The sequence below is a fragment of the Ctenopharyngodon idella genome, chromosome 16 (assembly GCF_019924925.1).
Source record: "Ctenopharyngodon idella isolate HZGC_01 chromosome 16, HZGC01, whole genome shotgun sequence".
In the NCBI taxonomy this organism is placed as follows: domain Eukaryota; kingdom Metazoa; phylum Chordata; class Actinopteri; order Cypriniformes; family Xenocyprididae; genus Ctenopharyngodon; species Ctenopharyngodon idella.
In genome coordinates, this window is record NC_067235.1 from 27883971 (window position 1) to 28028149 (window position 144179).

General features: G+C 36.5%; 7 protein-coding genes and 1 long non-coding RNA gene across 25 annotated transcripts; 5 read left to right on the forward strand and 3 right to left on the reverse strand.

The window, feature by feature from the left end:
• Positions 1 to 6210: 6210 nt before the first annotated feature.
• Positions 6211 to 29825, reverse strand: smarcc1a (SWI/SNF related, matrix associated, actin dependent regulator of chromatin, subfamily c, member 1a). The gene is made up of 28 exons (XM_051864657.1): positions 29581 to 29825; positions 28478 to 28597; positions 27515 to 27600; positions 27321 to 27402; positions 27063 to 27155; positions 26898 to 26967; positions 26724 to 26793; positions 25974 to 26049; positions 25724 to 25849; positions 25312 to 25427; positions 23584 to 23711; positions 23089 to 23148; positions 22939 to 22976; positions 22596 to 22714; positions 22391 to 22462; positions 22113 to 22226; positions 21189 to 21342; positions 20945 to 21055; positions 20775 to 20834; positions 20421 to 20679; positions 19697 to 19858; positions 17251 to 17306; positions 16838 to 16979; positions 11155 to 11312; positions 10825 to 10959; positions 9284 to 9542; positions 7824 to 7967; positions 6211 to 7696 (listed from the first exon to the last, which is right to left on the reverse strand). Exons 1-28 carry the CDS (start codon positions 29764 to 29766, stop codon positions 7590 to 7592), a joined length of 3303 nt encoding a protein of 1100 aa, XP_051720617.1. The 5' UTR covers positions 29767 to 29825; the 3' UTR covers positions 6211 to 7589.
• A 4860-nt stretch (positions 29826 to 34685) lies between these two features.
• On the forward strand, positions 34686 to 37358 carry LOC127496867 (uncharacterized). The gene is made up of 6 exons (XM_051864758.1): positions 34686 to 34762; positions 35078 to 35154; positions 35623 to 35920; positions 36023 to 36177; positions 36390 to 36672; positions 36889 to 37358. Exons 2-6 carry the CDS (start codon positions 35082 to 35084, stop codon positions 37034 to 37036), a joined length of 957 nt encoding a protein of 318 aa, XP_051720718.1. The 5' UTR covers positions 34686 to 34762; positions 35078 to 35081; the 3' UTR covers positions 37037 to 37358.
• A 138-nt stretch (positions 37359 to 37496) lies between these two features.
• On the forward strand, positions 37497 to 51505 carry LOC127496864 (uncharacterized). 9 transcript variants are annotated; one of them, XM_051864750.1, is made up of 7 exons: positions 37497 to 38191; positions 38447 to 38523; positions 39848 to 40145; positions 40248 to 40402; positions 40560 to 40842; positions 41073 to 41193; positions 51105 to 51415. In XM_051864750.1, the coding sequence occupies exons 1-7, from the start codon at positions 38151 to 38153 to the stop codon at positions 51132 to 51134; spliced, it is 1005 nt and encodes a 334-aa protein (XP_051720710.1). In that variant the 5' UTR covers positions 37497 to 38150; the 3' UTR covers positions 51135 to 51415. The 9 variants fall into 9 exon arrangements, with proteins under 9 accessions (XP_051720710.1, XP_051720711.1, XP_051720714.1 ...); XM_051864751.1 differs by lacking the exon at positions 51105 to 51415 and adding an exon at positions 46123 to 46433; XM_051864754.1 differs by lacking the exons at positions 40560 to 40842; positions 41073 to 41193 and adding an exon at positions 45506 to 45785 and having other exon boundaries at positions 50984 to 51505.
• Positions 38530 to 66121, reverse strand: LOC127496879 (uncharacterized). Of its 2 annotated transcripts, none has more exons than XR_007925379.1 (4): positions 65974 to 66121; positions 54783 to 55049; positions 43330 to 44786; positions 38530 to 39162 (listed from the first exon to the last, which is right to left on the reverse strand). It is a non-coding gene; the product is annotated as an uncharacterized LOC127496879 (long non-coding RNA). The 2 variants fall into 2 exon arrangements; XR_007925380.1 differs by lacking the exon at positions 65974 to 66121 and adding an exon at positions 60013 to 60130.
• On the forward strand, positions 48919 to 56462 carry LOC127496866 (fucolectin-5-like). 2 transcript variants are annotated; one of them, XM_051864756.1, is made up of 6 exons: positions 48919 to 49079; positions 49303 to 49379; positions 54742 to 55039; positions 55142 to 55296; positions 55449 to 55731; positions 55941 to 56462. In XM_051864756.1, the coding sequence occupies exons 1-6, from the start codon at positions 49069 to 49071 to the stop codon at positions 56089 to 56091; spliced, it is 975 nt and encodes a 324-aa protein (XP_051720716.1). In that variant the 5' UTR covers positions 48919 to 49068; the 3' UTR covers positions 56092 to 56462. The 2 variants fall into 2 exon arrangements, with proteins under 2 accessions (XP_051720716.1, XP_051720717.1); XM_051864757.1 differs by lacking the exons at positions 48919 to 49079; positions 49303 to 49379 and adding exons at positions 53887 to 54046; positions 54270 to 54346.
• LOC127496852 (fucolectin-5-like) lies at positions 57145 to 77018 on the forward strand. 6 transcript variants are annotated; one of them, XM_051864727.1, is made up of 7 exons: positions 57145 to 59015; positions 59239 to 59315; positions 69204 to 69501; positions 69604 to 69758; positions 69924 to 70206; positions 70437 to 75521; positions 75850 to 77018. In XM_051864727.1, exons 1-6 carry the CDS (start codon positions 59005 to 59007, stop codon positions 70585 to 70587), a joined length of 975 nt encoding a protein of 324 aa, XP_051720687.1. In that variant the 5' UTR covers positions 57145 to 59004; the 3' UTR covers positions 70588 to 75521; positions 75850 to 77018. The 6 variants fall into 6 exon arrangements, with proteins under 6 accessions (XP_051720687.1, XP_051720686.1, XP_051720685.1 ...); XM_051864726.1 differs by lacking the exon at positions 69204 to 69501 and adding an exon at positions 59705 to 60002 and having other exon boundaries at positions 57155 to 59015; XM_051864725.1 differs by lacking the exons at positions 69204 to 69501; positions 69604 to 69758; positions 69924 to 70206 and adding exons at positions 59705 to 60002; positions 66066 to 66220; positions 66389 to 66671 and having other exon boundaries at positions 57158 to 59015.
• Positions 77019 to 77639: 621 nt separating this feature from the next.
• On the forward strand, positions 77640 to 84665 carry herpud2 (HERPUD family member 2). 2 transcript variants are annotated; one of them, XM_051864734.1, is made up of 9 exons: positions 77640 to 77795; positions 78527 to 78879; positions 79511 to 79588; positions 80782 to 80883; positions 81001 to 81140; positions 81227 to 81352; positions 82390 to 82713; positions 82828 to 82930; positions 84072 to 84665. In XM_051864734.1, the coding sequence occupies exons 2-9, from the start codon at positions 78733 to 78735 to the stop codon at positions 84246 to 84248; spliced, it is 1197 nt and encodes a 398-aa protein (XP_051720694.1). In that variant the 5' UTR covers positions 77640 to 77795; positions 78527 to 78732; the 3' UTR covers positions 84249 to 84665. The 2 variants fall into 2 exon arrangements, with proteins under 2 accessions (XP_051720694.1, XP_051720695.1); XM_051864735.1 differs by lacking the exon at positions 77640 to 77795 and adding an exon at positions 78129 to 78369.
• A 5028-nt stretch (positions 84666 to 89693) lies between these two features.
• tbx20 (T-box transcription factor 20) lies at positions 89694 to 99751 on the reverse strand. 2 transcript variants are annotated; one of them, XM_051864714.1, is made up of 8 exons: positions 99377 to 99751; positions 98172 to 98415; positions 97795 to 97959; positions 97259 to 97367; positions 96410 to 96568; positions 96044 to 96120; positions 93431 to 93546; positions 89694 to 91534 (listed from the first exon to the last, which is right to left on the reverse strand). In XM_051864714.1, the coding sequence occupies exons 1-8, from the start codon at positions 99501 to 99503 to the stop codon at positions 91194 to 91196; spliced, it is 1338 nt and encodes a 445-aa protein (XP_051720674.1). In that variant the 5' UTR covers positions 99504 to 99751; the 3' UTR covers positions 89694 to 91193. The 2 variants fall into 2 exon arrangements, with proteins under 2 accessions (XP_051720674.1, XP_051720675.1); XM_051864715.1 differs by having other exon boundaries at positions 93431 to 93543; positions 99377 to 99750.
• Positions 99752 to 144179: the final 44428 nt, after the last annotated feature.

Genomic DNA, 144179 nt, shown 5'->3' on the forward strand with positions numbered 1-144179 from the left:
GTGGTGGTGATGTTAAAGTTGTGTATCCGTGTAGTTTGTTTGTAGTCTAAATTTAGCTTTTTAATTCTGGCCATTGTATTTAGGCTTCAAAATTCATAAAAAGTTGTTTTATTTGTCGAGATAAGCTTCACAGCACTTAATGTGGGACTGTCATTTGGTGGACAAGAGTCATTCAGATCATTGAGAAGTGGATGGAGCAGCCTATACCTTGCTCTCCAAGATTTTGTCTTCTTGGAGACATAACTGTTCTACGGAAGGAAATATCTAAAGCGTAGGCTGGACTAGCTGTTGTTGGATGCATTACGGCTGCCAGAGTGGTGCTGGGAAATTGGAAGAACTCAGACACTCCCTCTTTCAAAGGATTGGATTGAGCTTATGACTTCTAATGCATCATATGAACGAATGCTGGCAAAACTTATGGACTCCACCTATGCTTTCAATTAGAGATGGGGTAGCTTTCTGAATTATTTGGAAACAAGTAGAGATACCGTTTTGCTGTCATTTTGTTTTGTTTTTTTTTCTGGGGTGAAACAAGTTCAAATAATGGGTTGGCCTAAAAAATTAAGTCATCCAGGGTTGCGTTTTCCAAAAGCAACTATGGTCGCAAGTTCCGTTGCTACCAACAGAGATCAACAGAAATTGCGTCCATAATTGGCTAACGATGCTTTTGGGAAGCGTACCCCAGCATGGCACATATAGAAAGTTGAGATTAGGAATTGTACCTTAAAGGATTAGTTCACTCTTAAATGAAAATTACCCCAAGCTTTACTCACCCTCAACACTTTCTTCTTTCTGATGAACACAATCGGAGACATATTAATAAATATCCTGACACATCCGAGGTTTATAATGGTGGTGAACGGGACCAGCGAGTATGAGCTGGTTTACACTTTCTTCATTCATTGAATATGGAAGGCAGTCTGGCGGAAGCTATATATTTTACTTCATAACTTGTTAAATATGGATTTTTCTTTTTTTACACAAACGCATCGCTTCGCTTCAGGAGGCCTTTATTAACCCCGCGGAGCCGTGTGGAGTATGTTTATGATGGATGGATGTGGATGGAAGCACTTTCTTCAGCTCATACTTGTTGATCCCGTTCACTGCCATTATAAAGCTCGGATGTGTCAGGATATTTATTAATATTTCTACGATTGTGTTCCTCGGAAAGAAGGATGGCTTGAGGGTGAGTAAAGATTGGGGTAATTTTCATTTGAAAGTGAACTAATCCTTTAAAGGTAAGCAATTTTTTCCACTTACACTCTCCTTTACAACTAAAGAAACAAAAAGTGAGCTCATTAGGGTTCAGTTATGTCAGTGGCCTAGAAAAGCAATTTTAGACTACATAATGCAGGTTACCCTCTTATGTTGGCCACCATGTTAAAATCACATAATTTGCCTTAAACTCCAACATTTTCCAATGAACGTCAACTTTTGTTGAGTAGCATTAATAAATCGCATGGATGCGCCTGAGCTAGTGGCTAAGAGATGCTTATGCTGTAGAATCTGATGTTTAGTAAGACGAATAAAACAATTAATTAGCACACTTTCATGCACGCAATAATTGGTTCCCTAAGTGCTCTATTAAACTACTAGACATAATGATGGTTGATGGAGTGTAATAGTTACAGCTTATGGCTGCTAACTGTAAGGTTGGTGGTTCAAATCTGCAAAGATTGGACCATAAGACATTACAATTGACCCCTTGAAAATACAAGTAAACAAATCTCAATCATTTAGTCACGTGGATCAAAAATTCCAGATTTTTGCAGAATTGAAACGTTAAACCATATTGGGATTCCAACGCCCAAGTTCTCCGTCTATTTTCGCGGCAGACATTACTTTTGCACAAGCGGGATGCCAAATGCCCATGGCGCAAACACAGAAGGTGCCTAATTAAGAGGTTGTTGACAGCCTGTGGTGGCGCAGTCCCAGCTTTACTCCTTTCAATCTGAAAGGCTAGACATCTATGCTTACTTCTCTGATTCAGTGAATAAACCTCCTCAAGTCTCTCAGAATGGAGCTGAGATCAAGACCAAAGAGTTGTCTGAATGTGAACTCAATGAACCTCAAGCTGACTCGAATGTGAACTCAATGAACCTCAAGCTGAATATTTTAAGTCATGCAGATGGAACTCAACACAAGGAATGCTGATTAGGGGGTAATTAATTTTGCGTTACAAATACAGTCGCAGCTCTGTGTGACTAGAGAGGGCGGCTACCGTCTCAGACAGTAATTCTCCCGGTAATGGAGTCTCCGGCGTTAGATTCACCGGAGCCCTTGCTTTAACATTCAATCTTTAAAGCACAAAACCGCCCCTCCTCTACAGCTACTCTTCATGCAGAACCATGAGACCTGTTACCATGGAAACGTCCTCAGAGATAGTGCGGGTGCACAAACATGAAATGCTTAAATGCCTCCATCAAGCACGTATCGCACAGAAACGATGGTGCTTGGAATACAAGGGAAGTATCCTTTATATTCGTTTGAGAACGCACAGGCGCCAACTGTTTCTGGCAGCCCAAGAGATCGAGCCATCTGCACATCACACACAGGCTGTCAATATTTGTTGTTTTAATTCAAAGTCTTTACAATTGGGGTTTTTGCAGTTCCACAGGGAGTAACGCAAAGCAATCAATTTGAAATACAGAAGACATTGAAGAACATACCGTACATTTAGCCTTCTGTACTAGCTGTAACTGTAAACCAGGCAGGTTTGATCAAAATCTGGAGATGCATTCAAGGTATACAGCATTTACGTTTCCTGGGAATCAACCCCATAAGCTTCCAGGAACAAATCATAGCATTATTTGAACATAAACGTGACTAGCCGAATATGGGCTTAGCCAAGCTGTCCTCGTTCCTTCCGTGCAGCGACACAGCCTGTGGCATTGAGCAGAGCACCCTCTTTTTTTTATTCACACATCTCTGGATCTGCCACCATGGTTACGGTGGTGAAGGATGAAGACTGATGGAAGAACACACAAGCAAGAGGATGTGAGGGAGAGAGATGGAGAGAGAGAAGAAAAGAACCAGGGCGGAAAATGAAGTCATAGAAGAGGAAACCTGCTAAAAAATTGGGGAAAGGAAATGGGTTGAAAAGAGGGAGATGATGAGAGAGAAATGAAGTGACAAGTTCGCCTGAGCGGCTATGGAGTGACCTCATCTTTTCATCGGCGATGACAGCGCTGCTGAAGCTCAATAAAATGAGTGTTTTTTAAACATCTGAATGAGGGGTCAACTAATATGGGATTGATATGTTATCTAGAAAGCTGGGAGGGGGGTTATATATGTAATAAAATTCAAAGTCAACATAAAATTTGACCCAAAAATGAAAATTCTGTCATTATTTACTCATTTAATTTCTTTTTTGCTGAACACAGAAGATATTTTGAAGAATATGGTTAACCAAACAGTGGATGGACCCCATTGACTTCCATAGTATTTCTTCTATACTATGGAGGTCAATGGGGTCCATCCACTGTTTGGTTACTGACATTCTTCAAAATATCTCCTTTTGTTGTTCAGCAGAAGAAAGAAATTCATACAGGTTTGGAACAACTTGAGGTTGAGTAAATGATGACAGAATTTTCATTTTTGGAAAAAACGTTTTACAGTTTTACACAAAAATATTAAGCAGCCTAACGGTTTTCAACATTGATAATAAATGTTTCTTGAGCATCAAATCATCAAATTAGAATGATTTCTGAAGGATCATGTGACACTGAAGACTGGAGTAATGATGCTGAAAATACAGCTTTGCATCACAGGAATAAATTACATTTTAAAATATAGTAAAATAGAAAAGAGTTATGTTAAATTGTAATAATATTCCACAATATTCCTGTTTTTATTGTATTTTTGTTCAAATAAATGCAGCCTTGGTGAGCATAAGATACTTCTTTCAAAAACATTAAAATTCACCTACCCCAAACTATATATAAGCTGAATGAACCTGAAACTAAGCAAAATGGCCATTTCTCCAGTAACAAGCCAGCAAGCTGATAATCTCACAGTGGCCAGATATTGACCAATTAATCAGTCTATCACTAATCTGAACACTTTTAATAAGCTCTAACATTTTCGAAAACACCATTCCCCACCATTTATTCTCATTCAGGGATCCAGTATGAAAGAAATGAAAGTGAAAACTAGTGAAGGAGCCACACCTTGTCACGACAAATAGGGAAATCTGTGCCTTGAGCTCATCTTTACCAAAGCATAAGGGCTCTCAAACCAGTCTGTGAGTGGAGGTGGTGTCTGATATCTCCCAAAATCACTGGGCGTTTAAGTACGCCTCAAGCACAATTTTATGACTGGCCTCATCTGGTATCATTCCGCCAAACGTAAATAACAGCTGTAAATGTTCCACATGGAGGCAGTGAAGTGCTCAAACACCAAGGTGATAAAACCCAATCTATATGAGAAAATCTTAAATCATCATCACCTTTTCATTTTGAAACAATATTAGGTGGCATCTGAGAATTATCATCCTCCCTTGTTTATTAAAAAAAAAAAAAAAAAAAAAAAAAAATCTAGAATCTCACAATCAAAATGGATAATGGATAAAATAAATGACAAATTCTCCGTACATGTGAAAATAGCTGTTCTGAACCCAAGATCACAAATTCAAATCATCAATATAATTGCAGTTCTCAGCCCAAGGGTCTCCAAAAATGATTTGTTTTAAAATGACTTTCAAGATAAAGAAAAATGTATTAAAACTTTTGAAACTGCCACCAAAATCAGATTATCCAAACAGAATCATGTCAGATAGAAGCATGTATGAAAACACTTGTATTATTGTGCTCAACTGTTATGTAACAACTGCAAACAGGCTACAATTAGTCTAATGAAATATATAAATTATAAAAAATAAAAAAAAATTAACTATTAACTCTCCGCTGTTGCTCGGTCATTTTAGACCCCCCAAAAAAAGTCTTGGGGGGGGGGGGGGGGGGGGGGGGAAGCAGGTTTTTTTTTTTTTTTTTTTTTTTTTTTAAGAATTGTACGAAAATCAATGACTTATAGCAGTCGCTATGTGACCACAAAAAGAAAAAAGAAAATTGTGGACAATTTGAAAAAGCTAAAATGTCATTTACCAAAAAAAAAAAAAAAAAAAAAAAAAAAAAAGTCACTTGTATTGTTCGTTACCACCATTGGAAATGAATAGGAAATACGGAAAAACCCAAAAAGAATTGTGTACACAACAAATCCTGAAGGCCATGAAGACCTCTTCATTGCTATGTACTTTTTTTCTGCATTGTTGACGACACTAAAATATCAAAGAGTGCAAAACAGACATGATGTTGTGTAACAAAATGTCCTTCTCTGTTCAATTTTACTGCAGTCAAACCTGATGCAAACATGGACACTTCAATCCAACATTTAAAAAAAAAACAAAAAAAAAAACAAAAAACAAGTGTGACCCCCAAAAGAACAATACAAGAAGGTTAAAGCAATCTCATGTTGCTATTTCTGTGGTTTTTTAAAAAAAAAAAAAAAAAGTTACACTAAATTTAGTCATTGTAAACTTTCCATTCCTGTGAGGTAAAACCACTAATGCACATCCTCAAGTGGGTAAATTATTTTAAAGTGGCAATCTTTAAAAAAATCATTATGATTAAAAAAAAAAAAAAAAAAAAAAAAAAAACACAGCCATCTTATCAGGCACAGTCTAACACGCTCCAGCCCTCCACATGCCGGATTATACGGGTTAGAGATTACATTACATGAGGCTGTTATAATTCCTGCATGTTTTTCCCCTCACAGAGCAGGATTTGCCAAAGTGCATTTAGAACAAATGATGAGCAATTGTATAAACCCACTACTGAACCAATCATGAGGATTGAAAATCAGCTCAAAAATAGTACATTTAAATGAATGCATTTAATAGTTGTATTAGTTATTGGAATTAATAGGAGTAAAGCCATGAACGCATCACAATGCAAAAAAATATAAATGGTCCTAAAAATAGACTTTTTAAATGCAAGAATTTTCCCCTCTGATTTCAAGGTCAAAAGCCCGTTTTTATCATACACTTAAACTACACATCATAACAGGTGAATAACTTAAAATTGCTAGAACTGAAACAAAGCAGTCTTACAAAAACAAAAACCCACTTTATTTAGACAGTGTTCAGGTCTCAGTATCAATGTGCCGGGTAAAAATGAAAAGAGAAGGCTACAAACTTCCAAGAACAGCGATAACTGAGTCTACACAAACTTTATTTTCTTAAAAATACATTACCATAAAATAAAAAGCAATAAAAGATATATATGGAGATCGGGAGGGCAGGGTTACACCCCGTTTTCCTGTGATATACAGCCTGGAAATTTTTGGAAGAGGAAAGACGTCCATCAGCGTGTGTGTGTGCGTGCGTGCGTGTGTGTGTGTAGTGTAGCGGGGCGGGGCATGTTGAAGTCAGGGCTTGGTTCACCTGAGGAGGAGGAGGACGACAGCCTCCACACAGCAGTAATGCAGCAGTCACATGGGCACACACAAAGAAAAAAAGAGAGAGAACAGCCAAAACAGGAAGAGAGAAGGAGAGAAGAGAGGTAGTAAAGTGAGAGAGGTAGAGCGAGGCAGGGCAGCTACTCTGTCAGCACCTAAGGGAGGAGCACAAAAGGCCAGCTACACCTAAGATAAGCAAAGTTCCTCCATCACTTCAGTGTGATACCATATATACACCTCCATAAGCATTCTCCAAGAGAACAAAAACGGAGGTTTTCATTGTGTGTTTGTGTTTCTACATTTGCACAGTATTTGAAGCAAAAAAGGTTAATGCATGTGTGGGTACATCTCTAAAAACAGCAGTTTGGTGTGCTCTCGTTCTCGGGGCACGTTTAGGACAGTGGAGCACTCGGTCGGTGTGAGTTACGATCTCCGTTTGAAACTATTTCACAGCGTGACTGACCAAGCAGAGCACCATAAAGCAAGTCTGCTTTACACACTGCGCACAGATTAAATACAATTTCACCGGCGAGGTAGATTATCAGCTAGATGAGGATGTAAATACTAAAAGGAAGCTCAAGGAAGCCACCGGGAACCCTGCTGAAATGGATACTGCACCACAAACGCGTAAGGCAGTGGAAAGGTTATCTGCGTGCCACAGGACTGTGAAGGAGACGGCTCGTAGCTACAGTGTGATTTCGATCTCGGAGAAATTAGCTTAAGTGGATTAGCACAATATACACATATGATTCTATCGGTCACATTATAGGGAGGAGCCGGACGCCAGCAGCGATGTTCCTCAAACGCAGGAGCCTGCAGCACGCACTCTAAAACAAACACAGAGGAGAGATAAAGAACAGAAGCCAGTGCTATTACTAGCCAAGAGACGCCGGAACGACGGCACTCTTGACTTTGTGCCCTGAGCGTGTGAATGTTTACAGGTGAGGCGGCGAGTGCTTAGCCCGATCGGGGGAAGAAAGGATTTAGAGATGACCCACCCATCAGCAAGGCAAATCTACAGAGGGCAACAACAGCAGGTCTGTGGGTATCCCGGATTAATCTGAATTTAAGTTGAATGCGCATGTGTATCTGCGTGTGGATGTGTACATGTGTGCGGGGACGGGGGGGGGGAATATTTAATTTTCAGCAGCACGAGGGGGGGGCGCGGGCGCAGGTGCAGGAGGTCCCACTGGGCCAGGGGGCATCCCATCAGGCTGTGCGGTTGGAGGTGGAGGACCTGGGTCTAGAAAGAGAAAATGATGCCGTTTCAAAAATGCAGCCTGAACAAAAAAAATATATATACAGCCCAGGACAAATGTGCCATACAGAGGAACAAGAGGACAGGATCTAGTGATAGAATGGATACTCACACATGCCGTTGGGTGGTCCAGGGTGTCGAGGTCCCATCATGGGGGGCATGCCACTTTGTGGGGGTCCAACTGGGGGAGGTCCAGGCATCATTCGGCCTGGCATTGGTTGACCTGGCATGGGCTGGCCTGGTCCAACCATTGGTCCTGTATGAAGCAAGAAAAGACACTTGAAGAGAGATGTATTGATGTGCTACAAAACTGCTTCGAGATTAATTAGGGCTGTGTGATTAATTGAATTTTAGTTGATTAACTGAGATAAAACTATTATTGTGCCATTCCTTTACAGCAGTGTGCTTACGCCCCTCCTTAAAAGACCAAATTTAAAATCCAAATCAGTCAAATCATGTAATGTGACTGTCATAAAATGCCGTCTACTGGGCATCAAGATGAAAAAGAGAACTTGTGTTGTTCCCCAGGAGGATTTCTGTGCATGTGTTCTGAGACAGAATTGGTATTGAGAATTGTGAAATTTCACTGATATCTAAAATTGATATTATGTAGCCATATTTCCAGCTAAATACTAGAGATTACATGATTACATCATATATCAGATAGTGTTGTCAAAATATCGATATTTCGATGTGTATCGATACTAATGTAACTGAAATGGTTCCAATACTCCTTTTCTGCAGTATTGATACAAAGATACCAGCTGCCATTCTCACTCTCTTCTCTCCGATGGCGAACTGACACACACCCGCCTCCTCTCACTCACTCCTTTTATTCACTCCGGTTGAACTGTGCTTTTATTGCCCATAATTTTGGTCATTCCAGCAGGTTTCACGCTTACACCAAAAGCACGCGCACCACTGATCTATATATAAGCTGCCAAATTGACTTAGTTTTCATGCTTAAAGGGACAGTTCACCCAAAAATGAAAATTATCCCATGATTTACTCACCCTTAAGCCATCCTAGGTGTATATGACTATCTTATTTCAGACGAACACAATCGGAGATATATTTAAAAAAAAATATCCTTAGTCCTCCAAGGTTTATAATGGTTGTGAATGGCTGCCCAGAATTCGAAGATAAAAATGCACCCATCCATAAAAAAAAATGAATTCATACGACTCCAGGGGGTTAATAAAGGCCTTCTGAAGCAAATCGATGCATTTGTGTAAGACAAATATCTTTATTTAAAACTTTAAGTAAAATTAGGAGCTTCCGGCACGACAGCCATACGCATTCGTCGTATGTCCAAAAAGCATTAACTTCCGCAACGTAGTATACAATGCCATAACGTTCTACACAATGACATGACTTACTATGCGTTATAGTGCTTTTTTTTGTCTTCAAAATCAGGGCAGCCATATGACAGTTGTATATATGTATATATGACAGTTGTCCCTGTGGTATCTAAAATGGTATCAAATATCGAAATTTTTCATAACTATATCAAAGTTGGAAATTCCAGTACTGTGACAACACTAATATTAGAAGATGAAGGTGAGTTCTGACCTGTCTGAGGAGCATGGTGGGGACCCATGGCGTGGTGCATGGGGGGATATCCGGGGCCGGGGTGCCCGGGATGTCCTGGGTGTCCAGGGTGCATGCCAGGAGGTGGGCCGTGTGGAGGAGGTCCATGATGTCCTCCTGCGTTCTGCTGTGCGGCTGCCTGCTGCTCCATCTGCTGACGAGCCTTCATCTCCGCGTACTTCAGCTGCTCCATGTGGAACGCCTGTCGCTCTGTCAAAAGCTGCTGCCTCTGGAGCTCCAGCTAAAAAGAGAACAACTCCTGTAAAATCAACTCACAGCTTGATGGCACATGAGGGTTTAAATTGAGAGTTTAAATTGATTTCTGAGGGTTTACTCGCACGGCAGACAATTTCAATTTCGTTTTTCAGATCCAATCATTAGAATGGAATGCCTGCACTTATTTTGCAAACGCTCTAATCGGATCTATTTGTTTGAGTAGTGTAGCTAACATCTGGTATACCTACATCTGGTTGATATAAATGTGAGCATATATAATAAATAGCATTTCAAATGACAAAAAAAATCCACTTAAATTACACTGAATTTAGATGGTTCAATTTTTACATAAATTAATGCATTTATTTATTTATTTATTATAAAAATAAATGAAATATAAAAACTGAAGAAAAAAAAAAAAAAACTTTTTTTTTTTTTTTTTTTTTTTTTTAAAGAAACAGTGAGTGGTGCTTGCATAGGCAAAAGTCACCAACATGATTTTTACCTGAAATCAGAGGTATATTCAGTGAATTTAAGAACGGTACAAGGAAATAAAGTACCACTGGGCTGGGCTATATAAAGACACATCCTTCATGCACCATCTACAGCAGCTAAATTGGGTTACTATCTTCAGCTACATTTGCTAAAGCACTTTGCAGAGATCTTCAAGTCTCTTGTGGAGAGTGCCTCTGGTGTGCAGACACAAGACTACATGACAAAAATGAACAATGTACAGCACAATTCAGAGGATGCGTGAACTCTATAAGCAGCAACAGAAAGGAGTTTAAATTTCCACCAACTCTGCTTGCTTTGCAAATCACACTCTATTGCAAATTGGTGGTTGTAAATATATATCCCAGAATGCTCTTTTCCTACATAAAACTATCAAAATAATGTGTAAAAGGGAGTGTAAATCACAGTTTTATAGTTCAACTAATTAAAAGCTTCTGCAACAATGCCTCACATTGGGGAAAAAAAAAAAAAAAAAGTTACAAATGTACTGACTATATTTAGCAGAGGAGTGAGTTGCAACAAAGCGTCAGTCATAATTTATGGTGCAGACAGACCGACCGACAGATAGAAATAAATGCCAATTCAACCATAATGTATCATTTTTAATACAGTAAATTTTTCAGGGGAACTGGGGGAGAGATGCACTTAATTGTCATGAAAATAAAAGGCAAAAAAAAAAAATCTTAATTGTTAAATTATTGAATTCATTTTGTTTTTTTAATTCAAAATAAAATGTATTATTTTGGAATGACATTTGACACTCTAGATTCACCCATATAATCAGCAATACTTACGGCTTCCTTCTCACGGTCCATGATGGTCTCCAGCTCCTCAAAGTGTCGGAGTTTGATCTCCAGCTTCTTCATCTGAGTTTCTACCAGGAGAGCCACAAGAGATTTGATCTTCCTCTCTTCCACCGCAGCCAGGTGCTGAGAGACACACACACAAAAACAAAAAAAGTAAGAGTAAGAGACAGCGCATGAAATCAAGTTAACCACCAGGGTGATAAAAAACACTTTGATTGGAGACAGCTGCACAAAGCACACAGTTTGCACTGGAGCCAACAGAGGAAGTTAAAGAATTGCTAAACATTAAACACAGTCTCAGTCTCTGGGATGCATTACCTTTGCCTTGGTGGCAGCAGAGGCCAGAGCAGCAGCGGCAGCAGTGGCGATGTTGCCCTCTCCGATATCCAACTCAAGCTTTTTCTTTCCTTCCTCCTGCTCCTCCTCACCCTCCTTCCCTTCCTCTGTGGTCTCCATGTCCTCCTCTTTGTCTTTCTCTGAAACATAAAAATGCACAGGCTTATTAGTACTATTTTACAGCTGAGAATAAAAAATTAAGATTATAGAATAATTAGTAGGGCTGTCAATATATTTAAAAATATTTAATCCGCACACTTGGTGCAAAATTAAGCATAATTCATTTATCTTGTTAACATTTATTTTGTCATCATTTTCTATATCTAGCAAAGTAAACTATCAGATTGAAGGATGATTCTCACAAAACTATTTTCTGCAAACTTTTTTCCAAGGTAAATTTAGGTGTTTTTCCAAAAAAGGACACTATGAGACTCAAAAAGGACATCTAATAACCAAACAATAGTTCACTTGGACTATCTTATGTGGATAGTCAATAATTCATCAATTTATGCACATATAGAAAAGAAAAAAAAAAAAAAAAAACCCCTTACAGATCAAAACGTTTCTTAATTCAGTGTGCAGTATGTGTACACAGTGAAACAGTAAGTTTACGTTTTAGACATGTCAAGTTGCGATACAGAACAGGACCACATGGAGAGGAGAAAAAAAAAAAAAAAAACCTAAACCAACCACCTTGACCTGACTGCATTATATATGCCAACTACAGTACACGGATCCATTCAGAATTACTAAACACAGCAACATACACGACAGATAAAAACATTATCCTGAATGTGTGTGGAAATAACGTGAATGTACTGAAATGTGTCTGTGCATGAATACAATCTGCGATCAGTGCATCGAAAACACACAAACTGTTTGTTTGCGCATCAATATAACGGACTCACGCATGCTTACTGTACGACTCCTGTACGTCACTGCAATTGACTTTACCTTGATTACAATCTGCATCCATCAAAACTTTACTAGCAAGAAGCTGCTGCTTTATCCAGCCGAGAAACGTAGTTTGCGAATCATCTGGCCATACAGCGGTGGGATGTTTTGACGTTCCGCTCAGTCTGTATTTCACACAGCGCGATGCGTGAGGGCTCGCGCTCTTCAGAAACAATGACAGAATATGACAGAGCTCGTGTTTTTTAAAGCTAAACAGACACTGGAATGAATAATTCACTGAAAACTGGTTGCGAGTCACTGTTCTCTCTGCCATCTCTGATGTAACAAGCTTGGTTCTCTTTACATTAGCACTTTTTTGGACTGATTGTTTGAATTACTGGATAAATGGACTGAAAACTTTCCCAGAGTTTAGTGGCTTAAAATGATCTGATCGCAAATAGAGAAGCGAAATTGGGTTAAAGGGTTAGAATAGAAATTTCAGCCTACCAGGATTACAGGTGCTTGCGCCATTGTAGATACGTGTGATAAACTCCTGACTTCTAAGATCACGTTAATGACGCAATTTCGCACGCTTCATTAATTTATTTGCGTTAAATTATCTTAACGCATTAAGGATTTTGAATATAACTGCATGCGTTAACGAGTTAACGTTGAGAGCCTTAGACATTTTATAGTTTATTTTCATGACAATCTCAGGCTAGGAAATAATTCCATGATACTTTATTCATCAAGTGTATGTATGATACTTTATTTTTTTAATTGCTTTAATAGATTTTCTATAAACTAGGGTCTAAAGACATTTAAATCCTAATACATTTTCTGTAAAGTTGCTTTGAAACGACGTGTATTGTGAAACATGATATATGAATAAACTTGAAATCCTAATGGTCACCATCATTTGAAATGGTACATTATAGAGACGCACTGATGTTAGAGGTCTGCTACCTGACCCGAGCCCGACGGGTCCTGAACAACTCACGGGTTTCGGGTCGGGTTAATGTTTCATAAATATCTTTTTGTTTGGGGTCGGGTTTGAAACTAAGAAAAACTATATATAGCCTAGTGAAAGTTTGAGCACAGTCTGCTGTGTTGAGGCCGAAAAAGTGCACGAGAGCGGGAGCATATTTATATATAATTTACAGGCCTATATTAACAGTTTTGCATGTGTGCCCCTGCTCTTGCACCGGTCACAACACAGCAGACGGCACTCAAACCTTAAAGGGTTAGTTCACCCAAAAATTAAAATTCTGTCATTAATTTCTCACCTTCATGCCGTTCTACACCTGTAAGACCTTCGTTCATCTTCGGAACACAAATTAAGATATTTTTCATAAAATCCGATGGCTCAGTGAGGCCTGCATTGCCAGCAATAACATTCCCTTTTTCAATGACCACAAAGCCACCAAAAACACGTGACTTTGGCAGTTTGATACGTGCTCCGAACCACTGATTCGAAACAAAAGATTTGTAAAACTTCAAAGCTTCATGAAGCAGTGTTTTGAAATCACCCATCGCTAGATATTGTTGAATAAAGTCACTATTTTGTTATTTTTGGCACACAAAAAGTATTCTCGTCACTTTATAATATTAAGGTTGAACCACTGTAGTCACATGAACCATTTTAATTATGTTTTGAGTAGCTTTCTGGGCACTGAAAAAGGGAGTGTTATTGCTGGCGATGCAGGCCTTACTGAGCCATCGGATTTTATCAAAAACATCCTAATTTGCGTTCCGAAGATGGACGAAGGTCTTACGGGTGTAGAACGACATGAGGGTGAGTAATAAATGACAATTTTCATTTTTGGATGAACTAACCCTTTAACTATGAGTGTAATAAGGCAAGCAATTACTGAGGGAAAACTTACAGTGCCAAATGATGCAGGGAAAGCTGCACTGCAACGAATTCTACCGAATAATATGAAAAATATTCGTCAGTCACAGTCCTTGTGTTTGATGAATAACAGGTAAGCCAGGGGATAGCACAAAATTATAGACTACATAAACCTCTAAAATTACTGTATGAGTGTAAACTGAGCACAGCGCAAATCAAACAACCGCACTGCTGTTTGTGTCTCTCAGAAATCAGAGCTTACTCAAGAACAGGCTACTATCAATACAATACTGCATCATAAACATTTTCTACTATTTGATATGTATATTTAAATGTTTTAAACCTTGAGAGATGATATGATAGATGATGATACACAAATGAAACTATCAAATAGTCGCGGTTCTCTCGCGTCTCTCAGAAATCAAATTAGCTTTGTCAAAAGTAGGCTGCTATCAACGAAAACACTACATCATACACATTTTCTAATAGGCAATTTCTATTTGATGTGTATTTAAATGTTTAAAACATTGTACGATATGATAAATTAATGAGTGCAAATTATATGAATGAAATGAAGCAAGTCAAATAGCCACGTTGCCGTCTCTGTGCGTCTCTCTGAATCATACACATTTTCTAACATTTGATGTAGGCTATCTATTTAAATGTTTTAAACATTGTACGACATGGTCTTGTCTTTCATCCAATAAATAGCTCCGCGGTTATGTGAAGTGTACAGGTGCTGGTCGTATAATTAGAATATCATCAAAAAGTTGATTTATTTCACTAATTCCATTCAAAAAGTGAAACTTGTATATTATATTCCTTCATTACACACAGACTGATATATTTCAAATGTTTATTTCTTTTAATTTTGATGATTATAACTGACAACTAAGGAAAATCCCAAATTCAATATCTCAGAAAATTAGAATATTGTGAAAAGGTTCAATATTGAAGACACCTGGTGCCACACTCTAATCAGCTAATTAACTCAAAACACCTGCAAAGGCCTTTAAATGGTCTCTCAGTCTAGTTCTGTAGGCTACACAACCATGGGGAAGACTGCTGACTTGACAGTTGTCCAAAAGACGACCATTGACACCTTGCACAAGGAGGGCAAGACGCGACAGGTCATTGCAAAAGAGGCTGGCTGTTCACAGAGCACTGTGTCCAAGCACATTAATAGAGAGACGAAGGGAAGGAAAAGATATGGTAGAAAAAAGTGTACAAGCAATAGGGATAACCGCACACTGGAGAGGATTGTGAAACAAAACCCATTCAAAAATGTGGGGGAGATTCACAAAGAGTGGACTGCAGCTGGAGTCAGTGCTTCAAGAACCACTACGCACAGACGTATGCAAGACATGGGTTTCAGCTGTCGCATTCCTTGTGTCAAGCCACTCTTGAACAACAGACAGCGTCAGAAGCGTCTCGCCTGGGCTAAAGACAAAAAGGACTGGACTGCTGCTGAGTGATGAAAGTAAATTTTGCATTTCCTTTGGAAATCAGGGTCCCAGAGTCTGGAGGAAGAGAGGAGAGGCACACAATCCACGTTGCTTGAGGTCCAGTGTAAAGTTTCCACAGTCAGTGATGGTTTGGGGTGCCATGTCATCTGCTGGTGTTGGTCCACTGTGTTTTCTGAGGTCCAAGGTCAACGCAGCCGTATACCAGGAAGTTTTAGAGCACTTCATGCTTCCTGCTGCTGACCAACTTTATGGAGATGCAGATTTAATTTTCCAACAGGACTTGGCACCTGCACACAGTGCTAAAGCTACCAGTACCTGGTTTAAGGACCATGGTATCCCTGTTCTTAATTGGCCAGCAAACTCGCCTGACCTTAACCCCATAGAAAATCTATGGGGTATTGTGAAGAGGAAGATGCGATATGCCAGACCCAACCATGCAGAAGAGCTGAAGGCCACTATCAGAGCAACCTGGGCTCTTATAACACCTGAGCAGTGCCACAGACTGATCGACTCCATGCCACGCCGCATTGCTGCAGTAATTCAGGCAAAAGGAGCCCCAACTAAGTATTGAGTGCTGTACATGCTCATACTTTTCATGTTCATACTTTTCAGTTGGCCAAGATTTCTAAAAATCCTTTCTTTGTATTGGTCTTAAGTAATATTCTAATTTTCTGAGATACTGAATTTGGGATTTTCCTTAGTTGTCAGTTATAATCATCAAAATTAAAAGAAATAAACATTTGAAATATATCAGTCTGTGTGTAATGAATGAATATAATATACAAGTTTCACTTTTTGAATGGAATTCGTGAAATAAATCAACTTTTTGATGATATTCTAATTATATGACCAGCACCTGTAGGTCTATAAAGCTGTGGTTTATGGTAGCAAGAATACTGGTACATCTCTATACAGCAACGAATTTCGGGATCGGGCTTAAACTTTAACAGTACCTATCGGGTTCGGGTCGGGTCTAATGATCTCGGGTACGGGCGGGGTTTGGGCTACAGTTTAAAGCCTGTGCAGACCTCTAACTGATTTACTGGCCAATAATCGGTATTGACTGATAAAAGCAATTATTTTCTCTGTCGGCCGCTTGTTTAAATACAGCCGACGATCAGGGCCGATTATATCCTGTCAATCGAAATGGGGCAGAAAGCGAGTTCAGACTGAAATCGTGTGTTGAATTTAAGTCAAGTTAACGCGACAATAATGCATTAAGAGTTTTAAAAAAAAAAAAAAACGACAAAAGCAGGTTTTATTTGATCTTATGAATTGCCCATGGTTCAAGCCAGGGTTTAACATTTGCATAAATACCTTTTGATAAAGTGTAAAGTTAAGTCCAGTATGTTGAAAGGGGTGTTGCAACTGCACTGCAACTGAAGTAGGCTTGTGTCAGATTTCAGGGAAACCCATGAGCATTTGGTGCCGCTGTGGCAGTCAGTGTCTGTACCTGCTGTCTTGGGTTCTCCCCCCTCACTCTCTTCCTCTTCCTGTGGCTCAGATTTCTCTGTAGTCTCACTCTTTTCCTTCTCTGCCTCTGTAGGCTTTTCTGCAGACTCACTGGGCTTCTCAGCTTCATCCTTCGCCTCCGCCTGCAACAGATGAGACAGGGAATGGCGAGACATGAGTCAGACAGCATGAGACCGGTGAAATGCAAATGAAGCACAGGTACAGATGACTGTATGGAAAGCAAACTTGAAAGAACTAGTCTCAATATGGAGACAGACTGGAAGAAGGATGCATTGCAAGGAATCCCAACTGTGCAGGGAAATGATAAATCACTTCTGATCTGATTTCAATCAACCAGTAAACATGACACAGTAGCAGACACATCTGGATACTGGTAGCAGGGTTAAATCTGACCTTATCAGGCTGCTGGGAGTCCGAGTCTGTTTCCATCTTCTCAGGCTCTGTAGGTTCTGTGAGTAAAGGAAAACAAACACTGATTAACATTGAGTGCACTGGACAAAAAAGGAAACTAAAGACAAAGAAATATATCCTAGAAAGTACTATTTACTATCCAATAAAACACTATTTTCTGCTCAAACTGATAATGACCTTTTTAAATGTGGTCCATATCAGCATAAAGTACATATTACATAGCTACATGTCAGAAATTAAAATATATATATATATATATATATATATATAAAAAAATAAAAAAAAAGATCTGCAGTTCAATTTTTTTCAGGGTTTTTGAAAGAAATCTTGTTCAATAAGGCATATGAGATTCAATAATGTAATCTATTCTTATGATGGCAAAACTGAATTTTCCAGCAGCCATTACTCTAGTCTTCAGTGTCACATGATCAATCAGAAATCATTCTAATATGCTGATTTGGTGATCAAGAAACATTTCTTATTGTCAATGTTGAAAACTGTTGTACTGATTAATATTTTTGTGGAAACTGTGATGCATTTTCTTCAGGATTATTTGATGAATAGAAAGTTCAAAAGTACAGCATTTATTTAAAATAGAAATTAAACAATGTAAGTTTTTACTGTCACTTTTGATCAATTTAATGCATTCAATGTGCGTGAATGCAGTCACTGTCGAAACAATGTATTGCAAAGTCAAAACTAAAGGAGCCTGACAGCACACAGAAGAGCAAAAAAAACAACAACAACAACCACCAACCAACCAACCAACCAACCATTAGAGATGAGAACAGGGTAAAAAAAAAAAAAAATTGTGACCTTATGAGCAAGTATTTGAGCATTACAGCTGACCAAAGAGTTGTGGCACATATGACGTTGGAGCCTTTAATAAGGTATGTGTGGCCTGCACTGGCAAACCATGTCACATTAGGTCACTCCACTGACCCAGTTTCAACCCCTCCCATGTCTGTGCCCCATCTGCCAGCGCTGCATAAAGCCATCGGCTACCATTGTATGCAGTCGCACACGCTGCCTCCAGTACTGTGTCGACTCTCACAGTAAACGTGCTCTCATACTGCTTTTTACGTGTTCAGAAAGAAGTGTAGGGGAGACTTGTATCATACATATTTTATATATATATATATATATATATATATATATATATATATATATATATATATATATATATATATATATATATTTTTTTTTTTTTAAATTGCGACTCATTTTCTAAATGATCACGACCAGCCTACGCACAGCTTATCAGGTCACTGGGTTTGACAAGAACTGGTTGGTTCATAAGTACTGATTTAATGCCATCTGGTGGAAGAAGCTACAACTACACAGGCACAATTAGGTAAGATTGAAACGCTGCCTATCTGAGCCCTTGATGAGCTTCCCGATTTCACTGTATGCAGGTTTATTGTATTTATTTAATTGTATTTTTTTCTATATTTAAAAAAAAAAAAAAAAAACCCATGGCAGCAAACAATAATTCCTAAACCAAAGGGTGCTCACTCCTGAAGATCTACCTTCCTGCAAAGTTCAGTTCCAACCCTGATCCAACACACCTGTCTGTAATTATCAAGTGCTCATGAAGATCTTAATTAGTTGGTTCAGTTGTGTTTGAGCTGAACTTTGCAGGAAGGTGGATCTCCAGGAACAAGATTGAGCACCCCTGTCCTAAAAAAAAACAATAGGACAAATACAATAGAACAAAGATAAAAATGAAAGTTTCAAGGTACAGTAAGTTTATTTTACATGTATGAAATTTTACAGAAATTAAGTAATCAAATGTAAAAATAAAACACTGCACAACCTTCAATGTATGAATTAAATATAAATTGATTCTTAAGAATACAAAAGTTATTCAGTCAAGAACAGTGAGTGATTTCCTATGTCTTTTGTTGTTTGATTAACATAAATGACAGACAGCAGCAGGTTTATTAGGCTGCTGTCACTTTAAGACCAATGCACAGATCCAATATACTGATACACATATCCAGTTCTCAACCAACTGTTTAAGTTCACTTACAACATAATGAACTGTGTTTATGTGAATACTCCACACGATGGGCATTTTGATATAACTATTTGACCATTCAAGTGCAAAAAGCAAAAGAGAACTGAATTTGGGATCACATGCTGTCCAAGGGAGGCGGTTTTCTGTGCACGCACTTTGGGTGTGTCAGTGTAGAAGTACTGCATTGGGTTATTGTTTTTATGGCTTACTACACTTAACTCTTTTTAACATCATTCACTTCCTGCTCTTTATTTTCTCATTCATGAATGTTTTTTTCAATCACTCTAAATTGACAATTTTACCATGCTGTGCTACATGGATATTTACATACCGCAATATAAATGATATCGCAAAAACTCTAATGATCACCAAGACATATCATCTCCCTGCCCAAACCTAGTTTCCTACCTGTTTTCTCTGGCTCCTCAGGGGCTGTGCCAGCAATGCCACTGCTCTCCAGGCCGAACGCAGGGTCCACTTTTCCTGTGCTGCGTGCGGCCTCCTGCACCTTCTTCACATGAGCCTCCACCAGTTCCGTGGGAACCTCCTCACGCACACGGGAGAACTCCTCTACAAACACAATGGACAAAAACACCATCTCAGAATAAGGCATTGACAAAAGCTGTTTTCATCCACCTATTTTAATGCAAATTTTGGGACATCACATAAAAAATGCTAGATGAAAATGTCAAGATGAGTATTTAAAAAATAAAATAAAGAAACATAACATTCTAAAATTCCTGAGCCAATGTCTGTCATCAGAATGTTTGGGTATAATTATTTCCTTGAAATGTCTCACATGATTGTGTTCTCGAACACCAGGCATCTCCCTCCAAACAAAATAACATAACAGCGTATATTGCATTTCATCTGCGCACTCAAGAGTAGTTTATGATGAACAAAGAAAGAGCCACAGTGGCTTCCCCGATTGCAGCAACTTCCATTTTTATTAGATATTTTTGCACCAATTTCCCAGGTTTCCCAATTCTGTTCTCTTGAACACATGGGATGGAGATCCAATTTCACGCACAAATTAAATGTGCAACTTTGGATGGAAACAGCTACTAACACACAATCTTATCCCTCATATGTTTATCTACAAAAGCTCCATATGGGTCAAAACTTGACATACCCAGAGCTGCTTTGGCAGCAGCGGCCGCCACACGTGGGTCGACCACAGAGGCGAGGAACGCAACAGTGCTCATGACAGGATTTCCTGATTGGCTGAAGGGGATCGGCTGGTAAGCTAGAGGGCCTAGCGAGGCTTCAGAGCTCTCCAGGTATTGATCTTCTATGGGTAGCCGCAGGAAGTGCAAGATGCACTCATCTTGTGTACGGCTTCCGACATGCTCCGAAACCTTATTCCAATCATCCTTATACATCTCCAGAGCCTGGAATAATCCATTTAAATAATATTATTAACAAGATAATGAGAATATTGAGAGGTTTATGGTGCCCAGTTTCATTTAGATGATTCTGATCTCACCTCCAACAGAAGCAATGTTTCTTGCTCAGTCCAGTCTCTGCCACCTGCAGCCCCTTTACCCTGTGAGGCAAAAGAGTAAATCACACAAACTATGAAGTTAAAAAAAAAAAAAGCAGTGACAACTTCCAAGTATTAGGTTTGGCAGCAGGGTTTCAGGGTTTGCGACTTGCCTTGGGATTCTTCTTTGAGTAAATATCTGTACGGAGGCCAAAGTTCTGCAAGTCACTTGGCTTGTCTTTGCCCTTTTCTGGGAAGTTCAGCATCTGCTGAGCAGGGGGAACCTGGAAAGAATAGCAGACACTTTATTGCAACTGTCTCACAAGAAAGCTTTTGCCTTCTGGGAATTAATATGAATTTCTTGAGAGGCTATCTTCTCAAGAAATTCAAATAAAAGGGAAGTCACCACAGTCTCACCTGTGGGGGGCGGTGGTGCAGCGGCACCAAACCAGAGGGAGTATCAGCTAGAACGTTGAAATGTGGCGTTGGTGGAGGGCCCATTGGTAGGGGTCTGCTCTCAGCATCAACCTGGTAGTTTACCAGCCCCCACTGCTCCAAGAAGGCATGAACTCTGGGAGAAAGATAACATCGAAAGTAAATATACAACAGGCCTGGGTATATACACAAATTTCACAATTCGATTTGATTCACAAGTTTGTGATTAGATTCTAATTCAATCTTGACTCAATTTCGATTTATTTGGATATATCAGGTACAGTACGTCAAAATTATAGGGAACCCAGTTGGTACATTAATATTAATGGTAAAAATTAAATGATTTGAATACAAAACATTCAAATAACATTTAATCAAACAACTTTTTAATGATATATAATTACGTTTTTACTCCAGTTAGTTTTTCAAAATATAATCATTTAACGGTGGCTATCATAAAATTGTTTTCATGACAGATTTACTAAAAAAAAAAAAAGCCCATTAAATTCTGAAGAACAGGATAAAAAAAAAAAATATATAGTGCATATATTTAGCAAAATGCTGCTCTCTAGATTTCTTTTTTCTAGCTAACTAAATCAAGCTATGCTCATTGAATGGCTTTTCTGAGGTAAATGCAAGATTATGTGACACTGTTTATAAGCTGTTTTATTGAAACTGATTGAGCGATTACATGAGACATGATACATCACCAAACATGCTATAAATAATGTTAAGTGAATTTCTGATCATGCATCAGCTAAAAGCAGCACAGACTAAAAGATTCTTTGGATTTAAGAACTGATATTGTTTCAAATTGAAATAATAAAATAAATAAACCTAATTCACTTTATGCAAGACTATCTGCATAATATAAGATGGTACACAGAGACAAATGAGAATTCTGACCTCATGACCGCACACACATCTCCAGTGAGGTTCCTCCTGCAGGAGGTGGAGGTCAGGTACTCCTGAGGATTCAGCCGGTATGTGTCAATCATGAAGTTACGATAAGCCAGATATCTAAGGAAGAGGTAATAAACAGAGCATGACAGTCAGAACAGTAAAACATACATGCAATGTAGAATAACTACAGAGACACATGGGAGCATAAGGTAAAAATGCAAGATATTTTGATTTGAATTAAAAGGCTTGTGTACACGACAAATGCACTGGTGTGAACTTACATCTCTGGAGTCTTAGATTTGTTTTTGCCATTAAAGAACTCTGGCAGGGCACGTCTCTCAATTTCGTGTATACTGGGAGGGGGAAATAAGAACAAAAAAATATGTGAATATTTACATTTAACACCCATAACCTGCTCTATAACATCATTTCCACACATTTCTCCAGGCAATAATGCAGCACAAGGAGGAAGGAGGGATTCAATACCTGTTGTAGTCAAACCAGGCAGCATAGCTGGGGATAATGATGTGATGGGTTTGCTCAGTCACATTGTCCTCAGAGTCGATCAGACGATTGACCTCTGTTTTGCCCTGTTCATCATCCTCCTGTCAATTACAGTTTGTAAACACACTTTCAGAACCATTTGACCCACTATAGAAGGCTTGGCACTAAAGTCATATTTTCAGTCCATTTAAATAAATTGTTTAAAAAAAAAAAAAAAAAAGCAAAAAAAAAAAAAAACATTATCACCAAATGCTGTGCATCTGATATAATAATGGAGAGACAATGGACTTCAACATAACTGGATTAAAGTATGAAGAAACTCTACCTTGCCACCAGACGCTACTGAATCATCTTCATGGTCATCTAAGACAGCAAACAAAATGAATGCGATCATTTACATTTCCTTAGACAATGTGTATACATATACAGACACACATCACATTTATGCCTGCAACAAATCAAGCAGAATACTCACCCAAATCTGCAACAGTTCCACCCTTCACTGGTGTGTTCTCACTGTCCTTTTTCTGATTGACTGCAGACAGAAAAGCAGAGGACATCAAGCAGAGCAGATGATGTCTCAGACAACTCCAATACAATAAAATTTAAAAGCTCTTGGTGTAAGTAGGACAATGAAAGTAGGGCTGCAGCATGTAATATTCAGAGTGTCTATTTTAACCATGCAATGAATTTTCATGCATCCAGAGGGCTTTTAAAATAGGTGATTTGAAATGACAAAAAAGGACAGTTTAGCAAATTATGTCAAGCAAGTGCTCATCAACCAGACGTCTTTATCCAAAATGACTTACTAAGCATACTACTGATATTAGGGAAAGGTCACCTTAGGTAACCTGGGGTTAAGATCAAGAGTACAATGGTAGTAGTTCTTCGATTACACCTTGCACTGTTAAAAAAAAAAAACACCACCGGTTCAGATAAGTTTGTGGGAATATTAATCAAGAAGAATGACCATTTTTTGGCAATGTAACTTCTTCCATTCCTGGCACAGGGGAGGGATCTTCCAGGTCCTTTGTGAGGTCTTCATCCTGCTCGTCATCATTTTGATGTCCACGGCGCCTCCACTGTGCTCCAGGATTCCTGTTTTTTTGTAAATGAATGAATGAGACCATGCTACATTTAAAGTGATCATGACTAACTACATACCTGCAAACTCCAAAGTGGTGAAAAAGGTGACATGTTTACAAAGTAAATAGATTTACACAGTAGGGCTGGGCATTGACACAAATTTCACAATTGGATTTGATTTTGTTTCAGAAGCTTGCGATTTGATTTTAATTTGATTACCTTCAATTCAATATTGATTAATTTGGGGCCAATCGGGTGCAATACATGGCAAATTTCCTCAAAGAAAAAAAAATCTCTCTCAACTAATGCTTTAAACTATACAGGGAACCACAGTCTGTACATCATTATATTGTTAAAGGTTAAAATTAATTGATTTGTAAGCTATTTAAATATAATAGACACAAAGAAGTTTTTATAATAACGTTATAATAAATTTTTAATGACGATTATGTTTCTACTCGTTTTTATATAGGCCTAAACATTTAAATGGTGGCGGTCATAACACGGATTTATACATTCAATATTAAAGCACATGTTAAGTACAATAAATATGCAATGGCCTATAGTCACAGTGGATATATCAAGATGCTCCACTCTAAGTTCATTTTTGTAGCTGACTAATGAGTTTTTAGACATTGAACGGCTTTTCTGAGATAAATGTGACGGTAAATGTGACATTTTTACAAGACGTTTTATTGATGTCTTTCCGCAGTCAAAACACTGATTGATCAATTAATGTGACATGATATGGATTTCGGTAAGTTGTACTGTATCTTTAAACATACCTTTGGATATTTATTCAAGCTTATTTCATTGTAAAGCGGAAGAGATGATCGGTTCACGGGCGGTCTGTGTGAACTGAAGCCCTACAGCGATGTGTCAGTCACGCCACAGAGCGCCAAGAAAGATCATGACAGCTCGAGACGTATATGGTCTGACCGCAGATTCTTGTGAGGTTTATTGTGCCTGCAAATTCACCCTGACACCCATCCCCCCCGAAAAAAAAAACTCTTCGGATCTACATGATTCACATAAATGACATTTTGATTTAAAACGGCGAATTTCGCCAAAAAGCAACTAGTTTGCAGGTATGTAACTACATTTACTTGCGTAATGTAAAGTTTGAGACAAGAAATAAATACTTTGGTTCAACAAGAATGCATTAAATTGATCAAATGTGACAGTAAAGAGTTTTACATTATTATAAAATTTCTATTCCACAGAAATGTTGTTCTATTGAAGTTTCTATTCATCATTTTTTTTTTTAAATATATATATCAATTTCCACAAAAATATTAAGCAGCACAACTGGTTTCAATGTTGATGATAAATGTTTTTTGAGCACCAAATCAGCATACTAAAATAACACTGAAGACTGGAGTAATGGCTGCTGAAAATTCAGCTTTGCTTTCACAGGAATAAATTATATTCAAATAAAAAACTTTATTTTTATTTTAATAATTTCACAATAAAACAGGTGTACTGTATATTTGATCAAATAAATGCAGCTTTAGTAAGAATATGAGACATCTTTCAGAAACATTTAAAAAATCTTACCAAACACAAAACTTTTGAATGATAGTGTACATTTATTCATTTAGCAGATAATTACCCTTTCTTGCCCTTTTTTCGAGACTCCGCAGGGGTGCTGGGTGGGGATGGAGAGCGTCTCCTCTTCTTGCCACCAACCAGGGACTTGCGGTCCTTGCGATCGGGTGTACGGGAAGACTGATCAGAACCATGGAGGGGTGAAGGATGAGAGAAAGAGCGAGAGAATGAGAGAATGGAACGGTCTTACACACAAAGGGGAGGGGGAGTTGCTGAGGGGATATTTGGGTGGGTGGGCGGGTGAGGTACGTGAGGGTGAGGTAGCGAGGAAGAGCTTTAGAGGATGATTGACAGACACACAGACAGTGACAGAACACACCCTGCCAAGACCTCAAAAGTCTGGCTTAAGCACACAACGCAAATCTTAATGTGTACCATATCTATTTGTTTAGCACTCAAGTCTCTGGGTCTCTTACCACTTCTTCCCCTGGAAAGATCCGCTGGCGGAAACTCACAGACTTCTTGTTCTCATCCACTTCGTAATCTTCCTCATTCATCCACTCATTGAAAGCATCTGTGTCGATGACCCATTTAGCATGCACCTGAGGGGATCACAGAGCGTACTGAGACAACGCTGGAAAATTCAATCTGGCTGTATCGCTTACAATATGAATATGCTTCATATTGTAAGGCTTTTGAAAATTGTTTATTCTGAAACAGTCTTACCCTCCATGGTTTCTCAGAACTTGGTGGATCCTCAACATCTCCATCCACATCACTTGTTGATACCCATGTGTCATAACTGCAGAGTGAAATCAACAAAATGTTATAATAAGACTAGAAATGTAAATATCTCCTTTTCTGTTTCATAAAAATGGGGTTTGAGCAACAACAGGTCAACGACATGATTTATATTTTGGGCTCATAGGACAGTTCACCCAAAAAAGAAAATTCTCTCATCATTTACTTACCCTCACGCCATCCCTGATGTATGATTTTCTTTTTTCAAATAAACCAATTTTTAGGATAATAATCCATCTCATAGTCCACATAATGAATGAAGCAAAACGATAGGTGTGTGTAAGAAAAATACTAATATTTTAAACTCTTAACTTTAAGCCATCGCTTCCGGTCTACCATCATATGAGCATTCTTGAAGAAAACTGTGACACATGATGTAACTGCATAGTGAATTTCACATGAGAAGTTACGCAGAAGCAGAGATGACCGCCATTTCTCACGTGAGCTTCGCAATGCACAGAGTTTAAAATTAGTATTTTCTTGCACACACCTATCATTTCGCTTTATTCAGTGGCATTATATGGACTCACAGAGATGGATTATTTTCCTAAAAAAAATTTAATCTGAAGAAAGTCATATACATCAGGGATGGCATGAGGGTGAGAAAATGATAAGAATTTTCATTTTTAGGTGAACTATCCCTTTATCAACATTATAATTTGCAGCCCCACCAACCTGTCAGGGTAGTTGCCCCAGTGAACCAGCACCTGCTTGTCTTTGCGCATGACAGGACGCAGCCATTCCTCTGAAAAGCAGAATTCACAAGGTAAGCTCATTAATACCATTCAGATTGGATAACATTTATAAAAATAAATAAATAAATAAATAAAAATTATTCAAAACACCAACCTTCTTCCAGCTGGGCTGGGGAGGGGTAAATAATATGAGTGGCCTTTGACTTATCTTCAGTGATGGTTCCCTAGATGTGTGAGTAAAACAAAACATTAGAAGTGCAGAAAACAAACGATGGAATTTAAAAAAAAAAAAAGACCTAATCGATCATCGTTTTTTTACCTGATGTCTTTTAATGATGTCTTTGAGCTTATTGGCTTGCTTTTGCTCTACGTCAGACACAATGTACACAATTGGTCGGGTCAAAGAGTTGTTCTGCAGGCAAAAATGAGATATGCATAATTGTATATAGAGAACCATGAATGTAACCACATATTCAAGATTGGGAAGACCAAATGTAACCCCAAAAACAATGTACATTTTCATTGAGCAATTAGCCTATATATTTAGACACATAGACTTCAACACAAGGACCTCTACCTGAACAAGAGTCTTCTCAATAGTCATGAACATCTCCAAATTTCTATCCATTCTGGATGGGTTCTGCAGATCAAACCTCCTCCTGAAGAAACACAGGCACAGCAATATTAAACATAGCATTATCGCTCTGAGAATCACAGAATGTGATTCATTATCACAACCCTCTTGTTCACCCTTTCTGAGGTTCTACTCACCAGCCCTGCTCGCTTTTGAACTTGTATGCAGAACCTAGAATGTGGCAAAGGGCTCCTCCAGGTTTAAAGTCCAGAAAGATCTTTGCCTAGAACGGCAGGAATAAAAAAATAAATAATTTAAAAAAATAAATAAATCAACAGCAATACAATTGGTGTGCAATTACAAATGTACATTTCTGCAGAATTGCACCATAAAAATGTGAAACTGCACTAACTATGTCTCATGTCAAATAAATAGTTGTGGTATATAGGAGTGTGATCAAGATCACTTTAAAGGGATGGTTCAAACAAAAATGAAAATTGTCATCAATTACTCTCCATCATGTTGTTTCAACCCCATAAAACTTTCGTTCATCTTCAGATTAACCTTAACAAAACAAGAGATTTCTGTCACTCAACTGAAAGTTGATGCTCCAAAAAGTTCATAGAGATCCTAAAAGAAATCCATATGAATTGAGCAGTTTAATCCAAGTCTTCTGAAGAGACACGATGTGATTGACAGATTTAATTTTAATCACATATAAACAATGCTCAATTCACAAACAAAGCACATCAAATATGGTCAACAGCAGCTCAATCAGACTTGCTTGATGAACGATAAACCTCACCGGTTCTTGTGGAAGCTCAAACATGTGAGAACAAACCTCATTGGTTCTTGAGCGTCAAGCGATAACGATTCAGCTTCCGTTTACCATATTTGATTTGCTCTATGTATGTGCGCTGATCACAGTTAAATGTGAATAAAAGACCAAATTAAATCTGTTCATCATATAAAGCAATCTTTACAGAATACTCTTGCATTTACTTAAGCTTTATGAAATTTGGTGAATAGACTGCCAATTGAGAGACAAAAATCTCTCAGATTTCATTTAAAAATATGTTAATTTGTGTTATGAAGATGAACAAAGTCTTATGGATTTGGAACATGAAAATGAAGTGTAAATGCTACAAATTCAAACTTACAGGTAGCTTGGTAAGGGCAGGATTGCTGACCCTACGCCCAAATGCATCCTCCTGAAACTGCAGCAACTGCACCACCAGCGCAGCCAAAGTTTTGCTTGTAGGAGAGTCGGTTTGGACATACTACAAAAAAAAAAGAAAAGTCACAATAAATAACAGCAATTCAATCAAAAACATCCAAGCATTGAACATTAATGTTGCTGGGTTTTTTTTTATAACCATACAAGAACCAAAATTATTTAGATCTTTAGCAATCGTTACAATATTATCTCAAGAAACAATTCTGAACATGCAAAATACATCAGATTCAGCCACAAAAGTGCATCTCACAACACTACTGATGGACAATAAAGAGTACAGATTAAATTAAGCAGTGCATCATATCTGCAAAAGACAGTCGATTTAAATAGTACACTAACAAAATGGCATAGTTTAAAGAGACACAGTCCCGCTTTAAATACCATGGTATTCTTGACATAACAGTACACTAACAAAATGCCATGACTTAAAGAGACAGTAACGTTACCATTATAAATACCATGGTATTCTTGACATAACTTAGAGAACCATGCATGAATAGCAATGTTAATTATTCAGCACCGAATGTACGAACCTAATCTTATATCATCACTGTATTATAGTACCACTAATACTTATAATGAATCAACAGAGTCAGTAAACAAACTTCAGCATAAACAACCGAGGGTCTGTGGCGCGGACCACTAAGTTTCCTCTGATTTTTAAGTAGTTGACCAGTGGATTTTACTGAAAAGAGAACGTGTCCCAAAAACAAGACGGTATTTTAGCAGATTTTAAGACACAGCCATGATCATGGCAGATCGCGCATCCCAGTCACCGATGTTAGCACGCGAGCTAACTCAACAGGTCCACAACACTGCCGTTTAAAACTACACAAGAGCAATACTTGCTGGCTACAAATCCAGCACGGAACCTAAACAACATCTGCACGACCGCTCTGTTTCGAGCTATTCGAAAAACCGACCATAATAGCGAATAAACTATAAACAAGCGCGCGTGGCGCTTCTTGTAGCTATTGTGTGATGCGCGCGCGCCCCCATTCAACGGGCGCCTCATGAGCCGCAGACCTTCTTATAATGTTTCCCGATCCACAGCCGAACTGTCTCCAACTGAGACACCGTTTCCGAGCTCTCCCAAAATTTGGAAGACGGCCCTCCGTCTTTTTTCCGTCCAATTGAGGAACCGGCTCCCGCTTGGCCGGCCGATGGTCCTCCGGAGCCCGTTCCGCCCGCTGCAGTCGCCGCTGTCGCCATTGTTTCTTTATTAGCGATAGAGGCTAGTCTGTGGAAACTGTTTTAAAACAACACTGCGCCTGCGCAACGGTCGACGCTGGAGTCGTTGCTTGAGGGGAATATCGCGAGATGTCATGTGTATAACAAACTAGACGAGATGTAAGAACAAAAATATTTTTTCTTTGTCAAAACAGAGAATATAGAATTATAACATAAAGAGTAAATTTTATTTTCTTCTCCAAATTATTAAAATTGTGTTTTGTGTTTTTTTTGTGTTTTTCATGTTTCGGTAGAATGTTTATTCCTGATCAGAGATCAGTTCTGATATAAAACATTTTAAATTAAAAAATATGTATTTAAATAAAAATTTAATGCGCATTATGCGAGCAAAACTAGAGCCAGAAATCATTTTGTAATGTCCAACAGTACAAGACAGATTGTTACAGAAAATAGTGCCATCTAGTGATAACAATGTGATCTTACAGATCCTTAAGTATTTATTGTGTTATATCAGGGTTCCTTAAATCCAGCCCTGGAGGGCCACTGTCCTGCAGAGTGTAGCTCAATTGATAGACCTCAAGAATCCACTGTTCTGTGTTATCACTGAGAAAAATGTGATGCTTCTCGGATGAACTGAAACACGCTGATACCTTTAAAAATGTCTGTTGTTATTAACAATATTCCAATTCCTGTTAATTTGGCATTATTAATGTCTATTTGAAAAAAAAAAAAAAAAAAAAAACACATTCATGCAATAACAAAGGCATTAACATATAAGTCTGTTCAAGCTTGTTTGATATAGACTTGTGTTATTAGGCATAACACTCTATCAACTATTGTTTTTTCAAACAGAAAAATACAAAAAGTGTTTAAGATATTACAAAGGGCAACAGCCAGCATTATGTTAGTGTGAGCTAATCATATTAACTTGGCAGCGCCAATATATTATGTTACTATTTTATTTAAACTGAGTTTATCAAAATAATTGTTTTCTTACTCAGCTTTTAAATGCTTACCCAGCACTCTAGGTTATCATAGATCATAAAAAGTCTTGTAGAACTTAAGCATCAGGGGTTTTTTGGTTTTCAGTCATTCAGTCAACTCATTTTTGACAAAATGGTGTAGTTACTTTGTTTTGCCTATGTATGGCAGTGTAAGCATGAAAAACAAGGGTTGGACAACGAAACTGAAACACCTTGTTTTAGACGACAATAATTTATTAGTATGGGTTGGGGTTACAGCATCAATTCATCTTGGGAGTGACAGATACAAGTCCTTCACAGTGGCCAGAGGGATTTTGAGCCATTCCTCTTCCAGAAAATCGGCCAGGTCACAATGTGATGCTATTGGAGAATAACGTTTTCTAACTCACTCCTCCAAAATACCCCAGAGTAGCTCAAAAATATTTAGACTGGTGACTGTGCAGGCCATTGGAGATGTTCAACTTCACTTTCACATTCATTAGATTAGATTAGATTAGATTCAACTTTATTGTACAGAGCCAATGAAATGCAGTTAGCATCTAACCAGAAGTGCAATACAGTTTACATATATAAATGTAAATTATATATATATATATATATATATGTATATTGTACATATTGTACATTATTGTACATTAAACCATTCTGTCACAAGTCTTGCTGTATGTATTGGTGCATTATAATGCTGATACACGGCACCTGCTTCAGTGTACAATGTTTGAACCATTAGGTGTTCATGGTCCTCCAGAATGGTTCGGTAGTCCTTGGCAGTGACGCACCCTTCAAGCACAGTAGGGCATGCCATGATACAGTCAAACCAAAATGTATTCAGACACCTTGAACATTTCATTCATTAATACAGTTTATTCACTACAAAACAAAACAAAAAATGGAAATAAAATATGACAAGATCTCAGAGTTAAACTGTGTCAGAAAAAAATGAATCTTAATTATGTCAGATAACACTTAAGCAAAACATGGTCAGGTCAAAGTGTCTGAATAATTTTTGGTTCCAAATTTTGATCAGTTTTACTGGTAGTCCACTGTATGAAGAATTTTTGGGTATAATATGTCACAGTTTATTTTGCTATCCTCACTTACATAAATGAACTATAGTGTCCTGCACCCACTAGTAAAAATATATCAAAAATGTCTGAATAATTTTTGCTTTGACTGTATTAGAGCCCAAACCATCTCTGATCCACACCTGTGCCTCACTCTGTGCAGCAACAGTCCGGGTGTTAAGCCTTTTTGGGGCTTCTCCACACAATGTGGGAAAGACTGAAGGTGGACTCATCAGAGAACAGTGCATGTTTCACATTGTCCACAGCCCAAGATCTGCATTGTTGGCACCATTGAAATCAACATTTGGCACTGGCATGCGTGACCAAAGTTTTGGCTGTAGCAGCCCGACCATGAATATTGACTCTGTAAAGCTCCCGACAAACAGTTTTGGTGGAAACAGGAGAGTCGAGGTACGCATTTAATTCTGCAGTAAGTTGAGCAGCTGTGGTTATATGTTTTTTGGATACAATCCTGGTTAGTACCTGGACATCCCTTTCAGACAGCTTCCTCTTGCGTCGACAGTTACTCCTGTTAGATGTAGTTCTTCCTTCGTGGTGGTATGCTGACATTGCCTTTGACACCATAGCTCTTGATACACCACAGAGATGTGCTGTCCTGGTCACAAATGAGCCAGCAAGACACACACCAACAATTTGTCCTCTTTTGAACTCTGATATGTCTTCCATTATGTTGTGAGGATTGCAATATTTTATGTTGTGCTATTTCTCTGCTAATTCAACCTTCACACTTTGCACTTGCTGATGGAACATAAAATCAGTGAAGATTGGCCACAAGGACACGCATATATAGGCATGAAACTTCTAACACGTTTTTCAGTTTAATTGTCCAACCCCTGTACACCATTAAATGTGTCATTAAAAGAAACAAGCGTTATCTTAACTGTCTGCCCCATGTTCTGTCAACTTCTGATAATGCACAGAACCTCACCTGAAACTTACTGATTCACGCATTTGTTCAAAACAGAGAATATGAAACTATTTAAAATTATTCATAGCAAAATAAAATAAAAAGAGCAAAATCTGCTTAAGGCATTTTTTTTTTTTTTTTTTTAGTGCACATAAACTCATAAAACACTAATGTGCCAATGAGCAATTTGAGAAGCTATAAAGGCCCCTTTTCAAGTATACTACTTCTTTAGAAATACAGATAAGATATGGGGATGGAGACAGCAGAGTTTGAAGGTTCAGTTCCAAGGTAAGGTCTGTAAAACTGGCTGTTGTGTAATAGTTCTTTACTATTAAAAACAACAACAGCAACCCATTACTATTATTCAACTGCTATATTTGCAAGTTCCAGTTTCATTCCTTTTCCACAATATTTCTTGAGATATAGTAACTGATTTAATTGCTATGATTTTTGTTTGTCTCATGTAAGTTGGGTTATGTCCATTTAATGGGGTCATATAATGCCAATTTTACAAGATGTAAAATAAGTCTCTGATGTCCCCAGAGTGTATATGTGAAGTTTTAGCTCAAAATACCCCACAAATCATTTTTATAGCATGTTAAATTTTCAGCACCCGGACTCATCTACGACGAAGCCATGCTGTTGTAATAGCTGCAGTATGTGGAGATGCTGCCTTTTGAACTGAACGTTAATAACACTGTGGAAGGTCTCCCTCCTCTTTAGGAGGACACAGCGTCTGTGATTTCCAACAAGAATGTCAAATTTGGACTCGTCTGACCATAGAACACTTTTCCACTTTGAAACAGTCCATTTTAAATAAGCCTTGGACCACAGGACAAAATGGCGCTTCTGGACCATGTTCACATATGGCTTCCTTTTTACATGATAGAGCTTTAGTTGGCATCTGCAGATGGCACGGCGGATTGTGTTTACCGACAGTGGTTTCTGGAAGTATTCCTGGGCCCATTTAGTAATGTCATTGACACAATCATGCCGATGAGTGATGCAGTGTCATCTGGGGGCCCGAAGACCACGGGCATACAATAAAGGTCTTCGGCCCTGTCATTTACGCACAGAGATTTCTCCAGTTTTTCTGAATCTTTTGATGATGTTATGCGCTGTAGATGATGAGATTTGCAAAGCCTTTGCAATTTGACGTTGAGGAACATTGTTTTTAAAGTATTCTACAATCTTTTTACGCACTCTTTCACAGCTCTGCCCATCTTTACTTCTGAGAGACTCTGCCTCTCTAAGACATCCCTTTTAAAGCTAATCATGTTACAGACCTGATATCAATTAACTTAATTAGTTGCTAGATGTTCTCCCAGCTGAATCTTTTCAAAATTTCTTGCTTTTTCAGCCATTTGTTGCCCCCGTGCCAACTTTTTTGAGACCTGTAGCAGACATCAAATTTGAAACGAGCTCATTTAGTGGATAAAAGTGTAAAATTTCTCCGTTTAAACAATTGTTATGTTATCTATGTTCTGTTGTGAATAAAATATTGGCTCATGTGATTTGAAGGTCTTTTAGTTTTCATTTTATTCAAATTTAAAAAACGTCCCAACATTTCCGGAATTCAGGTTGTAGAACTACCTCTACACTACATGAGTTTAAAACAAACTCAAAACCCATCTTTTTTCTCTGGCTTTTAATTGTTGTTAATGTGTGATGTGTCTGGTTTGTTCTGTGCTGTAATTTATGTTGTACATGGTGTTAGTTTGATATACTGTACAGCACTTTGGTCAACAATTGTTGTTTTTAGTGATGCTATATAAATAAAGCTGAGTTGAGTTGAGACAAAAAAACACTGGCCAGAAAACACGCAGACATTTCTGCAAGCTCAACATCTCATAAAATGTATCAGTATTAAACAGATCTCATAAAATTTATCTCAGATGATTTAGATAAAGCATCCACACCTTTAAATGTCTTTTTTTTTTAGCTGACCTTTTTGTTTTTTGTTATATAAAGGGTGATGAGCACATTGTCCATAGAGTGAACTTTGTCTTGTCTTTGGGAGAACCTTAGCTTTTAAGATAAAGGTGAGTCAATTAAACTTGTTAAAAAAAAAAAAAACCCATCAAAATCAATGTCAATGAATTACTGATCATATTATACTTGTCAAAATACGTTTTCATGTGCATGTTATCATTGCATGACATTTTTCCTTAATTATAAATTAAATGAATTCAGTTAATCTAATGACATTTCTCTTAAATCTTAAAACCAACTCTTATGGTAAATCTATTATAAATTGTATTATAAATGATTTCACCATGTCCAAAGACATTGCAAAGAAAGTTTCAGTTTTTTAGAAGCTTGGTATTTTTCTAAACTTATTTACTTCTCACTTGCAGAACAATGGAAATGCACGTGTTTTTCCTGATTTGTATTTTTGCAATGCCTTATTTTACAGACACGACTACAGCTAAAGGTAAAGTTTAAAAATTTACAGTTAGTTTGTTTCAGTAATGCAGACATACCTCATAATAGTATGTTGCCTCCAAACTATTTAGTTAATTGCTTTGTCTTACGTAAATTTTTACATTTTTATAGTTATTTTATAAATAAAGCTTGATAACATGCCTCGCTATAAGGGTAAAATATCCCAAAAGGACTTTGATTTGAATTGTTTTCTCCTTGGAAATAATGATTTTCATTATCTATTAGTATGTGTCTATAAATAATACATGCACATAAAGCTTATTTTTTGATTATAGTGCTTTGTCAATTTCAGCTAAAAATCTCGCTTTATATGGCAAGGCCACACAGTCGGAAGTTGAAATCATTGAAAAAATGAAATATGGTCAAATGTTTTTTTTTTTTTTTAAATGATTATTATTTTGATTTATTCATTTACTTGTTTTTATTACACATTTTGACTATGCTTTATCAATTTTAGGCAAAAATCTTGCTTTATATGGCAAGGCCACACAGTCAGACCTGGTTGGAAATCCTTGGTCAACAAATGGCCATGCCAGTAATGCTATTGATGGAAATCGTGACTCAGATTATGAACATGGATCCTGTACTGCTACTGAAGTGCAAGATGACCCATGGTGGAGGTTAGATTTACTAGACCAGTACGTAGTGACCTCCATAACTATCACCAACAGAAAAGACTGCTGTCCTGAAAGACTTGATGGAGCCGAGATACACATTGGAAACTCTCTGCTGAACAACGGCAACAGCAATCCATTGTAAGAAAACCTTTCAAGAGGAGATTCTCTTAAAGAATGATGTGATGAGGTTACATACTGTATGAAATCAAATATTCTCCATATGCTGTCATTTTTATACAGGGCTGCAAAGATTTCATCCATTCCAGGTGGGAGATCCCTCACTTTCAAATGGAAAAAAGGCATTTCAGGCCGCTACATCAATGTGTTCATACCTGGTCCTACTAAGGTTCTTACTCTCTGCGAGGTTGAGGTTTACGGTTATCCAGCTCCTAATGGTGAGAATATGAACATTTACGATCAGGATTTGATCATTGAGGTACTAATACAAATAAACAATGAAAAGAGAGAAACACTCACTAATCTTTATAGCCAATAACAGAAATTTAATAAAACTTTATTCTTTATTCTTAAAAATCTTCATTTCTAGACTAAGACCAGTCATTTATCCAAAATTATGAATTGATGTGAAACCCATCTGTTGTTGTAGGTGAAAATGTGGCTTTAGGAGGAGTAGCTACACAGAGTTCCGTCTATGGAAATGCCTTTGCATTCAATGCTATTGATGGGAACAAAGATGGTGTTTACAGTCATGGATCCTGTTCCCACAATATGGATGACCTCAATGCCTGGTGGAGACTGGACTTACTGAAAAGGCACATAGTGTTTTCAGTGGTAATTACAAACAGAATAGATGCTGTTACTGAAAGACTAAATGGTGCAGAAATCAGAATTGGAAACAGTCTGGACAACAATGGCAATAATAATCCCAGGTAAATGAATTCTTTATATGACTTTTTAGAGAATTTAGAGAAGTTCTCAGAATTACTGCAGTCTGCAATGTGTCATATAACTTGGTACAATGTCATTTGGATTTTGTACATTTTTGTTTATTTTGTTAATTTGCATTTAACTAGTTTGACTTGATGCAGTTTTGCTTTGACGGTGGTTCAGAGTTTCTCAAGATGCTTAATTCACTCTTTCTTCAGGTGTGCTACGGTCTCTTCCATTCCTGCTGGTTCTTCCTCTTTTGTATGTAATGGGATGGAAGGACGTTACATTAATATTGTTGTTCCAGAACGGAAAGAGTATCTTACACTGTGTGAGGTTGAAGTGTACGGATCACCACTGGATTGAGAAGCACTTAAACAACAGGATGTAAATGAAAAAATGAAAAATAAAAATATTGGTGGCTGTAGGGCTTTACTTTAACCAGACATTTACTGCACCACAGTTTGCAAAACAGCGCATGTAATATTTTAACCCCCTGTACTTTAATGCAGTGCATGCTGCAGAAAGTATTAGACAGATTTGGGTGGCTATTGATCAAAGAGCACTTTTGTAATGTAATGCAGCTGTGAAAATTGTATGTTGTAAAATGAATGATCCTTTTGTTATTACGACTGTAATGTCTTGCAAATGTGTTTGTAAAATACAAAATAAAAAATCATTAAAATTATGCTTTTATGGAAAAATCAAAATAACAGCAAAAGTCACAGGAAAAAACATACAAACTCATACATCCCAAATATAATTGAATAAATAATATACTGCTTTGCAGGGAAATATAAAAGTCTACAGAACTAAGGCGTTTTGCAGCAATACTAGACCTGCTATTGTGCAGAAGACACTTTTCTTTATCATGGTGACTTTGAATAAAACACTATCATTGAGCACAACATAGAACAGATGACACTACACAGCACTGTAAACACAATTATAATATAAACTGTATATCACATTAAAGTAGACTTCATGGTTTCAACATTGTTTGTAATTTGACGCTTTGATGGGCTTTGTGAATCTGTTGGTTTGCTCTGGTTTTTTTGTTTGTTTGTTTTTTCATATATTTTTACAGATTGCTTAAAGGTCATGTGTAATAAATAGCTCAAAACAAGATCCAGAGTGTGACACACAGAGTCAGAAGTTGCATATACTGTATGGAAGGGAAAGGAGGTGAATTTGTGCACTGCAATAAAATGCACAGCACCTTTATGACTTAAATTAGCTGAAATGACCAAAAAAAGAGATGAAAAACATAGTCTCTTTCTGTAAAGTTACTGCAATCTCAACAAACAAACCATAAATAATTTATCACAATTGTGGTAAAGCACATTTATCTCAGATAAGCTGTTTAGATAAAACATCCGGGCCTTTAAAAGTTGCCGCGTATTTATTGCTGGTCCACTGATGTTTTTGATATTTAAAGGGTGATGAACTCTTTTTGCCCAGAATAAACTTCATCTTGTCTATGAGAAAACCTTTTTATTTTTTGTACATTATAAAATACAGGTGAGTGAGTTTTTTATTTAAAAGAATAAAAATGAATGTCAGATTATGTTTTCATGTGCATGCTATAATTTGAATTACATAATTTACTTAATTGCCTATGAAATTAAATCATTAGAAAGTTGTTACATTCTGTTAAATATTAACAAACTCTCACAGTAAAACTATTATAAAATCAGATTATAAACATAAACAAAATTAACAACACTTATCAGTTTTGTAATTATCTTATTTACTTATTTTCCTTCCCATGTGTAGGATAATGGAAATGCACATGTTTTTCCTACTTTGGATTTTTGTGATGCCTTATTTTACAGACACAACAACAGCTAAAGGTAAAAATTACACAAACGGTTTCAATTAAACAGACATTATAAACACTGATCACTGCACATGTCATATATTTTTATCAAGGCGAGTTGTCACCTATGATTTATATGTTGTACTTTTATACAATTCATTAAATGTCTTCTGGACAAAACTATGGTTTGATATTTTTTCATGTTCCCTTTTTTACTTTTTTAGGAAGTGTTTATTGTTGTTTTATGAAATCATAATTGTTTACATTTTGCTGAAAAAAAAAATGCTTTTAATGTAAAAGATGTTTTCAGATAGCATTTCATATTTTTTTTAAATACCCAATATAGGAGCATATTGTCACAAAAGGACTGTGTCTTCTCCTTGGCAATGAAGGTGGAAGTGTACAATTGTTTTTTTAAAAACGGATAGTTCCGGCCCTTGATCCTGATTGGTTGAGCCGCGGACGAAGCCATTGTAAAATCCCTGAAAATATACAGCTGACCGCATTACATAAGTATCGCTGTGCCACTGAGTGTGTATGTTGCTGCGTCTGTCTTAGCAACCGCTCTTAGAAACGTAAACGTGTTCGTTCTCAATTGATTTTGTTCATTGAAGCCTACTGCATTTTGTAGAAGAGTATTGTGAGAGAGATGTCAAGTGGCCGAGTTTATTACCTGCATTCAGATTTAGCATTTTCCTTCAGGTCAGTCTTATGTTCATAATAAAAAATCCGTTTAATGGGTTTTCCCGTGCCCTGCTGACACTGACAGCGCTAGTCAAAGCTTGTCATATGCGTTTGGTTCCGTGTTCACAACAAGTTTCAATATAAAAGTCTTTGCGACTGAGTGACTCGCTCATAAAGACAATCTTTGCCGACATCTAATGGCGTAATAATGTAACTTCTGTTGCTGTTTATGGTCAGGGACTATTTTTCCAGTGGAAGGAAGGCTTTTAAAGTTTTTATTTCATGAAAGTTGCATTGATACATATTTTATGGCTTTAATATTTGTATTGTGTGGTAACCGTTTTATAAAAGCAATAAGCCCGTGAAGCCGTGGTTAACAGTGAAGTTATAGCCTAACATCTAAGGGGGTCCACTTCGTGTCGTGCCTAACAACGCCCCTTAGCTGTTATAAATTCACTGTAAACCACAGCTTCTTGGGGCTTATTGCTTTATTTAGCTATAGACTGAACAGAAATTTACTGTCAAAAATATAAATAAATAAATAAATCCTGAGAAATAATCATTGAAATCAAAAGTGAAATATTATATGGTCAAATGTTTTATTATTATTATTATTTTGATTTATTCATTTCCTTGTTTTTATTACACATTTTGACTATGCTTTATCAATTTAGCCAAAAATCTCGCTTTATATGGCAAGGCCACACAGTCGGACCTGGTTGAGAATCCTTGGTCAGCAAATGGCCATGCCAGTAATGCTATTGATGGAAATCGTGACTCACATTATGAACATGGATCCTGTACTGCTACTGAAGTGCAAGATGACCCATGGTGGAGGTTAGATTTACTAGACCAGTACGTAGTGACCTCCATAACTATCACCAACAGAAAAGACTGCTGTCCTGAAAGACTTAATGGAGCCGAGATACACATTGGAAACTCTCTGCTGAACAACGGCAACAACAATCCATTGTAAGAAAACCTTTCAAGAGGAGATTCTCTTAAAGAATGATGTGATGAGGTTACATACTGTATGAAATCAAATATTCTCCATATGCTGTCATTTTTATACAGGGCTGCAAAGATTTCATCCATTCCAGGTGGGAGATCCCTCACTTTCAAATGGGAAAAAGGCATTTCAGGCCGTTACATCAATGTGTTCATACCTGGTCCTAGTCGGCTTCTTACTCTCTGCGAGGTTGAGGTTTACGGTTATCCAGCTCCTGATGGTGAGAATATGAACATTTATGATCAGGATTTGATCTGTTCGGCACTAATAAAAATAAGCAGATATTTCAGATTTAGCAATGTTGTAGTCACATATTCCATTTCTAAACTGTTAGAGATGTCATTCATTCAAAACTATGAATTCATGTGAAAATGCAGGTGAAAATGTGGCTTTAGGAGGAGTAGCTACACAGAGTGCCACCCATGTAAATAACTTGGCATCCAATGCCATTGATGGGAACAAAGATGGTGTTTACAGTCACGGATCCTGTTCCTGCACCTCACCAGACCTCAATCCCTGGTGGAGACTGGACTTACTGAAAAGGCACAAAGTGTTTTCAGTGGTAATTACAAACACATTAGACAGTGTTCCTGCAAGACTAAATGGGGCAGAAATCAGAATTGGAAACAGTCTGGACAACAATGGCAATAATAATCCCAGGTAAATTAATTCATCTTAATATGACTTTTTAGAGAATTTAGAAAAGTTCTTAGAATTACTGCAGTCTGCAATGTGACATATAACTTGACTTCAAATTGGCAGAATGTCATTTGGATTTTGTACATTTTTTATTCTGTTCATTTGCATTTAACTAGTTTGACTTGTGAACTGTGTTTTGCTTTGACGACGGTTCAGAGTTTCTCAAGATGCTTAATTCACTCTTTCTTCAGGTGTGCCACGATCTCTTCCATTCCTGCTGGTTTTTCCACCTCTTTTGAATGTGATGGGATGGAAGGACGTTACATTAATGTTGTTACTCCAGGAAGGAAAGAGTATCTTACACTGTGTGAGGTTGAAGTGTATGGATCACCACTGGATTGAGAAGAACTTAAACAACAGGATGTGAATGAAAAAAAAAAACCTTAATATTAGTGGCTGTAGGGCTTTACTTTAACCAGACATTTACTGCACCAGAGTTTGCAAAACAGGGCATGTACTTTAATGTACTGTAACTTACTGCATGCTGCAGAAAGTATTAGACAGATTTGGGTGGCTATTTATCAAAGAGCACTTTTGTAATGTAATGCAGCTGTGAAAATTGTATGTTGTAAAATGAATGATCCTTTTGTTATCACGTCTGTAGTGTCTTGCAAATGTATATGTAAAATAAAAATAGTAATTGTTAAAAGTATGCTTTTATGGAAAAATCTAAATAACAGCAAAAGTCACAGGAAAAAACATAAAAACCCATACATCCCAAAAATAATTGAATAAATAATATACTGCTTTGCAGGGAAATATAAAAGTCTACAGAACTAAGGCGTTTTGCAGCAATACTAGACCTGCTATTGTGCAGAAGACACTTTTCTTTATCATGGTGACTTTGAATAAAACACTATCATTGAGCACAACATAGAACAGATGACACTACACAGCACTGTAAACACAATTATAATATAAACTGTATATCACATTAAAGTAGACTGCATGGTTTCAACATTGTTTGTAATTTGACGCTTTGATGGGCTTTGTGAATCTGTTGGTTTGCTCTGGTTTTTTGTTTGTTTGTTTTTTCATGTATTTTTACAGATTGCTTAAAGGTCACGTGTAATAAATAGCTCAAAACAAGATCCAGAGTGTGACACACAGAGTCAGAAGTTGCATATACTGTATGGAAGGGAAAGGTGGTGGATTCGTGCACTGCAATAAAATGCACAGCACCTTTATGACTTAAATTAGCTGAAATGACCAAAAAAAGAGATGAAAAACATAGTCTCTTTCTGTAAAGTTACTGCAATCTCAACAAACAAACCATAAATAATTTATCACAATTGTGGTAAAGCACATTTATCTCAGATAAGCTGTTTAGATAAAACATCCGGGCCTTTAAAAGTTGCCGCGTATTTATTGCTGGTCCACTGATGTTTTTGATATTTAAAGGGTGATGAACTCTTTTTGCCCAGAGTAAACTTCATCTTGTCTATGAGAAAAACTTTTTATTTTTTGTACATTATAAAATACAGGTGAGTGAGTTTTTTATTTAAAAGAATAAAAATGAATGTCAGATTATGTTTTCATGTGCATGCTATAATTTGAATTACATAATTTACTTAATTGCCTATGAAATTAAATCATTAGAAAGTTGTTACATTCTGTTAAATATTAACAAACTCTCACAGTAAAACTATTATAAAATCAGATTATAAACATAAACAAAATTAACAACACTTATCAGTTTTGTAATTATCTTATTTACTTATTTTCCTTCCCATGTGTAGGATAATGGAAATGCACATGTTTTTCCTACTTTGGATTTTTGTGATGCCTTATTTTACAGACACAACAACAGCTAAAGGTAAAAATTACACAAACGGTTTCAATTAAACAGACATTATAAACACTGATCACTGCACATGTCATATATTTTTATCAAGGCGAGTTGTCACCTATGATTTATATGTTGTACTTTTATACAATTCATTAAATGTCTTCTGGACAAAACTATGGTTTGATATTTTTGCATGTTCCCTTTTTTACTTTTTTTAGGAAGTGTTTATTGTTGTTTTATGAAATCATAACTGTTTACATTTAGCTGGAAAAAAAAATGCTTTTAAAAGATGTTTTCAGATAGCATTTCATATTTTAAAAAAAATACCCAATATAGGAGCATATTGTCACAAAAGGACTGTGTCTTCTCTTTGGCAATGAAGGTGGAAGTGTACAATTGTTTTTTTAAAACGGATAGTTCCGGCCCTTGATCCTGATTGGTTGAGCCGCGAACGAAGCCATTGTAAAATCCCTGAAAATATACAGCTGACCGCATTACATAAGTATCGCTGTGCCACTGAGTGTGTATGTTGCTCCGTCTGTTTTAGCAACCGCTCTTAGAAACGTAAACGTGTTTGTTCTCAGTTGATTTTGTTCATTGAAGCCTACTGCATTTAGAAGAGTATTGTGAGAGAGATGTCAAGTGGCCGAGTTTATTACCTGCATTCAGATTTAGCTTTTTCCTTCAGGTCAGTCTTAAGTTCATAATAAAAAATCCGTTTAATGGGTTTTCCCGTGCCCTGCTGACACTGACAGCGCTAGTCAAAGCTTGTCATATGCGTTTGGTTCCGTGTTCACAACAAGTTTCAATATAAAAGTCTTTGCGACTGAGTGACTCGCTCATAAAGACAATCTTTGCCGGCATCTAATGGCGTAATAATGTAACTTCTGTTGCTGTTCATGGTCAGGGACTATTTTTCCAGTGGAAGGAAGGCTTTTAAAGTTTTTATTTCATGAAAGTTGCATTGATACATATTTTATGGCTTTAATATTTGTATTGTGTGGTAACCGTTTTATAAAAGCAAGAAGCCCGTTGTCACGTATGTTTTGGTTTATGATTTTATGTCTTTTATTTTGTAGTTTGATTATGTTGCTTGTTTGTGTCATGCTTCCCTTGCTCCTCATGTTCTCCCTTAGTCTATGTGTCATATTCTGATTGGGTGTTTATGGTCATGTGGTTTTCAGTTCTGTTCTGTCATTGGTTCCCTTGTTCCTTGTGTCTCTTGCTCATTGGTTGTCATAGTCATGTGTTCTCCTAGTTCATATATTTGAGCCATTGTCTTCCCCATGTTTCTTGGTCATGTATTCTGTAACGATTAGTCCAGACTGAAGGCGAGCTTGATGAACCCAAGTGCAGTTTATTGAATTATCCAAAGTGAACAAACAAACAAACAAACAAAGCAACCATTAGAATTGAACATAAACAGACTTGATGATGAGCAGACTTGACTATCACACTCACCGACAGCAGGGTTACATTAACAATACACAACAAAGTAACATGGGGAAGACAATGGCTTAAATATATGAACTAGGAGAACACATGACTATGACAACCAATGAGCAAGAGACACAAGGAACAAGGGAACCAATGACAGAACAGAACTGAAAACCACATGACCATAAACACCCAATCAGAACATGACACATAGACTAAGGGAGAACATGAGGAGCAAGGGAAGCATGACACAAACAAGCAACATGAATCAAACTACAAAATAAAAGACATGAAATCATAAACATGAACACAAAACCAAAACGTGACACCAGTGAAGCCGTGGTTTATAGTGAATTTATAGTCTAACATCTAAGGGGGTCCACTCCGTGTTGTGCCTAACAACGCCCCTTAGCTGTTATAAATGTAAAATGATTGCTTTATTTAGCTATAGACTGAGTAGGTAGATACATCTATACAGAAATTTACTGTCAAAAATATAAATAAATAAATAAATCCTGAGAAATAATTGAAATCAAAAGTGAAATATTATATGGTCAAATGTTTTATTATTATTATTATTTTGATTTATTCATTTCCTTGTTTTTATTACACATTTTGACTATGCTTTATCAATTTAGCCAAAAATCTCGCTTTATATGGCAAGGCCACACAGTCAGACCTGGTTGGAAATCGTTGGGCGCCATTTGGTCATGCCAGTAATGCTATTGATGGAAATCGTGACTCACATTATGAACATGGATCCTGTACTGCTACTGAAGTGCAAGATGACCCATGGTGGAGGTTAGATTTACTAGACCAGTACGTAGTGACCTCCATAACTATCACCAACAGAAAAGACTGCTGTCCTGAAAGACTTGATGGAGCCGAGATACACATTGGAAACTCTCTGCTGAACAACGGCAACAACAATCCATTGTAAGAAAACCTTTCAAGAGAAGATTCTCTTAAAGAATGATGTGATGAGGTTACATACTGTATGAAATCAAATATTGTCCATATGCTGTCATTTTTATACAGGGCTGCAAAGATTTCATCCATTCCAGGTGGAAGATCCCTCACTTTCAAATGGAAAAAAGGCATTTCAGGTCGTTACATCAATGTGTTCATACCTGGTCCTACTAAGGTTCTTACTCTCTGCGAGGTTGAGGTTTACGGTTATCCAGCTCCTGATGGTGAGAATATGAACATTTATGATCAGGATTTGATCTGTTCGGCACTAACAAAAATAAACAATCAAAAGAGAGAAACACTCACTAGTCTTTATAGTCAATAACAGAAATTTAATAAAACAACTTTATTCTTGAAAATCTTCATTTCTAGACCAAGACCAGTCATTTATCCAAAATTATGAATTGATGTGAAACCTGGTTGTTGTAGGTGAAAATGTGGCTTTAGGAGGAGTAGCTACACAGAGTTCCCTCCATGGAAATGGCTTTGCATTCAATGCTATTGATGGGAACAAAGATGGTGTTTACAGTCGTGGATCCTGTACACACACTCAACATGTCCTCAATACCTGGTGGAGACTGGACTTACTGAAAAGGCACAAAGTGTTTTCAGTGGTAATTACAAACACAGACAGTGATCCTAAAAGACTAAATGGTGCAGAAATCAGAATTGGAAACAGTCTGGACAACAATGGCAATAATAATCCCAGGTAAATAAATTCATCTCAATATGGCTTTTTAGAGAATTTAGAGAAGTTCTCAGGATTACTGCAGTCTGCAATGTGTCATATAACTTGACTTCAAATTGGTACAATGTAAATTTTTTGTTCTGTTCATTTGCATTTAACTAGTTTGACTTGATGCAGTTCTGTGTTTTGCGTTGACGATGGTTCAGAGTTTCTCAAGATGTTTCACTCTTTCTTCAGGTGTGCTACGATCCCTTCAATTCCTGCTGCTTTTTCCACCTCTTTTGTATGTGATGGGATGGAAGGACGTTACATTAATGTTGTTATTCCAGGACGGAAAGATTCTCTTACAATGTGTGAGGTTGAAGTGTACGGATCACCACTGGATTGAAAAGCACTTAAACAACAGGATGTAAATGAAAAAAAAAAACAACAACAAAATATTGGTGGCTGGAGGGCTTTACTTTAACCAGACATTTACTGCACCAGAGTTTGCAAAACAGCGCATGTAATATTTTAAGCCTCTGTACTTTAATGCAGTGCATGCTGCAGAAAGTATTAGACAGATTTGGGTGGCTATTGATCAATGGACACTGGGAAATGGACAATATGGTCACCACTTTGTTTTGTGTAATGTAATGCAGCTGTGAAAATTGTATGTTGTAAAATGAATGATCCTTTTGTTATTACGTCTGTAGTGTCTTGCAAATGTGTTTGTAAAATAAAAATTAAAAATAATTAAAATGATGTTTTTATGGAAAAAAAAAACATAGGCTACAAACCTGGGAAATGTCACCAGCTCAGTCACCCTTATCACTACATTTCCCAGAATCCTTCCTGCTCACCACCTGCACACAATCCTCAATCACCTGCACCTGCCATCTATTACCCTCATTAGCAGCTCTCTACATAAACCAGCACTCCTCAGTTCACCTTCGTCTGGTCTCATCGTTACTACCCTACGCTAGCTTTACTTATACCTACCTGTGAATACTTACCTACATGCTAAACCCGAATAATTTGGCAAAACTAAAAACATTTGAGGCAATTGGTTGCCTATTTTTAAGTTAAGATATTCAAAGTTTAAGAAAGCAGAACTGGCAGATTTTTATTTTGTACTCGTACAGTTTAATTGTTCTTAACTTGAAATGTTTGAGTACACTCATAGGCCACGTTCACACAGCAGCAGAATACGGTTGTCAGTCCTGTATTTGAGTGCTTAACACAGTTACGTTCACACACAGTATGGTTATTTACGGGAGTGATAACCGCATTTGATAACAGAACTCACACCCATAAAATTTCAGGACTCACAACCGCATTCTCAGAATATTTGCGCTGCGTGAACGGAACAGGTCTGCTAGCTGTCTGTCACGTCAGTGCGAGAGAGCTGTTACGCTAAAGGGGTTTCTTGTGTGTGGTTTCACTTTCGGTAACTTACAGCGAGGGAGAGACGAGGTGTCCGGCTAGCATATGTTTACATTGAAGCTGCTGACGGTCAATGAAGATTTGATGGATGAACTCGTGGCTCAGCTGGACTCTGTCCTGTCAAAAGTAATAAGACTTTTCAGTTTTATGGACGTCGCCATCTTTGAAATGACTTTGGTCACTGTCGCTACGGTTACTAGTAAGAGAATACGGGCTTGACTCTCGTTACGCGTTTATACGGAGAGTATTTGAGACGCTGCTGTAAGTTGCTGTGTGAACGAGACATTTTGAGACTCACACCTGTAAGTAAATGCAGTTGTCAATCCCAAAAACTGACGGTGTGAACGTGGCCATACATTTAACTTAAAATTATCACATAACTCCAATGTAAACATTTTTCTTAGCGTAAAATTAGCTAGCTATAACAAGCTAATTTAAAAAAGCTAACTTGCTAACATGTTAACAATAGCATAGTATAGCACTTGTTGAATGAGTACAGCAATAAAGCATTTAACATTGCTCTCAAACCAAGCTGCATGAGCCACTCGTCACCATGATGGACGCTCCAAAAAACACATTAACAGAAACTCTTCTAAATTAGCTTAACAAAACATTAATCACTATTAAATCTCCCACTTAACATTAATCTTGCACAAAAACATTATATAACACTTATTTTTAGCATTTACTCTCCCTTTCTAGTGCCATGGGCAAAGCATGGGAAATAGAAATCCCAGCCCAGTTCCAGTTAAACTTAAGTTTGTCTAAATTTAAAAAAAAAAAAAAAGTTTATTAAACTCAAAACAATGAAACCATTCAGTTTACTTAAAATATATCAGTTTTGTGATCTTGAATGAAAAAGAAAGTGCTAAATACTCAAAGTTAATTTGACTGAACTAATTTGTTTAATTTAAGTTTGTCCTACTCAAACCAATTAATTATTTTGAGCATTAGGGTTTACAGTGTGGATACTTACCCCTGTGCTTTTACCTGTGTGGTTCCGTCTCGAACTGTCCAGTCCTCTTTCTTCAGTGATCATCTCGTCTTCAAACCAGCCAGCCTTCAATCACCTCTTATCTCCGCCTGCAAACAGATAAGAACAGTCATTACCCTGCCAGTATCATCTCAAATATCTACTTTCCTGGGATGTAAACTTACCTGTTTACATCCCGTGTGTCTCAATAAACTCTTTGGATTTTACCCTTGTCTGCATTCTTCTGTTCCGTCTTCTGTTCTTCTGTTTTTTTTTTTTTAATATTTTACTTTTGTTTTGCTCTATATTGAACAAATTAAGTATACAAATATGGCATTTAAAACATCCCAAAAATAATTTAAAAAATATTATGCTTTGCAGGAGAAATATAAAAGTGTACAGAACTAAGGAGTCTTGCAGCAATTTGTTTGTAATTTGGCATTTTGAAGGCCTTTGTGAATCTCGTTGGTTTGCTCTGTTTTTCATGCATTTTTACAGATTGCTTAAAGGTCACGTGTAATAAATAGCTCAAAACAAGACCCAGAGTGTGACACACAGAGTCAGAAGCTATTTACAGGCATATACTGTATATGAGAGGAAAATTTGTGCACTGCAATAAAATGCACAGCATCTTTATGACTTAAATTAGTGGAAAAAGTGTTGAAAAACATAGTCTGTTTCCTTAAAGTTACTGCAAACTCAACAAACAAATCATAAATATTTATATTACAACTGTGGTAAAGCATATTTATTTCAGATGACCTGTTTAGATAAAACATCCAGGCCTTTAAAAGTTGCCGTGTGTTTATAGCTGGTCCATTAATGTTTTTGCTATTTAAAGGGTGAACTCGTTTTGCCCAGAGTAAACTTCATCTTGTCTATGACGAAATTTTTTTGTTGTACATTATGAAATACAGGTGAGTGAATTGCTTATTTAAAAGAATCAAAATGAATGTCAGATTGTTTTCATGCATGCTATCATTTGAATTATAATTTACTTAATTGCCTTTAAAATTCAATAATAAGAAAGTCCAATTAGATCTGTTTAATATTAAAACACTTTCACAGTAAATCCATTATAAAATCAGATTATAAACATAAACTAAATTAACAAAAATGTGTTTACTTTTCTTCCCATAGGATAATGGAAATGCACATGTTTTTCCTACTTTGGATTTTTGCGATGACTTATTTTACAGACACAACAACAGCTAAAGGTAAAGTTGAAAATTACACAGATGATTTCAGTTATACTGACACACTCACATTATAAACACTGGTTGCTGATCAATGAACACGTCATATATTTTTATCAAGGCAAGTTGTCACCTACAATTTATATGTTGTACTTTTATACAATTCATTAAATGTCTTCTGGACAAAACTATTGTTTGATATTTTTCTCCTTGGCAATAAAGGTGGAAGTGTAAAATTGGCAGCTATAGACTGATAAATCTATACAGAATGTACTGTCAAAAATATAAATAAACCCTGAGAAATAATCACTGAAGTCAAAAATTAAATATTATATGGTCAAATGTTTTTTAATTATTATTATTATTATTTATTTTTATTACACATTTTGACTATGCTTTATCAATTTTAGCCAAAAATCTTGCTTTATATGGAAAGGCCACACAGTCAGACCTGGTTGGAAATCGTTGGGCGCCATTTGGTCATGCCAGTAATGCTATTGATGGAAATCGTGACTCAAATTATGAACATGGATCCTGTACTGCTACTCCTACACAAGATGACCCATGGTGGAGGTTAGATTTACTAGACCAGTACGTAGTGACCTCCATAACTATCACCAACAGAAAAGACTGCTGTCCTGAAAGACTTGATGGAGCCGAGATACACATTGGAAACTCTCTGCTAAACAACGGCAACAGCAATCCATTGTAAGAAAAACTTTCAAGAGAAGATTCTCTTAAAGAATGATGTGATGAGGTTACATACTGTATGAAATCAAATATTGTCCATATGCTGTCATTTTTATACAGGGCTGCAAAGATTTCATCCATTCCAGGTGGAAGATCCCTCACTTTCAAATGGAAAAAAGGCATTTCAGGTCGTTACATCAATGTGTTCATACCTGGTCCTACTAAGGTTCTTACTCTCTGCGAGGTTGAGGTTTACGGTTATCCAGCTCCTGATGGTGAGAATATGAACATTTATGATCAGGATTTGATCATTGAGGTACTAATACAAATAAACAGATATTTTAGATTTAGCAATGTTGTAGACACATATTCCATTTCTAAACTGCAAGACAAGTTATTTAATCAAAACTATGAATTGATTTGAAACCCATCTATTGTTGCAGGTGAAAATGTAGCTTTAGGAGGAGTAGCTACACAGAGTTCCCTCCATGGAAATGCCTTTGCATTCAATGCCATTGATGGGAACAAAAATGGTGTTTTCGGTCATGGATCCTGTACACACACTAAAGCAGACCTCAATCCCTGGTGGAGACTGGACTTACTGAAAAGGCACAAAGTGTTTTCAGTGGTAATTACAAACACATTAGACAGTGTTCCTTCAAGACTAAATGGGGCAGAAATCAGAATTGGAAACAGTCTGGACAACAATGGCAATAATAATCCCAGGTAAATGAATTCATCTCAATATGTCTCTTTTGAAAAGAAGTTCTCAGAATTACTGCAGTCTGCAATGTGTCATATAACTTGGCACAATGTCATTTGGATTTTGTACATTTTTGTTTATTCTATTCATTTGCATTTAACTAGTTTGACTTGATGCAGTTTTGCTTTGACGATGGTTCAGAGTTTCTCAAGATGTTTCACTCTTTCTTCAGGTGTGCTACGATCTCTTCCATTCCTGCTGGTTTTTCCACCTCTTTTGATTGTGATGGGATGGAAGGACGTTACATTAATATTGTTCTTCCAGGACGGAAAGAGTATCTTACACTGTGTGAGGTTGAAGTGTACGGATCACCACTGGATTGAGAAGCACTTAAACAACAGGATGTAAATGAAAAAAAAAAAAAAAACCTTAATATTGGTGGCTGTAGGGCTTTACTTTAACCAGACATTTACTGAACCAGAGTTTGCAAAACAGCGCATGTAATATTTTAAGCCTCTGTACTTTAATGCAGTGCATGCTGCAGAAAGTATTAGACAGATTTGGGTGGCTATTGATCAATGGACACTGGGAAATGGACAATATGGTCACCACTTTGTTTTGTGTAATGTAATGCAGCTGTGAAAATTGTATGTTGTAAAATGAATGATCCTTTTGTTATTACGTCTGTAGTGTCTTGCAAATGTGTTTGTAAAATAAAAATTAAAAATAATTAAAATTTTATGGAAAAAAAAAACATAGGCTACAAACCTGGGAAATGTCACCAGCTCAGTCACCCTTACACCCTCACTACATTTCCCAGAATCCTTCCTGCTCACCACCTGCACACAATCCTCAATCACCTGCACCTGCCATCTATTACCCTCATTAGCAGCTCTCTACATAAACCAGCACTCCTCAGTTCACCTTTGTCTGGTTTTGTTGTTACTACCCTACGCTAGCTTTACTTATACCTACCTGTGAATGCTAAACCCGAATAAGTTGGCAAAACTAAAAACATTTGAGGCAATCGGTTGCCTATTTTTAAGTTAAGATATTCAAAGTTTAAGAAAGCAGAACTGGCAGATTTTTATTTTGTACTCATACAGTTTAATTGTTCTTAACTTGAAATGTTTGAGTACACTCATAGGCCACGTTCACACAGCAGCAGAATACGGTTGTCAGTCCTGTATTTGAGTGCTTAACACAGTTACGTTCACACACAGTATGGTTATTTACGGGAGTGATAACCGCATTTGATAACAGAACTCACACCCATAAATTTTCAGGACTCACAACCGCATTCTCAGAATATTTGCGCTGCGTGAACGGAACAGGTCTGCTAGCTGTCTGTCACGTCAGTGCGAGAGAGCTGTTACGCTAAAGGGGTTTCTTGTGTGTGGTTTCACTTTCGGTAACTTACAGCGAGGGAGAGACGAGGTGTCCGGCTAGCGTATGTTTACATTGAAGCTGCTGACGGTCAATGAAGATTTGATGGATGAACTCGTGGCTCAGCTGGACTCTGTCCTGTCAAAAGTAATAAGACTTTTCAGTTTTATGGACGTCGCCATCTTTGAAATGACTTTGGTCACTGTCGCTACGGTTACTAGTAAGAGAATACGGGCTTGACTCTCGTTACGCGTTTATACGGAGAGTATTTGAGACGCTGCTGTAAGTTGCTGTGTGAACGAGACATTTCGAGACTCACACCTGTAAGTAAATGCAGTTGTCAATCCCAAAAACTGACGGTGTGAACGTGGCCATACATTTAACTTAAAATTATCACATAACTCCAATGTAAACATTTTTCTTAGCGTAAAATTAGCTAGCTATAACAAGCTAATTTAAAAAAGCTAACTTGCTAACATGTTAACAATAGCATAGTATAGCACTTGTTGAATGAGTACAGCAATAAAGCATTTAACATTGCTCTCAAACCAAGCTGCATGCGCCACTCGTCACCATGATGGACGCTCCAAAAAAACACATTAACAGAAACTCTTCTAAATTAGCTTAACAAAACATTAATCACTACTAAATCTCCCACTTAACATTAATCTTGCACAAAAACATTATATAACACTTATTTTTAGCATTTACTCTCCCTTTCTAGTGCCATGGGCAAAGCATGGGAAATAGAAACCCCACCCAGTTCCAGTTAAACTTAAGTTTGTTTAATTAAAAAAAAAAAAGTTCATTAAACTCAAAACAATGAAACCGTTCAGTTTACTTAAAATATATCAGTTTTGTGATCTTGAATGAAAAAGAAAGTGCTAAATACTCATAAAAGTTAATTTGACTGAACTAATTTGTTTAATTTAAGTTTGTCCTACTCAAACCAATTAATTATTTTGAGCATTAGGGTTTACAGTGTGGATACTTACCCCTGTGCTTTTACCTGTGTGGTTCCGTCTCGAACTGTCCAGTCCTCTTTCTTCAGTGATCATCTCGTCTTCAAACCAGCCAGCCTTCAATCACCTCTTATCTCCGCCTGCAAACAGATAAGAACAGTCATTACCCTGCCAGTATCATCTCAAATATCTACTTTCCTGGGATGTAAACTTACCTGTTTACATCCCGTGTGTCTCAATAAACTCTTTGGATTTTACCCTTGTCTGCATTCTTCTGTTCCGTCTTCTGTTCTTCTGTTTTTTTTTTTTTAATATTTTACTTTTGTTTTGCTCTATATTGAACAAATTAAGTATACAAATATGGCATTTAAAACATCCCAAAAATAATAAAAAAAATATTATGCTTTGCAGGAGAAATATAAAAGTGTACAGAACTAAGGAGTCTTGCAGCAATTTGTTTGTAATTTGGCATTTTGAAGGCCTTTGTGAATCTCGTTGGTTTGCTCTGTTTTTCATGCATTTTTACAGATTGCTTAAAGGTCACGTGTAATAAATAGCTCAAAACAAGACCCAGAGTGTGACACACAGAGTCAGAAGCTATTTACAGGCATATACTGTATATGAGAGGAAAATTTGTGCACTGCAATAAAATGCACAGCATCTTTATGACTTAAATTAGTGGAAAAAGTGTTGAAAAACATAGTCTGTTTCCTTAAAGTTACTGCAAACTCAACAAACAAATCATAAATATTTATATTACAACTGTGGTAAAGCATATTTATTTCAGATGACCTGTTTAGATAAAACATCCAGGCCTTTAAAAGTTGCCGTGTGTTTATAGCTGGTCCATTAATGTTTTTGCTATTTAAAGGGTGAACTCGTTTTGCCCAGAGTAAACTTCATCTTGTCTATGACGAAATTTTTTTGTTGTACATTATGAAATACAGGTGAGTGAATTGCTTATTTAAAAGAATCAAAATGAATGTCAGATTGTTTTCATGCATGCTATCATTTGAATTATAATTTACTTAATTGCCTTTAAAATTCAATAATAAGAAAGTCCAATTAGATCTGTTTAATATTAAAACACTTTCACAGTAAATCCATTATAAAATCAGATTATAAACATAAACTAAATTAACAAAAATGTGTTTACTTTTCTTCCCATAGGATAATGGAAATGCACATGTTTTTCCTACTTTGGATTTTTGCGATGACTTATTTTACAGACACAACAACAGCTAAAGGTAAAGTTGAAAATTACACAGATGATTTCAGTTATACTGACACACTCACATTATAAACACTGGTTGCTGATCAATGAACGTCATATATTTTTATCAAGGCGAGTTGTCACCTACAATTTATATGTTGTACTTTTATACAATTCATTAAATGTCTTCTGGACAAAACTATTGTTTGATATTTTTCTCCTTGGCAATAAAGGTGGAAGTGTAAAATTGGCAGCTATAGACTGATAAATCTATACAGAATGTACTGTCAAAAATATAAATAAACCCTGAGAAATAATCACTGAAGTCAAAAATTAAATATTATATGGTCAAATGTTTTTTAATTATTATTATTATTATTTATTTATTTATTTTTATTACACATTTTGACTATGCTTTATCAATTTTAGCCAAAAATCTTGCTTTATATGGCAAGGCCACACAGTCAGACCTGGTTGGAAATCCTTGGGCGCCATTTGGTCATGCCAGTAATGCTATTGATGGAAATCGTGACTCACATTATGAACATGGATCCTGTACTGCTACTCCTACACAAGATGACCCATGGTGGAGGTTAGATTTACTAGACCAGTACGTAGTGACCTCCATAACTATCACCAACAGAAAAGACTGCTGTCCTGAAAGACTTGATGGAGCCGAGATACACATTGGAAACTCTCTGCTGAACAACGGCAACAACAATCCATTGTAAGAAAACCTTTCAAGAGGAGATTCTCTTAAAGAATGATGTGATGAGGTTACATACTGTATGAAATCAAATATTGTCCATATGCTGTCATTTTTATACAGGGCTGCAAAGATTTCATCCATTCCAGGTGGAAGATCCCTCACTTTCAAATGGAAAAAAGGCATTTCAGGCCGTTACATCAATGTGTTCATACCTGGTCCTAGTCGGCTTCTTACTCTCTGCGAGGTTGAGGTTTACGGTTATCCAGCTCCTGATGGTGAGAATATGAACATTTATGATCAGGATTTGATCAGTTTGGCACTAACAAAAATAAACAGATATTTTAGATTTAGCAATGTTGTAGACACATATTCCATTTCTAAACTGCAAGACAAGTTATTTAATCAAAACTATGAATTTATGTTGTAGGTGAAAATGTGGCTTTAGGAGGAGTAGCTACACAGAGTTCCCTCGGTGGAAATGCCTTTGCATTCAATGCCATTGATGGGAACAAAGATGGTGTTTACAGTCATGGATCCTGTACACACACTAAAGCAGACCTCAATCCCTGGTGGAGACTGGACTTACTGAAAAGGCACAAAGTGTTTTCAGTGGTAATTACAAACACATTAGACAGTGTTCCTTCAAGACTAAATGGGGCAGAAATCAGAATTGGAAACAGTCTGGACAACAATGGCAATAATAATCCCAGGTAAATGAATTCATCTCAATATGTCTCTTTTGAAAAGAAGTTCTCAGAATTACTGCAGTCTGCAATGTGTCATATAACTTGGCACAATGTCATTTGGATTTTGTACATTTTTGTTTATTCTATTCATTTGCATTTAACTAGTTTGACTTGATGCAGTTTTGCTTTGACGATGGTTCAGAGTTTCTCAAGATGTTTCACTCTTTCTTCAGGTGTGCTACGATCTCTTCCATTCCTGCTGGTTTTTCCACCTCTTTTGAATGTGATGGGATGGAAGGACGTTACATTAATATTGTTCTTCCAGGACGGAAAGAGTATCTTACACTGTGTGAGGTTGAAGTGTACGGATCACCACTGGATTGAGAAGCACTTAAACAACAGGATGTAAATGAAAAAAAAAAAAAAAACCTTAATATTGGTGGCTGTAGGGCTTTACTTTAACCAGACATTTACTGAACCAGAGTTTGCAAAACAGCGCATGTAATATTTTAAGCCTCTGTACTTTAATGCAGTGCATGCTGCAGAAAGTATTAGACAGATTTGGGTGGCTATTGATCAATGGACACTGGGAAATGGACAATATGGTCACCACTTTGTTTTGTGTAATGTAATGCAGCTGTGAAAATTGTATGTTGTAAAATGAATGATCCTTTTGTTATTACGTCTGTAGTGTCTTGCAAATGTGTTTGTAAAATAAAAATTAAAAATAATTAAAATTTTATGGAAAAAAAAAACATAGGCTACAAACCTGGGAAATGTCACCAGCTCAGTCACCCTTACACCCTCACTACATTTCCCAGAATCCTTCCTGCTCACCACCTGCACACAATCCTCAATCACCTGCACCTGCCATCTATTACCCTCATTAGCAGCTCTCTACATAAACCAGCACTCCTCAGTTCACCTTCGTCTGGTCTCATCGTTACTACCCTACGCTAGCTTTACTTATACCTACCTGTGAATACTTACCTACATGCTAAACCCGAATAATTTGGCAAAACTAAAAACATTTGAGGCAATTGGTTGCCTATTTTTAAGTTAAGATATTCAAAGTTTAAGAAAGCAGAACTGGCAGATTTTTATTTTGTACTCATACAGTTTAATTGTTCTTAACTTGAAATGTTTGAGTACACTCATAGGCCACGTTCACACAGCAGCAGAATACGGTTGTCAGTCCTGTATTTGAGTGCTTAACACAGTTACGTTCACACACAGTATGGTTATTTACGGGAGTGATAACCGCATTTGATAACAGAACTCACACCCATAAATTTTCAGGACTCACAACCGCATTCTCAGAATATTTGCGCTGCGTGAACGGAACAGGTCTGCTAGCTGTCTGTCACGTCAGTGCGAGAGAGCTGTTACGCTAAAGGGGTTTCTTGTGTGTGGTTTCACTTTCGGTAACTTACAGCGAGGGAGAGACGAGGTGTCCGGCTAGCGTATGTTTACATTGAAGCTGCTGACGGTCAATGAAGATTTGATGGATGAACTCGTGGCTCAGCTGGACTCTGTCCTGTCAAAAGTAATAAGACTTTTCAGTTTTATGGACGTCGCCATCTTTGAAATGACTTTGGTCACTGTCGCTACGGTTACTAGTAAGAGAATACGGGCTTGACTCTCGTTACGCGTTTATACGGAGAGTATTTGAGACGCTGCTGTAAGTTGCTGTGTGAACGAGACATTTCGAGACTCACACCTGTAAGTAAATGCAGTTGTCAATCCCAAAAACTGACGGTGTGAACGTGGCCATACATTTAACTTAAAATTATCACATAACTCCAATGTAAACATTTTTCTTAGCGTAAAATTAGCTAGCTATAACAAGCTAATTTAAAAAAGCTAACTTGCTAACATGTTAACAATAGCATAGTATAGCACTTGTTGAATGAGTACAGCAATAAAGCATTTAACATTGCTCTCAAACCAAGCTGCATGCGCCACTCGTCACCATGATGGACGCTCCAAAAAAACACATTAACAGAAACTCTTCTAAATTAGCTTAACAAAACATTAATCACTACTAAATCTCCCACTTAACATTAATCTTGCACAAAAACATTATATAACACTTATTTTTAGCATTTACTCTCCCTTTCTAGTGCCATGGGCAAAGCATGGGAAATAGAAACCCCACCCAGTTCCAGTTAAACTTAAGTTTGTTTAATTAAAAAAAAAAAAGTTCATTAAACTCAAAACAATGAAACCGTTCAGTTTACTTAAAATATATCAGTTTTGTGATCTTGAATGAAAAAGAAAGTGCTAAATACTCATAAAAGTTAATTTGACTGAACTAATTTGTTTAATTTAAGTTTGTCCTACTCAAACCAATTAATTATTTTGAGCATTAGGGTTTACAGTGTGGATACTTACCCCTGTGCTTTTACCTGTGTGGTTCCGTCTCGAACTGTCCAGTCCTCTTTCTTCAGTGATCATCTCGTCTTCAAACCAGCCAGCCTTCAATCACCTCTTATCTCCGCCTGCAAACAGATAAGAACAGTCATTACCCTGCCAGTATCATCTCAAATATCTACTTTCCTGGGATGTAAACTTACCTGTTTACATCCCGTGTGTCTTAATAAACTCTTTGGATTTTACCCTTGTCTGCATTCTTCTGTTCCGTCTTCTGTTCTTCTGTTTTTTTTTTTTTAATATTTTACTTTTGTTTTGCTCTATATTGAACAAATTAAGTATACAAATATGGCATTTAAAACATCCCAAAAATAATAAAAAAAATATTATGCTTTGCAGGAGAAATATAAAAGTGTACAGAACTAAGGAGTCTTGCAGCAATTTGTTTGTAATTTGGCATTTTGAAGGCCTTTGTGAATCTCGTTGGTTTGCTCTGTTTTTCATGCATTTTTACAGATTGCTTAAAGGTCACGTGTAATAAATAGCTCAAAACAAGACCCAGAGTGTGACACACAGAGTCAGAAGCTATTTACAGGCATATACTGTATATGAGAGGAAAATTTGTGCACTGCAATAAAATGCACAGCATCTTTATGACTTAAATTAGTGGAAAAAGTGTTGAAAAACATAGTCTGTTTCCTTAAAGTTACTGCAAACTCAACAAACAAATCATAAATATTTATATTACAACTGTGGTAAAGCATATTTATTTCAGATGACCTGTTTAGATAAAACATCCAGGCCTTTAAAAGTTGCCGTGTGTTTATAGCTGGTCCATTAATGTTTTTGCTATTTAAAGGGTGAACTCGTTTTGCCCAGAGTAAACTTCATCTTGTCTATGACGAAATTTTTTTGTTGTACATTATGAAATACAGGTGAGTGAATTGCTTATTTAAAAGAATCAAAATGAATGTCAGATTGTTTTCATGCATGCTATCATTTGAATTATAATTTACTTAATTGCCTTTAAAATTCAATAATAAGAAAGTCCAATTAGATCTGTTTAATATTAAAACACTTTCACAGTAAATCCATTATAAAATCAGATTATAAACATAAACTAAATTAACAAAAATGTGTTTACTTTTCTTCCCATAGGATAATGGAAATGCACATGTTTTTCCTACTTTGGATTTTTGCGATGACTTATTTTACAGACACAACAACAGCTAAAGGTAAAGTTGAAAATTACACAGATGATTTCAGTTATACTGACACACTCACATTATAAACACTGGTTGCTGATCAATGAACACGTCATATATTTTTATCAAGGCAAGTTGTCACCTACAATTTATATGTTGTACTTTTATACAATTCATTAAATGTCTTCTGGACAAAACTATTGTTTGATATTTTTCTCCTTGGCAATAAAGGTGGAAGTGTAAAATTGGCAGCTATAGACTGATAAATCTATACAGAATGTACTGTCAAAAATATAAATAAACCCTGAGAAATAATCACTGAAGTCAAAAATTAAATATTATATGGTCAAATGTTTTTTAATTATTATTATTATTATTTATTTTTATTACACATTTTGACTATGCTTTATCAATTTTAGCCAAAAATCTTGCTTTATATGGAAAGGCCACACAGTCAGACCTGGTTGGAAATCGTTGGGCGCCATTTGGTCATGCCAGTAATGCTATTGATGGAAATCGTGACTCAAATTATGAACATGGATCCTGTACTGCTACTCCTACACAAGATGACCCATGGTGGAGGTTAGATTTACTAGACCAGTACGTAGTGACCTCCATAACTATCACCAACAGAAAAGACTGCTGTCCTGAAAGACTTGATGGAGCCGAGATACACATTGGAAACTCTCTGCTGAACAACGGCAACAGCAATCCATTGTAAGAAAACCTTTCAAGAGAAGATTCTCTTAAAGAATGATGTGATGAGGTTACATACTGTATGAAATCAAATATTGTCCATATACTGTCATTTTTATACAGGGCTGCAAAGATTTCATCCATTCCAGGTGGAAGATCCCTCACTTTCAAATGGAAAAAAGGCATTTCAGGTCGTTACATCAATGTGTTCATACCTGGTCCTACTAAGGTTCTTACTCTCTGCGAGGTTGAGGTTTACGGTTATCCAGCTCCTGATGGTGAGAATATGAACATTTATGATCAGGATTTGATCATTGAGGTACTAATACAAATAAACAGATATTTTAGATTTAGCAATGTTGTAGACACATATTCCATTTCTAAACTGCAAGACAAGTTATTTAATCAAAACTATGAATTGATTTGAAACCCATCTATTGTTGCAGGTGAAAATGTAGCTTTAGGAGGAGTAGCTACACAGAGTTCCCTCCATGGAAATGCCTTTGCATTCAATGCCATTGATGGGAACAAAAATGGTGTTTTCGGTCATGGATCCTGTACACACACTAAAGCAGACCTCAATCCCTGGTGGAGACTGGACTTACTGAAAAGGCACAAAGTGTTTTCAGTGGTAATTACAAACACATTAGACAGTGTTCCTTCAAGACTAAATGGGGCAGAAATCAGAACTGGAAACAGTCTGGACAACAATGGCAATAATAATCCCAGGTAAATGAATTCATCTCAATATGTCTCTTTTGAAAAGAAGTTCTCAGAATTACTGCAGTCTGCAATGTGTCATATAACTTGGCACAATGTCATTTGGATTTTGTACATTTTTGTTTATTCTATTCATTTGCATTTAACTAGTTTGACTTGATGCAGTTTTGCTTTGACGATGGTTCAGAGTTTCTCAAGATGTTTCACTCTTTCTTCAGGTGTGCTACGATCTCTTCCATTCCTGCTGGTTTTTCCACCTCTTTTGAATGTGATGGGATGGAAGGACGTTACATTAATATTGTTCTTCCAGGACGGAAAGAGTATCTTACACTGTGTGAGGTTGAAGTGTACGGATCACCACTGGATTGAGAAGCACTTAAACAACAGGATGTAAATGAAAAAAAAAAAAAAAACCTTAATATTGGTGGCTGTAGGGCTTTACTTTAACCAGACATTTACTGAACCAGAGTTTGCAAAACAGCGCATGTAATATTTTAAGCCTCTGTACTTTAATGCAGTGCATGCTGCAGAAAGTATTAGACAGATTTGGGTGGCTATTGATCAATGGACACTGGGAAATGGACAATATGGTCACCACTTTGTTTTGTGTAATGTAATGCAGCTGTGAAAATTGTATGTTGTAAAATGAATGATCCTTTTGTTATTACGTCTGTAGTGTCTTGCAAATGTGTTTGTAAAATAAAAATTAAAAATAATTAAAATTTTATGGAAAAAAAAAACATAGGCTACAAACCTGGGAAATGTCACCAGCTCAGTCACCCTTACACCCTCACTACATTTCCCAGAATCCTTCCTGCTCACCACCTGCACACAATCCTCAATCACCTGCACCTGCCATCTATTACCCTCATTAGCAGCTCTCTACATAAACCAGCACTCCTCAGTTCACCTTTGTCTGGTTTTGTTGTTACTACCCTACGCTAGCTTTACTTATACCTACCTGTGAATGCTAAACCCGAATAAGTTGGCAAAACTAAAAACATTTGAGGCAATCGGTTGCCTATTTTTAAGTTAAGATATTCAAAGTTTAAGAAAGCAGAACTGGCAGATTTTTATTTTGTACTCATACAGTTTAATTGTTCTTAACTTGAAATGTTTGAGTACACTCATAGGCCACGTTCACACAGCAGCAGAATACGGTTGTCAGTCCTGTATTTGAGTCCTTAACACAGTTACGTTAACACACAGTACGGTTATTTACGGGAGTGATAACTGCATTTGATAACAGAACTCACACCTATAAATTTTCAGGACTCACAACCACATTCTCAGAATATTTGCGCTGTGTGAACGGAACAGGTCTGGACAACTAGCTGTCTGTCACGTCAGTGCGAGAGAGCTGTTACGCTAAAGGGGTTTCTTGTGTGTGGTTTCACTTTCGGTAACTTACAGCGAGGGAGAGATGAGGTGTCCGGCTAGCGTATGTTTACATTGAAGCTGCTGACGGTCAATGAAGATTTGATGGATGAACTCGTGGCTCAGCTGGACTCTGTCCTGTCAAAAGTAATAAGACTTTTCAGTTTTATGGACGTCGCCATCTTTGAAATGACTTTGGTCACTGTCGCTACGGTTACTAGTAAGAGAATACGGGCTTGACTCTCGTTACGCGTTTATACGGAGAGTATTTGAGACGCTGCTGTAAGTTGCTGTGTGAACGAGACATTTCGAGACTCACACCTGTAAGTAAATGTGGTTGTCAATCCCAAAAACTGACGGTGTGAACGTGGCCATACATTTAACTTAAAATTATCACATAACTCCAATGTAAACATTTTTCTTAGCGTAAAATTAGCTAGCTATAACAAGCTAATTTAAAAAAGCTAACTTGCTAACATGTTAACAATAGCATAGTATAGCACTTGTTGAATGAGTACAGCAATAAAGCATTTAACATTGCTCTCAAACCAAGCTGCATGCGCCACTCGTCACCATGATGGACGCTCCAAAAAAACACATTAACAGAAACTCTTCTAAATTAGCTTAACAAAACATTAATCACTACTAAATCTCCCACTTAACATTAATCTTGCACAAAAACATTATATAACACACATTTTTAGCATTTACTCTCCCTTTCTAGTGCCATGGGCAAAGCATGGGAAATAGAAATCCCAGCCCAGTTCCAGTTAAACTTAAGTTTGTCTAAATTTAAAAAAAAAAAAGTTTATTAAACTTAAAACAATGAAACCATTCAGTTTACTTAAAATATATCAGTTTTGTGATCTTGAATGAAAAAGAAAGTGCTAAATACTCATAAAAGTTAATTTGACTGAACTAATTTGTTTAATTTAAGTTTGTCCTACTCAAACCAATTAAATATTTTGAGTGTTAGGGTTTACAGTGTGGATACTTACCCCTGTGCTTTTACCTGTGTGGTTCCGTCTCGAACTGTCCAGTCCTCTTTCTTCAGTGATCATCTCGTCTTCAAACCAGCCAGCCTTCAATCACCTCTTATCTCCGCCTGCAAACAGATAAGAACAGTCATTACCCTGCCAGTATCATCTCAAATATCTACTTTCCAGTAACTTACCTGTTTACATCCCATGTGTCTCAAACTCTGTTTGGATTTTACCCTTGTCTGCATTCTTCTGTTCCGTGACAGGAGCATCCCAGCAAAACATAGCATTCATTGCTTAAGGTTAATGGGAGAAAATAAATTATTATTATTTTTTTTTTTTTTTTACTTATTTTACTTTTGTTTTGCTCTATATTGAACAAATTAAGTATACAAATATGGCATTTAAAACATCCCAAAAATAATTTAAAAAATAATATTATGCTTTGCAGGAGAAATATAAAAGTGTACAGAACTAAAGAGTCTTGCAGCAGACACTTTTATTCATGATGGTGACTGAATAAAACACAAAATAGAAAAAATAACACTGCACAGGACTGTAAACAATTATATAAACTGTGTATGTCACATTAAAGTAGACTTTATGGTTTGTACATTGTTTGTAATTTGGCATTTTGAAGGCCTTTGTGAATCTTGTTGGTTTTCTGTTTTTCATGCTTTTTTACAGATTGCTTAAAGGTCACGTGTAATAAATAGCTCAAAACAAGATCCAGAGTGTGACACACAGAGCCAGAAGTTCTTGGCATATACTGTATATGAGAGGGAAATTCGTGCACTGCAATAAACTGCACAGCATCTTTATGACTTAAATTAGCAGAAAAAGAGTTGAAAAACATAGTCTATTTCTGTAAAGTTACTGCAAACTCAGCAAAATATAAATATTTTACTACAATTGTGGTAAAACACATTTATTGCAGATGACCTGTTTAGATAAAACATCCAGGCCTTTAAAAGTTGCCGTGAGTTCATAGCTGGTCCATTGACATTTTTGATATTTAAAGGACAGAAAAACTCTTTTTGCCCAGAGTAAACTTCATCAACTTCAACTTTTTTGTACATTATAAAATACAGGTGAGTAAGTTTTTTATTTAAAAGAAACAAAATTAATGTAAGATTGTTTTCATGCATGCTATTATTTGAATTGTAATTTACTTAACTGCCTATCAAATTCAATAATAAGAAAGTCCAATTACATGCTGTTATATATTAAAACACACTTTCACAGTAAAACCATTATAAAATCAGATTATAAACAAACTAAATTAACAAAACTTATCAGATTTGTTTACTTCTCTTCCCATAGGATAATGGAAATGCACATGTTATGACATTGTAAACACTGATCACTGCACATGTCATATATTTTTATCAAGGCGAGTTGTCACCTATGATTTATATGTTGTACTTTTATACAATTCATTAAATGTCTTCTGGACAAAACTATGGTTTGATATTTTTGCATGTTCCCTTTTTTACTTTTTTAGGAAGTGTTTATTGTTGTTTTATGAAATCATAATTGTTTACATTTTGCTTGAAAAAAAATGCTTTTAATCTAAAAGATGTTTTAGATAGCATTTCATATTTTTAAAAAATACCCGATATAGGAGCATATTGTCACAAAAGGACTGTGTCTTCTCTTTGGCAATAAAGGTGGAAATTGTTTTTTTTTTAAAAAACGGATAGTTCCGGCCCTTGATTCTGATTGGTTGAACCGCGGACGAAGCCATTGTAAAATCCCTGAAAATATACAGCTGACCGCATTACATAAGTATCGCTGTGCCACTGAGTGTGTATGTTGCTGCGTCTGTCTTAGCAACCGCTCTTAGAAACGTAAACGTGTTTGTTCTCAGTTGATTTTGTTCAGTGAAGCCTACTGCATTTAGAAGAGTATTGTGAGAGAAATATTTTTTAGCATTTTCCTTCAGGTCAGTCTTAAGTTCATAATAAAAAATCCGTTTAATGGGTTTTCCCGTGCCCTGCTGACACTGACAGCGTTAGTCAAAGCTTGTCATATGCGTTTGGTTCCGTGTTCACAACAAGTTTCAATATAAAAGTCTTTGCGACTGAGTGACTCGCTCATAAAGACAATCTTTGCCGACATCTAATGGCGTAATAATGTAACTTCTGTTGCTGTTCATGGTCAGGGACTATTTTTCCAGTGGAAGGAAGGCTTTTAAAGATTTTATTTCATGAAAGTTGCATTGATACATATTTTATGGCTTTAATATTTGTATTGTGTGGTAACCGTTTTATAAAAGCAATAAGCCCGTGAAGCCGTGGTTTACAGTGAATTTATAGCCTAACATCTAAGGGGGTCCACTCCGTGTCGTGCCTAACAATGCCCCTTAGCTGTTATAAATTCACTGTAAACCACAGCTTCTTGGGGCTTATGGCTTTATTTAGCTATAGACTGAACAGAAATTTACTGTCAAAAATATAAATAAATAAATAAATCCTGAGAAATAATCATTGAAATCAAAAGTGAAATATTATATGGTCAAATGTTTTATTATTATTATTATTATTATTTTGATTTATTCATTTCCTTGTTTTTATTACACATTTTGACTATGCTTTATCAATTTAGCCAAAAATCTCGCTTTATATGGCAAGGCCACACAGTCGGACCTGGTTGGAAATCCTTGGTCAGCAAATGGTCATGCCAGTAATGCTATTGATGGAAATCGTGACTCACATTATGAACATGGATCCTGTACTGCTACTGAAGTGCAAGATGACCCATGGTGGAGGTTAGATTTACTAGACCAGTACGTAGTGACCTCCATAACTATCACCAACAGAAAAGACTGCTGTCCTGAAAGACTTGATGGAGCCGAGATACACGTTGGAAACTCTCTGCTGAACAACGGCAACAGCAATCCATTGTAAGAAAACCTTTCAAGAGAAGATTCTCTTAAAGAATGATGTGATGAGGTTACATACTGTATGAAATCAAATATTGTCCATATGCTGTCATTTTTATACAGGGCTGCAAAGATTTCATCCATTCCAGGTGGAAGATCCCTCACTTTCAAATGGAAAAAAGGCATTTCAGGCTGTTACATCAATGTGTTCATACCTGGTCGTAATCGGCTTCTTACTCTCTGCGAGGTTGAGGTTTACGGTTATCCAGCTCCTGATGGTGAGAATATGAACATTTACTATCGGGATTTGATCAGTTTGGCACTAATAAAAATAAGCAGGTATTTTAGATTTAGCAATGTTGTAGACAAATATTCCATTTCTAGACTGTAAGAGAAGTTATTTAATCAAAACTATGAATTGATGTGAAACCCATCTATTGTTGTAGGTCAAAATGTGGCTTTAGGAGGAGTAGCTGCACAGAGTTCCCTCCATGGAAATGGCTTTGCATCCAGTGCCATTGATGGGAACAAAGATGGTGTTTTCGGTCATGGATCCTGTACACACACTCAAGATGACCTCAATCCCTGGTGGAGACTGGACTTACTGAAAAGGCACAAAGTGTTTTCAGTGGTAATTACAAACAGATTAGACGGTAGTCCTTCAAGACTAAATGGGGCAGAAATCAGAATAGGAAACAGTCTGGACAACAATGGCAATAATAATCCCAGGTAAATTCATCTCATTATGGCTTTTTAGAGAATATAGAGACGTTTTAGAATTAGTTCTCAAAACAGAATTTTTATTCTGTTCATTTGCATTTAATTAGTTTGACTTGATGCAGTTTTGCTTTGACGACGGTTCAGAGTTTCTCAAGATGCTTAACTCACTCTTTCTTCAGGTGTGCTACGATCTCTTCCATTCCTGCTGGTTTTTCCACCTCTTTTGAATGTGATGGGATGGAAGGACGTTACATTAATGTTGTTATTCCAGGACGGAAAGATGCTGTTATACTGTGTGAGGTTGAAGTGTACGGATCACCACTGGATTGAGAAGCACTTAAACAACAGGATGTAAATGAAAAAAAAAAACAACTTAATATTGGTGGCTGTAGGGCTTTACTTTAACCAGACATTTACTGCACCAGAGTTTGCAAAACAGCGCATGTATTATTTTAAGCCTCTGTACTTTAATGCAGTGCATGCTGCAGAAAGTATTAGACAGATTTGGGTGGCTATTGATCAAACAACACTGGAAAATGGACAATATGGACAACACTTTTTTTTTTGTAATGTAATGCAGCTGTGAAAATTGTATGTTGTAAAATGAATGATCCTTTTGTTATTAAGTCTGTAGTGTCTTGCAAATACGTTTGTAAAATAAAAAAAATTAAAAATTAAAATAAAATTATGCTTTTCTTCATGGTGACTTTAAAAAAAACACTATGTTTGAGCACAAAATAGAACAGATAACACTACACAGGACTGTAAACACAATTATAAGTGCATATAAACTGTATGTCACATTAAAGTAGACTTTATGGTTTCAACATTGTTTGTAATTTGGCATTTTGATGGGCTTTGTGAATCTGTTGGTTTGCTGTTTTTTTTGTTTGTTTTTTTTTTCATGCATTTTTGCTTTAAGGTCACATGTAATAAATTGCTCAAATCTAGACTCAGAGTGTGACACACAGAGTCAGAAGTTGCATATACTGTCTATTGAAGGGAAAGGTGGTGAATTCATGCACTGCAATAAAATGCACAGCACCTTTGACTTCAATTAGCTGAAATGACCAAAAAAAAAAAAAAAAAAGAGAGATGAAAAACATATGCCTGGTTTCACAGACAAGGCTTAAGCCTAGTCCCAGACTAAAATGCATGTTTGAGTTGTTTTAACTAAAGCCACTTGCACTGACATATCTTAAAATATGTCAGTGCCATTGTTTTGTCTCATGATGCACACCAGTAATGTTTTTTTTTCTAAGGCATGTTTATTAAAGCTACTCAAATGTCCTAATTGAACTAAGGCCTAATCCTGGCTTAATCTAAGCCCTGTATGTGAAACCAGGCCATAATCTGTTTCTGTAAAGTTACTGCAAGCTCAACAAACAAACCATATATATTTATCACAATTGTGGTAAAGCACATTTATCTCAGATGACCTGTTTAGATAAAATATCCGGGCCTTTAAAAGTTGCCGCGTATTTATTGCTGGTCCACTGATGTTTTTGATATTTAAAGGGCGATGAACCCTTTTTGCCCAGAGCAAACTTCATCTTGTGAGGAAAACTTTTTTTTGTAGATTATAAAATACAGGTGAGTGAACTGCTTATTTAAAAAAATCAAAAGAATGTCAGATTATGTTTTCACGTGCATGCTATCATTTAAATTACATAATTTACTTAATTGCCTTTCAAATTCAATAATAAAAAAGTCCAATTACATGCTGTTAAATATTAAAACAAACTCTCACAGTAGATCCATTATAAAGTCAGATTATAAACATAAACAAAATTAACAACACTTATCAGTTTTGTAATTATCTTATTTACTTATTTTCCTTCCCATGTGTAGGATAATGGAAATGCACATGTTTTTCCTACTTTGGATTTTTGTGATGCCTTATTTTACAGACACAACAACAGCTAAAGGTAAAAATTACACAAACGGTTTCAATTAAACAGACATTATAAACACTGATCACTGCACATGTCATATATTTTTATCAAGGCGAGTTGTCACCTATGATTTATATGTTGTACTTTTACAATTCATTAAATGTCTTCTGGACAAAACTATGGTTTGATATTTTTGCATGTTCCCTTTTTTTTTTTTTTTTTTTTACTTTTTTTTAGTAAGTGTTTATTGTTAATTGTTGTTTTATGAAATAATAATTGTTTACATTTTGCTGCCAATGCTTATCTTATTGTTTTTAGATAGCATTTCATATATTTCCAAAAAATACTCAATATAGGGGCATATTGTCACAAAAGGACTGCATTTTAAACAGGGTTCTCCTTGGCAATAAGGAGTGTACAATTGTTTTTTGTAGCTATAGACTGAGTAGGTAGATACATCTATAAAAAAAAATGTAATGTCAAAAATATAAATAAATAAACCCTGAGAAATAATCACTGAAGTCAAAAGTGAAATATATGGTCAAATGTTTTTTTTTAATTATTATTATTTTTATTATTATTATTATTTTGGTTTATTAATTTACTTTTTTTATTACACATTTTGACTATGCTTTATCAATTTTAGCCAAAAATCTTGCTTTATATGGCAAGGCCACACAGTCAGACCTGGTTGGAAATCCTTCTGCGCCATTTGGCCATGCCAGTAATGCTATTGATGGAAATCGTGACTCACATTATGAACATGGATCCTGTACTGCTACTGAAGTGCAAGATGACCCATGGTGGAGGTTAGATTTACTAGACCAGTACGTAGTGACCTCCATAACTATCACCAACAGAAAAGACTGCTGTCCTGAAAGACTTGATGGAGCCGAGATACACATTGGAAACTCTCTGCTGAACAACGGCAACAACAATCCATTGTAAGAAAAACTTTCAAGAGGAGATTCTCTTAAAGAATGATGTGATGAGGTTACATACTGTATGAAATCAAATATTCTCCATATGCTGTCATTTTTATACAGGGCTGCAAAGATTTCATCCATTCCAGGTGGAAGATCCCTCACTTTCAAATGGGAAAAAGGCATTTCAGGCCGTTACATCATTGTAGACATACCTGGTCGTAATCGGCTTCTTACTCTCTGCGAGGTTGAGGTTTACGGTTATCCAGCTCCTGATGGTGAGAATATGAACATTTACTATCAGTTTGATCAATTTGGCACTAATAAAAATAAGCAGATATTTTAGATTTAGCAATGTTGTAGTCACATATTCCATTTCTAGACTGTAAAAAAGTCATTCATTCAAAACTATAAATTGATGTGAAACCCATCTGTTGTTGTAGGTCAAAATGTGGCTTTAGGAGGAGTAGCTACACAGAGTTCCCTATGGGGAAATGGCTTTGCATTCAATGCTATTGATGGGAACAAAGATGGTGTTTACAATCATGGATCCTGTACACACACTCCAGTAGAGCTCAATCCCTGGTGGAGACTGGACTTACTGAAAAGGCACAAAGTGTTTTCAGTGGTAATTACAAACATATTAGACAGTGATCCTACAAGAATAAATGGTGCAGAAATCAGAATTGGAAACAGTCTGGACAACAATGGCAATAATAATCCCAGGTAAATGAATTTATCTTAATAGGGATTTTTAGAGAATTTAGAGAAGTTCTCAGAATTACTGCTGTTTGCAATGTGACATAATTTGGCTACAAATTGACACAATATGATTTGGTTTGGTACATTTTTATTCTGTTAATTTGCATTTAACTAGTTTGACTTGATGCAGTCCTGTGTTTTGCTTTGACGACGGTTCAGAGTTTCTCAAGATGCTTAATTCACTCTTTCTTCAGGTGTGCTACAATCTCTTCCATTCCTGCTGGGTTTTCCACCTCTTTTGATTGTGATGGGATGGAAGGACGTTACATTAATGTTGTTATTCCAGGACGGAAAGATTATCTTATACTGTGTGAGGTTGAAGTGTACGGATCACCACTGGATTGAGAAGATAACATAATTTGGAATGCTAACAAGCAGAGTATAGATTGTTATTTTAATGCTTAGTATTTTATTTCTTAGCTGTTATTATTAGGGTCCAAGCCCCGAAGGGGCTGTAGCCCCTATTGTAATTGTTGGTTTACTTTATTATTCTTCCTCCCCAATGGGAGCAGCCCTATCAACGGAACATGAGAAAATGATGAAATTTGGCACAATTCTAGAGATGGTCATGAGTAGTGATTGGACCAATTTTGGAGTCTCTAGGATCAACTCTATAGTGCCACATTCAACATCTTACATTAAGTCTCTGCCCATTACAGTAGTGGTCATTTTGAAAATTACAGTATTCAGTTTTTTTGCTACTCATCCTTCAAATTTTGTCTAATTTTGTCCAAAATTTAATCAGATGATCTTTGGACTGAGCTGCACAGAAATGACTTAACAGATTTTTGATATTCACTTTCGTTCCCGAGATATTTGTCTCCGAATGTGACCTTGCCTATGTTTGTTGTCTTATGCTAGTAAGCTTAGCATGCTAATTCGTTAATATGCTAATCAGTTGCCATTCTTTCTAATGTGGCTCTTCAGCTACCAGGTTAACCATAAGCTACATTATGTCAGGGTTCTGTCACTTCTGTCTAGTTTATTTCTTGGTCTTGTGACAGAGCTCTGACACTCCCGTTTCTGTCCTGTCTTTGTGTGAGCGTGCGGTCCCGAGTTCTCAAGCCTTGCGCTCTCTTGTCTGTGTGTCTTGTTTCATGTTGGGCGCGTGGTGTTCGGATCCCGGCACTCATGTCTGGTTCGGTTTCGTGTCTGGGTTCGGACACTCGCGCTCCCTGTTCTGTCTTTATTGTGAACGCACAGTTTGTGTGTACTTTCACTCGCCGTGTGCCCTTGTCTCGTGTGTTTTGTGAATGCCTGGTTTGTTCTTATTGGCCAGGTGCTCTTGTGTTGTCGTGTTCTGTGTAGCACGCGGTTTGTTTACACCTGCCGCATGCTTTCATGTCTTGTTTTGTGTGAACACGCAGCTTAATCACTCACGCGAAGACAGGACAGAAACGGGAGTGTCAGAGCTCTGTCACAAGACCAAGAAATAAACTAGACAGAAGCAGTGGTGGACGAAGTACACAAATCAAGTACTTGAGTAAAAGTACAGATACGTGTTATAAAATATTACTCAAGTGAAAGTATTTAGTGCTCCTTTTCAATTTTACTTGAGTGAAAGTACAAAAGTACTTGATTTTTAATGTAGCCTACTTAAGTAAAAAAGTACTAATTGATGAATGTTTATTTTGTAATTTTATATAGGCCACTTATATAATTTAATTTTATATTATGTATTTTATATAATCCTATTGCTCAAAATAATTATGTCAAATATACAAAACATAAAGGTCTAAATACATAACTTTTTAAGAAACTGCTACAGCAGAGGGGAAGATGAACGTGCATGTGTTATTTTAATTTGTGTTAGAGTTGCACGATTCTGGATAAAATGAGAATCAAGATTTTTTTTTTGTTTCTTTCAAATAGAAATCATGATTCTCCCATGATTCTGAACAGACAACTAAACAAAATTGCGTATAATTATTTACTAGAGGACAAAATATTAATTGCTGCAGTACAAAAATATTTAATTAATTAATTAATTTAAAAAAAAAAATGGGTTTGAATTAATGATTTAATGACTCACTTAACTACTTCACTTGTTTCATTACTGGATGAATCAATGTTTTTGAACAAATCTTTTGAATGAATCATTCAATGTCAAATACGGATGAACGGTCTGAACGGATCATTGAATCAGTGATTTGTTGACTCGAGAACAGCTGGAATACGATCGGAGGTGAACAAAGGAACATTAAAAAAGGTTGATAGCATGTTAAACAATTTTGTTTGGAAAAATAAAACCCATTTTATTAGAAAATCAGTATTGATGAATCCACTAAAACAAGGGGGGTTGGATTTTTTAGATTTCACTACTTTAAACAACACTTTTAAGATTAATTGGCTTAAAAATTTCCTTAATAACCCCTCCTCACTTTGGAATATTATCCCTAACTATATTTTCTCTAAAGTTGGTGGCCTGAATTTTCTCCTTCTTTGTAACTATAATATTACAAAGATCCCTGTCAAACTTTCTAATTTCCATAAACAGATGCTCTTGGCTTGGTCCCTGATATACAAACACAACTTCTCTCCACACAGATATTACTTATGGAACAATAAGGACATTCTCTACAAAAATAAGTCACTTTTCTTTGACAACTGGTTCAAAAATAACCTCCTGTTAGTTGGACAGCTTTTTAATTCACAGGGCAGACTTTATAACTATTCAGATTTTTTACAGAAATATAAAATTCCTATAACTACTAGTGAATACGCTATTGTTTTCAATGCTATTCCTTCTGGTGTGTCTTTTCTGTTGCAAGGTTCTACATTTCCATGGCCATGTACTCACTCTTTGAACCTAGCTGACACAATGATCGGAAATGTGTGCTTTTCTGTAGAGCAACATAAAAATAATTCTAAAATCAGAGCTCTCTTCCAGAGAGAGTTAATGACAATTCCTTATATAATACCATATTGGAATAATATTGTAGAGAATTTACCGTGGGAGAAGGTGTGGTCCTTGTCGCATAAGTATCTGCTTACTAATAAAGTAAAAGAAATAACATTTAAATTAATTCACAAATGTTACCCGACCAAAGCCTTTCTTAAGAAATATAAGTCAGATATTGAAGTGAATTGTTCTTTTTGTCACTCTGCTGAGGAAGATTTCATTCACTTGTTTTGGCAATGTACCCACACAGAGAAATTTTGGTCAGATGTGTTATTATTTATCCAATCATACTTTATAAGTGACTTTTCTTTCTGTTTTAAAGATGTTTTCTTTGGATTGTTCGACTACTCTAAAGAGAATATAGGGAAATATTACATAATTAATTTGTGTTTCCTATTGGCTAAATTTCACATACATAAACAAAAATTTACTGGCTCTAAACCTCTCTTTTCTCTATTCAGAGATGATCTAGACAGGTATATCGAAACTATCCAATGCTCTATTAATCCCAAAGCTATGAAAACTGTTTCTCTTTATTCATCCTTTTTGTCCTCTTAAGGTTCACATAGCCTATATTGCATTGTTGTTGTTTTATTACCCTAGCAACTTATCTGTGTTTATGTATTTCTTTTTTTTTTTTTTTTTTACATGTATCTGTTTTGATTTAATGCTCTGATGTTTTGTATTGTTTAATTAAAAAAAAAAAAAAAAAAATGAAGCGAAAAAAAAAAAAAAAAAAAAGCTGGAATACGATCAATCCAATTCGCGAATGAATTGTTGATGTGATTTGTGAACCGATTTAACAGGATGATTGAAAAGAATCAGTTCGTGCACGAATCGGACACCGCTTTTGCGTCTCTGAGCATGTGACGATTTCTTCATTTAAAAATAAAGAGTAACGATATGTTTTATGAAATGTAGTGGAGTAAAAAGTACGATCTTATGCTTTGGAATGTAGTTAAGTAAAAATAAAAGTTGCTCAAAATAAAAATACTCGAGTAAAGTACAGATACTTGAAAAATGTACTTAAGTACAGTAACGAATTAAAAATACTTCGTTACTGTCCACCACTGGACAGAAGTGACAGAACCCTGACACATTAGCATTAAGTTAGCTTAGCATGCTAATCTGGTTAACATGCTGAGTAAAACTTTTGATGTGCTCATTCTCATACTGAAAGCACTCCTCAGCAGCCTGGTGAATGTGCATCCTCAAGTAGCTCAATGTGTAAACCTAGAGGCCTGTTGAGCACCTTACCTAATGATTGTGGGTTTGAATCCAGGGTGGAGCAGTTTTATGAAATTGTGTGTTTTGATTACTTTATTATCTGGGTCAGCATTGTACTGATCTTTATTCCTCTTGGATTAGAAATGAATGGGTTTTTTATTCATGCTGTGTTCGTTTTCATTTAAACTTCTGTACATTCTGAGTTCATTCTCACCCGTAATTCTGAACTGGCTGTTTTTCCTGTTTTGTTCAATGTCTGCTGTTTTTGCTCTGAAATGTTATTGTACAATACAAATATACGGGTGTAAAAATGGAGAAAGCAACCCAATCATCTCACTGGACAGAAATACTAAAGCCCAGACTGACCTCTAGTGGAGGGTTGACCTGCAGAAGATGTACAATATCATGGCCACAACCAATCAAGCCCAAGAAAATGACTGATGGAGCTCAAGAAAATGATGGGAACAGCTAACCCACTGAAATATGCTATCACTCGTACTCACCTGATAAAATGTGATATTCCTTTGATCGACTGAAACTGTGCTATATAGTAGGCTACACTCTCTCTCTGTGTCTGCTAACCTCATTCAATTTCACTAGACTGTCCATCTTTTACTCTTTTTCCAAACAGAAAAATACAAAGAGAGCTAATCATATTCTTGAGCTAATCATATTGACTCTACAAAGCCATTATATTATTGTGTTATTTTAGCTTCATTAATAATCTGAATTTCTCAAAACAATTATGGTTTTCTTACTCAGCTTTTAGAGGATTCCCAGCATTCTAGGTCATCGTAGATCGTAAAATGCCGTGTAGAAGTTAATTAGAAGCAACATGGACATTTTGCTACTCATCATTGCCACTCAGGGACTTAATAAAATTAGGCTGTAGTTAGACTTAGGCTATTTAGTTAGACATATTTTGTTCCTCCCTTTAATAACTATCCACCACACTTAGCAGAAGCCCTCGTGGTCTCCAATTAGCTTTTCTGAGAAATAATAATGAGAATAAAATTGTAAAAATAATAGTGAGTTTCAGTACATTCATCCAAAGACTACATTTCCCAGAATGCATTGTCCCGTATGCCGGAAGGTCAACCTATATTCTCATCGTCCTTTGCCGAACACGTTTCGCTTCAAGATACAAAAGGTAAATGTAAACAAAGGTGTATCGTAAACTCAACAGCTAGCTAATTATTCGATTCCTCCTCGAATTTATGATTTGCATTATGTTTTGTAATTTGAAGTTTATTTTTAATCATTCGCTGAGCTGTAAATAACATATCGTACACTTATCCTAAATTATCTCTGTTGTCAATTTAATCCCAAAATCTAAAGTAAATTGTTATGTGAATAAATGTTAATATCTGTCTTTTATTTCATTACTTGTCTATCTTAATAAATACTTCTTCACTGCTAACTTGACACTAGCTAATGATACATTATAATACAACTTTTCTGCTCGTTTGAATCTCTAGAATGAAGCAGGAACACGGAGATCTCGTTTTGAAAGCATGTGGAGCAAAATCTCTGCAGATTGGTGCAAAGATTCAGACTTTGTGGAGTGGTTACGGTGAAATATTAAGAGTTCACTTGGAGGGATGTGACCGACCCTCTGTGGTTGTCAAACATGTCATGTTTCCCCAAAACCAGAAACATCCAGGGGGCTGGAACACAGACATATCTCACCAGCGCAAAGTGCGGTCCTACCAAGTAGAAAGTTATTGGTACCAAAACTACACTACAAATGAATGCTGCAGAGTCCCTATTTGTCTTGCTGCCAAGGCATTTGGTGATGAACAGTTGATTGTTTTAGAGGACCTTGATGTTGCAGGATTCCCAGTGAGAAAAACCTATGTTAATGATGCCGAAATAAAGGCCTGCCTCAGATGGATTGCCAACTTTCACGCTCTTTTCCTTGATGTCGTCCCAGAAGGACTTTGGCCTATAGGCACATATTGGCATTTAGAAACAAGACCTGAAGAGCTAGAAGCCATGTCAGATCAAAAACTCAAAGCAGCTGCTGCAGAGATAGACAGCACCCTCAACAACTGCCGCTTTAAGACAATTCTGCATGGTGATGCAAAACTAGCAAATTTCTGCTTCTCCAAGGACGGTTTACAGGTTGCAGCGGTTGATTTTCAGTATGTTGGTGGAGGGTGTGGGATGAAGGATGTTATTTACTTTTTGGGCAGCTGTATGGATGAGAGAGAGTGTGAAAAGAGAGTGCCCGGCCTTCTGGATCACTATTTTTCAGAGCTACGGAAATCCTTGGACATGAAGACCAACTTTCAAGAGCTGGAGAAAGAATGGCGAAGCATGTTCGCTTTCGCTTGGACAGACTTTCATCGCTTTCTCCTTGGATGGATGCCTGGACATCACAAGATTAATAAGTATAGCAAAAGACTCACTCAGGAGGTTTTAAACAAACTGAAGCAATCTCAATCATCGTGAAACATAGAGGAAGAAAGATTTTAATACTAAACTTACACTGGAGTTTAATGAACCGAAAGATTCTGATTATTTCAGAGCTGTCTTTATTCTGAATGTAATGTAAACACTTGTTTGTGAGATTAAAAAAAAATACTTATTTCTATTTAATTTTTGTATTTGATATTAATATGTAATATTAAAGCATTCCAACACACTCATCTTTCACAGAAATATTTTTATTCTGCATGCAATGTTAATGCTATCTTTATTCTGTATGCAATGTTAACACTATATTTATTTTTTATATTTGTAAACTCAAACAGTTGATTTAGAATTTGTTGTATTCTGTATATAAAAAAAGTGTATTAAACATTTAATTTTTAATATTAAATTAACTCCACACACTCATTTTTCATAGAGACATTATGTAATTAGATTAAAACTCTAAAGGCTTCATCATGTATTATAAGCAGTATGATTTACTAATTTTGATTGATAAAAACCTTTTTAAACAATGTACATAAAAAGTATTCTGTTTTTATCAACAAATTATCATGCGTTCCCTTTTAATCTACGTTTTAACTTCATAATCCACTAAATACTTAGTTTAGCAACTAAGTTTGGCTGCATTTAATGTCATAAGTGACAATATAATATTTTATTCGCCATAAAGACCATGTTTTCCCGCCGTTTGAAGAGTTGTGTGGTATAATCTTTCCATGAACCGGCATTTGTCTTTTGAGAAGAATCCTCGCCTTCATGCTGAATTAGGAACAGCCAACAATACCCAATAGCTTTATCCAATAAGAGAATTAAATCGCAAAGCTGATCTGGGGTCAGTGCATTCGTGCTCCTTTTATGTATGTGGAAACATCTCCAAATATACGGAACTGTCCGCTCTGTTCTGCTGTGCTGATGACGACATTTCCGGAGTTACGCCCGACTCCATTTTACACGAAAACAATCTTAGGGCAAGATATTTTTTACTCGGGTTCGTATAATTTTTGTTTTGCCTTAAGATACTATATTTTAATATTAACTCATATTAAACGTTGACAGCGTTGCTTTCTGTGGGATTAATGTTGAGCCTGTAGCTCACTGGCTAGCTAGCTAATCATTATCGTCTTATGTTTGTTTGTTTTCTATGTATTTACTGTTAATATACGGGTAAACAATCTTATTTAGGAGAAGATTTTTTTGATCAAGCAAACCAACAGTTATCCTGAGGTCATTATATGTGATGTAGTGTTGTGTTTAGTTACCTAGCATTAGTCTTCTATCTGTAGGTGCTTGGTAACTGTCACGAACATAATTCATTTATTCTCTTTTTATAAATTATTTTATATTGTATTGTTTTATATTATTTAATAATTTCAAACATCAACATATATGCAAATGTCAAATAATGAATAGTTTCACAATATGTAGATTTCATCCAACTGCTGGGATCATTTAGGCAAATTAATATTTTTGTTGCTTTTGAACACATCTAACACACAAAATGAATATTTGACCAGTTACATTGCTGCCAAACTGTCAGGTGTTAGAAAGAGTGCCTCATTCATGTAAGATTTCTATCTAGCACATAGTGCATTCATGCATGTATGTGGTGTATGATTTACCACGCCTGTTTGCATGCAGGTCTGGTATTTTATATAAAAGGAAGTATCATGTTTTCATTTACGAGTAACATATTTCTCCCCCCTCTGTTTTTCTTCATAGGCTGTCTCTGCCACATTCCTCACACTGAAGTTGCATGTCTAATGTTGAGTGCTGAGACTGCCTGGAAAGCAACATGAAGGATACTTTCACAGTTTATCAGCCATGAATTAAGTCTGAGGAAGAAAAATACCCCTGCCATTGAACAGGACAACCGGTTCTGTGCCATTTCCCCGTTTCAAAGCTCAAGAGCTGCTTTATTATGAAACATGGACCAGGGTACAGTTGACAGCCCTGTTACTCTTGTCATCAAGGCACCCAACCAGAAATATGATGACCAGACCATCAATTGTTTTTTGAATTGGACAGTAGAGAAATTGAAAAAACACATCTCCAACGTGTATCCTAGCAAGCCGGTGAGTTTATATTATTATCAAGATTATTATTCTACTTCAAAAATATGTGTGTTGTCAATCACCCAAGAAAAAACTGTATTTATGCGAACATTCATAACATTTTCTTTCTATGACCTAGTGTTTAGTATCTAACTAATCATTAGTGCAATATTTGAGCTATTTCCATAGATTTGAGATATTTTCACACCTAAGAATATACCTAAAATAAGCTGTTTAGTGTGTCATAATTCCTTTCTTGCTGTTGGGTTCAAAAAAGGTTCATTTATGGCTGTTACATAGATTTCTAATGGTAAATCACAGAATTAACATTTTGGCAAGGTCGTCATTGATTTGAAACACTTGTGTTTTGAAACACAGAAGAAGCCTATGAAATTGTGCGTTGACTTCAGGAGATGGCAGCTAGATGCCAAACATTCCTGTCGAGCAGGTGGCATCACTGGTATTTTGCCTCAGAGCCTGCAGATCTGTGCAGTTCAGATTCTAGTTCCTTACACTTTGCTGCCATTTACTGATGAAGGATTTTTTACATGCCCTTTTGAAATTTTAATCTCAGATTTCATTGAATGTCTTTTTTATGAAACTCTCAATGCCTTTCTTGCATTTAGACAAGTGTTTATGTTTCCTCTTTCAGTTATCCAAGGACCAGAGACTTGTCTATTCTGGACGACTTCTGCAGGATCACTTGCAGTTGAGGGATGTGCTAAGAAAGGTAGGCTCCTGATCTGTGATTTCTGTTTGAACATCAAATCAAATGCAACATGTACAAAAACAAGTCAAGTTTCTTGAAGAAAAGAGAAGTGCTTCAAATGGTTTATGAGTGTTTCTGATTGTTGAGATTCTGAAACTGCCCTTTTACTTATAGATGCCAAATCTTTTGTATCTTACCATCATAATCTTGATATTGATGGCACAGTTATTAGGCCATTCCCCACCATCTTGGGGTGATTTTACTCTTAGAAGTTTATCTTTTTTCTGAATGCATCTTATAGATTGTAGTCTGCTTAAACCTTGCCTCTTTCTTACAATCACATGCAAACTTGCATTCAGATCTGCCTCCAACAATTCAACAATTTGGATTGAAGTCTCTGTTTTTCTTTTTCGATAATCACTCGGATGTATGTCTCAATACAGAATAAAAGATCTGTCGCTACTTCCATTACTTGGCATGGCATTTTAAAAACACTGAGAGATATGACACAGTGATCAAAGACATTCGTTTGATACATTTCTACATCGACCAGTAATTAAAGGGTTAGTTCACCCAAAAATGAAAATTCTGTCATTAATTACTTACCCTTCTGTCATTCCACATCTGTAAGACCTTCGTTCATCTTCGGAACACAAATGAAGATATTTTTAATAAATCCGAGAGCTGTCTGACTCCTCCATGGAGATCTAACGCAACTACCACTTTCAAGGTCCAGAAAGGTAGGGAAGACATCATTAAAGTAATCCATGTGACTTCAGGGGTTTTAAATTCAATTTTATGAAGCGACACGAGTGCTTTGCCAAAATAATATTACCCAAAGGGTGTTCACGCAACAATGTCAGCTCTCCCGTGAACACAACATGTATGCGTTGTGATGCTCTTGTGAATGAACATTGCAGATCAGTATTTTTGTAAATAACGTGGTAAATTATGTTTTGTTTTGTTTTTTCCCCAAACAATGCACTCGAGTCGCTTCACAAAATTGAGGTTAAACCACTGGAGTCACATGGAGTACTTTAATGATGTCTTTTCTAACTTTCTGGACCTTGAAAGTGGTAGTTGCGTTGGATCTCTATGGAGAGACAGAAACCTCTCAGATTTCGTTACAAATGTTTATATTGTATTCTTATTGTATTATTGTATAATAGTATTTGACCAGAGCTCTAATCACTGGATTTCTTCAACCCCAACAGCAAGATGAATATCACATGGTCCACCTGGTGTGTGCTTCACGAAGTCCCCCGTCATCCCCTACTTTCGGCAGCCCCATTAGCACCACTGATTCCAGCTCTTCAGTGAGTGCCTAGAAAAACAATGCATGCATTGAATAAAAAAAAAGAAATGGATCATCCCATGAAGAGCAGTTTCTTTTCTTGCTGTTTATTATGTCCATCATTCTTTCTTATTCCTAGACGTCAGACAGCGCTGGTCCATCCTCCTCATCTTCTACCCCTAGTCAGGAAACCCCAGCCAACTCCGATGGTCTACGGCACCGGGGGAACCCAGTGCAAACACATGGCCTCAATCCTGCCCCTACTGGTGTGATGCAGAGGTAAACGCACAAATAACACTCTTCCACTTAAGACAAAACATGCTGAGTTGAGTTGAGTTTTTCAGGCTTTTTGTTGTCCCACTTAGGCCTGAAGGAATGCCTCTTCCCATGCAAGGTGGTCCCGCTGCTGGCTTCCCCGCCCACCCTATGTATATGCCGATGCAAATGTTTTGGTGGCAGCAGATGTATGCCCGTCATTATTATGTGCAATAGTAAGTTACTACAGCCCAGTTGTTATCAGACACGAGTTGTGACCCTGAGTAAATGTATTTGAGCCCTCTCAGACTGAGATTTCAGGAAATCAATATAAACATACACTGGCTGTCAAAAGTTTGGAATAATTTTTTTTGTTTTTGAAAGAAGTCTCTTATGCTCACCAAGGCTGCATTTATTTGATAAAAAAATGCAGTAAAACAGCAACATTATTACATTTTGAATTTTCAGCATCTTTTCTCCAGTCTTCAGAGTCATGTGATCTTTCAGAAATCATTCTAATACGCTGATTTGCTGCTCAGGAAAAGTTTCTTGTTATTATTATCAATGTAGAAAATTGTTTTTGCTGCTTAATATTTTTGTGGAAACTGTGATACACTGCCATTCAAAAGTTTGGGGTCAGTAAGAATTTAAAAAATAAAAGAAAGAAAAAGAAAATAAATGTATACTTTTATTCAGCAAAGACGCATTAAATTGATCAAAAGTAACAGAAATGTAACAGAAATCATTTGTAACAGAAATTATAATGTTACAAATGATTTCTATTTTAAATAAATGCTGTTCTTTTGAACATTTTTGTTTCCACAAAAATATTAAGCAGAAAAAAAAAATTTGACATTGATAATAAGAACTGTTATTAATATGGTAACAGATATTAATATGATAACAGTTGAGCACTAACTCAAAATATTACAGGATCATGTGACACTAAAGACTGGAGTAATAATGCTGAAAATTCAGCTTTACCATCACAGCAATAAATTACATTTTAAAATATATTCAAATGGAAAACACTTATTTTAAATTGTAATAATATTTCACAATATTACTATTTTTACTGTATTTTTGATCAAATAAATGCAGCTTTTGACAGGTAGTGTTAAATGGATATAGGGCACAACTTTTGTTTCTATGAAGACAACATGAAATCAAAATTGACCCTTTATACTCTCTTAATAAATGTTTTAATGTGCACAATTCATCACTGTGCATTATTTTATTCCTAATCTTTCATTCTCAATCTTCTGTCTTTCAGTCAAGCAGCCATGGCAGCCTCCAGGGCGTCCAGTGCGGCCCCTTCTCCCACTCCCAGCGCTGGCCCTGCCACACAGCCGGCTCAGCCTAACGAACCTGCAGCCCCTATGGGGCCCAACCCCGCCCCTGAGGACCGCCCTGCCAACCCCAACATCCAGATGAACGCTCAGGGAGGAGCCATGTTGAACGACGATGAGCTCAACCGAGACTGGCTGGACTGGATGTACACAGTGTCACGTGCCGCCATCCTGCTCAGCATCGTCTATTTCTATTCCTCCTTCGGCCGCTTCGTCATGGTGATCGGTGCCATGCTGCTGGTTTATCTGTAGGTCACATACTAAACAGAAGCTTCCTGATGAGCTGAATTGTTCTTTTTGGAAGTTTAACATTGCATTTGCACTTCATTGTCTTATAGTTTGTCTGTGTTTGTGGACTTTAGGCACCAGGCTGGCTGGTTTCCCTTTAGAGCAGAACTGCAGAATCCAAGAGCTGGAGAAGGTCCACAAGACGAGGCTGAGCAAAATCAGGATCTGCAAGAGATGGTTAGTAATAGTGGCTGAAACTCAAAAAACTGAACTCAAGTTTGGACACCCTTGACTGAATTTGTTTTCTATGATCTTAAAAAAATATTGCCCTAAAAGATGAAAATAGTTTTGTAGACATGGAAATTGTGCCTATGTTTAAAACTAAAATCTTCATTTATTTATTTATAATTTTGGTCTCGCTATATAATTCCAATACTTCCATTTTGTGTTATTTTATATTTTTTAATGAAATGTCCATTATTCTAAAATGTGGAAAATCATCATGATCTAAACTTTTTATGGGGGGTGCATTTGTACATCTGATGCAATAATGTAATTTTATATTGGCAAATGAGAATTTAGTTTACAATATTTATTTACTCAACATATACTACCATTAACAATTTTGGGGATGGTTTGATTTTTTTTTTTTTTTTGGTTTGATGTTTTTGTCTCTAATGTTTACCAATGCTGCATTTATGTTAACAAATATTAAATTATGTTAAAAATATTATTACAATTTAAAATAATATTTTTTAAATTGGATTATATTTTAAAATTTAATTTATTCCTGTGATGCAAAGCTGAATTTTTAGCATCATTTCTCCAGTCTTCAGTGTCACATGATCCTTCAGAAATCATTCTAATATGCTGATTTGAACATTTCTTCTTATTAAACAGTTATGCTGCTTTATATTTTTCTGGAAACTGGATTCCGTTTACCTGGGGTTTAGAATGACTCAGGGTTAACTATGTCAAGTGTGAAAAGCCCTTTTGATGAATTGAAAATTCACAGGAACAGCATTTCTTTGAAATATAAATCTTTTGCAACATTAAATGTCTTTACTGTCACTTTTGATCAATTTAATGCATCTTTGCTTAATAAAAGTATTAATTTCTTACAAAAAAACTAGAAACTTTTGTGTTTTAAGTGTATATTATAGAATCAAATATTTAAAAATAAATAAATAAAAGAAAATGCTCATTATATATTAAGACTGTGAGGAGTTTAAAACACATTTCACAATTATCAGCAGATACCAATAATCTTAAAATGTTCACACATATCATTCTCACACTTATTCGTTATGAGACTTTCTTGTGAACCAAAGCATAATAAACAAACTTAGCCATCACTTTTCTTTTTGTTTTTCTGTAGGAGCGTATGATGGATGAGGGGATGGAGGATGATGAGGGGGACAGCGGGGAGGAAGGTCCTGAAGATCCCATGAACGCAGGCCCGCATCAGCCGGGCTTCCTGTCGGCCGCGTGGTCGTTCATCAGCACTTTCTTCACCTCTCTCATCCCTGAGGGACCCGCACACGCTGCCAACTGAACTCCGATGTCTCCACATTGTCTGTGGACAGTAAAGAGAAAAAAATGACAATAAACTTAAAAAATAATAATGAAATAGTACAACATGTTCTGCCATGTCCTGGCAAGTCTGTAATGCTGCTTCAATGGTGTTCAATTTTCCCCCTATGCCGCTTCTCTTCCCGCCTTTATCAATAAGTCGGGGTGAGGTTTCATGGATGTGCTGTCCATGTTGTTACGAAAAACTTTTTTCTCAAGACTGGTTGATAAACTCATAAGACCATAAGACTTAGTGAATCATGCAGTTACTTTAGTGCATAACTATTTTTCTCTTCCTTGTGTGTAAATAAATAGTAAATATTTACAGATATGAATATATGCATCTCATTGAAATAAGGTGTGTTTTTGAATAAAATCAGGTTTTGGTTTCTTATCGTAACACGTGCTTTTGATTTCCTTCAGCTGATCAACTGATACACCACTAGTGGGCGTCACTGATTTAAAAACAGTGCACAACATCTACAAAATTGCGCAGATTTTAAAAATGCTTCTTCCCTTTTATATATATGCACTATGTTTTGCCTAATAATTTTTAATTAATGTATTGCAAAAACTATTATGTGCAATTATTTCTCCTTAAGGAAGAATTTCTCAAATATATTATTTTTTGTTTATGTCATTCATGACATGTATGTCATTGATAAGAGTTGGTGCACATGGTGCAGTATATATGTATATCTGAATTTTTACATTTTGAAACAAAAGCCAGAGGCCAGCCTCTACATCCTTCAGTCCAGTCATATACAGACACTGAGGTGAGATTGAGACAAAGTAGACCATCATGCACTTCAGTGCCTTCGGAAAACCTCTAATCAAATGAAGATGGATTTTGTACGGTTCATTGTAACAACACAATTAATTATGCATGACAGAGACATTTATTGGGCTCATTTCACCCGGACTCCACTAAGTAACTGGACAAATCGGGTTATAGTCCCTCTTCCCAAGGTAGGACAACTCTTATCAGGAGAACAGATCTCCGAGGAGGGCTCTGTCAGACGATGATTTCATCACGACTCCATCCTTGGTTGGATAGACCTAGACAAATGCAGTTGTTGTTGAAATTATTTCACTTGAATTGAAGTGGATTTCTCCAGGAATACAAAAAGGAATAAAAATGTGATTGATAACTGTATCAGTTAGGGGAGACGGGGGCTAGTTGTCACATGGGTCAGTCGAATGCTGTTTCTGAGTAGGTTTAGTGTTTCCCTAAAAGTGTTTATGTATGTAGGTTTCAAACACCCATGAATCAAATAATTTTAAATAGAAATAATTTTGTGAATCGTGTCCTCCGAACTTCGAATATTATATCATTTTTGTAATATTTGTTGGGCAAACAAAACACAACAAAACCGCAATGAAATACCTTCAGATAAGACTCAAGTACAAAGGAAGATTTGAACTCAAATGTTGGTTTAAATGTAATAATTACAATTTTTGTTTGTCAAAATAACGTGTGGGTGCGTAGGCTATGTACACATTATATATTTTATGTGAAAACCCATGTTGGAACCTTTATTTTTACAGTTTTTCTCAATAGACCCTTTTCACAGACTGTGATGACGCGTTTTAACGGTCATCAACATCGTAAATCCTGCCATTTTTTAAATATTTTAATTTTTTTTTTTTTTAAATGTATGTACATTTATAACACTAGTATTATATTATCTTTGCTTCAGATAAAATAAATAAATAAATAAAAAACTAGTTAACGCTACTGTGATGGTGTTTGGTAAAAATTACATCTTTCTCTCTTCAGACTGCCGTTATCATCAATTGCTCTCTATTTTCCCCCTATTTTTGAAAGTTGTGAAAACACTTTTGTGGAGTTTTTTTTGTTGTTGTTGCTATTTGCGCAAATGGAAACACAAAAAGATATATTTAATGAAGTCGCTAATTCACCGCTATAAAAGTTTACCCAACTATGACGACTTCCGCTTCTGAGAAACGCGGAAATATGAAAAGGTTCTATCGCTTTGAGATTTTTGTTCTCAAAATAATAAGTTCAGATCTTTTTGTTCACATCAGATTTGAAAAAGTTAAGCGTCTTTAATTTGCACAATAACTAAACGCACATTGCTTGTTGATCAAAACTGATGTGCTGATTCTCAGTGAAATTGTCAAACTCTTCACAACTTCATTCATCTTGTCAGCTATCACATGCAAAATGATCCATTTAGTTATCCAAATCTGTCAGTCATGCATGTATATTGCATAAATATCTGACATGAAATGTTTGTAATGTCTTCTAAATTTGCAAATGGCCTGCCAAATAGGAATCACAATCTTATCAATCAACCAATCAAGCCTGTAAGCATATATGGAGTTTGCCCATGGCACAATCACTACCATTTTTGAACATGGAGGAACGTCACAACCCTAAACAGCAGCAGCTTCAGCAGTATAAATACAGTTGTATTTATACATTACATTTATTTTTGTAGAAATATGCTACATGAAAAATTTAAATTCACATTTGTTTGTCATGGATGAGCAATAGGAAGTCATGCAAAAATGTGAGGTGGTTGTGTAAGAGGAAGACATAATAAAGAGTGTAAAAATGAACAAGCAGCTGAAAATCTTCAGTTTACATGTAACACATTTCTACAAAAATAAATGTACTGTATAGATAAAAATGTCCATTATCTTTTTGTGTACTACAGTATTGACTTTTCCCAGTAAATTTTTACCTATGTTAAAATCTGTATGTGATACACAAGAGCATTCAGCTAGACAAAACTGACATTCTTGTATTGTAGTCAAACAAAAATGTACAAAAAACAAATATTTCCATGTTGAAAAAACATCTAAACATTTTGACCAGTATGGCTCACACGATGAAAAAAAACACTTTTTACTTTGGTGGCATTATAACTGGGTTTTGAAGCATGAATTAAATGTTTTGGGTGAGTTACTACATTTTGCAGACATGCAATAGAGTTCGGATGTTCCCGCAAACAGTTATGACGATTGTATTTACAGTTTAGTGAATGTTAAGACTGCTTTGAAAAATGTACCAAAGTGATTGAGAAAAACTGTAATTGTGTGTATGTACAGTATACTTCTGTTTAATGAACTCTTTGTGTTTCATAATTGTTGCTGTTTAAATTTAGCTGGAAAGGCTGTTGGCATTTTCCATTGTGACAACTTACCCCATATAGTGATAATATTGGGGCATTTTGTCACAAAAGGGAAATGTGTTCAGTTAACTGTATATTGTTTATCCTAGGCAATAATGATAGATAGATAGATAGATAGATAGATAGATAGATTGATTTTTTAAGAGTTTTTACATAACATATAACCTATATATTTTTTTTCTTAATTCAATAGGAAATAGTTGAGTGTATGCTACTAGTACTCAAGAAAAAAGTGTTTTGTTTGACTCTGACTCTTGAAATTGAATCTACTATCTAAATATTTATGTATTTTTTCAAATAAAAGTAAGTGAAGCATCTATAAAACTCTTACTAAAATTGCCACGGTCAACCAGTGTTTAATAGAGGCAATAAACAACGTGGACTGTATTGACAGGGATGTGGGTTAACCTTAATTCACTGGCAAAGACAGCAGGCAGTTTTCCATTCCTGCCTATATCATTGAAATGTGCTCTTTTTGTCTTGCAGACAAATTAAAGAAACATGGCGGGGAGGGGGAAAAACATGCAAAATTGAATGAAATTACATTAGATTTAGCTGGCAGTCCTTGCTGTGTAAATTACACTCTTATTCCTTAAAATGGACTCCCTGGTGAACTGTTCCTTTCAATTTCTTTAGCCATACCTCACAACCCTCAGACCGCCCTTCCCCTATCTATTTAATCCAATCACCCTCTCACTGGATGTTATTTATTTGCTTATTTATTTATTTTCAAAGGATGTAACTGATTTTTATCAGAGGGTAGAAGTGCCTTTTCTTCCTGGTGAAACGGTGACTAACGACCTGCTATCGATTTGTTGGTTTGTCCATGATAGTGATGGCTGTGTGATAGAGAGGCCATCTTTATATTTAGAATTATGCTATAGATACCTCAGACATTTCCTGCCGTACAGCGTCCTGCCAAACAAATAACGCATGGAGAATAATAAATAATAATTGGTGTCACCTCTGTGTATGGTTAGTCAGGAACTGTCAGATAATTGTTGGAGATTTAGCTAGCAAATCCATTTATTTGAACTAATCAATAAATGCGCTGTTAAAATGAATAGACCATAAAGATTAGGAAACTACAGAAAATTGGTTTCTGGTTGGTAAATTGTGTTCTTTTTTAATTAATTAACATTTTTCTTTTTGCAATTTGAAATAATTAAAAGGTTTAATATTAGTTTTGAAGCCTGTTCTCACACATCAAGCAGTTTCAGTTGAGCTTCTGTTTATGTTCGCTGATCAATATTTATATGTGTATAAAAGCCTAGAGTAAATCAAATAAAGTGATCATGTGTCTTCAGAAAATTTGGACTGAACCGCTCAATTCATATGGATTAGTTTTATGATCTCTTTATTAACTTTCTGAAGCGACAAAATGGTAGTTGTGTGGACTGTCAATGGAGGGACAGAAATTTCATTATTTCATTTGTGTTTTGAACTTGAATTAAAGTCTTATGGGTTTGGAACGACATGAGGGTGTTTTTTTTTGTTTTTTCATTTCATTTTTGGGTGAACTAACCCTTTAACTTCCTAAATGTCCAACTCCCCCAGGCGTCAAAGAATTTATGATCATGAAATTATTCATTCATAATGATTTTATGAATGAATACATGCAGACATACAGAGGTAGTTCTCTCCCTGACTTGTGGAATTACTAGCGTAAAATGTACATGAAGGAAATTGTACATAATTTGCTCCCTTGAAAGAGATTATCAGGTCTTTCAGAGGAACATTATCTCTTTAGAGTATATAAAACAGAATGAAAACCTGTCTGAAAGATCTGTGAAATCGCTTTGTGTAATGTTGAATAAAAAGAGTGTTAAATAATTGCACATATTTGTGTTTGCTGTCCATCAGTTCATTTTCACAAAATGTTTCCACTTTAATGCAATGTCAAATGTAATACAATTGAGTATATTTAATAAAAAGAAAGTAAATAAAAAAGTAGTTTTTGGCTGTTTTTTATTATATAAATTGATACCTAAAATTAATGTTCCTCAAATTTCAATCATATAAAAAAAATAAATCAATAAGATGTCATTTTAAATTATTATAGATGCAGGCGCACTGGTCAAATTTTTTTCCCTCCCTGTTTTTTTTTTAAATGTACTATATATCAATTCTATACAAATTTCATAGTGTAAACCTAAAATGTAGATTAATTTCAATATGGTATTGTATATATTATAATTACTTAACACAATGATTGCGAAGGCAGCATATATCAAAAATGCAAATGTAAAAATCACACTCTCACAACATTATTTTTGGGGTGATATAGTATATTTCTTTTTGTTTACAAATAACATCTATCATTGCTTCAAATATTACATTAGCCATATCTTTTTCATAGCTGAAATAAATATATTGCACTTAAAAAAAGGCATCAAAACAAAAATTGTCAGATGGCTCCTTATGAGTAGGATACATCTGACTTAAAAATACACACAAACAAACAAAAAAGGAAAACATTTGCTAATATATTGCAACTACATAACTGTTTGTACAGTCTGTTCATAACAAATCAAAGGCTTGAAAATGGTGGGCACATGTTTTTATCAGCTTTGACATAACATTGTATCTGAATAAAACACCCTGAACCTTAAAATGCACATAAATTTGATTCATTATTTGCATTGTGTGGCTCTTTTTGGATGGTTGTGTATTTATGCTCATCTGTCCTGATTTGGTCAAATTTGAAGGATAAATAAAAGACAGTGCCATCATCATTAACTTCCTCACACACGCACACACCAGTTCCTCTTCATCTGGCTATTACGGCTAGCGCTGTTTCTCTGTGATTTGGTTACAGGATGCTGATGAATTGTCGTCGATGTGACTGTACAAATAGGACCACTTCAGCCACAAATTACCCACTGTCCCTCATTCCCCTGGAGAAGACGAGCCTATTATTTAAAAATTAGCCCATTATTTACAGGTGTAGACTTCCTGCAAGCTGGCTGTCGGCAAGCAGCCTTGAGTGGCTATAGATCAGTTTTCTGAGTGTTCGCTCTTCTATTAGCCAGTTCCAAACCAGAAATATGTGCATTTTCCTCTGGATTTCTTGGTTGCGACTCAAAATGGCCTCATAGTGTCCGCTGATTCATATCAGTTGCAGTTCACCCTCATCTTAACAGAAATGTTCGTTTATAATCTTTCTTGCTGAGAACAACTCAAATATGAAATACAATTAAATGCCTTAAACAGTTTTTAAAGAAGATACTTATCTGACCAGAAAGATAAAACCAACCTGTCCAACATTTTTGAGTCCACACATATAATGTTTCCATCCAGTATTGCTGTTTCAGAAAGCACAGCGCCCTCTAGTGTCGACAATTTGAACAGGAGGGCTGAGTGGTTGGCAGATATCGTATCATATCATTAAGAGGTGATGGATCACGGGCAATGAGAAACAGCAGTTGTCCAGTGTAACATTCAGCGAGTTACGTTCTCCCTCATTTGGCTCTGAGCGGCGATAAAGGCGTGAGATGAATCGTTACAGGTAGCATAAACATGTCAGAAAGATCTCCGAGTCTCTTATCCACGCTAAAAACTCATCCTCGAAGTTATGAGAATCCGTGTCCGTTGGGCTCATTCATTCACTTTTTCTCCAGCACAACTGCGAGAAGCAGCACGCTCGGATCGTCAATGTTTAGTCAATGTTATTTACATGTGGTTCTTCCGTTCGTGTAAGCGTGTGTTTTGCGTGTGTCGTCGCATGCCGGCGATAGGGAAATCTTATCAGGCTGAAGTGGCAGGAATCATACGAACGGGGTCATGACTGTGGAAGAATGCCGCAGTCCCTGGATGGCGGCGTAGGGCCCTTGCTGGAAATAGTGGTGGTAGCGTGGCATGTGGAAGGAGGGGAAGGTAGGCCCGCTGCCCTGCATGGAGCCGGCCAGGGCGGACGGGGTGAGAGGCATGCCCAGGCGACTGTAAGGGGGTAGAGAGCCCTGGATGGGGTGAGGAAGAGGACTGGCCAGGGACGCTGTGCTGGTTCCGATGGCAGACAGAGACTGAGGGTGCTGAAAGCCCGAGAAACCAGATGTGGTCGTGACCCAGGAGCTGAGAGAGAGGTTGTCCGATGCAGTAAACGCTGAACCTATACAGGGAAATAATTGAATGCATAATTTGTACCATAAAATGAGCATATTTACAGCATAACATAAATGTTAGTAATTTTTGGTGCAGTAAAACCTGTTAATTGGTTAACTGATACTTTAACTGATACATTTTTGCAACGATGCCCCAGAAGAACCATTCAGTGAACAGTTCCTAAAAGAACCAATTTTTTTTTTCTTAGTGTGAAGAACATTTTAAAAATCCAAAGAACATTTTTCCACTATAATGAACCTTTTGTGGAATGGAAAGGTTCTATGGATGTTAAAGGTTCTTCATGGAATCATCAATGCCAATACAGAACCTTCATTTTTAAAGGGTTAGTTCACCCCAAAATAAAAATTTTGTCATTAAGTACTCACCCTCATGTCGTTCCAAACCCGTAAGACTTTCATTTATCTTCGGAACACAAATTAAGATATTTTTGATGAAATCTGAGAGCTTTTTGTCCTTCCATTGACAGCTTAAGTAACTACCACTTTCAATCCCCAGAAAGGTAGTAAAGACATCATTAAAGTAATCCATGTTTATTTTGTAAATAAAGCGGTAAATTATTATTATTTTTGTACAAACAAAGCACTCATGTCGCTTCATAAAATGAAACCACTGGAGTCACATGGAGTACTTTAATGATGTCTTTACTACCTTTCTGGGTGAGACTGTCCTCCCCCAAAAAAATGACCCTATAGGTAATTTTTTCAAGCACCTTATTACGACCTATATCTACGGTTTAAAGTCAAGTGCCCTCTAGCTGGTGTAAAAATAATGACAGTGTCGTGTTACGTCTGTCGTCATGAAATAACGTATGACTGTCGTTACCAATCAAAATGTGTGTTTATTTAAATGCAATGTGTAGACTTTTTACATGGTCCCTTACCCGCCATTTGTCCTATTTCCATTTAGCAAAACTCATTTTTTTTATTAACGACTACACCTACCCCAACCTTAAACCTACCCTTAGTGATTTATAGTGCATATACACTTTATGAGCACATGAGTTACCTAGGATCGAACCCACGATCGCATATCGTTGTATATTGCAATGCTCTACCAATTGAGCTACGCGAAACCCGAAATATAATGCAGATAAAAGGGTACTATGCATTAAAATGAAAGTGTCCTGTTGTCGATAGGGGTGCAACTTTAGTAAACGCTCCTATGGGTCGTATTTCAGGGACGACCTATATGGGCGTATTGGTTGGAGGACATGTTGTTCTGGATCTTGACCGTAGCTGCGTAGGCTATCAATGGAGGGACCGAAAGCTCTCAGATTTTATTAAAAATATCTTCATTTGTGTTCCAAAGATGAACAAAAGTCTTACAGGTCTGGAACGACATGAGGGTGAGTAATTAATGACAGAAATTTCATTTTTGGGTGAACTAACCCTTTACGAATATACCATACATGTTGAAAAAAAACTTAACTGTTTGAAACTGTGACATTACTCATGATTACATTTTATAATTTTGTTTCTTCTTATTTTTGTTATCAGTAAAGTAGATTAGGGTGTTCTGTGTTACATTTTATATTATATAGTTAATGTTTAATGCATTATTTTAGTGTCATGTGCCATGCCAGGTGCTTTGTCTTTGGGTGTGTGTGTACCGTCTATACAATGAACTCATCATATGGCTTTCTATTTTACCTGTATTATTATAGTGGTTGTCACTACATTTTAAGGTACAAAGCAGTAGATTGGTATACTAACATTATATCATTTGATGTAATATACAGTTAAAATATACAAGCACCTATAACACATCCTGTAATGCTGGAAACATCGTCACCTTATTTCACAGTGAATTTCTGGCATCCACAGCTCAAGTAAATTTTAGCAGGATATATTTACAGTTTACTGTTACAGGAGGATTTTCTTACTTCTACTGTGTGCCGAGTGCCCATCTTCACCCAAGGTCTCCTCATCACCAGCGTAAGTCCGAATGGGCGACCGCGCGTAAGAGTGCTTGTGGATCAAGCTCTCAACACTTTCCCTACAGCAGAACCAAAAAACAACAGCCCAAAATATATCTCTATATTCACAACTGCTTACACAAAATCATGTGATGTGCTTAAATAGCCTAAATATATTGCATTTTAATAAACTAAACCATAATTTTTCAAAGCATCACATAATATCTTCTCAATTAAAGGGATAGTTCATCTAAAAATGAACACATTTTAAAGAACTGTTTTTGTTCATCCAAAACAACATTGGACCCCATTGACTTTTATTGTATGTACAGAATAAAGAAAGTCATACATGACAATGACCATAAGTACATGATGCCAGAATTTTAATTTTTGGGTGAACTAACACACTTCTTGTTTCAACAACAAAGAAAGTGAGGAAATTAATAACTTTTATTTACTATTATAACTTTTTAAACCATACATTATGGGGTAAATATGCCAATTTAATGGTATAAATTACACATCCAACTTATCTCTCTGCAGGTTCTGCATTCACTGCATCAGTTCAAACTAGCTTGAACAACATGCACATAAAAATATGTTAACACACAGCAAGTGCGCAGAGAGAAGTGTGTCTGCTAGCCTTGCAGTAAGTGCATTAGCTCCTGTTAGATTAGACTCCTCAGACAGGCTGAGATGGTCTGCATCACAAGAGCCATGCGTCCACATTAGCCTCCCAATTAGGTTAGGAAAGTGCAATATCTGTCAGCAGCGCAATACAAATATGTGTGTTTTTATCTGCGATGCGCTCCCGAGGAGAGGGGCCTCGCAGCCCTACAACTTGGGTGGCTGTTTTCAATCAGTCACGGGGCGCAATTGAATTACGCTGTGTTTTAGTGCAGTGCCCGACTCCAGACTAATGCGATTTCTGCAGCTCCCTGAAGATCAATTGATCAGATCTAATTCACAGCCCTTCCAAAGAGAAGAAGAAATAGAGAGACGGAAAAAGAGAGAGAGAGAGAGAGAGAGAGAGAGAGAGAGAGAGCGCAGGATGCATTTTTGTGTGGTATTTTTGGCAGTCATTGACTTTCGCTTGTTCTTTCGTTGGGGTCTGAAATGGAACTTGCTGGCAAATGTTTAACTGGAATGCTAATTTGAGAGTGCATTGCCAAAATCGGTCATTTCCAGCATTTCTAGCTTTATCAAATTATTTTTGGGTCATTCAATTGCTTTGCTCGTGAATCTTGGGTCAGAAAAGTCAGTGATACTGAATTTTTTTCTGTGCATTTTCTTGTAGTATGTTAATATTGACTTATTTAAAATGTATGTTATTTAGAGATCATATAACACATTTTTTAGTGGGCAAAAATTGCATTATTCATAAATGTATATAAAAAATACATTTACAATAAAAAGTGGCAACCTACAACAATTACTTTCAGATGCTAGTTCCATCTGATCTAAACCTTATATATTTGTTTTTGTTGGTATAATTTGAGAGCACATTGCCAAAATTTGTCATTTCCAGCATTTCTACACTCTAAAAAATGCTGGCTTAAAAACAACCCAAGTTGGGTTGAAAATGGACAAACCCAGCAATTGGGTTGTTTTAACTCAGTGGTTGTGTTAAATGTTTGCCCAACCTGCTGGGTAGTTTTATTTAACTCAACTATTGTTTAAATATTACTGTATTGCTCACTTAAAATGAACCCAGAGTATGTTGGAAATGAACATTTATTAAGTTTAGTAAGTTTTATTTAATACGTTTAATGAATAATAATTAAACAATAAACATTTTTTAAAATTGCTTATTAATAAATGTTCACCTTTTGATTATTATTGTTGCCTCTATTAATTATGTGTCTGATTTTAATTTCCAACCTATTTTGGGTTCATTTTAAGCCATCCATATAGTCATTTTAAACAATAGTTGGGTTAAATAAAACTACCCAGCAGGTTGGGCAAACATTTAACCCAACCGCTGGGTTAAAACAACCCAAACGCTGGGTTTGTCCATTTTCAAGTAGTTTTATAAAATTATTTTTGGGTCATTCGATTGTTTTTGTTGTTGATAATATTGATTTAATTAAAATATATTGTATGTAGAGATCATATAACACATTCATTGGTGGGCAAAAAAGTGCATTATTATTAAATAAATAAATAAACAGCCTATAATATAAAAACATGCTAACCTGCAAATGTTACCTTCGGATGCTATTTCTACCCGATCTAAATTTCATTTTGATTCAATTGATTCTGTGATGTTAAACAATATATTTTTCACTTGAATAAAATGTATTTTATTATTTATTAATTTTACCACATGAGCCACACTTTTAAACTGTTTTGAAGCTTATTTTCTTTTCCTTTCATTGAACCAACCCACCCACACACGTCTGGGTCTAATGAGCCTCTAATGAAAAGCCACTTGTGCACTTGTTAATGAGTTTCGCTGAACGTTCCCCCACCACACACACGCTTCACTCCCCAGAGCAGCTGCTCCTCCCTCTGCAATCACTCACTGCACTGAACACAGGTCAGAAATCAACACACGACTAGCAGCAGAATTCCTCATACCTCTCAATATCTGTGAGTCTGGAGGAGTCTCTGAAGCCTTTGGCAAAAGGGTTGCTGTCAATCTTCAGTTTGGTTATCTGTAGCGAAAATAGGAAACAACTAAATTAATCCAGAAGATCTTTTCCTCTCCTACATGTTGCCATAAGCATTAAATTAAACATAAGGCCAGATGGAATGACTGATGCCTTCCAGTAAATTTTAATTTTAAACTGTTGCCAAAATATTAGTACTACTATAGTTTACAGCAGAATAAAGATAGTCAATGGGGGAAATATATAAAAAACCATACATCTAGGCATTCTTGCATAAATATGCTGTTGGCTTTTCCAGGTGCCTTAAAAGGGAAACTGGTTGATTTGTACTCACCAGCTGGTTCTGGTAAGCAGTGACTGCAGTGAAAACGGTCTCAGTGAAGACGAATGTACGAAACTCCTCAGACTTTAGGTTAAGAAGTGACGCTGTGTGATCTTTCTTCTTGATGATATGAACCCGGGGTTGGTACTTGTGCATTGAGTTCAGGATGATCTTTTAAAGGAATATGAGAAAGAATTGTGATTTTCTATATACATATATATACCTGCTTGTATATTATATAATAGAGCATATTTCAATAAAAGCCCAAGAACAGTTTAATAAGAATTGTGCAAGAACTGTGCGTTGATATATTGCATCATTTATAAGGTAAAGAAATGTGTCTAATCAGAGTTTGTGATATAAATAAATATAAAAACAATATATTTAATATCATCCTTCCCAAACCCTTGGAGTTAATTAATAATACATTATAAATATTATTATATATTTTTATATAAAATCTGTATTATTATTATTATTATACATATTATTATTATATATTAAATATTATATTAAACTATTAAGCATATATATATATATTTATGAAAAAACACTATTATGCTTCATCAGCCTAATATATGCTGTGTTGTATATCAAAATGTTGTATATTTTATATTGGCTTATTGAAAATCAAATGTTACATAGATAATGGAAATGTATTGGTTTGACTGGCAAATCTGTACATCATATATTGAATTGCCATTTTTAAAAACAAATAAGAGAACTGGATTTCACAGGCAAAATATCTTCAGTGTAAAGCCAGTTTACATTTAAGCACTATTTTTACTTATTTCATTATATACACAGAATAAAAAGTAAAGCCGCAAGTACACACTGATTATTTAAAGATTTTCGACTTACATGTCCGTGTTGGTCCAGTTCGTTGTTTGTAAGTTTCACTTTTTCGAAGGAAACCATTTGTTTCAATAGCTGTTCTCCTGTAAACGGCGAATCTGGATGCACGTACAACCTGTAAAATAAAAACAGAACAAAATCGTATGTTTATTTATTTATTTATTCATGCTGTAGATCGCATTTGATAAATGTGCATTATTAGATTTTTTTTTTTTTCCCAAATTTAGCCAACCTTTTACTCTAATATTTAGCCTACATTTCACAAAAAAATAAACGCTTTTTACGTAAAAACAGAAAATAATAGAACGTGCGAAATTTAAATTTGTTAGAATTATCCGTACACATTCTAAGCGAATTACCGCATACAAATCATCTGTTTCGTAATGATTTATTCCCTTTTCAGTTACAGCGGCCGTTCACAATTTAATAATTATAAAGCAACTAATATTAAAGTTAGCCTAATCAAAAACAAAACAAAACAAAACAAAAAACAGCAAAACAACGCATGGCCCACACGTAGGCTAATATGAAAAGCTTCCTACCTGGCAGGTAAAGGTGGATCTGCCTTTCCCGCCACAAGCCATGAGGATCTGTGGTAGGCGTATCGATATCTTTTATTGTCCACCGGAACGATGTCCATTAGTACGATATATTTGGCATCCGGATCCACTCCGGAAAATGACACGCGAATTGTCGGAAACATTCGTCTGTTGAAGCAAAAGTGAGTGGCATTTACGTGAGTAAACATGTTTTTTTTTTTAAAGAATAAAATGGTTCAAGTAGGCAATATTTAAACCTGACAACAGAAATATGACTACCCTTTAAAAATAATAGCCTATCCTAAAAAGCGAATAAATAACAATTCATCTCATAGGCTAAATTCGTTGGCTGGTTTAAAACTAACATCAGTTTTTTTTACCTTCCAGATTTTGTGATAATCATTTCCGTGCCGAGTTCGTGGAATTTGTCCCACAGTTCTTTAGTCTCGAGGCTGCAGGAGATCTTGGCCATCTCCTCGCTGGGCACGCCGGGGGTCGTAGGAATGAGCGGCTCGGTACATAACGGAGCGCCGCCGCCGCCGCTGCTGCTGAAGTCGCCGTGGGTTTCCAGCGAAGGCAGGTCGCCGAGGTTTGGGTGGCACGACGACTTTTCCACGAATTGTTCTAGAATTAAAAGACCATGAATTCTAAAATATATGTGTGCAAAAAATGTTCTGCAATTGGTGTTACAAAATATATTAAAGTCTGGGAGTATAGCCTACAGATGTTTGGCTCTAATAAAATATCAAATGATCATATAGGCTATAGGAACAGCATAATAACGTTTACATTATTTGCTTTAACATTGTATAGTTAGAATATACGATATGAAATGTAAAAATAATAGGCTATTGCATGTTGAAACAATTTACATTGCTATTCTTTATAAAACAACAAAATCAAACAATTAATAATGACCCAAAATAAATATATATAGGTACAAAATACAAAAAAAATATTTTTTATTAGCTTATATATTTATTCATGGATTTATTTAAGTTTTTTTTTTTTTTTTTTCCTGAAATTAAATATTACAAACTGTACAGAAGCACCAAAAATAAACCCACCACTATTTATGTTTTTGAATCTCATATTTACCGATAGACTAATTAAGACTTCGTTATTATTTTGATTGTAATGTGTAAATGTAAAACAAACTGGTATAAGCGCACGAGATGGTTTGATGGTTCACCTATGAAATTAAATTCATTTATTTTTGGTTTGCCAGGAAAGTGTACAAAATCTTTACAAAACAACACAAATTGGTCAAATACAAAATCGAGATCTTTAATAGGCCTATCTATATTTTAAAAAGCTTAACAGAATGACTCCTCATGTTTACAGGTCACCAATTTACCTCATTTCCTCAGAATATTTCGGCTACAATTTTTCGACCGCACTAAAAGCCTGTGTAAATATTTATGTGGCCTAATTTATTTCTGTAATTATTTATTCGACGTACATTGTCTTTCAATTAATACTGCTCTAGTTTGACACTGATTATGTTACCGTACGCCTCACGTGCAAAACAAAACACGTAACGCTCGCCATCAAAACTTTCAACCGTTAAAGAGTCAGATCTTACCCAGCGGTTTGATGGTATTTTCCTCCGACTCCTTGTCCTTCGATTTCCCACTTGACATGAGTGCGGCTATGGAGAAAGCATTCGCCCTAGAAGAGAGCTGTGGTTTTGGGGAAGAGGTGTACTCCATGATGCGGGTGCTCAAAACTATTCTCAACTGCACAAATGTCCAGAGTAAGCCCCGGAATTACTTTAAATTGCAAGATGATATTTTAGTCAGGATTAAGAAGATTGCAACAGGCTGTTACTTCCAAAGCGGCTGGGACATTGTGTGTCGCGTCCTTCTAGTTCTCTTGCACCATTTCATTGTAAGTGTTGGGACACTTGCAGTCTCCTTAATTTCACTAGCCCCTCCGTCGTACACAGCCACGACCAATCGTTGTCCTGCTTCTAGTTCATTGGCTCTTCAACACTCTCCACTGTCTACGGTGAGTTTATTTACAAATCCTACTATGGCGAAGCCTTGGCTCATGAATATTAATTTATTCACGTGGCGTATGTCTTCCTGATTTGCTGAAAGAGTGACGTTAGTGAGAGGGCGTCGGTGAGCTGGCGAATCATAACGAATACTTTATTATGAAGGCGTGGCTTGTGAATGTTTATTAACTTTTTGTGACTGGACGCCTCAAGGTTACCATGCAACGTCAGAATGACGTTTTTCATATTCATAAGTTCACCCTGTGATTTCAATGAAAGCATCTCATGGGCAGACCTGAGAGAGCCGTCAAAATGCTAAATAAACTTCATCACAGTTTACACGTCACATCTGTCTACACAAAATGGCTGGTTATTACTAGCTTCCATCATGCGGGAAAACCTAAATGTCCACATCTTGTGAGGGAATTTGCAGACCTTCTTATTAAGAAGAGAAATGTTTTATCACGATAAAGTTATTAATTTTAAATCCAGACGTTTTTAAAACGTTAATAGCCTATAATTATTTTCTGTTAAAGTAAAAAAAAAAAAAATACTATAAGAATTTGAAATTCTCCAATTATACTGCTATTAATTAATAAATTAATTGGACCAGAAAACAGTAAACAATAGTATTATTCTATAATAATAATAATAATAATAATATATTATTATTATATTTTCTATGTTATTTTCGTAGATTCAGTAACATCTGATTACTAACAGTTACGTTTCTCTGTTTTTTTTTTTTTTTTTCTCTGCGTTATCCTTTTGAACTTTTGATAAGAACAAATCCTGTCTAGACGCCACCTCAAGCCACCGCTCTCCCTCGATGCCAAAATTGAGACACAGGCCCTTTGTCAAGTCAAAAACTTAGTAAGCTTACGCCGATCAAGCTTGGTGAAATCATTACTGCAGATTTAAACTAACACGTTTCCCACAAATAAAGCCGTCTGAGTTCAACTGGTCAGATCAGTTGTAGCGTGATGAGATTCTTTGCACTCGTAAATTCTTATTTTAAAGATTCATGTTGAATTTTATTTCCATTGGTTATATGTTATATGAATAACACAATAAAGGTATCTGTTTTTGATTATACCCTGTTAATTCATCATTGATCTGTGCTTGTGTACATAAATATATATCCTAAAAGCGCTGACTCTTGTGTTTTTTCCGCTTGAAGAATCACCTCATGCTCAATGTCACTCTCTCTGGAGAGACGCGAGAGCCCCAGATCTACAGCGTTTAAACCCATTAAGGCGACACTCAAATGCAAATCCAATGCTGCAGATATATTATAAGGGACCTTGGCTGGAAAAATTAGATTACTCTGCAATTGCCAGCGGATAATGTGCTAAAAGCTTTCCCACTTAGCGTAACTTCTTACTGAATATTATTCACACTTTCGGGGCCGACGTGCCAGCCGGCCAAAGGCGACTTTTAACGATACAGCAAACCCCCGAAACGTGGCCGTCAGGTGCAGTGTTGCCATGTCCGCATATTATAAGCGACTTTGGCCTTGCACAGTCACGGCTTTGCTGGCGCTTGACAGAATGTGACCAGTTACCAAACATCCCCACCTGCTGTTGAAACCGCAATATATTATGCCATTATAGTTTAATTCTTAACGTTTAATTCCTATCTATCTATCTATCTATCTATCTATCTATCTATCTATCTATCTATCTTTTGTGTTTAGATGATATAATTTTTGAAATAAAATATCGTTTTGTAATTTACAATTTAGCATTGTTTAGTTTATGTTTTATGCAACTTTGTATGCTGCGTTATGTTTTTTGATGATGCAACCCTCTTTTTGGGGCTTTGTTTTATCAAACCACTTTGGTTGTTTTCTTGCGAGATCTGGCAACACTGTTTAAGTATGAAGTATTTCATACTCGCTGGCAAAAATAGTAGGAACACGAACTGTGTTTGAAATACACACCTGACGGATAAATTTCGAGGGTTGCTGTATTATGGTCCACATTCAACAAACGATTGTTTTAATCATTTCTGTACATCAGACGGGGATAATATAACGCTGGTGAGCCACACTTTACACAATTACTGTGAAATAAGCCTATAGCTAATGTGCTGCCCTTGATAATATATACATAGATCATCGTGTAAACAATGTTGTTATGAATATGTTCATATTTAGGCTATTATTATCCAAGCTAAATGGAATCCATAGGTGCATTAATTCCATCCCATTTAGCCTTTTTGCCATGTATAGGGCCAAATCATATTGGCCCAAGAAACTTTAACAAACACGGCCTTTTGTTTTGTGTGGCGAGTTATGTTTCATATTGCTGCCCAGTTTCACAGACAAGACTTAAGCCTAGTCCCAGATCTTGTGACAAAACAATGGAACTGACATATTTTGTCATATTTTAAGATATGTCAGAGCCATTGTTTTGTCACAAGACGCACACCAGTAATGTTTTTTTTCCCCCTAAGGGTCGTGTATAAAAGCTACTTATGCTGCCTTCACGTGCTCTCGGAATTATCGTAAATACGAGTTTCCTAGGTAAAAATTGCACATGAACGCCCTCCCATTTCGAAACTTAAATGCGATGAGCTCGTAATCACGACTTGAGAAGTGGGAATTATCAAATTTCCGATAGCACGTGAAGGCAGCATTAAAGCCCGGTTTCACAGACAGGGCTTAGCCTAAACCAGGATTAGCCCTTGTTCAATTAGGGCATTTAAATAGCTTTTATAAACGTACACTGGAAAAAAATATTACTGGTGTAATATTACTGGCACTGACATATTTTAAGATATGTCAGTCCAACTTGCTTTCAATTAAAACAGCTCAAACATGCATTTAGTCTATATCTTAAGCCTTGCCTGTGAAACCAGGGGTTTATGTCCTAATTTAACTAAGGCCTGTATCAGTGCTCTTCAATGTAATGTGTTTTGAAGGAAAATACTGAAAATAGTTATTAATATTGGCTGGATTCTTATATGCTCATTTTGATTTGTACAATACTGTTAGTAATATTTTTAATTTCCAGATACAGTATTGTTGGTACATTTGTTAAATCACTTGATTTTTTTTTGTGCTGTCAGATGATTTTAGATTTGGTGTTCTTTTTATTGGTGTTTAGAGACAGTATTGCTTTATGTCCAAAAAAAAAAAAAAAAGGCATCAACAAAATATTTTGTTCATATTTATGCATATGCACATTGTCTTTATTTTATAATTATCCCATGAGGTGTGAATTATATTGTCAGCATTAAAATTCCTGTTAGGCCTATATTAAGTGGATTAATTATATTGTGGATTAATCCAGAGGCGTGAAATACAACAATCATCCTTCATTCAGAGGCCTCAACAGGAAAAGTAAAACATTCGGTCAGCTGTACTAAGTTGCCATGGTTAGTAATGACCTTAAAATTCTAGGGCAGCGAAATAAGTCCTGTTGCATCAGGCTGGTTCTAAGAAAAGCAGAGAAGCTTTTCCAGTTTTCCCCTTCACTTCCAAGTGAAGGCATGCCCTTCCCAAGCTAGCCCGGGCTGACAGGCATGCATTGGCTGAGCCAGTGCCTCCGTTCATATGACTAATTAGACAAGCTTCACGCTGCGCTGTTCTTTTTGATGCTGAGCCCTGGTGCTAATTGCCACGTCCGTCTTGGGGCACATAGAGGTTAAGTTCAAATGCAGCGCCGGCTCGCTGCACTCCTCCACCCCACCGTCTAAACGGCCCCTTCCCTCTACCCTTTTTTTGCCCTGACCTGGGCCGGGACCGGAGCCTGTTGGGGACAGGCTTGGGATCAGGCGGTGTGTGTGCAGGGAGCACGGACTGTCGAGGATAAGTGTTCGGAGGAGAAGGAGGGGTAATGCGGAGAGGGTGTTAGATGTATCTCAGATTAGGCTCATTAAGGACTGAAAACGAATGAGGTGTCTTAGCTCAAGCAGGGAAAAAATCAACCCAGGAAGTTTGAGTCTGACCTCTTGCCTTCTCATCACCTCAGACCCCTCTGTACTTCCAGCTTGTATCAGGGCCCATCAGAGGGGAAAGGCGGCCCCAAGTAAGAGTGAAAATGGCTTAAAGTCATTAGTCTTGTGTGAGTGAGCGAGAACTTGTCAGAGTGCTGCTCATAGTTTGGTTAACGCTGGGTGCAATGTCGCAGGGCGCCAATAATACTGATGGATGTGGCTTCGACTTCTTGAGGGTGACCTTTAACACTAATTTGTCTTCAGTTTACACCACTCTTACTTTCTGCTGTGGTCATTGTTGTAGTTTTGAGTTACAGTTATTTAAATCATTTATTAGAGGATAACACTAATGTCCCAAATATTTTTGATTTAGATACTTGTATTTAATTTGTATTTAATTTTCTAAAACATCATTCTTCTTTCACAATTCCCATAATACAGTGGTTCTCAAACTATCGTCTACAGACTGTGATTGGCAAAGTGATTGGCTGATTAAAAAAAAAAATGTTTAAATTAAAATTATAATTGAACTGATTAATCAACATTAATAAATGCTTCTTTTGTAAATATATATTTTGTTTTTTCCATTTTTAATTTTATTTTTTACACACAAAATATATAATTAAATAAATAATAAAATAATTGATCAAAAGTGATAGTAAAGACTTTTATAATTTTACAAAAGGTTTCTATTTCTATTTCAAGAGCTGTTCTTTTGAACTTTCTAACTTTCTAATAACTAGCTTCCGGCAATTGGCTGTATGCATGGAGTTACAGCGGAAGCATAACTCCAGGATAGAGCAAAACAAAACACTGGTGACGAGTTAGAAGTCTAAACGAGAATTTTTAAAGAGAAATATTGGAGGATTTCAATATAAGAGAAGAGGAGCTTGAGTTTGTTGCCCAGCCCTATTTGTTTGAACCGTGAGAGGCGCCTAAGTTTACGCTACTCCTACATTCTACGGCATACATCACGTCAGGGGTTACGCTTCCGCCGTAACTCGGTGTACAGCCTTTTGCCGGAAGCTAGTTATTATAGTTTATAAATAAAGTTTTAAATATGGATATTTTTCTTACAAAAACCCATCATTTCACTTAAAAAGGCCTTTATTAAACTCCTGGAGCTGTATGGATTACTTTTATGATGGATGGATGCACTTTTTTGGGCTTCAAAATCGTGAGAATCACTGCCATACACTAATCTAAAGGGTTAGTTCAACAAAAAATGAAAATTCTGTCATTAATTAACCACCCTCATGTCGTTCCAAACCTGTAAGACTTTTGTTCATCTTTGAAACACAAATTATGATATTTTAATGATATTTGAGAGATTTCTGTCCCTCCATTGACAGTCCACGCAACTACCACTTTGTTGCTTCAAAAAGTTCATAAAGAGATCGTAAAACTAATCTATATGAATTGAGTGGTTTAGTCCACATTTTCTGAAGAGATACCATCACTTTATATGATGGACAAATTTAATTTAGGCTTTTATTCACATATAAACACTCATCAACGCACACATCAGATATGGTAAACAGAAGCTCAAGCATGTTCGTTTGACGTGTGTGAACCAATCAGGTTCATTCTCGTGTGTTACGCAGCACGTTTGAGCTTCCTCAAGTGGCTTGTTATCGCGCATGAAGCAGGTTCGGTTGAGCTTCTGTTTATGGTTACTGATTAATGTTTAAATGTGAATAAAAGCATAAATTAAAATTGTTCGTCATATAAAGCAATCATGTCTCCAGAAAATTTGGACTAAATCATTGTTCATATGGATTAGTTTTACGATCTCTTTATGAACTTTTTGAAGCGTCAAAGTGGTAGTTGCGTAGCTGTCAATGGAGGTACAGAAATCTCTCAAATATCATTAAAGGGGACCTATTATGCAAAATTCACTTTTGCATGGTGTTTGGCTATAAATGTGTGTTGGCAGTGTGTGTACACAACCACCCTATAATGATAAAAATCCAACCACACCTTTTTGTTAATCCCGATAAATCATAAGCAGTGTCTCAGAACAAGCCGTTTCCAGATCCCTGGCAATGTGACATCACATTAGCCACAGGCCACGCCCACGAATGTTGACAGACACTGCCGTTTTAACATAGAACCGCTCTGAGCGAGTTCACAGTGAGTTGTATAGTCCGCCATTGCTGCACTGACGAGAATGTCTCCCAAGCTTTTTAGATGTTCTGTAGCTGGATGGATTAATCCACATAGCTCTCTCCATTTACTCCCTAAATCTAATTTTGTTTTCAAAGAAAATTCTCCCTCAACCGAAATTCTTTATGTCTGCGCGATTCATTTCACACCGGACTTCTTTGTGAACGAATGTCAATACAAAGGGACAATACAAAACAGAGGTTGTGCTAAAAATGTGTTACTCAAGGATAGATCAGTAAACTATTCGTGATCCAGTTTACAGTCTCCTGAGTGATACTGGATACGGCAGTAATGAAGGTGAGAGCACTTTATTACAGTTCATCGGAGTTGATTTTGATTGTTTACTGTTAGTTGTAATGAGTGTTTCTGTGTACTTTGCTGTGTATGTTGATGATAATGCAAGGGAGAGAGAGAGTTTATGGATAATATTTTAATGCACACTTGCACTGTGTTTTATTAAGCTCTTACAGTGATTTTCTAGAGTGAAAATGGACGCTTCATCTTTTGTGTGAAGTACAATAAACATCATAAAACTATCGGAAGGGGGGATCGGTACGGTACAATTATAACAATATAAGTTATAACCGTAATTGAACTAAACTATACCTGTTCTATCTCCATGCAGCATATATTTGCAGTTTCTGACATTGTAGTGCGTCCAGACTGACTCCTGACACTGGAAAATCAGCTCTTGAAGCTCCGCCCTGTTAGGCCGAGCGCAGCAGCTCATTTGCATTTAAAGGGCCCACACTGAAACAGCACATTTTTGCTCAACCCCAAAAAGTGGCAATTTTAACATGCTATAAAAAATGATCTGTGGGGTATTTTGAGCTAAAACTTCACATACACACTCTGGGGACATCAGAGACTTATTTTACATCTTGTAAAATGGGGCATAATGGGTCCCCTTTAAAATATCTTAATTTGTGTTTCGAAGATCAACAAAAGTTACTTATGGGTTTGGAACGATGTGAGGGTGAGTAAATGATGACAGAATTTTCACTTTTGGGTGAAGTAACCCTTTAATTACTATAGTAATCATGCCTGAGTGAACCATCCTATATCTGCCCATGTCAGTGTCCTTCCAGAGAGTGTTTGTTTGATATGGGTGAGTGTGTGATAAAAGCGTTGGCATGGGCAGCCCAGTCTCTCCATGGTCACACCGGTCAGCATGTGCTCCCCACAACCTTCAAAGGTCCCCATCAGAGATGTGATTGGATCTCTCTCGCTGCCTCTGTCTTTCAGCTCTCTTTATCTCTTTTCCTCCCTCTCTCACATTGACAATAGGAAGCTGCAGGAAAAAGGAGACAGCGTCTGTCCTTCCCCTCCCCTCCGCTCATTTTCTCTGAGATGCTCTCCTGTCCGTACATGACTATCGGACATTCTCCTGGTCAAACAAGTGTAAAATCTTTAAATGGGAATGTTTGACTTTGCCACAGCCATGAATAATAGAGAAGCCTGGTGGTTAAAAACTGTACTAATGTGGTTTAACACACTTGCGAAGGAAGAATATGAGCGGCCCATCCCACGGGGGAAAGGGTGTGACAGAGAATGGTGGGGAGAGAGGATGTCTGTGATGCTGAAAGCCTTTTTGCAGCATCACACCGATGTTGTTGGGGTTTTAGCGGTGAGCGTGCGGTGATAAAAGCCACAAAGAGTAGCAGGTCTCCAGTAATACAACACTGCAAACTGCAGAGGGACCAGAGCGTACAAACATCTCTTTGAGGAGCACTTTAATTGTGTTTCTACTCGGCCACTTCTATCCCATCCCCCTTGTGCCTCTCCAGCGTTGATCACATTTCCAAAAAGGACTGAAGTGGTAATCGTACTTGACGCTCTGAACTGTGGGCGTTGACTTGGTGTCCTTTCTTTACTTTGACCTTTGCTTCTGATCTTCTCTCTTAACTTCCACAGATTTTCACTAGCACACACCAAAGAACATTTTACCACTGCTAACTGGAGTGTGCAAACTGTATTTAAAGGGTTAGTTTATTTTTAAAATTAATATTTTGTCATGATTTATTCTTTCAGACTGTTTGAATTTCTTTTTTTCTTTTTTTTTCTGTGGAACACAAAAGAAATAATATTGAAAAATGTTTTAAATGTGCTATATTCACAGTGTTATGAGTTTTTGAAATGCATGAACAGGCCGAAGTCTTTATTTACTAAAAATCTTTCTGCCAACCATAGTTCTGAAATCTCATTTGCATATTCCAATATGCCACATGAATTTTTGATATTTGATGTTAATGATGCTGAACACCATTGGTTCTTCCATATCACCAGTGTTTTTAGTTAAAGTTTCTCATCTAATATTTATATTTCATTTTGTTTCAGCTTTATTTTAAATAACAAAAATGTCATTAATAGCTTTAGTTAATGATATATAATTTTAATAATAATTTTTAATATGCAAATGTCCTGTCCACATAAACACAGGTTTTTCTATGCGGTTTGGCTGCTCGTCCGCAATCAAACACAGTATCTGGTCACCGAACTTTTTTGAAAACTCTTGCCAGGGTGAAGATTTTCAGAAACTCCAGTTGCATTGTTTTGTGTAGATGGTGAAACCAGAGATTTTGGCTTGTGACTTTGGAACCGGAATCAGTGATAACCTTTTTCCAGGCTTCTGATTGGCCAAAATGGCTTTATGGTTAGGGTTATATCGCCATCTGTTGGTTTGGCATGCTGACAGCGCTTCATAGTGTTTTCATGTGGACGCTTTAGTTTTTTTTAAATGAAGGAGGAAAAACTCAGTTTATAAAAATACCTGTGTATGTGTGGACTTGCCTGAGATATGAGAGGTATAGTGTACAGGAATTTTTTTTAGTGAATTATAACTTAAATTTGTTTTTTTTTTCACACAAAGCTATTGCAAGGCTTCAGAAGAGTTGATGGTGCATTCTTTGTTCTTTTGGAGCTTAGCAGGCTGTGATAAAAATAAAAATCTTCTGTACTGAAGTATTCAAATCATAGAAGCTCAGTTCTGCATTGTAGGGACATTCATTAAAATACAGAACAAATTAGAGGCAGAATTAGTCTAAACATTATTTTTCTCAAATGTGCCCTGCTCAATATGATTGCTCATTCTGAAGATGGAGAGCAAGGAGGAGTATTTGTGAGGTGCATGTGAACAGGGGCCTTGGTGCTAATATTCAGCCCAGCTCAGGCCAAGGCGCTGCATGTGCAAAGAGCTTCTGTTAGTATTTCTGATTTTAACCTTTGCTCTGTTTAAGCACTCCTGCTGCGTCTCTCCTGGGCCTTTCCCTCCTATCCCTCACAGCCTTCTGCTGTGGTTCAGGAACTGTCTCCAGGTTGCACTGCTTCAGGACTCTAGATTATAAAAAATTATAGTTTTGAACTTTCTATTCATCAAAGAATCCTGCAAAAAAATTTATCACAGTTTCCCAAAATTTAACATTGATGATGATAATAATAGGAAATGTTTCTTAAGCACCAAGTGAGTCTGATCTTTTAGTTCTCACAATTTGGGAAATGTAGATTATTAAAAGAATAGTTTACACAAAATGTTTAATTCTGTCATCATGGACACACCTAGGTCATTTAAAATCCTTCTGACATGAAACATACAGGAGATGTTTCATGCTGCTTTTTTTCCAAATAATAAAAGCATGCAGTGACCTCAGTGGCCAGCACTGGCATAAACTGCTTAGACTAGTCTTAACAGGTAGTAATCTATTTTTTCCCCTTCCAGACAAGGTCCTAACTTTGTAAAGTCAGTTACATAAAAAGGTATATCTGTCTCATTTGAATCAGAAAAGTAAGACTGGTTACATTACATCTAAATTGCTTGTTGGTCAAACTAGTTCTTAAGACAGTCTAAGACAGGGGCCGTTTACACAACACCGTTTTCAACTAAAAATGGAAAACTTTTTATCGCAGCCTGAAAACGCAAGCTTTTGAAAATGGGTGCACGTTTTTGAAAACAATACCATTCTCGTCTCCATGTAAACAACAAAAACATGAATTTGACATCATGCACGTGTTCTTCAGTATGGCGCATAGCGTTTCTTGACAAAGTAACATCGCCAGCCACTGGCCTGGCAGCATAATACAGCATTTTTAATCATTTTCGTAAATCCGTGGGATCGTTTTGACAACATTGTTGTCTGTACGCGAAAACAGCAAAAGAAAAAAAATTCCGTTTTTAGTATATTGTTGCTGTGTAAATGTTCCCCTTAACATAGTGGCTAAATTTATGCAACTGGGATGTCACGCCCACGGACCATTGGCTGAACGTCTGATGCATATGGCACACTTAACTGGAAACGCTTCAGGATTTTCAAAGTCATCATCTGGTTGGTTGAATTCTACAGGATGTCCAGGAGACGTGTGTGTTGCGTTCTTTAACGGTCCTCCTGGAAACAAATGCCGTGACGCTAAACCCCCTTGTGGAAGAAGAACGCCGTCATGTTTACAACTGTGACAACGAGCGCTTACCAAGATCAACTAAATGCTGGATTTTCAAAAGTATGTGAAGTTTGCAGCTCCACTGTTGCTGTAAACTTGCACCACATTCTTGAATGAATAATTTATTAGATGCACGCCGGTTTGTTATTGTAGGGACATCGACATCGACATTTTCACACCCCTAAACATGACACGAAACAAAACGAACTGTGATTGGTTGCGTTACATGTCAGTCAGTCGTCCTCTTGGGCGGTCCTTGGACAATGAAAGCTGCAATACAGTCCAGACCTTCTGCCGTCAGTCTGATGGTCTGGCTACGTGAGACTAGTTTGTCTCTAAAACAACCCATAAAAGTAGTCCATGTCTTCTTGTGTTTCGAACTAAAATTTACATCTCCAAAACATCTCCTTTTGTCATTATTAAGGGACAGTGACTTGTTTGAAAGGACAAAAACAAAAAGAAATTGCAAAGAGTGAAAATATTTATCTGGCTATGTTTATGTGGGCTGATTTCACACACTCTATCACACATGAAATGTATTAATTTAAAAGCTGTGAGGTTTAATCAAGCTCAGTCTGGATTTATGTAGGATTTTTCAGGCTGTCGGATTGAGCCGCTACATAGTGTTGCCACCATACGCAGAACACAAGAGGAATTAGTCATGACACTAACATAACATTTTAAGAAACTGTAGTTCAGTGGGATACCAATAAAGGCCCATTGTTTCCCTGTGTTGTTACCCCTAGAATCTAACCAATGTCAGTCTCATGCAGAAGCCCTTTCTTAAGTATTTAGCAGAGATTTTCTCAGAGATTTGCCCTAATACACTTTACGGGGTCAAATGCAGCACAATGTGAGTGTTGATGGGACAAAAACTATTTCAGGCTTTTGAAGGTATTAGCACAGCTTGTGAACTTCTGCTACTCTGTTCAGGGTGTTCAGAGGCAGATGTTGCACTACAAATAATAATTTCTACAAATTATAATACTTTGTTTTATTTTTATCCTTCAGTAAAATATTATAGCACTTAGTTTATTTTTAATACGAGAGACAGTCTGTCCGTTTTTAAATTAGTTTTAAAAAAATGTAATGCGTTTTTAAAATTTTGGTACATTTCAGTTAGCGTAACCTCAGTTCCTTTGTAGTCTGTCAAGTGTATTGGTGAGACCATGAGTGAAGGTGTGAAACAGACAATGCACTGGTATTCATCACCCCATGACTGACATGTGAGGTCGAGCCTCTGTTACCATGATGAAATGTTCTCTTTAGTTTAAATATACGCTCAATTAAAATACTGCTAGAAGGGTGTAGGGAAGTGCGGCGTTGAGCCCATTTCCCCCTGAAATGCCCCTGCTGGGCGCTCTCTCTGGAGGGGAAATCTTGCTGATTAGTCAATGATTGAGTTTTTTGTGAGGAGGGACAGAAACAAAAACTTAGAGGATAAGACAAGTGGTGGGAGAGAGGGTGCCAAGGGGGACGTGAAGACAGGGAGGAGGGGAGGTGAGGCCGAGGTACAGGAGGGCTTCCTCGTGCCTCCACTGGAGCAGAAAATCTCTCTGAAATTGGTTAACGTGCAGACGGCCTTCATCTGTCGTGGCAGGGGGTCATCGCAAAATCTCCCCCCACCCTTTACGTGCCCGCCGCCCCCCTGGGCAGCGTCCATTACCACCGCTGTTTGTCAGGCACATTGGGCTGAGAGCGCCACTGCTTCCCTGACGTCCCGAGTGTGGCTCATTTAGCTGTCAAATGCTCTGGTTGCATTAGCACTCCATGAAAGGCGTGAAGTAAACACAGACAGGGACATTCACACCATTACAAACTGCTAGATGACTCCTTTGTTCGTCCTGTTTCTCTCTGACAAAATATGAGTAGAATAAGAGTAGAATAAGTATACTTAGTTGCTGTAAGGTCTGTGAGTTGTATTTTTACAACTTGTGCACATATCTTGTATCTTGAAGTAGCATGATGTCAAGTGAATGGGATTAGGACCTCACATGATGAGGATGAAACATAACAAAGAACCATTAGGGTTTTGGGAATTGTACCTGTAATTTATTGTTAAAGGGAAAGTTCACCTTTTTACTCAACTTCATGTCATCTGAAACCAGTGTGATTTTTATATGCTGTTAGAGTATTTATTAATATTTTGAATTGGCTTTTATTTTGAAGTTTTCATTTTAATTTTAGTTTAAATTTTATTAAAGCTACAATATGTAAATTTTTCGCCGCTAGAGGTCGCTCATTCATTCAGCTTGATGACACCTTGATTTCACAGAACCATGGGAGGTGTTGTCTTCACGTCAACAGCCGGCGGAAAAGAATCGGGACGGGACTCGTGTAGAAATCATGTTCATGGATAAGATTATTAACTTTACTGTAGAATGAAGCAGAGCATGGCCGAGTGCTGTGAGAGCAGAAACAAGGCCGCTGGAGCGATTGATGATGAGAGACGAGCGCGACACACATCTCAAGAGCAGTGGAGCTTTTATTATGCTGCAGTCGCCACTTCCGTTTCTTTCGGTCATTTGTATATGGGGTAAAGCAGCGCTGTTTTATTATATTAGATATATTTGTGTGTTATATAAAGTTGTTATAATGCTACTCTGTGTTCGCTCGGCGGCTACTATGATATACTACTACTACTATTTCTCATCAAATAGTGTCAGTGCAGTCAAATCAATAATATTGTTGAATATTAATTGTCCCCATCTAAGCAAGCCAGAGGCGACAGTGACAAGAAACCCAAACTGGTTTCTCCCAAAAAACTTGGGAGAAACCAGGCTCAGTTCTCTCTGACCAATGAACGAACACGGGGATATTATGATTCAGGCTTCCATCACAAGTAAGAAACCAGATTGTGGATCGGTAGCATTCAATATTTCATCCTGTTCCTGCTTAAAGATCGGATTCATCACACCAGTATGGAGGAGAAGCTGGTCATAGGTCTGTGCAGAGGACTTGTCTGGTTCTTGTGATATTTGCTGGGATCTGTGACCATTGCTGTCACCAAGTTTTTGTAGTGAAATCAGTATGTTATAATCATATTAGTGATGAAGTCCGAAGGTTGTATGATGTCCTGAAACATCAAGATCCGACTATCTGATCACTGTGGTTATTCTGACCTTCATCTGCTTCTCATCAGACCTCCTTGGAGTCATCGTGTGAGGGTTCTCCTTATCTTTCCAGGTCTGATGATGAATGTACAGATAGATGTCTCTGAGACCTTAACCTTTGGGTTCTTTTATACCACAGCATTGGTGTCTCTGGACTGGAAGTGTTATCAGACTGTGGATTTGAACTCTTTTCTCAGAACCTTGAACTTTAGACCCAGTGTACATGTGTTGGGGTCAGGCAGGGGGAGGTGGGCTGGAAGCTTGCAGTCTGTCAAGGGGTTAATCCTGCTCTTCTTAACCCTTCAGAAAAACCCCAATTACCACCTCCCTCACCAGAGCATAACAACTGACCACATGAAAATAGTTCAAACAGAAATTTGCACCCGCAGAACACAGAGTGTTACATATCCCCAAAGTCTTGTGTGTTTGATACTAGATATTTTGGTTACTCTCCATTCCTTTTTACACATTTTACCATGTTAAATTAATTCAGAATCCTCCTTCCTTTCAATTTAAATATTCAATATAATATACAATCAAACAACATACAGTATATATGGTCTTTAAAGGTTTTGCAGCCTATCCTCAACCACAGGATTTGGACATAGTGGTGTATTAGAGGTAAAAAATTATATAAATACTGTTCGGTTTCTTGCACAAACCGATCGTTTCGTGTCTTAGGACATCAGTGTGTCGTCACGAGCCGCAGGGTTTAATTTGGATTTTTCTGTGCATGTTTTTTTGACTCTTATAGATGGTGTTCCCATTGACATGCATTATACGACTGACAGACTGCAACGGTTGGAGTTAAAAATCATCATTTGTGTTCTCCTGAAGAAACAAAGTCACCTACATCTTGGATGCCCTGGGAGTAAGCAGATAAACATCAAATTTTCATTTTTGGGTGAACTATCCCTTTAAACACTAACTTATGTCTCCCTATTTTATTCTTGTGCAAAAACACACAAAATAACACTTAATTTCAACATTTATTTATACAGTCTGACGCAAAGCATGCTGTGAATTAGAAATCTGCTTCAACTCAATTAAATCATATTAAGTTCAGCTTACTACAATAAAATGTTTGAGTTCACACAACTTTTTTCTTTTAAGTACAATGAACTTTCATTATTATTTGAGTGAAACAAACTCATTTCATTTAATTAATTTCACCGTTCGGTTTTACAGTGAATAAATTACATTTCAAAATATATTCAAATAGAAAACAGTTATTTGGTGAGCATAAAAGACTTCTTTCAAAAATATTAAAAACTCTTAACGACCCCAAACTTTTACATTGTTGTAGCTATGATGCATTGTTAGTGCATTGTTAATATTGAATTGTTACTGACAAGATTAACATTGGCCTGGACTGGCTTATATATCTTGATATGTAACATCTTCTCCTGTTACATTGGCTTGACCACTGCAGGTATAGATAAAATGCTGGCGCTGTGCTTCTGAACGGTTCCTAAGTGAGTGTCCGAAGGATATCAGGCCACAAGGCTGGTGCTGACAATTCCTGCAATCACTATATTTGTAGACAGTTAGCTTCTCAAGATGCCGTCAGGCTGAGGCGATAAGAGATGAGCTGACCGGCTGTGTCTCTGTATGTGTGCAAGATACATAGGGTCACATGTAGCCCACAGACGCCCAAGCAGATGATAGCGCCACAGGATCAGAGACAGCGAACCAGTGGAAGGATGCTCTAACGGCCTGGGTCCCACAGATTACAGGAGGAAGTGGCCCCCAGGAGATGCGGAGGCTCCTTGGCTCTCCTCCCTGCCTGTCAATGCCCTCTGCGAATGATGGACTTTCTCCTCAATATCACGGTGCATTTCTTATCCTGTAAGGTAATGAAATCAGGCCTGACAGCACACAGTGACATTCTGCAGTGCCGCAGCATTATTGGCTAATAAACTCCCTCTTTTCTCTGTAGTCATGAGTCAGACAGGAAATACATTACGTGATGCTAATTTTATGAAAAGCACCACCATAAAGTTAGAGCTTGCTGAATTGCCCGAAGGTATAACGGAGAAATGACAACACTGAAATGGCTTCACCAGTGTATTAATAGCAGAATACGGGAATACTTTGTAATGGTTGGTTAACCTACTTACTCGCAATCCCATTTCCTTTAGTTAAACTTTCCTTTTTCCTAGGCTCTGTCATATAAGATGGATTCTGCACTTACATGGTACATTGATTTGGCTTCGGAATGACCGGATGCATATTGCGCGAATGTGTGCGCTGATTTACGAAACATTCTTAATTTGATGTGAACTATAAGCAGATGCTACAAAACGGGAACTTCTCTCTCACACACAATTCCTGCTTTGTGTTATTGCCGTTTTGGTAATCATGTCACAATAGATTCAGTATATGATGTCATATGGATAGTATGCTACAACTAACTTAACTACTACCGAGAACACGCAACAAAGGGGGTGAGGCCATGTTGGGCTGCTTTAGAAAAGAGGAAGAGTTGTTGTAGTAGACTGTTGTTTTCATGCCGCCATTTTAAGCCAGACTGCTTCACAAACGAGGGTCAATTCAATGCTGGATTTGCACATAAGATTAACATGACGGCACATGCTAGTCGATGAGTTGAATCAACTTCACAGCAACTACATAAATTTATCCACTAACCATTCAGAAATGTCCAGTTTCATTCTAAAAGTTGTGACTTCTTCCTGAGTCTCTCCATCAGTGTCCGACTCCGCTTTGAACAATGTAAGGCTGAACACCGTTACTGACAATCGTCATTTTGGCTGCGTGAGATTCTTCAACTTTGTTGTTGTTGAGCAACCGAAGCGCAAGCTGTTAAAGCTCCGCCCTCTTCTGGAAAGGGGGCCGGGAGCAGCAGATCATTTGCATTTAAAGAGACACACACAAAAACAGTGTGTTTTTGCTCGCACCCAAATGGGGGCAAATTTGACAAGCTATAATAAATGATCTGTGGGGTATTTTGAGATGAAACTTCAGACACATTCTGGGGACACCAGAGACTCATATTAAATCTTGTAAAAGGGGCATTATAGGTCCCCTTTAATGCTTTTGAAGTCTTTAATGCTCACCAAGGCTGCATTATTTGATAAAAAATACAGTAAAATTGTGAAATTGTATTATAATTTAAAATAACTATTTTCTATTATAATCTATTTTAAAATGTAATTTATTCCTGTGATGGCAAAGCTGAATTTTCATCATCATTAGTCCAGTATTCAGTTTCACATGATCCTACAGAAATCAGTCTAATATGCCGATTTTGATTGTTGAAAACAGTTGTGCTGCTTAATATTTTTGTGGAAACTATAAGCGGACACTACGAAATGGGAACTACTCTCACTCTCACACTCCCTGCTTTGTGTTATCAGTATTTTTTTGGGATGGTGGGTGGGGGCGCTCAGGCCTGGTGTGTAGACGCTGTCGGCCCACTCCCCCTCAAATGGAGCCAGGCTTGGCTGATAAGCCGCGTCCCAGGCCTAGCAGGGAGCCAGGCCTATCTGAGCCCCCTGAGTGACTGGGTGACACGCTCTTCCTTGGCCTAGACAGATAGACAGGGCAAAGGCACTGCACAGTGAGGAAGAGGAAGGAGGGGATAAGAATGGAGCCATCGTCAGCACCGCTGGGAATAATCAGCAATTTCCCAAAACTCTATGGATTTGATTAGTTGTGCAGAATGGCAAATGGTCAGTCATGTGTTGATAATTAAAGGGATAGTTTATCCAAAAATGCAAAGTTTGTCATCGTTTAGTTGTTCCAAGCCTGTATGACTTTCTTTTCTGGAACACGAAATATGATATTTTGAAGAATGTCGGGGTCCAAACGACATGGGACCCTTTGACTTTTGTATAAACTTTTTTTTTTTCCACAGAAGAAAGTCAAACTCATGGAATCACGTGACAGAATTTTCAATTTTGAGTGAACTATCTCTTTATACGGCTTGTTTAACCAGACCAAAACACCATTTAAATTTTGTAATATAGTAAACTTTAACCAGTTTATGATATTAAAATCTGTATAGATGCCGTATTTATTGTCTGCCAAAACTACTCTATATGATACTCTATAGCGGTTTTCAGACTTTTTGATGCCAAGGATCCCAAATATGATGATCTTCTTGTGAAGATCTTGTGATGACTCCCTCCCTAAATGTAAATATATTTTAGTTTATGCATTGTGTGAAAATAGTAAACAAGATATTATAAAGACAGCATACTGTTTGATAAATTACATCATTTTGGTAATCAGAATATCTGGAAAATATTATCAGTAGTGTTATATGTATAAAAACGAAGAGAAGTTTAATTCTGATTTATTTGTATAGCTTTTTCTAATGGTAAATTTTTTTTTTTTTCTGAAATTGTCCACGGACCCCTGAATACCCACTTTTGGCCCTCTGGGGGTCCCTGGACCCCATTTTGAAGAAAAAAAGAAGCCACATTTGCTGATTTTGTAATTGAAAACAGTGCTGCTTTAAAATTTTGTGGAAACCCTGCATGATACATTTTTTTCATAAATCTTTAATAAATAGAAAGTTCAAAAGAACATTATTTATTTTAAATAGAAACATTTCGTAACATTATAAATGTATTTACTGTCACTTGAACAATTTAATGCGTCCTTGCGGAATAAAAGTATTAAGATTTTTTTATTTTTATTTTTTAAGAAATTATCCCACAACTACAGTGCTGTATAGGTGATATGCTGCAACATGATTTTGTATATGACTAATATATTATTATGCGGGTTAAAAGTGGTGTCCCTATCAATGATGAGTTACAAATATTCAAGTGATTAGTCTCCGTTTTAGGTTTGCTATACTATCTTGGCACTATCTGAACAGAAGCAGGGTGGTCCGCAGACATGTACATCAGTTTGTTTCTCACACATTTGAAGTGCAGAGCAGAACAGAGCTCCCACACTCACGACGTGACGTAACGCAGGAAGATGACAGCTCAACGCTGACTGAGGCGATGCATAGCAGCTCTCGTCTGTTGGCCGAGCTTGTTTCGGGAGGGAATGTGGGTGGTCAAAGGGACGTTTGTGTGTCCTTTTGTGTGTTATGTGTGTAAGCAAAATCAAACCAGACTGGGTGAAATTCAAAAGGATCTCGTCACTCTGAAGGTATCCGTGGAAGACCACACAATTCTGTCAGGGTGACCAAAACAGTTTTGTCTGTTCAGTGACAAGAAGTAAGATTACTTTGGTTTGGTTACAGAGTACTGATAAAGTCTCCTGCTTTCGTTTATGTGGATGAAACATGTGTGTGTTAAATAATGCTACTGCCTTTGTTTGTAGATGTGTGGATAACTAGACTCAAGTGGTTTTAAAATGTTATTCTTTGTTAATATGTATATTTAGTATGTGCATATGTGATCAAAAACACTATCGTTTAACAGTTTGCGGGTGGTAAGATTTTATGACAACACTTGGTTTCACTACTTGGTTAAACTACATTAGTTAACATGAACTAACAATGTTCAGTATATTTTTAAAGTGTTTATTTATTTAAAACATTTACTAATACATTATTAAAATCAAAAGTTGTATTTGTTAACATTAGTTAATGCACTGTGAACTAACATGAACAATCAAACACATTTTTTTATTTTTTCTAACATTAACAAAGATTAAATTAAATATTAAATGCAATAAATATGTATATTGCTCACAAATATATTTGTGATATAAAACTGTATCAGTTTTCTACAAAAATATTAAGCAGCAGAACTGTTTTCAACATTGATAATAATAATAAAAAAATAATAATAATAAATAAGTGTTTATTGAATACCAAATCACCATATTAGAATGATTTCTGAAGAATCATATAAATAAATAAAATATAAAACTATACTAAAATAGAAGTTATTTTAAATTGTAATAATATTTCACAATATTTCTGTATTTTTTTTTTTTTTATCAAATAAGCTGCTCATTATTCATGTCAGCTAATGTATCAAGTATCTAAATACTTAAAAAATGTTTTTGAAAGTCTTTTATGCTCACCAAGGCTGCATTTATTGAATCAAAAATACCATAAAAACAGAAATATTGTGAAATATTATTACAATTTAAAATAACCATTTTCTATTTGAATATATTTTAAAATGTAATTTATTCCTGTGATGCAAAGCTGAATTTTCAGCATCAATACTCCAGTCTTCAGTGTCACATGATCCTTCAAAAATCATTCTAATATGCTGATATTCTGCTTAAGAAACATCAATATTATCAATGTTGAAAGCAGTTGTGCTGCTAAATATTTTTGTGGAAACTGTGAATCCATGAATAAAGTTCAAAACATTTTGACAACATTTATTTGAAATAGAAATCTTTTGTATCACAAAATGTATTTAATGTCACTTTTGGTCAATTTAATGTGTCCTTGCTGAATAAAAGAATTAATTTCTTTCAAAAAAAAAAAAAAAGTACTGACCCCAAACTTTTAACTGTTATAGTGTATATTTGTGTGTGCGCACACTTCCAGCTCTGAGACACTGTGCAGAGCCACAGCGCTCCCTCACACTCTGATAGTGCGGCACGGACACCAGGCCAATCCCAAGAGAGGCTATGAAAAGCCAAAGAGTGGACAAGAGCTTTACTGCAGTGTTATGCTGAACTATAGTGGGGCAGCAGACAAAAGAAAGCGAAATATTCCAGAGAGAGAAAATGCGGAGTGGTAGACGGTTAGAGAATGGCTGCAGCAGGGTTTGATAGGAGCCGGCAGGGGGAGGTCTGCTCTGATAAGAGGGAGACAGGCAGGCTGGAGAGGGAAGCAGCAGCACTGATAGAAGGAAACTTTCCTTCATCAGGCTCTCACACCCAGGCCAATGTGGGCACCGTTTAGTTTTGATTCAGAAACAAATTTATCAGAAAACAGGGCGAACTCTTGAAGCTGTGTCACAGTGGTTAAAGCATGTGCTCCCTCCAGACATGTTAATCCATAGTGATCATTCAAAAGATGTAGGTTGGAATATGGTCTGCAAATAATTTCCTTTCTCCTCTCTGTGTTCTGTCTGTTAAAAGTGTCGCAAATACCAACGAAAGATGCAAAACTTTTGTGGTATATCATAAAAGTTATGTTTTCTGTGTGCTTGTATGAAAGACTGTGAAGTTTATGTCAGTTGTCAGTTTATTCATCACATGCAGGGACCTCATCAGTTTTGCATACTGCATTTATGAAAATGTGGCACTCAACATTTGTGATTGGCAAGATAATGTAAGATCAAGCCTTCTTTAATGTTACACGTTATTTTACAGGGAATGGTTTACTACATTATTTCTAAAGGTATAATAATGTTACACCCTTATTAAAAAAATAAATAAATCAAAATCAAGAGTGCTTTTGTTAAACCCAAGCCTGTTTTTAATGAAGATGATGGGTGAGATTTTGCGTATTCTGCATTTCCTTGCCGAAAAGACTTACTAGACTTTAAAGAAATATATTTTTTATTTATATTTATTTTATATATTTATATATTTTTACTTAGCAAGGAGGCATTACGTTGATCAAGTGACTGTAAAGTCTTTTACATTTGTTATAAAACATTTTTTAATGTTTTGTTTTTTGTTTTTTTTAATAAATGTTGTTCTTTTGAACTTTCTATTTATCAAAGAATCCTGAAAAAAAAAAATGTGTCAGTTTCCACAAAAATATTAAGCAGCACAACTGTTTTCAACTTTAATAATAATAATAATAATAATAATAATGTTTCTTGAGCAGCAAATCAGAATATTGGACTGATTTCTGAAGGATCATGTGACACTGAAGACTGGAGTAATGATGCTGAAAATTCAGCTTTGCATCACAGGTATAAATTACATTTTAAAATATATTAACATAGAAAACAGTTCTTTTAAATTGTATTAATATTTCACAATATTACTGGGTTTTTTAACAATTAAATGCAAGTGAGCATAAGAGACTTCTTTCCAAATCAAATCTTACTGATCGCAAACATTTACAATTTTTGTTTATAATTTTCATTTTATCATCATATTTGTGCATCTGTCATCAATCAAAAGTTTTAAAGCTCCTGTCTTAGGCTATGATCTTTCCGAGATGGACTTGTTTGGCTTAACTAATTCAGAGTAAACAAAGTGTGAAAATCAATGTTTTTGCTATTTTTCTCACTTCTTAAACTTTTTAAAACATGTCACTGCTTATTACAAAAAGCAGTCTGGCTTAGGTAACCCATGTTGCTTGTAACAGGCTACAGCCAACACTGTATGATGGTGGCAGTTTCACAAAGCTGGATTTCATGAGGCTGTGTGAAAGTCATTCTCAGCTTCAGTGTCTCACATTCATCATCATCTGTCTTCTGTCAAGTCAGTCAAATTTCTCTTTATCTCCTCACATCATAGTGAAAGGGGTTTCAAGAGCTCCCATTCACCAAATTAGTCTGCAACTCCAGATAAGAAAAATATGACGTGTACTGTCAGCTTTTGTGCGCCATAATGATCAATGTCTGCTATTCTTTTGTGATAGATAGATAGATAGATAGATAGATTGATTGATTGATTGATTGATTGATTGATTGATTACAATAGCAGACAATGTTATATTAAGTAATTCACCAATTTTTTCTTTATAGGCCTGTAAACATGTTGTCTGCCATGACCCTTTATTTGACCAAAAGCTGCCATGAGCAACACTAAATTTATTTATTTATTAACAGATGCTTTTATCCAAACAAAAATAATATAATTTTTTAAGTTTGGGTATGTGTTTTTTGTTTAGTGTCATATTTGATTCATTAGGCGCACATGACATATAGTATGATATAGGAGAATATAGAGTTCATACATTCTGATCATACAATTTTTTAGGGGGGGAAACACCTCAGTGTTATTCATAGGCCCAAAGTTGCTTATATGTAGATGGCCCAAAATTGTTTGTCAGCATTTTGTCTTAAATGTTTCATGGGGTCATCACCTTGTGGCCCACTGGAACCCAGTTTGAAAACCCCTGCTTTAGGGCAACCCTCCTGAAAAGACTAGCTTGTTCCAGCACATGGGTTTAATTTAAACAAAAAGATCAACTTGCTGTGATATACTGAGCGTTTGTTAATACACAGAGCATTTGCTGGTCTTTTCAGCAAGGAAATGCCCCATAATACCCATAAGTCTCCTCTAACATCTTCATTAAAAACAGACCTGGCTTTAACAAAAGCACTGTTGATTGTGATATTGGACAGTGAAGCCCTAAGGGCTGTGACACCCTTTCTGTCCAAAACAAACAAGCAGACCCGGTTCTTGCAGAACTCTGATAGCTGCACCTGCTCATCCACCCGGCCGTCTGCACCGCAGCCGCTTAAACTCATAGGATGGGGTTGCTGATTGTGCGTCATTGACAGAACCAGGCTTGGTGTGTATGAGGACCAGGAGTGTCTGCTGTGGCCGTGGACCCATTATCCAGTCACTAATTGCTAACAGTTAAGAGAAGAGATAACAGTTTTGGCCAATGAAGGAAACAGCTATGCGTTATTATTAAAAGCAATTGTGAAAAACAAGAAATCAGACAGGTGGTGTGTAGCAGTTAAAGTTCAAGTTGTTATTTAATAAAAACCTAATAAAAATAAGTATTTTCCAGATAATATTTTAACGAGAAGCATAGGAGACTGACAAATTTGTTGAATAAAGTCGTTATTTTTGTTTTGTTTTTGCGCACAAAAGTATTCTCATCACTCCTTAAAATTAAAGGGTTAGTTCTCCCAAAAATGAAAATTGTGTCATTAATTACTCACCCTCATGTCGTTCTACACCCGTAAGACCTTCGTTCATCTTCAGAACACAAATGAAGATATTTTTGATGAAATCCGATGGCTCAGTGAGGCCTCTATTGCCAGCAATGTTACTGAACCTCTCGATATCCAGAAAGCTACGAAAGATGTATTCATGTGACTACAGTGGTTCAACCTTATTATTATAAAGTAACGAGAATACGTTTTGTGTGCTACAAAAAAACAAAATAACGACTTTATTCAACAATATCTAATTATGGCTGATTTCGAAACACTGATTCATGAAGCTTCAAAGCTTTACGAATCTTTTGTTTCAAATCAGTGGTTTGGATCGTGTATCAAACTGCCAAAGTCACATGAACTATTGAAATTTCGAAACACTTAAGATGCAGCGAAGCCTTGTTTACTGAAATCACGTGACTTTGGCGCTCCGAACCACTGATTTGAACCAAAAGATTCGTAAAGCTTCGAAGCTTCATGAAGCAGTGTTTGAAAAGTCGTTATTTTGTTTTTTTGGTGCACAAAAAGTATTCTCTTCCCTTTATAATATTAAGGTTGAACCACTGAAGTTACATGAACTGTTTTAAATATGTCTTTAGTAGCTTTCTGGGTCTTGAGAGGTTCAGTGACATTGCTGAGCCATCGGAGCCATCACTGAGTCATCGGATTTAATCAAAAATATCTTAATTTGTGTTCTGAAGATGAACGAAGGTCTTACGGGTGTGGAACGACACAAGGGTAAGCAATAAATGACATTATTTTCATTTTTGGGTGAACTAACCCTTTGGCTAACCCACATTGGCAAAAAAAAAAGTGATTAATACATGACAACATATTTAGTTGCCTATATTGCACTTAATATTTGTCTCACACAGAATAAACATTTTTATATTTTAGGAAGGGGGTCTCTTGCAAGGGGATTGTCATATTTATGGGTCCTTGCCATCAAAAAGTTTAAAATTCCCTGTTCTAAAGAACATGAATGTTGACAGTGATTCGATCATTGACAGGAGAAGAATGCATTGGTGTCAGGGGGAATGATGGATAAAAGCCAACGTGATGATTTTCCCCTCTGCTCTGTGGTGCTACTGTGGTGAAAAGGCTTTGAGTTCGGAATGTCTTGTTTAGGTTTAGGGTGATTTAGGGCTATGGAGATGAGTGCTGAGGATGCTCTTTACTGCTCTGTCATATGTCAGTGAGTGGAGGGAGAGAGAGACAAAACCATGGTACATTACCTCTGCCCAGCTCAACTTTAGAGATCCTGATGAGAGGCAGGGATTAACTTTGGCTCCTGACTCCAGATTCCACTGGCTGGGGGTTTGGGGGTCTGGGGTCACTGACTGATTGGATGAGACTTGGTGTCTGCTCTTGACCGATCTCTGACATGGTAACACTAAAGGGTGAATTCACTAAATAGTTGCACCACTTTAATGCATAGAATTTCAGTGCAAAAAACGTCTCATTTAATAACCACCCATAATCCAGTTTAGCCAGATGCTAATTGCACTAAATTTGCTCTGTGCTAAATATTTTTTATCAAGTTATAGTCTTTTCAGCGCAATCACTTCTGCTGTTTTATGTACATATGGTTCGCTACTTGTCTACAACATACACCATCATTTGCCTCCAAAAGTTTTTATGAATATGATTGTCTTTTAGTTTTCTGAATAATGTATAAAATGTATAATATAAAATGCATAATTTCTACCTATTTTTGCAAAGAGAAAACTCTGTGTAAAAAAATTAAATAAATGTTAAAATAAATGTTAAATAATAATTTCAAGATTCTAAAGTATAAATGTATATATACAATTATAAATTTAAATTAATATGATTTTAAAATTGATAATTTGGGGCTATTCTTGACAGGGCAAGTAGAAATCTGATAAACTATAGCTGAAAAAAATGCTTACTATAAAAAATAATAAAATAATAAATAATACAAAAAAAACTTTTAAGATGTAATTATTTACAAATATATATATATATATATATATATATATGACACATTTAAATACATTTAAAAATTAAAAATGTATAATTTTTTTTTGTTTTGGTGCCAATGAAAATGTTGACATGGCATGTAGAAATCTGAAAAAAAAAAAAAAAAAAAAAACGTTGTGCCCTTAAAATAGCATGCATACAAATTGTGCGTATGTTATGCATGTCATTTCATCTGCAGATTTTCCTAAACCAGCAGGTCATGTCAGACAAAGTGGTGCATTAAAAACTACCTCTCTTTACATGTCTCTTTAATTTGCGGAAACCTTCGTGACTCTGAACATCTTCCCTTACTGTAGCTCAGTGAGATCAAAAGAGCATGCAGGGCGATGATGAATGTACGAGCGCTGCAGACTCTAATCCCTGTCCAGCCTCTCTGTCCCTACAAATACCCTACATTGAAGGAGAAAGAAAAGCACAGGAGACAGAGAAAGTGGAAACAGGCTTGCTTTCCCAGACTGTGGCGATAGACTTATCTGCTACAGGACAGTTGGGCAGGCCGGCCTCAGCTTATAGGTTCTCATCAGAAGCAGCCAGCCAATAAAAGATAAGTCTGAGAGGAGCCAGCCAATAAAAGATAAGACTGTAAGTGTATCTGTGATTTCCTTAGCGGAGAGTACACTGATGTTCTCGCTGCAGAGATTAATTACGGCACAAATACTCTCTGTGCCACTAGGTCCTATATATGCTCTTCCTTTTATAAACATACAATTGGGAACCAATAACTTCAGAATTCTTTCCATTTTTGAATGTTTGTTTCTGTGAGTAGTTATCTTGCTTGCATCCTTCCATGATGCAAGATGATAAATACCAATGCCCAAGTAATTACATTTATTAATGATAATAATATTTTTTTTCCCACCAAGCTATATACATAGTTCATTAGTCTAATTGTGGTAATAGATATTGATATTAGTATTCAATTGAAGTATTTCACAGTGATTTTGAATGTGCAACTCATCCATCCTGCTGGTTTAACATGGCTTAACATCTGGTTTGTTGGTCTGTTGGCTGGTTTAAAAGTCTGTTTCCTGCAGGGTTGCCAAGTTGTGCTACTTTTAAACTGTTGGAACAGGTTGATTTTTCTCCCTCTGGGTTTAAGTTTTGATATATTGCATAAATTATATTTGACTGCAATGCTTGTATTATTAAATATTTTATGTTCTACCTATGATAAAACTGTGCTAGATGTTAAAGGGATAGTTCATCCAAAAATGAAAATTATCCTATGATTTACTCACCCTCAAGCCATCCTAGGTGTATATGACTATCTTCTTTCAGACGAACACAATTGGAGATATATTTGAAAATATCCTTGCTCTACCAAGCTTTATAATGGTAGTGAATGGGGGTGTTTTAAAGTCCAAAATAAATGCATTCATCTATATGGCTCCAGGGGGTTAATAAAGGCCTTCTGAAGTGAAGCGATGGGTTTTTGTAAGAAAAATATCCATATTTAAGTTGACTTGCGGCAAATGAGTAATCCTCTGACCCGACGTATGACACAGGATGTAGGAGTAGCGTAAGCTTAGACGCCTCTTGCAGTTAGAACAAATAGGGCTGTGCAACAAACTCAAGCTCCTCTTCTATCAAAATCCTCTGACATTTCTCTTTAAAATTTTCTCATTTTAGACTTCTAATTCATGACCGGTGTTTTGATTTGCTCTATCCTCTGCGTGTCCGCGTTCGTCATTACGTCATGCATCAGGTCAGAGGTCACTCTTCCGCCGCAAATCGATCCATACGGTTGTCTGCTGAAAGCTAGTTAACTACCCCCCGTTAACTACCATTATAAAGCTTGGAAGAGCCAGGATATTTTTAAATGTATATCTCTGATTGTGTTCGTCTGAAAGAAGATAGTCATATACACCTGGGATGGCTTGAGGGTGAGTAAATCATGCGGTAATTTTAATTTTTTCAAAAATGAAAATTCTGTTATTTATTACTCACCCTCATATCGTTCCTCACCCGTAAGACCTTCATTCATCTTCAGAACACAAATTAAGATATTTTTGATAAAATCCGATGGCTTAGTGAGGCCTCTATTGCCAGCAAGACAATTAACACTTTCAATGCTCAGAAAGGTACTAAAAACATATATTTAAAACAGTTCATGTGAGTACAGTGGTTCAACCTTAATGTTATGAAGCGACGAGAATTCTTTTTGTGCGCCAAAAAACAAAATAACGACTTTATTTAACAATATCTAGTGATGGGCGATTTCAAAACACTGCTTTATGAAGCTTCGAAGCTTTATGAATCTTTTGTTTCGAATCAGTGGTTCGGAGCACCAAAGTTACATGATTTCAGTAAACGAGGCCTCATTACGTCATAAACATTTCGAAATTTCAATAGTTCACGTAACTTTGGCAGTTTGATACGAAACAAAAGATATACCACTATAAGATTTGTAAAGCTTCGAAGCTTCATGAGTGTTTTGAAATCGCCCATCACTAGATATTGTTGAATAAAGTCGTTATTTTGTTTTTTTTGGTGCACAAAAAGTATTTTCGTCGCTTTATAATATTTAAATTGAACCACTGTAGTCACATGAACTGTTTTAAATATGTTTTACCTTTCTGGGTTTAGTGTTAATTATCCTGCTGGCAATGCAGGCCTCACTGAGCCATCGGATTTCATCAACAATATCTTAATTTGTGTTCTGAAGATGAACGAAGGTCTTACAGGTGTAGAACGACATGAGGGTGAGTAATAAATGACATAATTTTCATTTTTGGGTGAACTAACCCTTTAAGTTGTGGAGGAGGACCACAAAACTAGGGATCCTTTGAGCTGTGTTGATAACTACGATATAGTGGTTCTAATTTGCATAACAGTGACTGTAAAATATGTATTTTAGGTATGGGAGTGGTATATTTTGACATTTGGGATATGGTCATTGGGCTACTTTTGGATTATTTTTGATTGGCCATTGGGCTAGTTTTGATACGCAGACCTCACAACCCTGCGCAAATGAATCTTATGAGTTCTTTTTAGTGAATCAAATTAATGCAGTGCTGCAAATCAAATCAGATTCTAAAACAAATGACTCTTATGGTTCTTTTTAGTGAATCAAACTCATGTAGCTTATAACTATGTGACTTAAAAGGATAGTCTACCCCAAAATTAAAATTCTGTCATAATTTACTCACCCTCATGTTGTTTCAAAGCTGTACGGATTTCTGTGTTCTGCAGAACATAAAAGAAAATATTTTGAAGAATGTTGGCAACTGAACAGTTTTGGTTCACATTGACTTCCATTGTATGGACAAAAAATATAATGGAAGTCAATGGGAACCGAAACCGTTTGGTTGCCAACATTCTTCAAAATATTTTCTTTCATGATCCACAGAAGAAAGAAAGTCATACAGGTTTGTAACGACATGAGGGTGAGTAAATGATGATAAAATTGTCATGTTTAGGTGAACTATGCCTTTAAAATTGTATAGTTACTGCAAGTTGTTCACATAAAAAATATAGTTAAAGAAACGCAGCATGAGTTTTGTAAGTAAATGACTGAAATATGTTACCACAGTTTGTTTTTTAGTATTTTTATTTAACATTTTATTGGATTGCATGTATGCCACCTCTAAAAAGACTGTAAACAGTCTTTGAAAAGTCTGTGTAAAAGTGCTTTACAGTGATGAATATAAAAACAATAAACATACCAGGACAATTTAGCTCCATAAATTGCACAGCTCTGCTAATCAGTTGTTTTTATCATTTGTTCTTTACAATTCCTATCAGATTGTAGTCTTGTCAGTCACGTCCCCAGGGCAGGACTCCCTCTATTCAACATATGCACTGGGAATAGTTATATAAGGTCGCAGAGAGTCAATCCTGTTACAGATGAAAATGTTGCTCTTATTGATCCCGCAGACTTCTATTGATTTTAGTCTTTTCTTGTTTCATCTTCCCTCCTGCTTATTCTTCTCTTACCTTTTCCTTTTTTTTTTTTCATTCTCCTGTCATTCTGTCTATTGTCTAACTCTTGTCTGCTCATTCGGTCTCTCTCTCTCTTTTTCTCTTTTTATTTTCCTGTATGGATTCCTCAGTCAATTTGTTTACCGACCACTGTAACTACATCCATTAGTCTGACCCTAAGAGCTTGAGGACAGGCCCGTGACAGCCATCAGACTAATGCAGCTCTGACACAATAATTACACAATGACCTAAAGAAAAGGCCCTGCTGTCCCGTTGTATGCGCGGCAAGCAAACCTGGTTACCAGAGCGTCCATGGTTCTGACCACCGCAACCCCCATAATCCACCAGCTCCAGCAAAGCCACTCTGAGACACATGTGTTCGTAGGACAAAAGAGAAATTACATTGAATGTTGATCAGTTCTTCTTGTTTTACTAACAAGACTGCTGAAATTACCTCAGTATTATTATACTCAGTTTACTCGTCTGTGGCAGATCTGATGTTTTCAAAGTTGTTTCCTCTGTCTTTGTGTTGTTTCTGATAATGTTTAAGTTTTAGTTCAGAGAATCAATCGAATTCAGTGATACAAGTCAATGATAATCAAGGCCTTGTGTTTCAGTGATTTTTACCATAGTAAAGGGATGTTGTTAACCAAAATGCAAAGCAAAGTTATAATAACATACAGTTAAATTCAGTGCAACTATTTACCTAAAACTGGGTTTATGAAAAATTGAAGTTAATAATTAATTAATTCATACAGTTTTACAACTGATAAATATTTTTTGATGTTTTTTTAAATGTTTTTTGTTTTGTTTTGTGTTTTGTTTGTTTGTTTTGTGCTTTGCCTTGTTTTGTTTTTTGCTTTGTTTTGTGTTTTGATTTGTTTTATTTTGCTTTGTTTTTTCTTTGCTTTGCTTCGTTGTGCCTTGCTTTGTTTTGTTTTTTGTTTTGTTTATTCTGCTTTGAATATGGCAAAAGCAATATAATAAAAATTCTAACGCCCATTTGGTAATTCCATTTATTAATAATAATCACAATATAATTAATAAGTTTTCCACCAATATAGTTCTATTCTAACTGTAGTTCTATTCTAAGTGTAAAAAAACATAATGAAGATATAATTAATTTTGAAGTTTTATTAAGAGTTAACAATGAGATTGTGGTTTTTATAATCAATTAACACTGCTTTTGTCTTTTTTTTTTTTACACGATGGACAAAATTTGTGACCAAAAAATTCCGTTTAACCAAAACATTTTTTACCGAACGACACTTTTGGTTATACCGAATGATGATATTTTCAAACAATGCTAACAGGCTAATATCTACATTAGCACAATTAAACATTTAATATTTAGTACTAGTTTTAAAATATTACATAATTTTCCATGTTTTATAGTGGTTGTACCGAATGACCTGATGTTTCGGGACATGCGTATGAGCAAGTGAAAACATGAATTTCTCAAACGGTTAAAGAGAGAGTTAGTTACTTTGCTTCCCGACCATGTGGTCCTTTGCAGGTGTCTGAATGATGTCACATCCTGTCACATGATATTGGCCGCATGACTTGATCCAAAATGGTCCCTTTATATTGGTTACTCCGAATGACATCAATGAAATTAATTTTTTCGGACATTATTTCTCATAACAAAGCAACGACTTCTACACATAATTTTAATACCATTTTGCACTATGTTGATATATGATGTTATAAAATCATGCCAGAATAAAAAATATATACATTTATTACATTTTAAGATATTTTAATCACAAATTAATTTGCTGTATGGCCTTTGGACGGTTAAACCGAATGACCTTTTGACTCTTCAAAATCTTTTAAATACCTTTATATGTAGCAAAATATAATTAAAACCTTTTGGATTCAATAAAAGAAATCAAGTTGTACTACCTTACATACTTTGGATGTCATATCTTTGTTTTTTAATTATCATTAAGGTCTTTGGACAAAAAAATGACCCATCATGTCATTGACCCAGTTATATAGTTCACTGATATTAATATTCAGTTGATATGCAGAACATCTTGCTGTAAAAACATGCTGGTCTGTTGGCTGGTTCTAAATCAGCTCAAACCAGCGTAGGATGGTTTTGGAAGTGTTTTTTCCCCCCCAGAAGATTAGATTAGCAATTAGATTTTATATTAATTTCTGTCTGTTTTATGATTTTGAGTAATTAACATGCATATTGAATGTTTCATATTTTATGTTCAGATTTCACAATCATATTTTTTCAGCACCTTACACTTCCATTAAAAAGTTTGTAAAAATAAGGCACAATGGATTATGTTAATATGAAGGAATTTTCCATAATGATCTTAGTGATCACAGGTGTTTTACCAATATTTTTGAATTACGCATTGCATTCTGTTTTAGGGTTAAATGAAATGTGCTTTATTAATTTTCATTCAACTTTTCATAATGTCCTGGCATCTTTTCTGTTTTTCTACATATTATTTTCTTACGGTTTACAATATCCAAACATGTCCTTTGCGGTTCCATTTTCACATACGTGTCTCCTTGTACTCTGATCTCAGTCTTTACCTCTGCTATGAGGTATGAACCCCCTCTCACCACTCGCTAATGACGGACAGCTGAAGGCACACTCTCAGGGCTCCAATCAAATTTACAGCCCTCTAATTGGATTAGAGGAAGCCAGGGGGAGGGCTTTTATATCTGTGTCATCCTTTCTCTTTTTGTTCTCTTGTTTGCGCTTTGGCCTGCTTGCAGGGGTGGCTTGCGGCGGTCTGAGTGATGGACAAAAGGAGGAGCTGTCAGCGGAGCTGGGGGTTTTCAAGCCAAGCCAACGAAGAACCGAGCCACCGGTCTGCCGCAGAGACATGGCCGCTGCATTGTGATGGGTGACAATGTTTTGTCTGCAGGCTGAGGATCTGTCCACAGACTGGCTGAATGAGAGCAAGCTATCCACGGCTGACACCAAGAGCGGAAAGCAAAAAGGCAGGGCAAAGAGTGAAACATCACTTAGCTCATTCCCGCACTGCCAGCGCATCCATTCTCCAGTACCACGAGTTCAATGCCAGACAAAGCATGTCACTCCTTGTTTTTCTAGTGCAAATAGCAGAACTAAAAATAGACAAGAACATCAACTGGAGCAGAAATCGTGCATTAGGGCTGATGTAGAATAGAACCTTTTGTGTATTAAAACAAGATGGGATCAGTTTTAAACAGTGCAGAAAACATACACTGTAAAAAAAAATTATTGTGATTTTAACGGTAAAAGACTGTACAAATGCTAATTGGTTAAAAAGTTACCGTACTATATACGGTGAATAACTGTAATAGATCTAACAGTACATTTAATGTAATTTTACAGTAAAATACCATTAAATTTACAGTTTTTGGAGGTGAAAAATAACAAGTCATTGTATAATTTACAGTGAAAAACCATAAATTGACATTTTCACAGTTCCTTGCGTGACAATTCCCTGCTTGTGTGCAACTTCTATATATTAGTATTGTCCTTCTCAGCTTTTGGAAAAGCTGCTTGTGATGAGCTTTGGTTCATCACGTGACTCTCGTCACCACTGTGATTGGTGGTTGTCAGTGTATTACAATGGTACAAAACAGATATTAGTACTTTAATAGGTTGGAAAATAACATTATATCAGTTAATGAAATATGTTTTTTTACTGTAAATTTAAGCTAAATCTGTAAAACCTAAAATGTTGCTGCCGTATTTTTTACGATAAATTTCACAGCTGCCGGGGTTTTTACCACAAATTTAACTGAATTTTTTTTACAGTGTGTAAAATAAACAGTTATGAACCGTAATTATTATAGTATAAACCTTTGAATTATATGGTTTTGAACTGTAAAATAGACAGTAAACTAAGTGCTGTCCCGTAAAACCTAAAATGTTGCTACCGTGCTTTTTACGGTAAAGTTCTGGCAACCACAGCTGCCGTTTTTTTACCGTAAATTTTAGTTTTGGGAGCCAGTATGATTTTTTTTTTTTTTATAAAAAGAAATAAATACTTCTGATACAGCAAGGACACATTAAATGTATCAAAAGTGACAGCAGAGACATTTCTATTTTAAATAAATGCTGTTTTTTTTTACATTCTGTTTATCAAAGAGTCTTGAAAAAATGTATCATGGGTTTCCACAATATTAAGCAGAACAGCTGCATCAACATGGATAAAAAGAAATGTTTCTTGAGCAGCAAATCAGCATATTAGAATGATTTCTGAAGGATCATGTGACACTGAAGACTGGAGTAACGATGCTGAAAATTCAGCTTTGCATCACAGGAATAAATTACATTTTAAACTATATTAACAAAGAAAACAGTTCATTTAAATTGTAATATATATATATATATATATATATATAGAAAAGGTACTGGTAATGTTTTATCCGTTAAGTTTACGGACAATTCCTTTAACCCAAAAAAAAAAAACAACACAACGTAATGCGTAATTCAAAATAAAACACCTGTGAAAAATCAATACAGAAAATTCCTCCATATTAACATACTGTGTCCTTATAGTCTAATATTTCACAATATTACTGTTTTTACTGTATTTTCGATCAAATAAATGCAGCCTTCGTAAGCATAAACACTTTTCAAAAACATTAAAAATCTTACGATTAAAAATGTATACGTTATATTTGCAGAGTTCAAAGGTGCTGATGCTTAGAATCAACAACCTCTCAAAATACAAACACACGCAATCGACTGGCCACATGGTGACTGTCTTCCTGTCAGTGCTTTGTTCTGTTTCCTTACAGATTTTATGATCAAAGTGTGCAGAAAAAGGCCATCAGCACCTCAATTAAATTAGTTTGAGAGGTTACATAGAACAGCCATTGGAGAGCACAGCTTCAGCACTGCTCGTGGTGCATGTGTGTACGTCTGTTAGAGCATATACACGTAAACGCACGCGTGAGGGCCTTGCTGTGCCTCTTCAGAGAGGTGGCAGCAAACACACTTGTCACTTTCTGCATTGTCAGCAGTGTTGCCGGCGTGCCTGACACCCTGGCGTATGTTTTTTGGGCCGGTCCGTGGGAATGGGCAGGAATAGCTTCCTCTATCAGCCAGTTCACACAGGATCCCTGTCACCCTCCTCATCACACACCTCACCTGCTGCCATTCTTATCCCAGCAGGGCCGATGCTGATCGCTGCATGCCACTATATGGACACTGTCAATGCTGACCACAGGACCAGAAATCCAGACCACTGCAAGGGGCACCATAGATAAGGAACTTCAGTCTGCTGCCTGACAGCTTAAAACGTGGACTGTCACAGTGTAAGTAAATAAAAACTTCACATATAAAGCAGTGAATGAATGTACTTTTGACAAATACAGGACGTTGTACATGTGTATAAAATGAAGATGAAGCTGTTTTATTCTACATCAGGGTAGTCTGCCATGTCCAGGTCATGATTAAATGACCAGCTGTGGAATAAATTAATAAGTGACACAAAAATTAATACATTTCTCAACCCCCTGGGGTTGATAAAAAGCTAAAGGAAATTTATTAGTAAATTATAAAAATTAAATAAATAAATCACTGAAATATCACAGAAATATTTTTATTTTTTAAACTCTGTCACGTGACCATTAACCGACATCAGAGAACCATAAACATGCAAATCTGTTGTTAAATTATAGAAATATTAACAATAAATTAAAATGTCACGGGGTACTTAGTAATTATTTTCGTTTGGGAATCCTTGTTTTACAGTGTCATCGATAACTCACCTTTTGCTTTTGCGTGTTGCTTCATCCATGCAGATAGGTGTCAGTATGGAGTCGCATCAGCTGTTTAGGAAGAAAAATAAGAACAAGCACATTTTAAAAAGTAGTCAACAAAAACCCCATTTTAATTCCGTAATTGATGTGACGTGAGGTTTTCCAGTGAAAAATATGTTAGACAGGACTTGATTTTATAGGGAATTAAATTGGGTCTCTATATGAAAGTTGAAAATTATATTTTTGTTTTTACAAAATCATATACAAAATTATTCCATTTTATTAAATATATACATTTTTTTCTTTTTTCCAGTGAATCATTTACAGTAAAACCAGATATGTTAAGAAAGTAAATATTGTCAGTTTTGATTGACTTTCAGTTAAAGTGTACCTACAGTACATCAGATACGAGTATGTGAATATCACTGTCATTGACAATATAACTGTATCACACAGCTCACGCCCTCCTGATCATCTCTGCGTGTGAACTGCTGAGCTGTCTGCATACAGCTGAAAACAAACAGAGCGTCGGAGCAGGACTCCTGTTGATAAACACTTCAGCAGCTGCCATTCTGCCATGTAGACCCTCAGACAGACTCAAGACAACTTAATCCTGTCCCACTTATCTTCATCCCTCGCTTTCAATCTCTCTCTCCATTTAACTCCATCTCCCGCTCTCCTTAGCATACGTAGAAGAGGCGTGTGAGTGTGTGTGAGGCGAGAGGGGCTGTTTGTCTTCATGAAAATCACTCTACAGTATGTAACCTCTGGAAACTTCTGTTTATATATATATATATATTTCCTTGATTCTGATTGGTCAATAGCTGTGTTTTATTCACGATAAAACACGGCTATGACCGCTTAACCAAACGGTTCTGTGTTTCACTACACAACACCCTTAGCAACCACTCTTAGCAACGTAAACTGTTTGTTTTCAATTGATATTGTTCATTGAAGCTTACTGTGTTATGTAGAAGAGTATTGTGAGAAAGAGATTGAGTGAGCGAGGAAGGAAGCCTTTTAGTAAAAGTTTACTTCATGAAAGTTGCATTGATACATATTTTTGGCTTTAATATTTGTATTGTGTGGTAACCGTTTTATAAAACGCTTCGCGTCATACCTAACAACGCCCTTCAGCCGTGACTTATTCACGATACAGCACAGCCTCTCGTACCTTATTACTATTTTATATATATATATATATATATATTAAATAGGCAAATACTTAAGAGTCTATGAATGGATCATTTGCTGTGATTATTATGTTTCTAGCATGTTATATGTGTGGGAACAGTTATTTTAACCCTAATTGATGGAGTGTGTAGCTTTTCATTTCTTAAACAACCATGTAGGAAGACATATTCCAGGATGACAATGTCAAGATTCATCAGGCTCAAACTGTGAAAGAATGGTTCAGAGAGCATGAAGAATCATTTTCACACATGAATTGGCACCTCTGAGTCCTGACCTTAAATTCATTGAAAGTCTTTGGGATGTGCTGGAGGAGACTTTACAGAGTGCTCACCTCTTGCATTGTCAATACAAGATCTTGACCAAAAATGGATGCACTTCTTGATGGAAATAAATGTTGTGATGTTACTTCCATCAAGAGGTGCATCAGTTTTTTCATGCTCCCTCTCTTGTTTAAGAAATGAAAAGCTACATACTCCATCAGTTAGGGTTAAAAGAACTATTGCCAAACATATAACATGCTAGAAACATAATAATCACAGCAATAATGATCCAGTCATACACTCTGAAGTATTTTCCTATTTAAATCCAAACAGCAACTTATGATCATATGATCAAATAAATCAGCCTCGGTGTGCATAAAAGACTTCTTAAAAAAAAAAAAAAAAATCGTACTAACACCAAACTTGTATATTACAAACTGGTGTACATTAGCACAATAATAGCATACTAGCATACTACCGTATCTACAGTATTATTGTAGAAATATTGAGAGTAGTATGCTTGTATGATATTCCAGATTTATCTATATTCTTAGCATATATATATTCTCATCCTGATCCAGACCCTCTTATTCGATAACAGAGCGGGATGCCTGAGGATTAGCGGTGAGCACAGAGTGGTGGCTCTGTTTTCTCTCCCGATCTCCCTCCGTCCGCAGACACTTAAGTACCTGGGATCGTGCTGCTGGTAATAAATATGCGGAGGCTTTAGTGTAGTGTAAACACGTCCCTTGTACCAGAAGGTGTAAACCTCCTCTCGGTTCGTTGTGGAGGGGAGTTAAAAAGTGCACTCATCGAGGAGCCTGTCTCCACCTTGTTGCTTTACGGTGTGTTTGTTAACCTGTGACGTCCAAGTGCTCACACAAGCACCTTAACTTCTCTGTGAGTCAGGTGTTTATTTCTCTGTGTGTGAATGAATGCGAGTATGAAGACTTCTGAGACAACTTGAAAGTTTTTCCCACATAGATCTTTGTGATTTAGCATTAGTTCATTCCTGTGGAGGCCATGGCGTGAGCAAAAGGCATTACAGGACGTAATAGGCCTTTTAACCCCTAACTTATCTCGTGCATAGATCCCGTGCATCACTTCACCAAAGGGTGGTGATTGGAGAAGGCCATGACCAAGAGCAATGGCCGTACTTCCATTGGAATGTACCCTCACCCTCATCCTACCCATTAGCCCGGGAATCAGCAGTCTAGTGCCCCTCAAGTATGCTTGGGATTTGGCTAGGATTAGTGTGTTACAGTTTGTGATTCTGACTGATTCTCATTAAGCTGCTAATGGAGACAGGAGTCGACCCTTGAGCATGACACGTCTTTATTTTAGTAATGTTACTGTCACCGTTAACGTTCTTCTGGAGAATGCATGATGTCTTTAGAGAGAACATGGATTCAGCAACTCCCTGGTAACCACCCAAAAACCCCTTATAAATACATATCAGTGTGCTAAAAACACCCAGAACACCTTAACAACTGCATAGCAATGCCTTGCCAACCACCCAGAACACATTAACAATCCATATCAGTGTGCTAAAAACCACTTGCAACACCTTAGCAACTGCATAGCGACACCCTGGCAACCACACACATCAGCCTAACAGCCACAATGTGTTATAAACCTCTCAGAACACCTTAACAACTGCATAGCAATGCCCTGCCAACCACCCAGAGCACATTACAACCCATATCAGTGTGCTAAAAACCACTTGGAACACCTTAGGGTGTTGCTATGCAGTTGCTAACAGCCGCAATGTGTTATAATCCACTGAGAACATCGAAACAACTGAATAGCAACTCCCTGGTAACCACCTAAAAACCCCTTATAAATACATATCAGCGTGCTAAAAAAACACCTTGAACACTTTAGCAACTGCATAGCAACAACCTGGCAACCACACACATCAGCCTAACAGCCGCAATGTGTTATAATCCACTCAGAACATCTAAACAACTGTATAGCATTGCCAGGCCAACCACCCAGAACACATTAACAACCCATATCAGTGTGTAAAAAACACTTGGAACACCTTAGCAACTGCATAGCAACACCCTGGCAACCACCCAGAACACCCTGGCACTGACATATAGCAACTGCAAAGCAAAGTTCTGTTTATCACCCAGACCACCGTAACAGCAAGGTTTTGTTTTATATAAAAGTTTTTCAGACATTTATTGAAATTACTGTTCAATATTTAATTATTTTAAATATGCCATTCAAAGGTTTGTGGTCGGTAAGATTTTTTAATGTTTTGAAGTCTCTTATGCACAAGGCTACATTTGTTTGATCAAAAATACAGTCAAAATGGTAATATTGTGAAATATTATTACAATTTAAACTGTTTTCTATTTTAATATATTTTAAAAAAAATGTAATTTATTCCTTTGATGCAAAGCTGAATTTTCAGCATCATTTCTCCAGTCATCAGTGTCACATGATCCTTCAGAAATCCTACTAATATGATGATTTGCTGCTCAAGAAACATTTCTTATTATTATCAATGTTGAAAACAGTTGTGCTACTTAATGTTTTTGTGGTAGTGTATATTAATTAAATCAATTGAATTTGTATTTGAAGTTGACAGCAACATCAAAATAAGCACTAAGTGGACATTCTCAGCAGGTGCAGCTTGACGTAATTAGTGTGTACGTGATGCATATCCTCGATCTCTCCTCTGTGAATCACATCTGAACCATTAGCAGCTTTTCTCTGTGCCATTTTAATCAGATGAAAGTAGTAGATAATGCCCCCCCTCCACAGCTCCATCAGTCTTGGCTGCCGGGTGGGATTTTAATTGGCCACAACTGGTCCGAGATTAACAGAGGAGACCTGCGGTCGTCCCCTCTCTGATGGCTATCAGACGTAATTACCTCTCCTCATGCAACACACTCTTTCCATAATTTCATATAATCTCCGGGTGTCAGCATTAAATCACCTGAGCTTTACGCACAGGTAACATTTGGTTCTTGGCTTAAACACAAAGATCTGATACTTCTCACAACCTGAGGTGTTATTTTACAGTATGAATTTAGTCATGTAAAAATGCTCACAATTATAAGACCAAAGTGTCCATATGGATCATCAAAGTGAAGGTTCTTTGCCCAGTCCTGGGGGCCTAAGTGAGGAGAGGACATTTAAACTGTGCTTTTGTGTGAGAAAGTGCAAAGTGTGCTCCATTATTGTCTCCAAATCCTCCCAAAGCTTCAGCTGTCATTACTCTGTTCCTATCTATGTAAATGGCATAATTCCATACATCAATGGAAACGATGACAGTCGGAATCAAGGGTAGATTATGTTCTTACTGAAAGTGAACGTGACCCTTGAGGCACAGATGAAATGTGATTCATATGAATGTAAGAACATTTGAAGTCTAATCTTATCTTCCTGTATGACAAAGATGAATGTGAAAGCAAAAGTTCATCTATTGTAACCATCAGAAATAAAATAAATGGGTTTCTTATATCCATCACTTAACACTTATGATTGGACATATCTGTTAAAAGCAACTAACATCCTGTCAGGAACGACTTTTTGTGGTTTCAGAGGTGTGCCGTATTAACAAAAAATGTTTTCTTGTCATAACACAGATTCCAAAGTCCTCAGGGCAGTGTGGAAAGCCAAATGCTATAATTACCCAGTAGCTTTCATTTGTGTTATTTGGCAATTTAAAGAGTTTTGTGTGAGGGATGAGGCCAATTTTATGTTTTTTATTTGCTCAAACATTTTATCGCTTTGGGTAAGACTTCCTCTCATTGGAGAATAATTTCTTAGATCAAAAAGAATGAAAGATCCGCACACGAGAATGTGGCACTGATGAAGCGTTGATCCCGAAAACGTTTTGCACTCTGCACTTGCACTTTTTGCACTTTTTATGGCCTCTGGACAATAAATTCGTTGGAGCTTTTTTGACTCTTTTGAATTTTGTATTTTGCAAAGTTCCCTGCTTCAGTCGTTGTGTTAATTCACATTGTTTCTAGATTAATGTAAGCAGATGCGTTTTAAATAATTGCAAAATGCTTAATTGGACAAAAAAAAAAAAAAAAAAAATCAGTTTTTTGGCCCCTGACACAAATTGACCAGGTATCATAATTTTATTAATCATATCATCAGCACATGGGAAAGTGTGAACAAGTTCTATCATTTAGTGATCAGTAATCATTGCTATAAAAGCAAGGAAGAAGTGCTTCCAGTTCGCGTGTTACCTCCAAAGAAAAACATGCAGTCATCAGCAATTTGCATCAAAATGGCCTCACAAGGAAATTGCTGCAAAGATATTTGGCACCTGAAAGAACCATTTTCCAAAACATCAAGAACTTCAAGGATTGCAGTGAAGATAGCTTCAGGACATCCCAGAGTGTTCAGCAAGCACCAGGACTCAGCACACATAGTGAGGTGAAGACTTTTGGACAGTGGTCTGGTGTCAAGAAGGGCAACAAAGAAGCCGCTTCTCTCCGAGAGAAACATCAAGTACAGACTGAAATTCTGCAGGAAGTACAAGAATTGGACAGCAGAAGACTGGTGCAAAGTTATTTTCTCTGATGAAGCCCCCTTCTGACTGTTTGGGACATCTGGTGCCAACAGTGAAGCATCCTGAGATCCATGTGTGGGGTTGCTTTTCATCCAAGGCAGTGGGCTCTCTGACAATTCTGCCCCAAAACTGCCACTTCTCAAAACAACACAGGATCAATTTGGTGATGATCCATGCATTTTCAAGCATGATGAAGCACCATGTCACAAGGCAAGAGTGATAATTAAGTGGCTTGGAGATCATTACATTAAAATTTTGCATCCATGGCGAGGCAACTCCGTGGATCTTAATCCCATAGACTAGAGAACCTAAAGTCAACCCTCAAAAGGTGAGTGAACAAGCAGAATCCACAAATTGTGATCAACTTCGAGCAGTAATAAGACAAGAATGGATCGCCATCAGTTGGTATTTAGCCCAGAAGCTGATATCCAGCATGCCAGACTGAATTATAGAGGTTATGAAGAAGAAGGGTCAAAACTGTAAATATTGACTCTTTTTGCCAATAAAAGCATATAAAACTTATGAAATGTTGTTTTCCAGTATACCATAGAAACATGTGAAAAAAATCTACATCTACACAAACTGAAGCAGCAAACTTTGTGAAACACAAAATTTATGTCCCCACCAATACTTTTGGCCACAGCTGCATATGCACATTTAAAGGGTTAGTTCACCCAAAAATGAAAATTGTGTCATTAATTACTCACCCTCATGTCGTTCCACACCCATAAGACCTTCGTTCATCTTCAGAACACAAATTAAGATATTTTTGATGAAATCAAATGGCTCAGTGAGGCCTCTATTGCCAAGATAATTTATACTTTCAGATGCCCAGAAAGCTACTAAAGATGTATTTAAAATGTGACTACAGTGGTTCAACCTTAATGTTATGAAGCGACGAGAATACTTTTTGTGCACCAAAAAAATAATATCTAGTGATGGCCGACACTGCTTCAAAACACTGCTTCATGAAGCTTCGAAGCTTTACGAATCTTTTGTTTTGAATCAGTGGTTCGGATCGTGTATCAAACTGCCAAAGTCACGTGAACCATTGAAATTTCAAAACACTTATGACGTAACGAAGCCTCGTTTACTGAATAACGTGACTTTGGCGCTCCGAACCACTGATTCGAAACAAAAGATCCGTAAAGCTTCAAAGCAGTGTTATGAAATCGCCCATCACTAGATTTATAATCTTTATAAAATTTATAATCGCTTTATAATATTAAGGTTGAACCACTGTAGTCACATGAACTGTTTTAAATACGTCTTTAGTATCTTTCTGGGCATCTGAAAGTGTTAATTGTCTTGCTGGCAATGAAGGCCTCACTGAGCCATTGGACTTTATCAAAAATATCTTAATTTGTGTTCCGAAGATGAACGAAGGTCTTACAGGTTTGGAACGACATGAGGGTGAGTAATTAATGACAGAATTTTCATTTTTGAGTGAACTAACCCTTTAACAGAGTTCACGTCAACGAAAGCAACATATATGTGGCTTCAACAACCAGATGCATTTACATTTGTCCAGTTTCATTTTCATTTCCTTCTGAAGTGGTTTGAGTGACTGGATTTAAATCCTTCTCGTAAGCTTTCTGGAGAGCATTTACACCTGGTCTTTTCACTATCAAATAGCTATCCAATCAAAGAAAAAGCATGAAGTGACCAGGTGTAAACAGGCCCTTTCTTTCTTCTGTGGAACACAAAAGAAGTTTTAAAGACTTTTCCAGGCTCTATTCCATGTTTCATTACAATGAACATTGACTTGATGTTTCAAGCTTAAAAAAAAATACAAAAGCACCACCATTAGCATTAAAAAGGTTCTAAATTACTCATGCACAATATTCCAAGCCATATGATATCTTTGTGTGAGAAACAGACAGAAATGAATAGTTCAGCCATGAAACTCTATTTGCATTCTGATTGTTTGTTTCAATGAAACATTCACAGCCATCGATTTCACGTATCCATTACCACATCCCTTTTATAACCACAACACATCCAATCTTGAACTCCTTGGCAAATTTCAGAGAAGTAGCAAAGTAAAGAATCATTGTTTTGAGCCAGAATTATTTTAATAAATTGATTGATTCAGTTCACAAAAACACTCTTGTTTATGAATCTGACTCAAACCAGATGCTGTTAACAGCTCATTTCAAGAGGTAGATTATCAGAATGACTTAAACTGTCTGTTCCTCACACAAAGCTGTCTAATGACTTCAGAAGACTTCGAACCACGAGTCAAATAAAACGTTTTTTTGTACTTATGATACTTTTATAGTGCTCTGCCATCCTTTTTTGAAGCTTGAAATCTTCAGTCTCCATTCATTTTAATGCATGGAAAAGGATGACCAGCATAGTCTCATGAGTTGGAAGGACATGATGGTGAGTAAATGATGACAAAATTTCTATTTTGGGGTGAATTATTCTTTTAAAGGTTAAAAAATGTTCTTTTCAGTTATCATCCTGACAGAGGAAAGCAGCCTGCTCTTTTCCCATTAAGGAATAGCAAATTTTGCTCCTGGCCAAATGGTTGATGAACTGTCAAGTTCAGAACAAAAGAGAGCACTAACAAGGTTATTGACACAGGGCACTTTCTGTTCCTTAGCAAAACAGTGTTGCCAAAAGGTTTAAGGCAACACTCACATTCACAATCATTAAGTAGCTTGTAAAAGCAGCAACCTTTTCATTCATACTCTGGGAAATCGGATGTAGTATTTTACTTGGAGGTTATTTTCATGTCAACTTGGATATTCACAGCATTTTTCCTCCAGCCTGGCACGGGGGCTGTAGTTCATGAACTAACATCCAGAGCTGACTGAAACTAGCCAAACCCCATAGAGAAACTGAATAAGAGGTCACACACAGGATCTGACCCTCTTAACCTAGCATTTTAAGACTGTTTCACTTCTACTTGTGTGGATGTTATTTTATATATATAGAGAGAGAGAGAGAGATTCAGAAATATGTATTTTTGCTTGAATATGTCTCGCATAAACTCATACAAGAACTACTTTTGCCTATAGAGTGCACAAATGGCACATACTGTAAAAATCTCCTGCCACATTTATTTATTTAAGTTATCTTTAATTTTATTTTTTAAAAGGATAGTTGTCATTACAGTGATTGTGTCACTTCAGAACACTTAACACAGAATATATCAGTCAAATTGTATGGATTATTTTATTTATGTCCTTTTTAGAACTTGAGTTCCCATTGACTTTCATAATGTAGAAAAAACAGCTAAAATATTCTTTAAATATCATATTTCGCAGAAGAAAGAAAATCAGTTCAAGTTGAGGCCGACATGAGGGTGAAGTCTCTTCCGCTTAC

Coding starts and splice junctions, on each gene's coding strand:
- herpud2 (XM_051864734.1), top strand. CDS start 78,733: ATGGACCAGGGTACAGTTGACAGCCCTGTTACTCTTGTCATCAAGGCA. Junction 78,880..79,510: donor ACGTGTATCCTAGCAAGCCG/GTGAGTTTATAT, acceptor TTCCTCTTTCAG/TTATCCAAGGACCAGAGACT. Junction 81,141..81,226: donor CCTACTGGTGTGATGCAGAG/GTAAACGCACAA, acceptor TGTCCCACTTAG/GCCTGAAGGAATGCCTCTTC.
- LOC127496867 (XM_051864758.1), top strand. CDS start 35,082: ATGGAAATGCACGTGTTTTTCCTGATTTGTATTTTTGCAATGCCTTAT. Junction 35,155..35,622: donor AGACACGACTACAGCTAAAG/GTAAAGTTTAAA, acceptor TATCAATTTTAG/GCAAAAATCTTGCTTTATAT. Junction 36,178..36,389: donor CGGTTATCCAGCTCCTAATG/GTGAGAATATGA, acceptor CTGTTGTTGTAG/GTGAAAATGTGGCTTTAGGA.
- tbx20 (XM_051864714.1), bottom strand. CDS start 99,503: ATGGAGTACACCTCTTCCCCAAAACCACAGCTCTCTTCTAGGGCGAAT. Junction 97,960..98,171: donor ATTATCACAAAATCTGGAAG/GTAAAAAAAACT, acceptor TTGCTTCAACAG/ACGAATGTTTCCGACAATTC. Junction 96,121..96,409: donor CTGCTTACCAGAACCAGCTG/GTGAGTACAAAT, acceptor TTTTCGCTACAG/ATAACCAAACTGAAGATTGA.
- smarcc1a (XM_051864657.1), bottom strand. CDS start 29,766: ATGGCGACAGCGGCGACTGCAGCGGGCGGAACGGGCTCCGGAGGACCA. Junction 22,977..23,088: donor TGGAACTGTTGCAGATTTGG/GTGAGTATTCTG, acceptor TTGCTGTCTTAG/ATGACCATGAAGATGATTCA. Junction 19,859..20,420: donor TGCTGCCAAAGCAGCTCTGG/GTATGTCAAGTT, acceptor TTGTGTTTGTAG/AGGAGTTCTCCCGTGTGCGT.
- LOC127496866 (XM_051864756.1), top strand. Junction 49,380..54,741: donor AGACACAACAACAGCTAAAG/GTAAAGTTGAAA, acceptor TATCAATTTTAG/CCAAAAATCTTGCTTTATAT. Junction 55,040..55,141: donor AACGGCAACAACAATCCATT/GTAAGAAAACCT, acceptor ATTTTTATACAG/GGCTGCAAAGATTTCATCCA.
- LOC127496852 (XM_051864723.1), top strand. CDS start 72,461: ATGTTAAACAATTTTGTTTGGAAAAATAAAACCCATTTTATTAGAAAA.
- LOC127496864 (XM_051864750.1), top strand. CDS start 38,151: ATGAGAAAACCTTTTTATTTTTTGTACATTATAAAATACAG. Junction 38,524..39,847: donor AGACACAACAACAGCTAAAG/GTAAAAATTACA, acceptor TTATCAATTTAG/CCAAAAATCTCGCTTTATAT. Junction 40,146..40,247: donor AACGGCAACAACAATCCATT/GTAAGAAAACCT, acceptor ATTTTTATACAG/GGCTGCAAAGATTTCATCCA.